Source organism: Plectropomus leopardus, chromosome 3, assembly GCF_008729295.1.
Source record: "Plectropomus leopardus isolate mb chromosome 3, YSFRI_Pleo_2.0, whole genome shotgun sequence".
Lineage (NCBI taxonomy): Eukaryota > Metazoa > Chordata > Actinopteri > Perciformes > Serranidae > Plectropomus > Plectropomus leopardus.
Genome location: NC_056465.1, coordinates 13,415,395 through 13,532,480, shown reverse-complemented (window position 1 = coordinate 13,532,480; position 117,086 = coordinate 13,415,395). Strand labels below are relative to the sequence as shown.

The 117,086-nt window shown below is 39.1% G+C and overlaps 4 protein-coding genes and 1 long non-coding RNA gene across 14 annotated transcripts; 3 read left to right on the top strand and 2 right to left on the bottom strand.

The window, feature by feature from the left end:
- The first annotated feature begins 11,261 nt into the window (after nt 1–11,261).
- On the top strand, nt 11,262–91,097 carry sgip1a (SH3GL interacting endocytic adaptor 1a). 9 transcript variants are annotated; one of them, XM_042514755.1, is made up of 27 exons: nt 11,262–11,327; nt 16,990–17,115; nt 24,462–24,597; nt 30,011–30,055; nt 60,404–60,467; nt 61,257–61,281; nt 62,002–62,064; nt 62,566–62,629; nt 63,708–63,886; nt 66,755–66,763; nt 68,552–68,563; nt 69,910–69,931; nt 70,043–70,127; nt 71,999–72,084; nt 74,651–74,731; nt 76,503–76,577; nt 77,152–77,907; nt 79,114–79,235; nt 79,652–79,805; nt 83,821–83,880; nt 84,825–84,936; nt 86,092–86,247; nt 87,529–87,664; nt 87,752–87,954; nt 88,210–88,274; nt 89,920–90,084; nt 90,579–91,097. In XM_042514755.1, exons 3-27 carry the CDS (start codon nt 24,546–24,548, stop codon nt 90,599–90,601), a joined length of 2,814 nt encoding a protein of 937 aa, XP_042370689.1. In that variant the 5' UTR covers nt 11,262–11,327; nt 16,990–17,115; nt 24,462–24,545; the 3' UTR covers nt 90,602–91,097. The 9 variants fall into 9 exon arrangements, with proteins under 9 accessions (XP_042370689.1, XP_042370709.1, XP_042370696.1 ...); XM_042514775.1 differs by lacking the exon at nt 11,262–11,327 and adding an exon at nt 12,588–12,713 and having other exon boundaries at nt 24,462–24,588; XM_042514762.1 differs by lacking the exon at nt 11,262–11,327 and adding an exon at nt 12,588–12,713 and having other exon boundaries at nt 72,002–72,084.
- A 3,842-nt stretch (nt 91,098–94,939) lies between these two features.
- insl5a (insulin-like 5a) lies at nt 94,940–97,015 on the bottom strand. Its single transcript, XM_042512516.1, has 2 exons — nt 96,844–97,015; nt 94,940–95,088 (listed from the first exon to the last, which is right to left on the bottom strand). Exons 1-2 carry the CDS (start codon nt 97,013–97,015, stop codon nt 94,940–94,942), a joined length of 321 nt encoding a protein of 106 aa, XP_042368450.1.
- A 4,636-nt stretch (nt 97,016–101,651) lies between these two features.
- pars2 (prolyl-tRNA synthetase 2, mitochondrial) lies at nt 101,652–106,118 on the top strand. Of its 2 annotated transcripts, none has more exons than XM_042482963.1 (4): nt 101,652–101,788; nt 103,361–103,697; nt 104,287–104,532; nt 104,633–106,117. In XM_042482963.1, the coding sequence occupies exons 2-4, from the start codon at nt 103,374–103,376 to the stop codon at nt 105,512–105,514; spliced, it is 1,452 nt and encodes a 483-aa protein (XP_042338897.1). In that variant the 5' UTR covers nt 101,652–101,788; nt 103,361–103,373; the 3' UTR covers nt 105,515–106,117. The 2 variants fall into 2 exon arrangements, with proteins under 2 accessions (XP_042338897.1, XP_042338902.1); XM_042482968.1 differs by lacking the exon at nt 101,652–101,788 and adding an exon at nt 101,884–101,955 and having other exon boundaries at nt 104,633–106,118.
- A 1,001-nt stretch (nt 106,119–107,119) lies between these two features.
- On the top strand, nt 107,120–113,606 carry ttc4 (tetratricopeptide repeat domain 4). Its single transcript, XM_042517051.1, has 10 exons — nt 107,120–107,375; nt 109,414–109,531; nt 109,637–109,798; nt 110,252–110,329; nt 110,496–110,620; nt 110,711–110,797; nt 110,905–111,146; nt 111,321–111,405; nt 112,346–112,428; nt 112,945–113,606. Exons 1-10 carry the CDS (start codon nt 107,265–107,267, stop codon nt 113,042–113,044), a joined length of 1,191 nt encoding a protein of 396 aa, XP_042372985.1. The 5' UTR covers nt 107,120–107,264; the 3' UTR covers nt 113,045–113,606.
- Nucleotides 113,221–116,013, bottom strand: LOC121966996. The gene is made up of 4 exons (XR_006107639.1): nt 115,976–116,013; nt 114,790–114,901; nt 114,469–114,659; nt 113,221–114,362 (listed from the first exon to the last, which is right to left on the bottom strand). It is a non-coding gene; the product is annotated as an uncharacterized LOC121966996 (long non-coding RNA).
- Nucleotides 116,014–117,086: the final 1,073 nt, after the last annotated feature.

Below are 117,086 nucleotides of genomic sequence, written 5' to 3'. Positions count from 1 at the left end.
AGATGAATGAGGCACACCTGTGAGCTGGGGGAGGGGAAAATCAACTGATTAAATAAAGAGCATTTGTTCTCTAGTTAATGTCATCTTTGCTCTAAAAATAGAATATAAAGGTAAAATGAGCAGTAGTTAAAACAAGGACCAGCTGGACAGTGTAAACTCTCTGGACACAAAGGCTTCTGAAGGTGTGCTGATCCCTAGAGCAGGCAGACTGAATCTTCATCTATATCTTAAATGTGTTTGAAGGCACCAGTGGACTTCTTTGCTGTGGCCATCTCCCAGCTACTCTGGTAAGTAATTTAAATTACCCTTTGCCCGATGTTAAAGGGCTTCTCCTCCCGTTTTTGGTTGTTTTTGTGGATCTGTGTACAAAAGGATTGTACTCACGGTCATTGTATGAATGTGGTTTTTTTTTTTTACCCTGACCCATCCTGTGAGAACAAAAACCCTTCAGCCTCAAACCTCGGGACAGTGCTGGAAAATAAAATAATACTACAGTGCGTGTTAGTATATCTGTACTATGTTACTCTTCATTCTCTTTGATGTCACTCTGTTTGCTGCATCATCACAGAGGATCGGCTCTAATGCGCTGAGACAGGAACACAGTGTGACACAGACTCAGCACCACGGCCCACACACAATCTGAAAGGACTGTCCTCATGTGACATAAGGCCTTCACACACACAAAAACACACATAAACATAGGGCTCGTTTTTGGCATGTGTTGAGATGTAGGTGCATAAGCACATTAAAGATGCCTTCCAAGTCCTTTTCCCAACAGATGCTGTGGATGATCCTGTCATCTTTGTACTGATATTATCAGACTATCTGAATCAATTAAATCCTCCTTTCAATGGAAATAAATTGCATAAAAATTGTACACTCTTACAGTTGAGTTGTGTAATTCCATAACCCAAATTTCAATGCAATTTCTTTCCAGTGAATAAAGATTCTTAATAGACTGGGAGCACTATAAAAGCTTTTTTCTAAAAAGATAATACAAATAAAATTAAAGCTTCAAGTCTCTGCATCTTATTATTTAGCACAGTTGAGTAGGTGTCTCAACACCTACTCAACTAATTTCAGCAAAATTTGCACCTAAATGTTAATAATGAACCAAGAAGGAACAGTTTAAATGTTTCTTTTTGTTCACGACAAATCCCGCAGGGCCTAAATAGACCATTTCAATGATATGTTTGTTCCTCTGTACATAACAAACATGAATCAGGCAGAAAAAATGACATTTGTTTGTTTGTTTTAAATTCCACAATACTTTTTTCCTTAGTATGGGATATTTATCATGAACAGCCATAATTCTTGAATAAAGCAACTGCAACCAAATTTAGATGGTGTGTGCACACACAGTATCGACTCTGATGGTATTTAACCTACAGGTGGCACAACAGCAGCACACAATTAAATGGTTTATTTGAAATTTTACCTAATATTCCTGTTTGATTCAGCTATCCTTCAAACCTCCAACCGTCTATCAGCTGGCATGCTCATGAATCTTTATGCGTATTTTGATGTTATTCCACATCCTAATTACAAAAATTTAAATAATTTAGGAGATTGAGCAACCTCAGTTATAATTTGTGTGAATGCTTCCTGGTTTCAAATGTCAACCTGACTCCTGTTCTCAGCAGAACCTCCTCTGGAGACTCCCCGCAAACTTTAACAGGAAAGGATGTTGATGTGTTAAGCTGTTTTATTGCCACAATATGAAGTTGGTTTATTTAACACTTGAGACCTTCCACACAGCAAGGGTTAGAAGGCAGACAGTGTTGGTGAAGCAATATTTCCAGGAATATTCTGTCAGCCCGTCATTTTCCACAAATGACTGGTTTGACAGGGGGGCTTATGGGCTCTAATACTCTTTGGAAAACATCCCACAGAACATTTATTGCTATTAGTAATTGCCTTTTTACTGCATTTGCCGCAACAACTTCCGTCTTTAAAAACATAATGAGGCTAGTGTTGCAAAGTGATCACAGGTGTTACTGTCTTCCATTAGAATTTCTTATGGCGTTTTTAGTAAACGAGTTGATTTTCAAAATGGGATGTAAGTATTAAGCTAAGAACAAATGAACATATAAGAATATATTGCATTCCTTCTCCAAAAGCCTTGGTCGCTCTTCTTCAACTTCTGACTGAGAAGGAAAAAATGTAATGAAATTGGTAAGAGGCTTGTGTAATTTCCATCCATGACCCTTCATATCTAATTTCATTGTGACCCACGAAAAGAGCTCTGAGGCTGTCTGCCCTTGTATCCACTCTAACCTTGCTTTAAAAAGAGAATCATGAGTGAATTATATCACCGGTCTGTCGTCTTATTCTCCTTTTTCTCATTTTAAATTCTCATCTTTTAGCTCTTAACCTTATTTTCATATGGACATGCCTTCTCTCCTTGACTATTTTCCAGTCTCCTTTTCTTCCCTCCACCTCCATGTCCTACTCGCACTGTGGGAGTCTCTTTTCGTCTTGCCTGTGACATAACCCAGTAAAAGCAAGAGATCTGATTTGATGAAACTACTTGCGTGCATATGACGAAATAAAGATAGAAGGAAGAAGGAGACAGAGAGAGACTGGTATATGGGACGGGTGGCCTCCTCTGTCGCTCCTTTACGAAGGCAAGGAGGTCCACGGGGGAGGCTGAGTTATCTAATGAAGCTAAAAACAGAGCAAAGCATTTCCCACCAGTCAGGGAAAATGACACCACTTAACTTCTCCCCCGTGTGGCACAAAGGAGAAGATGAGGGATATTTTCAGGCAAGAAAAGGAAATGGTTTGCTTGGGAGATAATAAGGAATTGGCTTAAGACTCAAAAACTCCCCACTGTATTGTCTACATGTGAATGAATGACAGAGACATTCACAGAAAGGAGAGAGAAAAGAGAAGCGAGAGTGGGAGGGTTTACTTTATAAATCTCTTATCTTCACCTCAAATCTCTTAAAAAAAATTAAGCCAGTGAGGAGAGAATATCTGACGTTTTTTCAACAAAACTTGCTTCCAAAATTTTTCAGATTCAAGAACAATTCTTTTGGTAGCAGTGTAATGATCAGCCTGAGCTAAACTCTTGTTAAAGGCACAGATAATGTCTTGTAAGTTTCTATAATAAGGGAAAACTGCACCTGTGACAAGTGCTGTCTCAGCACAGTGGCTGTGATGTTCTTCTTTAACCCCTTTAAAGTACAAGAAAATTACCTGAAAATTAGTGATGAAAACACAACGAAAAAAAAAGATTAAAAAAATTACCTGGAAAAAAGGAAATGACCTGGGAAACAAAGTGCTTAAAATGTATAATTCTGTAACAAAATTTGAAATACATAATTATGATAATTAGAAATATAGTTTTTTCCTAGGGCTTTTTTCTTTTTTACCTCAACATTTTTCCCTAGCTTTTTAAAAATATTTTTCTAAATCTTCAAATTTCTTACAATTTGTGTAAAACTGCTTAAACTAAGTTGCTTTTTGCCATTTTTTCCATGCTCTTGATTGAAATCGTATTATTTTGCTAGGGGTTCAAATGTTAAAAACTTATGAAGGACGTCTGAAACCAGAGCAAGAAAAGTGATGTCACTCCATGTTTCAAAGGGTTAAAAAGGCATGCATTTTTACTTAATATCAAATTAATTTCATTAAAACTCTTAAACAATTATGGCACAAATTTGAAAATTTGGTAAGAGGAGAGGGGAGCAACGAGAGAGACACACACAGTCGATGGAGGCAGAGGAGAGAGCAGCTGAGCAATTCCTTTAAGCTGAATAGATGAGGGCCTCATTGAGATGTCGAGTCATTATATTTAAAGTTCCTGAGCCCATGCCTTTTTATTTCACAATGGTGGAATGACAAATGTAGATTTCTTAGAGTCTTTATGCTGTTAATATATGAAGAATTGTGACAGTGTTTTCATTGAAGCCCAAAAGACATCTTTGCCTGAACAAAAGTAAAACTTTTTCCTATTATCATCTCAAGACAAAGCAAGGTATTTTGTATCTCATCTGTTTTCTGCAACTTAAAAAGATTCAAGTGCTTAATCAATGCGTCGGACAATATATGAAAAATGAAAATTTGTCCCTCCTAATGTTTGTAATGACCAGTCATCGAGTGCCTCCATGTTAAACTGCCTCCAAAGCACACTAGAGTTAATAAAACCCTATAAACTCTGGGGCTGGGCGGTAGGGGGTGCCCATCAAGGCCCTACACTGAATGTTGAAAGTATGACAGTCCTAACCAGTTACTGTAAAGATGGATGGCATAACAGCTTCCCAAATGGGAAGCTAAAAAAATCTCAATCGCCCCCTGGTGGCTGGCATGTGAAATTTGCCCCACAGTTTGTTTCTGTCATTTTAGTAAGGTCTTACCGTACTGTATGTTCAAAAAGTTTGGTTTTAACTAGTCATTGATGCTAAGAAAAGGTGAGTGAAGTGATGATTGACAGCTGTGTGTGTCGAGCAGTGAGCTCACAATCAGTGGCACTGCAGTTGAGTTGGACAGGTGCATTGTGGGAACTCAATACAACTCTGAACATCCTATGGTCCTAATCCTTATCGAGCTCTTATAGAGCAGCTAGAGGGGGCCCCATTTAGAGGATTTTTGGGCCAGCAGCAGTGCACTGTATTGTTGCTTTACAGGAGATTTAAGGAGGTTTATAATAAGGAGGAGGAGGTTTAAGGAGGTTTATAAGTTGCCATTGGGGGCCCCTTTTCTCAATTGTTTTTGGTGTGTGTGTGTGTGTGGGGGGGGGGGGGGCCCAATCAGCTATAGTGAACACTACAGTTGTAAGCACGGCTTTTTAAAAAAAAAAAATCTGTATTGGTGTCAACATGAATCAGGGTCTGTCCATCAGTTGAACTGGGTTTAATGTTCCCCAGATGTTGATAGTTATTATCTTTAAGTGCGATGTACAGACAGAATTGTAAAGCTGTCTGTAGAAAGAAGCCCATGATGATATAAAAGTCTGGCAGTAAACATAGCATGTATGCAAGTGCATGCATACTGCATGCACATGTCAGTGCAGTGGATGTGATGGGGCTGCATACAGGAACTTAGAATTTTTTCAGCCTTTGAAGTCGGTGGAGTCATTAGGAGTGCAAACTAAAAATTCCTGTTAAGGAGTTATTTGTGAAATCATAAGCAGGTGGACCAGAGCTATCTGTTTATGCCGACAACAAGGCAACCCACTGTTGCCTGTGTGCAGGACTGTTACTTTTTTAGGAATTCACACGTTGCACTGTTTGTATAACTTGGCACAGAGTGGCTAAGGAATCTGATCTAAGTGAGATATTGCACATACAGGGTACATTTAATACCTACTCTTTTCACTGTTGGCTAAATGTAACAGCTTCCTTTTATTGTGGCCGTAAGGGGTTAAATAGCTTCTCTTTTAATGCAAATTATGTGGCTCCTGCTTTTGCGTCATTGTGGTTTTATAGCCGACCATAGGGCCAGCTGGGTCAAATACTGCTGCTGCTCTCTGAGGAATACACTGTTAAAAATGACAAGCTGTGCAATTGATTTTGTTTTGCATAAAGACTTATCGACCTGACTTACGGGCAGATTTTTTTTTTCTTTTAAGACTATTAATGAAATAAAATAAGATATTTTTATTATGTCATTAAGCCAGTCCGACATTATTGCCATTAAACGAGCAAAGCTGTTTGGTGAAATCGAGGCTGAGCAATGAGGCTCATTTATGCTCGATGCAAGATGCATATACAGGGACGGAGGGAACCCTCTCTCGGTTCTCTGTTTATTTTTTCCGTACTTTTGCACGTATTCTTAAAGCTTAAAACAGACAGAATAGAGCAGTACCACAGGAGATTGTGGCAGCAGTGTAGCATAGTTTAAGTGATATGACCATACGAGACAATGAAGACATTTAAAAAATGGTGAAAGGGAACTGTTGATTTAGCACCTCACAGACCACCGCCACTTACATGCTGCCTCCATTAAGAGGTATTTTATTACAATCTCCTTCACCGTTGCCTAATTTGTTAGTGTGTGAATCTTTTGACTCTGCCCTCTGGTGTCATCTTTTGGCTGTGTCTTTTCTATCATAAAGGACATATGGAGGTATGAGGGCAGTAACCTTTATAGTTTTTGAAACGGATGCATCTATTTTCCTTTTTTTTGCCTAAAAGGGAGTATAAATGAGCGTGCACGGTGAAAATCTAATAGCACAATACTTTTAACCAAATATCTGTATTGATATTGTGAAAATAAAGTAGGGTCTACTACTGGTGTTTTTGCAAAATATTTACACAATGATATGTTGTCATCAATAATCTGTAATGTGGATATTATGACTAAGTGTGTATGGCAAATAATTTGAACATTGTGGAAAGATCAGAAAAATACACAATTTCACTGTAATACAGCATTTAAAAGCAGGAAAAGACAACTCTTCAAATATTACAATATCCAAAATCTATGACGATATCTAGTCCATATCCTGATATTGATATAATATTGATATATTGCTACATGAAAACAGTTTAAACAAACAGACAAATTCATGAAATTTATTGGTAAAAGACTATAATTAGCAGTTCCTGTTGTCAGTTTATGTCTTTGCTACAATGGCTTTCGGGGAAGAGGCAACATGATGCCCCTCTTGAATCCCCTGAGGCTGCATTAACCTTCTAAGTGAAGCAAGTAAATCAGTCTCGTGATGGATACATGTGGCTATTTATATCCCCAGAGCCATTAGAGGAGAGATGATGAAGTGGCTGAGGGTGCAGAGAAACACCACTGACAGCCTGTTTTAAAGAACCTTGGTGAGTCCTCATTGTGCTCGCAAATGTAATGAGAGAACAGGTGGACACGGCTGGCAGCATTTTTGGGGATATAAGCAACCACTTCTAGGTTGTAACCAGAGCACTGACAGCGTCTGATGAGAAATTCAGTGGTTCTCGCACGTCTCAAACAGTGCATCCAGGGTAACACTGGATAAAAAAAGGGGTCTAAGTTTACTACAGGCCCCAGTTTAGCAGGAGCAGTGTGGTGGAGGAGGGTGGGAGCTCCACAGCCAACACCTTGTTCCTGAGAGCCACATGCTCTCCCTTCCTGAAAATGGTTTAAGTGGTCATCATGATGAATCTTGGGAACAGTTACAGTTTGCACACAAACAGCAGAGTGTCAAGACAGGGTCATCTGGTTTTTAAGCCCCTCAGTTTACTGCAGCACAGTAGCACAAGTATCATAAAGTCCAATTAGGTCAAATCAACAAAATGTTTGGCAACTACCAGACAGAAGATTAATGAAACTGATATGGATTTGCTCAAATGTTTAGACACATGTCATAGACATATGCAAAATTCCTACTAGGACAAACAGAAAACATTGGTACAGAAAACCTAGCTGATTCAGTTGTATCACATATAGAGAATCCCAGTCGTAAAGTTTGAGTTTGAGTTTTTGTAAGAAGCCTGTAATAATGTCTGAGGTTAGCATGAGCTTAAGAGACTTTCACATTTTGTTCCAAGACAAACAATACATAGTTAATACCTCACTGTGAACTCTGAAGCTTTCATGTGTCTTAAAAAAGGCGTTTGCTAACAAGTGGCTAAATGAGACTATAGAACATCATCACACTGAACCTCGTGTGGTTGTAACGCGACCGCAGTTTAGTTTGTTTTAGCCTAACAAAAGCTTTTTGCTTCTGTCGATTACATTTAGGCTTCAAAAATCTTCCAGAATAAAACGTGTAAGCATCATAAACGTTTATTTACCACAGAGCATATTTTCTGCAGTGGTTCAAAGCAGGAGAGCGAAAAAACTGACACTTGAGCCTGGCTCCAAAAGCTAGTCAGTCCCCGTAGACTCACATGTTAAAATACCAAACTTTACAGCAGAAATAAACATGTTTCCGCCCTGGTACAAAAAAATAATAAAAATGTTTTGGTCAAAAGCCATGACAACTGCAAGGGGGTGAATTTATATATAACTGACCCGTTTTGGTAAATTGATTTTATCAATTTATTTTAGTATCAATTTGAGTAACAGGCTGTCTCTGCGGTGTCCCTACAGTCTAAGAGTCAGACCCACTCCTTGCTCCTCCACAGCTCCATCCTCCCATTCAAATTTCACTTAGAGCTCCAAAATTCAAGATGGCGACAGCCAAAACGCCAAACTCGAGGCTTCAAATCAGCAGTCCACAAACCAGTGGGTGATGTCACGGTGGCTGTATCATTTTTTTTTTTTTTTTTTTTTTTTTTTAAATTTGGACTGTGCTGATAATCAAAGTAAAAAACAAAAAACTACTAAATACAAACAGCATAAATGACATCAGCACTTTTTATGCTTCCACAGATTCATGACCAAAGTAAAAAGCACTGACTGTAACTGATTTCAACCCATGTAACCATGATTAGTGAAAGGCTGCCTGCCCTGGACAAGTTTGTGTATCCATTAAAACTCTTTCTCTAAATCACTGACGTGAACAGACAAACAACAGTGAGTAACTGTCTCAATTGTCCACTCCACAAAAAGAAGAAAAAAAACCTCTGACTGAGAGCTAGATGAGCAATGTGTGTTTTTCCCTTAGCGTGACCAATTTCACAGTCATTTCTGTTTCCCCTTTCTCTAGTTCTTCCACAGCTGTGTCACTGAGCCCTTTGGTTATATTACTCTAAACTTTATAAATCATTTGTTGCTCTCACGCACCCTTCCTAAATCATAGAGGTCTGCCGCACATGGGAACAATTCTTTGGCTTGCGTGAGAGCTTGTGGGATGACACACACGTGTGTGTGTATCCTTCACTTGTTCTCCCGTAATGCCATTTCTTCCAGTAATCTCCTGTACTTCAGAACATTTATAGTTAATGGCAGGCACACACACATGAACCTTGGTCATCTTATTTAGGGACACATTCTCTGACTCTTACTGTCAAAAATAATACTTTTAATGTTTGTTTGTTTGTTTGTTTTTAATATTACATCACATATGACAGCTGCTGTTGCCTACAGCATTACCCTGGAAGCTCCTGCTTGTCAAGTTAAATTTATTTATAAGCCAAAAGTTTGTCTGAGAGGACCTCACAGTCTGTACAGCATGCAACACTGGAACAACTTCAACTGGACACTTTAGCAAGAAAAATAAATGACAGAAATATCTGGAAATACAACAAAGGAGTGATCCCTCTTGCAGGACAGAGACAATGAAATATGTGTGTATAGTCTATATTTGCATAAAGCACACAACAAATACAGTACAGAGACAAATAATTATAATATATAACAATAAACTCCAAAGAATCAGAGCTGCAAGCATCAGATAAAGAGAATAACTACTGAATTTTAATATACAACTTATACCTATAAATTCCAAACATGAACCAAGGACACACATAAACATAGTGTTGTATTAAATTGCTATTCAGAGAAAAAGTTGCAGGGTGTGAAAAGTGTGTGGAGTCAAGAATCTGTATGAGTCGTGACACGCAGACATCTTCGCTTTTGACTAAAGAAATATTCTTATGGAAATATTAATAGTTGTGGGTATCTCTTGCAGTATTTAATTTGCTCAATTAAATTTTGAAGTCATGAGGATATAAATACCAAAATGTACTCTTTGGATTTTGTGCTCCATGCTAATAATTTAACATAGTGTTTCCAGTAGACCACCAGTATTATTGTCACATGTGCTATAAACAATATGAGACAAAAATAACTCTCAGCTTGTAGCAGTGACAATTTCTGAGAAGGAGTTGGGCTGCTGAAAAATCAGGACTTAATTCCTCTCCTTTAAATTAAACATTTATTAAGTTCTCTTTTTCCAGCTCAATACTATATTTCCTCTTTTCTCACATTATGTATTGTTTCTGTTCCCTTTCATCTAATTTTTGGTACAGGAGCTCTGATTTGTTCCGACAAGTTGATCTTAGCAGCGGCCTGGGCTGGACTCACTGATGACAGTACAGGAGAGGAGCAAATGCTTCTAACTAACCTGGATAAAAGTGGTTTGAAGACATCTTGGACATGGGTCAGTCCTCACAAGGGCACAGGAAGTGGTGAGTTTCATGTATCCAGTAGTGACATTATCAGAGTTCTGAGTGAGTAAAAAAAAGAGGAAGTCAAACTCAACATGTAAGTAAAAGTACATCTCAATATGTACCACACAAAATAATAATAATAATAATAATAATAATAATAATAATAATAAGAATAATACTATTAAATTGGGATCTTGTGTATTTATTCTTTAACTTTAACTGAAATGAACCTGTTTTTCAGGCGGTGCTCCCCCAACAAATCGAATAAGGTGAGTTTCTGTGAGTGAATGAGGCATGTGCAGAGACAGAATGTGAGAGCGAGCGAGAGGGAGACAGAAAGAGACAGAGATACAGGGAAGTGGGATTTCGACAGGGTTTTTCCTTTCACATCCTTTCACAGGGATGACCAAGTCGTCTCTGTCGATCAAGTTGCCATGGCAACTGTGCTTGAGCTGAATACTGAGACACACTCTCAGTCACATGCAAGCTATGTCTCGTACTGCCAGTACAGACTCAGATAAACTCTGACAAACACATGAGCACAAATTCATTATTCTAAAGAGCATCACTGCATATTACAAGCGAACATAATCATATACTTAGATATGTTAGCCCAGTACTGCAGTCCAGGGGTCCAGTTTTTGATAGTAAGTACCCTGTGTGTATGTGTATATAGTAATCTATGTATACACAATCCAAAGACATGATGTATCATTTAATCAATAAAGTTTATCAACAAGAATAATAACAATAATAATGATAATATAAGCCTCTATTATGTTAAAATTTATAGATTTTCTCAGTAATTTATCATAGTAAATGAAATGTCCTGTCTATGGCCAGACAAAACAACTACAAATTTAAACACATCACCTAGGTCTTTGGGAGTATATTTAATATCTTCTAACACTTTATAGACCTAGTGTCCTAGGTCTCTGTATATTATAATAAACTTTATTATTTTTTTTATTTTATTTTATTTATCTAGCCTATGACAATCTGATCTCATATAGATATCATGCATGTTTCTATTTGACTAAATTTAAAAATGGTATTAAATCTTTTTATTTTTTTGTTTGATAAAGCCATTTGGTTTAGGAAAAAATACAGAACAGATTTGCCAAGCAGGTCCCCTCAGCAGGTCTCCTCAGCAGGTCCCCTCTCACAAACACACACACCATTTGCCTCTAGGCGCAGTCAAACATGCATGCCATGAGTGCCAACCAAGGCAGTAACCTGCACTTGGGACAACATTCATAAACTATACTATATGCTTTGCAAAATACACTACCTTTCTGCACACTGGTACAAGAGGAGGATCATCACGCGGACCAGGTACAGTATACATGCTCTTGGGCCAAGTTTGGTCTCATACGCTATTAAAAACATTTGGAAAAATCAAACAGCACAGGGAGAGACGCCCTTGTTATGCAACAGTATCGGGCTGCAAGTCAAAATGTTGTGGTTTGCCGGAGGAAATTACTTTTGTGGACTGTTTTGATAAATTGTTAACCAGGGGGCTGGGTGAGTGAGGGGCAGATCAGGTGTAAGAAACAGCCCAATCAGTAAAATGAGATTTAACTGTTACACGTGGCTTTTAAATCCCAATTCAGCCATTAAAGAGGAGACTGGGGCCAGTTGCAACTCTTTTTGCATTTCTTACATTAACTCTGGGACTGAGGACTGCACCAATCAATTTATATATATATTAAATTTAGATCTTGTAACCATTTAAACACGATTACATAAGACACGTCATTCACAATATTTATTTGAATGAAAGAAGTCAGATTTTGCAGCTGACCCTAACCCTGGTATATTGCATGGTTGCAGATGGTTGCAACATGTCAAAACACATTACATTGAATTAATAACTAACTAATTAATAACTTTTGCATTTTGTTTCAAAGTATGCTGCGAGCACACTGATTGGCTGTCACAGCTGTCAATCAGGGCAGAAAAACCCTCCCTTTGTATAATGTAATTACTCATTAAAGCCAAACCTATCATAAAAACAAACAGCTGAACACACATCCGGGTGATGAAAATGACCTTCAGTGACAGAAACCATATTTGGGAAAAATCGATTTGGCGTATTTAGTTTGGCCTATGTCCCATTCTCTAACATGGAGGGGCGGGCCTTATGACCCATACTTCAGTCAGACACCAGGGGGCGATCAAGATTGAGTAGCCTTATTTTTGAGGAGCCGTCATGTTGTCCTTACGGTTGCAACCATCCCCGGTCTCCCCTTTCTTTGACACCTTACTCAGCTGAAGCTTAGGCTTTAAATAATTTGAAGAAACCAATGTGAACACCTTAAAAACAGATGAGCTTCAACTCCCCTGTCAGTTAGGAAAAGAGCATCTACAAGAGGATCATACTTAGGTGCCAAAACGAGCCAATAGCTGTACATTTAAATTAAAAAAAATTCTGTTTAAATCTACTTTTTATTTTTGTTCTCTCATTTGCCATCGAGCAAGTTTTTTTTATATTTTATTTTTTATTTTTTTGGCGTCCAGCAAGTAGATAACAGGTGACGTAACGTTGTTACGTCACTTCCGGCGTCCATGTTTTTTGCTTAACAAAACCACCGTTGCGAGTTCGGAACTTAAACAGGAGTTGAGATTTTATCTCAATTTTACCGTCACAGAATACGGACTGTCGTTGGTTTTACCTGAACAGATGACACTTTGAAGAATAAAGAGGTCGTTCATACAGTGGTAAGTGTTGTGTGTATCGTGGAGATAAACAATTGCTAACTGTTCACTTAGCTAGCTTTGTGACTCAGGTGTAACGGCTAAGCTACCGTTGAGCTACACGACTAATCCGAGCTGCTGCTAGACGCTGTCTAAGTGAAACTAGTATCATTTAACCACACGGTGATTACTCTGCTGTTCAATGTTGGCCTCGGATTTATAAGGAAAAAACTCGCACACTGGCTAAAATAATGAGCAAGTGTCTAGCTAGCCCAGATAAAATCGTGTTAGCAAACCTACAAAACATTGAAAAACTGGAAAAGTCATTTCACAATCATATTTTGCAGGCCTGGGAAAGTCATTCAACTAGTTAAAATCATTGAAAGTTTTGGAAAAATTATGGAAATTTGTTGTGTGTAAGAAATTAGACTGCATTAATGTTACATAATGGTGAACTTATTTTCTGTAGTTGACATAATATTGTAGCTCTAATATGAGCCACAGCGTGACAATGTTTTGGTCGTTTTTGTTTATTTTCTCAACAGTTTCTTCATTTTCTCCGGGCATTCCCTCTCTCCCTTCATCAATGATACTAAGCATGTCAAATATTTTTCAAGCACTTCTGGCTCATGGTAGGGGCATACAACTTTAAATGGCTGTATTTTGTATTTATTTTACTGCTGGTTTTTAAAGATAAAGTTATTTTTTAAAGAAAACCATAGGTTTGGGAGGCATGTTTCTTTTAAAATAGCCAAAAATTACACTGCTTATCATAGCATGTTAATGTTATTTTCAAATAAAACACCATGTGATTCAGGAGGGATATTTAACAAGACTTGAGAAAAAATATCTCATAAGTTAGCTAAATTTTGGGCTATAGCTTTTGTTGTTTTGACATTAAATGTGGCTCTGCTACTATTTGACAGCTTTAATAATCTAATCACATTTGAACATTGAAATTGAAAGTGAATCCAGTCTTTTGTGGCAAATGATATCATAGTTAGATATTCGTGATGGTAAATAAAATTGTTTGTCAGACATTAACTTACAGTAAATGATGTACTCCCCCCATACTCCACTGTGTATTTTTGGACTGTTGTTCCCGTAACCATGGAGATCCTGTGCAGAACAGCTCACAACCTAAAAATGAAACAGGAAACTGGCATATCATCCTGTATCATGTCCAAATAATGAAACTGATAAAGGTGGTAAATCCCAAATCTCTGGCACATGCTGCTGCCACTTCATCTGAAGTTATGAGTAAGAGCTATTCTGCACTTGCCAGGCAGTGAACTGTTGTTCAGGAAATTAAATCACATCAATTGCAAAACCAGGAAGACTAGAACTGTGTTTGCCAGAAAATGTTGTCGTGGGTTTTTGACAAGCCATACTTTCACACAGTTTTCACATACTGCTGAGATCTTTTTAATTTTTTTTTTTTTAAATTAAATTGGTTGACGTCTTGTTGTGGGTTTCTGATTAGTCTATTATGAAAGTTAGTGGTGTGCCTTTGGGAACACCTCTGGAACACCACTGTAGTGTTGACACAGTCAGGTACTAACTTCAGTCACATAGGGCCTAAATGGAACCTCTGGTAACACTTAAAATACAATGGAGACAGTCTGACAGCTAGTTAAAGTTTATTCCCCGATTTTGCAATCTGGCGTGTGAAAGCACGGGCGAGAGTGGAGAAAGGCGAAGGGAATACGAGACTCATCAGCTTTTATCATCTGAAACAACCGAGTAATTATGTTTTGTTGTAAGTGTTCTCAAGTTAATTCATTCAGGTCGAATGGCAAAACTCAGTCTATCATGAGGTTTTGCTCAATGGAAAAATAATTACTATTTGTTTTTGAAATTAATAATCAATATGGTTAATTACATTGAGTATGTTTTCTTAGGAACTGCGGTGTTGATGCCTGGGGAAGTTCAAATCAAAATATCAGAGGCCAGACTATGCAGCATCAGCATGTGATGTTTGTCCAACCAAAATATTGTCCTTGATATTGTCAGTTAAATCGAACAGGTGTTGCATGTGATCATTCACATGGAGCTACACCTGAGTTCTGGGCCTTGCTTCTATTTCAACAGTTGTATCCTGTGTCCCTGTGTCAGTGGTGGTCCTGGCATTAACCAGCCACAGTCTGATTGATGCAGTCTGAGTCTTTTTCAGCAGATGCATGGTCACTCTTTAATAGGATATTTTGTTTAACCTTTTGAAACCTGAGTAAATTGGCTTGGTTTCTTTCAAAAACATGGGAAGAAGGCTATAAGCTACAACAGGTGAAATGACCCAAAAATTGGCAAGAAATTTGTATAAAGAGAAGAAAGAAAATTACTTGAGAAATTGGAAAAAAAGAAAAGAAAAATAAAGAGAGAAAACAAGGGATTTTACTGTAAAAGTACTTTAAAAATATAATGTAACATAATTTAAAATATGTAATTATGCTAATTAGAAATATATAAATACAGTGTTTCTCTAGCCTAGTTCCTTCTTCCCTTGACATTAATTTCTCTACTAATAATCTACTAATCTCTTGCAATTTGTGGAACATTTCTTACTAAGTTTTTCATTACCCGTTCCAAATGAAAGAAATCACTTCAGTTTGCTCAAAAGTTTATATACTTTTTGAAAGGCATCTGAATGCAGTGCAATAGATGCGATGTTGCTCCAGGTTTTAAAGGGTTAAACAGAACTTCAGGTCAGATACTGTTGGAAAACATTTGACGCAACTTTGTATTTAAATTAATTTCATTAGTAAATAAGTGGGAAGGTCAGTCGATTTTATACATCTATTTTAAAACAATTACTGATGCAATTATCAATGAAGAGACCCCTTCTTAATAATGTGCTTTCAATTTAAGATTTAAGGGGAAAAAATCAACATCTGTGCAAAAATACATTCCGCAGATTATCTGAAGTAAACATCAGGTCTTGTACATTTAGTTCATTTAGTACAAATTTACCTTTGACCATTGACCATAAAGGCAGATTTGAGAAACTGTCAACATGTCGTTTAAGGCAGTTGCAAAAGACATTTAACAGTTAAACAAAAGCGATGTTTAGACTTAGTTTTAGGTTTGGGGTTTCATGGTGGGACAGCTTTAATATCCCAGAGGCCTACTGCATGTGTGAGAGATCAAGTATAGTGAGTTCAAGTTAGGGTTGGGTTTGTGATATGTGGGAAAAGCTGTGGGGGAGAAAAGGGATTGCCAAGCTAGAGACTGATGAGTGAGGACTGAGGTTTCAGTTTAAGGTGGACTTTGCCTGGGAATTCAGCCTGGGAACATTTCTGATCTCTGTTTCCTGTGTTTGGCTGTGAAAACCCTCAAATGAAGTTTTATCAGACAATGGATTCTGGGCTCCACCCATGAAGACAGTACTGTGTCAGTGTATCTTACTACAGCACAGAGGACCATTTTGGGGTAAAATTAGCAGCAGAGCCTCAGGTGCCAAGAACAGGTTTAACAAAAATATATTTTAGGTTTTTGAAATACCTTTAACATTTATTTCTCTGAAACTATACATCCTCAGCTGTTATTTGGCTCAAGTGTGGTGGGAGAGACATGCAGCGAGCACAGATCTGCTCAGAAGTTTGACAAGTTAGTATGGTTTGTAATAATAGATAATGTGAAAGTGTGGTTCCTTTTGTGCATTAAAGAGGCAAAACAAAGATCACTTTATTAATAGTTAGGATAAACAAATTAACCATTTACAGAGGTACATCTTAGTTTGATTTTGGTATTTGCAAATGAAATAGAAACTCTACTTAAAAGGCTTTGCATGTAAACTATGACACTGAATCTCCCCTGAATGTTTGAGCAGATAGAAATAAGTATAAAGGTAAGAATGTATCCTCAGCTGACTTACATGGATAAATAAAGAAAGTGTTATTATTGCTGTAGGAGATGAGGTGAGTCATTCATGCTGATTTGCCATAAAGTGTTCATGGGGGAAGCCTCACAGTATGTGTTAATGTGGAGGTGCAATGTATTTCCTGAGAGTATCAGTCATTCAGGCCTAGCTGCATGCCCAGGCAAACACCAACCATTTGGCCAACCAATCCCTCAGTAGTTTTATAATTTATTCACACATTCTATTTTAGCCATAATACATATATTTTTTTAAATAAATGAATCATATGTCATCATGCTCAAGTAGCTCGTCCGCCAGGTATCTGGTCAGTTAGTTAATGTCACAGTGTTATTTTAAAACAATATCTAGGACGTTTATGGATACACGTCAGATGATATATTCAGATGTATCAGCATATATTTAATTATCATGTTGTTTTTTTAGTTTTGCAGATCACAAATGGACTTTGCTGTGAAACAGTAGCTGGCTTAAAAGACCTGCAGGAAAAAGGCAAAACATCTTGGAACTGCAAATTCCAGCTGATATCGCAACTTGACTTTTCACATTCAGGTAGGTGCAATTAAAAAGACAGGAAGATACACTATTTTGCCAGTGGGAAAAAAAATAATTTTAGATGTTGTGAAATAGTTGTGCTTCTGTCAGCATCATGAAGCTCATTTTAAAAAAGAGAGTTCACCCAAAGTGTGTAAGGGGTTTGGGTGAGCTGTGTGTGTGTGTGGGTGAGCTGCGGCTTTCTGTGACGAAAGAGTAGTACATAAGCGCTATTATGTGACACTCAAGAGATGGTGTGAAACAATTCAGCAATGTGAAGCAAAAAGCAAAATGTACTTTGCCTTCTGGGTAGAATCGGTCCTGCGTATATTGTTGTGCACTACATATTTTCATGTTGTGTGCAGCTGCTGCATTCTATTACAGAATCATGGTGGGAAGGCCTTTGATGTTTCAGGTCCATTAGTATGTGTGTGTGTGTATGTGTGTATGTGTGTGGGTCCTCGGGACACCTCATAGTACACCTTAACATAGCACAGATTGGAAGGTTGCATTACAGTCTTCACTACCGAGAGTTCCCAGTAGAACATGACTGACGGATATATTGGCTGCTATACCTGTAAGTCTATTGCAGATTTTTCAAATTACAACTTAATTATGAAAATATCCTGCCCCAAACATGATATTTCACAACTCCTTTAATAAGCAAATTTGAAGGATCTTTGCCAAAAAATGTTGTAAAAAAAAAAAAAAAAGTTCAGTTGACAGTATTGACCTATAAAACCCAGGATCATCAGGCTCCACGTTTCACATTTTTGCCCTTACAGTGTGCATGCAGTGCACCCTTTCTCCTCTCAGCAGAAGATGCTTACAGTGTTATGTTAGGGTAGGAAATAAGTAAGCAATCTGCTCCTTAACAAGATAAAAAGGAGAGTAAATAGTTGGAAGATGTAATCCAGACTGCCTCTTGCATCAGTGGGAAAATGTGCCATATTTAGGGTTAAGAGCTGGAAGGTATTTATACCACAGGGAGAATGCTGTTATTATACATGTACTGTAACCCACACCAGTACATCTTGATAGATAATACATTTGAGTGCTCAGACTGCATTTTGGACAAAACTAGTATTTGTCACCTTTTGGCTCTGGGAATATTTAATTATTGATTTTACAATATTTCTAACTTTTTTAGATTAAATTATCATTCATTTGCATAAGAAAAAATTAACAAATCATCAAAATAATCATTAGTTGTAGTTATGATTTGGGCAGAACTCAGATGTATCAGTTATTATAGTGGCAATGGCATCTCAATAAAATCTACTATTTTGGAGCTAATTCTCTGAGTCCTAGCATGACTCCCCCAATAGTGACTAAATTAATGCAGTCGCCTGCAATGTGGCTCTCAGTGTTACACATCAACTGACATTACAGTAAGAACAGAGCTAAAATATGCTCAAAGAGTTGCTGTATACTTGGAGGAATACCCATCCACTCTCACCCATTACACACTATGCAAAAACGCACTTTCACATATTTTGCACTACAGTAGAAGATTCCTGCTTGGTTACTGATTCTCTGCCCTCCTGACTCAGGAAATGTGGTTGATTCTAGTTGTGTTCACTGCCCACATATAGTTAAAAGCCCTGGAAGGGAAGGAGAGCAGGAACCATGAACCAACCACAGAGCGGATGAACCATTATCATTAGTCATTTTGTGAACCGCACTATGATAACATGTACCTCCGACATTATGAAATGATGACCTATTATAGTATATCAGAGGCAGGTTCTGTGTTTTCACTACTGTCTTACTAATCTTAAAAATCTACCTTCCTATTTTAAGATGCCTCATGAATTATGGGTTCCGTATTAAATGCGTCACTGGGAGGCCTATCTGGGCTCTTACTGGCACGTCATAGCACACACACACACGTAACCTATATTAGCAACATTCTTGTGGGTGTCCAGCCAACCTAGAGTGAGCCAGTAAGTAAGCGTAGGCAAGGTTTTTCTCTTTTTTTATGGCAAAACTAATTCAACTATGGGATTTTCTGTTCCCACCTTAGCTTTAGGCAGAGGAATCGTTCATCTCAATGTCTTCTTGATGAAGGTTGATTACCAGTTAAATGGAGCCATGTATTAAGTTAAAAAACATTTAATTTTACATTATTTTCAGTTTGAATTAACCAAAGAAGCTATAAGGAAGTGACAAACTCATGCCTGTGCTATTTGCGTTGTCTTTAAATACTCCTGCAGTGAGTGCATGTGGCTCCATTCTGTCATCTTAGTCGTGCTGTCCAAGCAAAGGTCGGTACTCTTGGGAGTGGCCTAATTTAAACTTCTCCACTGTTTATAGATATGAACTGATTGTATAGCAAGTTCAGGCTCTGTTTATTTAGGCTTGGGCCCTGTGTGGAAATGGTAATTGGTGTGAGTAAGAGGGACTTATTGGACCGGTGTTGACATCCTGGAGACCATTAGGAAGACCACAGACCAGACCGGCCCAGTGTCAGAGGGATGAGCTCATCTTTTCCATCCCCTCTGCTGAGGCTAGCAAGGGAGGACTTGGTTTCCAGAGGGGGGTTTTATCAGGGGGTTGACGCTAGATGGGGTTTGGGGTCAGGGAATAGTTCAGGCTGGTGGTGTTTGTTATTAAACTGGTGCCAAGGGGCAGGGAAGCAGTGGAGAATGTAGTCATATATGACTGTTATTTCACATTTGAGGTCTCCGGCAATTGATTTAAATTTTTGTACTGAACTGACCACTTTCAGCTGGGCCATTAGGTGGCTGGTACAAAATCTGACTGAATATCTTCCGATGTGACCTACAATGGTATGCACAACACTTACTAACTAGATAACTAACTGACTACTGACTGTCTGATCACCTGACATGGCACCTAAAAAAACACAACATTACATATACATTTCCATCTTAGCTTACTCCCATTGCTTGCTATGAGAACATCAAAATACCCTCAGTGGCATCAGACTAAACAAGCCAAATCCACCTGTGAGCAAGCAGTCAGCATCCTCAGCATCATCAAGTAATTAGGAAGTGGGTGCTAATTACACAGAAGACCTTGGTGCTTGATGTTGTGTGTATGTGTGTGTCTGGCCCCCTGGGCAGGGCAGCAAGTGGGGTAATGACAGAGAACAGGCTGTCTGGCAGTACTAGCATACAGAGAGTATCACGAGTGGCTGAATGGCACGTAGGCACTCGACATGGCACTTTGCCACCGCCACGCCTTATCGGCCTGCATGCCTTCCCCTGCCACTGAGTGGAGAGTGAGTTGTTTTGGTTTGACTGCACTCACTGCTGCCTAATCTGTGGGTGGCTGTTTGTCTGTGTACGTTTAATGACTGTTGCTTAATCATCATCCCTCATCAGGGGCACTTTGGAGGTGGGGAGAATTGGAGCTGGGTGGAAGTTTGCAGGGATGTTGCTTCAGCAGTGTGCAGGAAATGGCACGAGGCCTTGGGACATGAGACGTGACGGTTGCAACATGAACCCAGGGAAGTCCCAGTATAGAGATGACGTTTACTGAGAGGCATCATATCTGTAAAACTCCTGCTCTGTGTTGACATTCCTCAAGCTTTGGGTAGAGTACTCTGGGTAGGTAAAATGTGATAAGGGTTTCAAGCACCTCTGGTTGACAAGAGAAACAATATTGCTTCAGTGCAAAAATGTTTCCCATGGAAAACAAAGTAATGACATTAATACATCTATTAAAACCCAGATAATTTACAATGTTTGTTCATCATAAATCCAGTGTAGTATCTATTTTAGGGGAGCCCTTTATGCTTTGTTGGACAGTGTGTAGTGATAGTTGACAGAGCATAAACAGTGCATGAATGAGTTTTTACTGATAGCTGAAAAGGATGCACCGATTTACCGTCTGAGAATTTGTATCAGCCAATATTCACCTTCTTGACTGTGGCATCTGTAAATAAAATGACTTTTAACAGTGGCAGTCACCAAGGTTTATCTGCTTTGTTGCATCAATTTTGCGCTGGCTAAAGTGTTAGTTATTTGCTGCCAGATTGGGACAACAGTAGGCCCAGCTGCTGATTGTGAGAAGAAGCCAGTGGTTGGATAAGACACTGACACTGTGGCATGAGAACGCAATGGGAGCCACATGCAAGTGTGGTTTGCTCTCCAAAAAAAAAAAAGTGAAAATGTTAGCTGTGTGGGAGTATTACACTGTCTCAGAAAAAGATCAGCGACATGCAGTTTTTAGGACATATTTCTTTGCAGAGGCCCCATTTTCTGAAATGAGACTACACTCAAATATTGAAGAAATAGCCACCTATGTGCTCAAAGCACCAGCACAGAGAGTGAGTGGCAGTTCAGCTCTGTGTCTCACATCTTGAGAAGAGAAATAGACTCAGCTAAAACAAGGCAGAGATGCTCATCTTTAGTAGTTGTAGTTGGTATAGGTACAGGTACATTTAAAAAAACAAAAGAATATTTTTCATGTGAAAAATGGTTATGTCAAAGGTTGTTTCATGCATTTGATTAAATTTGTACTCAGTCAAAAATAGGATAATGGAGTGCTGAAAGACTTTAAAACAGTTGTTATTTTTTACACTGGAGATTTATTTGTTTTGTTTTTTGTTTCCCCGGCACAAAATGCTATTAGAAACAAAATAAACACCACCAACAGAACAAACAAATATAACACTGGTGTCAGTATTGACTATTGGCCACATTGTTGTATCTGTATCTGTGCATCCCTACTAACTTGTATGCTGGGGTTGGCCAGTTGTGAATGAACCCCATGATTTAATAGTTGGAGAAAAGTCGTGCTTCTCTCTTCCTGTTGGTTTGGTTCATGTCACAGGGCTTTCCCTGCTTCTCAGTGCTCTGCTCCTTTAGCACTAAATCAGGGTCATCATCCTGCTCACCTCAGTAACTGTGGCATGGGACAGAACCTCACTGGATCACTTTTAGATTTTATTTTGTTGTTTTCTTTTTTGATTTGAATTTCTGTGCTCTTTAAAAGTGAAAAGGTGATTTAAATTTTTCGTCCAAGCACATTATCTAGTGCCACTCTCCCTTTTGTGTTACAGGTCCTGTTGAGGCCTGCATCCAGGCTGTCTGGATGAAGAGCGATGAGATAATGATCAGTGCAAGGATAATATTATTAATCCTTTAATTCCTTTTATGATTAATTATTTAGTCTTTAATCTTTCAATATGTTTCCGGATTACTTGTATTGTCTAATTGATAGCCAAAAAAAAACACGAGTTAGCTACCATTCACCATGATATGAAAGACAAAAGCAGCAAATCTTCACATTTGAGATTTTTGGCCCAGGAAAGGTTTAGCATTTTCTTGTGACAGTTATCACAATTGTAAATCATTTATTTTTTGTTGATTTCTCATATAAAATATATATCAACAAAATGGCTCTGCACTAGCTGTTGTTGCTGCCAAAGGAAAAGCACAATATATGCAACACTGCTATTTTTGTTTTATGGGGAGATTGAGGATGTAACTAGAACACAATTGATTAATGATCAGCAATTCAGGGACCTGAAGTGGCATCACCATACCTCATCCTCCACTCCCAGTGGTTCTCCGCTTGCCAGATGTTGATGACACTTTGCTGCAAAATGAAGCTCTCTTCTTAAGTGTATTTATACAGTTACAAGTGATGACCCATTTAAAAATGTCTTGTACTTTTTGCTGGTGGCGAAATCAGACCTGGACCTGCAAACAGATGCAGAGACATCACTGACAAAACAGCCAGACTAGAGCAACACTGCACCCCACAGGCGAAAGGCATGAGCAAAGGTGGTGTGAAAGTAGGTCAGAGGGAGGAAGGTGGAGGGTGTATGTGGGTGGGTGGTTAAATACAGACAAGGTAGAAGATGGGCGGGTGGGAAAAAGAGGTAAATGGTGTGGGGATGGGGAAGAAGATTTTCCTTTTCTTTTGCATCTGCTGCTTTTGAAGTAAACAGGCTCACTTTTCTTGAGTTTCTGCCACCTTGGAGGGATATGAAATGTGCCAGAAAGAAGAACATCCTTAGCCACAGTCTATTTCTGAATAAGAAGTGTCTGTCTAAATGCTAGGAAGGCTGCACTGCTCTTAGGAGGGAGTGTTTTACTGAGACAAGGACAGCAGAATGTGTAGACAGACACTTGAATGTGACAATGAAGTTAAATGGCATCTGTGTCACTGCAGGAATCAAGCTTATTTAATGCTAAATGATAGCCCACCAAAGACTGTCAAAGCTAGTCATGGGATTAGTATTGCAGTGAACCAGTCTGAATGTGATCATGTGGATGCTGTATCTGGGTACTGTAAATCAAAATTATGTCATGGTTTTTACCTGGTTTCCTTCCTTTCACTGTGTTTAATGAACATGTGTGTTTGTGTCTCTGTAAGACTGCTGGTGCCTGTGACAAACTGCACGTTTAACTGTCACTGTATTGTTCTTAAAATAGGAAACTGACAGCAGCTGTAAAAGTGGATCAGAGATCAAGGGGTTTGGAGAGGTGGAATGTATTGACAGTAAAAGGTGCACTGTATTAAAGTGAACAGTAGATGGCACCAACAGCTTGTCATTTTAGGTTCTTGCAGGGAAGTAAATGAAGTCATGTGTCCAGCAGTTCACCTGTAGTTGCCAATGCCATGCCATTTATGGGTATCTGATTGTTAGTATCCTAGAAAAAAAAAAAAAAAAAAAAAAAAAAAAAAAAAAAAATATATATATATATATATATATATATATATATATATATATATATATATATATATATATATATATATATATATATATATATATATATATATATATATATATATAAAACTTTTTTCAAATATACTAACACAATTAATTCGGTGCTACCTGGATTCAGGTTAGCAAACTTCAGTGGCGAGAAAGAAAGTGATGCAATGAAGAAGTACAATAAATTATTTTTCATATACATTTCATTATAGAGTGTGCAGGAATTTCATAAAACACTTTGACGCTGCTTTGTCTTCGCTGAGTAAGCAAACTGTGAAAGTTGGACTTTTAAATGTTTCTTTACAAATGTTTCACTTCCTTAAGTGCACTGACATGAATTGTATTGGTCTCTATGAAAGCAGCCAAGACTGCCTTTTTTTTTTTTTTTTTACGCATTCAGAAAGAGTTATTGGAGCAATAGAAGGTGTGCGTCTGCCTCAACTGCAGTAAAGGACGTGTTGACCTTCACTGCCGGACTTGTCTAGCCTACTGTGCCACATTACTATTCTCAGCAGGTTGCTGTGTAGTCATGTGTATGCCTTCACTGGTACATTTGCAGTTGTTAATCTATGCATGGGCATCGGTGTACGTGCATGCCCTGCGAACAGCTCAGTCTGGCAGAGTCAGTGGTGGCTCCTCATTCTCGTCTCCCTCGTCTGTTTTCCAGTGAATCATCTTCGCCGTCCATTCGTCTTCTCATCCCTCTGTCCGTCTGGGTTGAGAACAAGGGGGTCCATGGAGAAAGCTTTAAATGGCTGAGGAGTTGTGTACCGGCTGGTTTCGCATCGTTGCAGGTACAGTAGGTAATCCCCCTTTCTTGACCTATCAGTACAGCACAGCACCGCCTCAGCAGTGAGAATGTGGATTGTGATCATAGCTGAAAATAAGGGATAAAGGTCACTTTTCGTTCCTTCCTTTTTCTACATTTTTTTTTCATATTCTCAGGTTCACTCTAGGTTATTTGATTTTAGTGGTAAAATGGGTTGTGTGTGTCTTGTGAGTGTATGGTCTTGTATTATAGTACTTAGTGTGTGTGCTTGTGGCTTTGTATAATATATATACCCATTAACCTTCACTTTATTTTTGACCTGACATACTTTACAGTCATAACAAGTTGATGTGGGTGTTTGTGTGCTTATATGTTTGTGTGTGCACTATGTTGTGTGTTTTGTTGGTTCATTGTTCAGTTTGTCCTCTGAGGAGGTGCATCAGGGAACAATGTGTCATTTAGATAGAAATAGAGAGAGAGGCAGACTGAAGTTGCGAGGGAGGAAGGAATAGATACAGAGCTACAAAGAAAAAGAAAAGTAGATGGATTTCCCATGGCATCCAAACATATGCCAATCATTTCCTAAAGCTGCATGCTCTATTTACCCTCTCTAGATCTCTTTGTCTGTTTACTGTAATTTTTCTTTAATTTTGCCCAAAATTTCTGAGTTTAAAACAATATGAGTATACCACTTAGATAGTATGCCACTAAGACTGCATGCCACATCCACTGCCTTTAAATCTTTGCTGATGGCACCTTGCTGATTTACCTGTTACAGTAACATTGTAAGTTTATATTAATGTTAATTTTCAGTAAGTGATAGTATAGAGAGATGTTTCCCGGTTTGTAGTTTTTTAGCCTCTGCCTCTAAGTTCAGGTGTTAATAGTAAGTGGCACATAACATTTAAGTCACTTCACAAGCTGAAGTGCACTGACGAGAGTTTTGGCCATGGCTGCACTGTTTGTAATGATGTTAAAAGAACTGTAGTTCAAAATAGAAGTGAGATACTGGGGAGTTATTTTCTTTATCACTGTATTTCTCCCAATCTCGCCCCATTATTACATAAGTCAACACCCACAATAGTAAGTTGTTATCAATATATAGCAAGTAAAGTAATATAACATGTAAACTCCTACATGTAAAATTTGAAAATGGCTTAAATATGATTAAAAAAAGAAGCAATCAATCAAACAAACAAACAAAAAAAGGCTATGTTCTGGCCGCAGCGGCCACAGGTTCAATTCCAACCTGCTGCCCTTGGCTGGATGTCATCCCCTCTTTTTCCCCTTTCACTCTAAAGACGGTTTTATCCAATGAAATTGAAAAGCCTAAAAAATAATCTTAAAAAACAAAAAAGACAAATAAATAAATAAACAAACAACAAAACAAATAGAAAATATGGCCACATGAAAAGCACAGTGGAATGAAGCAATTGTATAAAATGCACACATTTCTTGCTTTATAAATTGTTAACCATATGTGAAACATAAACCTAAGGTAAAAGCAAAAGCTGACTGTAACCTATTAATTTATTTTAATTTAGACAAATTTTGGCTTATCTTAGATGATATTATTATGTTAAAGACTTCAAAACCTTTTAATTTAAGAAATGTTCACAAAATCATTAAGCACCATCAGGGTAATTTTATAATGTTTTTATTGAAAATGATAAATAATAAAAAAAAATTAAGTTGCATCACAACCTTCATCCTGCTATATGCTCCATTTTTCCTCAAATGTCTTTTTTTTTTTTTTTTTTAGCATTCATTAAGGAGTTTCATCTAAGGATACGCAGCCCTAAAATTGTGCCAATGGAGGAATTTTGAAGTATTTTAAAAATATGATTGCAGTTTTGACAATGTTGACATTCATATGAGTGGGATGGCTACATTTTTTTAAGAAAGAGTTGGGAAAACTGCTCATCGAGGTGGTCATAAATGACACCTCTCTGGTATATTGTGCAGAAAATGCCCGCGTATCTACTATACAGTAGCGTGGGTATGATCGTCTGATCCTCCCCATAGTACATGACATAAGTGTGTGTGTGTCTTTATTCAGGCTGCTCAAACTCCTGCAGCTCCAAAACAGAGCTTATAGGGCATTAGGCTTTATTTAGCAAATCCCCCTCCCTTCCTTCCTCCTCCCTTATTCCACACTCCCCCACTAGCTGGCATGGCCGCATTTGTCAGCTGCATTATGAATATACATATTTATACTTTATTTGTATGACTTAATATCAGCCTGGTATTTACTTATTTGCTAAGTGCGCTGTATTCACTATTTTATAGTACACTGAGGAAATATTCACAGTATTTATCAGTCGGCAGTGAGGCCTCAACACCAGATTGCTCATGAATCTCAGTGAACACTAGATGGCAGTGCAGGAGAAGATGTGTGTTTCTCAAGGCCAAGGGCTGAGACAGGAGCAGTAATGTTGCAGAAAATAAGAGAGGCAAAGTGATGAGAAATAGAGATGTGGAGAGAACAGAGAAGATGAGGTAGATAAAAAGACAAAAGAAGCGGAGGCAGCAGAAAAAATCCAAAAGGGGAGAGGGCAGGGGAGTCACCTTATACAGCTTTGGTGTGAGGGGGAAGAAGGAAGGATGCGGGGGAAGGGAGTTAAAGCTGGGGGCAGGGTGGGAGGGTGGAGACCCTCTCTTTGGAAGCATCTGCTGGGTGTTAAGACAGAGGAGCTGGCCAAGGAAAGACAGAGGGATGAAAGGAGGGAGGAGGCAAGTGACAGAATGAGCCACATGGAGGCAGCTTGACAAAAATAGAAGGGTAACAAACAGGGAAAAGGGAGAAATCGGTAAATGAAAAGAGAAGTGATAAATGAACAACAGAGAGATTTGGAGGGAGGGAGTCACCATCACATGGGCTTCGGCATGACTGGGGAGGATTCATTGGGCATGGAGAGGCACTCAGAGGGCTCTTGTTAAAGCATGACTGAAGACAGACAAATAGATAGACACAGGGGACAAACTGAAACTTGTTTATCCCTCTGAAGGAAATTATTTGCAGACTTTAGGGTTTCCCATAAACACACAGTACACAGTATATATCCATATATGCATATGTAAACAAACTAATCCATGTGAACACCCTCTCTGCCTGGCCCAGTAGATTTATTACGGCACAGCTTTGGTCCCACTGAGTGCAGAGCCTACATAGGAATTTTCACCCAACATATGGGACATTTTACTGTGCCTTTATACCTGACTGTCAATAATGACTTCTATTTCCTCGTGATACCTTTTAAAATCTTCCAATATACAAGAAAATGTCTTGATTTTTGTAATGAGACTTACTGAATAGTATTAGGAAAAATGCACATCAGCACAACTAGTGATGAAAGTTACTATCAAGTTCTCTTTCTTTGAAAAATTACATTTACAATTGCACTATAAGGAAAATCTTTATACTTTGGATAGATTTAAGGTCAAAAACAAACAAGAAATCCCCAGACAACAAGATTCCTTGACACTCCTTTTTTCCTCAAAAAAGCAAACAAACATTGAAATAAATAATATTTTGGCACATTAGACATTTGATTATGTTTGTATTAATTTTGTTAATCGTCTTTAATTATTAACATTAAGATACTGAATATAATTATTTTTGGTACTTTCCTTCTGCTTTTTGTTCTTGCTTATTTACTATTTACCTAGTTTTATGAATATTAATTTGGCTTTTTTATGTGTTTTGTTTGTCTTACATTACAAAACAGACTTAATACATTGGATTTTAACATTAGGAAACTTTTGTATATGCCTTTACATATGTTTTTATGATTTTAAATCCATGTAAATTAGTAAACTGAAAAATTAATATATATTTATCGTATATACTTTATGGCATACTTAATAACCTTAATATAGGTACACATACTGGAGTACCATTTGACTATGATGACTACGACAACAAACTATAAAAAATAATATTCCCTGCACCAATACTAAAACTCATGACATTAGACTCACAATTGCCAGGTGCATTTATTTCTGTTTCATTCACAGATTTTTATATTCTGGGCACTTCACTGTTTCATGTTGTTGTTTTGTGGCTTTGCCTAATTGTCAGTCTCCTCTGCTCTTTGGTTTGTCCACATAAACACTTACCCCCTCCACCTCCCTCTCCCTCTCTCTGCACCCTCTCATAGAAAATTAATCAGCGCACATACACACACACACACACACACACACACAAAAACACAGGCGCACACCCCTCTCCGGGGGCTGTTCTGTCATCGGCCTTTCCTGTTCGTTGGCTGCAGCTGTAGCGTGCGTTGCCATGACGTCACGCTGATCGATTCTCATCCCGGTTGCAGTGGGAAAGCACAGAGACAGGAAAAGACAGCGGAGTGAAATAGACTGGCAGAGAGAGGGGAAGGTGGGAGGGAACGGGGGAGAGAAAGAGAAGGCAGAGTGAAACCACACCTTATTCCAAAGAGGGCGGGACACAGACAGCCACACACAAGCTGCCACTACAGGAATAGTTGCTGTGCAGGAGGGTGCAGGGCAAATTTTTTTTCAGCGGTGTGTTATTATAGAGTCCGAGTATGTGTGTCCTCAACATGAGTTGTCACTTTGCTAACACCTGCACATGACTCTCTCTGTGAGCAAATAATTAATGTCATTCACTGATGGACAGGCTCGGCAACCTGCATTGACATAAGGTAGGGTGCAGGGGAGGGGTCCATGTGTGTATATGCATGTGTGTTTAGCAGATTTGTGTATTTATTCTGAACATGTCTGGTGGCTTTTTCTGTGCCTTTTATTTGGATGTGTAAACGTGTGTATTCAGTGTATGCACTCAAGTATTTGTCAAGCAAGAACGGTTACTAATGTAGAGTCCTCTTGAGCCCTGGTGTCAGGAGATTCAAGCTGTAAGCCATGTGACTCCACAAAGAGCTGCAGGGATTGGCTGAGGCCATCTCTGACCTCAGCACACTGCCTCCTCCCCTCCTCAACACTCCCACCCCCTCTGCCAAACACACACAGCCCTCCCTCCCTCCCTCTCAGGCTCTCTGCCTCCCTCTCTCTACCCTGCCTCTTTTATTTATTTTTTTCTTCCAGTTAGCTTTCCCCCCACCTCTCAGCATCCTCGGCTGAATGTGTAGGTTAGAGACGCAGTAGCAGCAGCAGCAGCAGCAGCAGCAGAAGCAGCAGCATCCATGGCTTAAGCCCCAGCTCTGATCGGCAGCTAGCCTGGCCAGGCCCTTACCTCTCCTCCCTCTCTCTCTTTCTATCTCTCTCTGTATCTCTCTCTCTCTCCCTCCTGGGCTAGTTGACAGGCGACGTCTGGGGGTGTCGGAGGCTCACAGTTAGCCAGGGCGTTAGCCACATGCACACGGCTGCTCTGCTGCCCATCAATTTTACTGTATCTCTCTGGTAACCGGGAGCTTCTTCTCATCTCCCCCACCCCACACCTCCTGATTTCATTTCAGGCTCCTTGGAGATAGAGGAATGCAAATCTGCAACCATGATGGAAGGTAAGTTGATTATTTTTTAAATTATCATTCTGTCCCCTTTTCTGTTGTTATTCAGGGTAATCCCCGCTTCATGTCCTTGTCCTACAGCACTTCATCTGCTGGAAAGCGTGCGTGTGAGTGTTTGGGAGGTTCAAATGTCATAAGCTGCCCTGCTATTTTGAGTGCATACATTCCGGTGAATTACATGTTATTCTTAGGAAAAGGGCACAGCCGCTGAATGTCTACCACAGAGGCACAATGGCGAGGCTAATTGAACCGTGTGTACCTTTTGTGAATGTGTGTGTGTGCATATGTCTGAGTACCCTCCACCCCCCTTTTCCTGCTTCCCATCGTAAAGGATTATTTGGATTTATTGTGCAGGAGGGCTTATGTGCCCAGCTGGCTCACTTGTATAAATTCTCTTTGTATGTCATTGTCTGAAACACTGACAGACACATACACACTCAAGAGTGCTGTATGACTGCTGTGTATCTGCATACACACTCACAGTACCGCATGACTCTGCTGTGTATCTGCTCACACGACATTGCCATTTTTAACCATCACTTGCGTGTGGATTGCATATCCATACGGGTGGTGCATGTGTACATTTGTACCCCCCATGGTTTTTGTGTTCCATCTCTACAGGGTTGAGTGTAGTGGGGGAAAAGAGGGACGATGATTGTTTTAGTTTCATGTCCCTTTAATTGATGACATCATCAGGGGGAAGGCCAGTGATGGACGGATGAATCCCTACAGCTCTGCAGCTGGCACATGAAAGCTTCCATCCATCCACGTTTCAAATGAAATCTCTTATTTCTTATTCGATAGATTGTTCAGGCATCCTATAATAATGACCACTGGCCATCTGTTTGACCAGAGCAACCGCAGCGTGTTGACTTTTACTGAATCAACCTTGGATTATGTAAGCTGTCATAGTCAATTCAAAGGCAAAACTCTAAGGCAGTGAACGTGGGGAAATATGTGTAGGTCACTATTGCTTCCAATTTATCCCTAGCAGTTATGCACAGTTAGTCAAAGTCTTTTATTTTTTATTTTTTGTTTTTTGTCCGTGCTCCAAAAAAGCTAGATATCACTCAGGTCTGTTTATCCTACGTTTAGTAAATTAACTTAATGCCAGTGTGTCTGCTCCTAAGGAAGAATCTCATTAGCTGGCCGTCTGGTTGTGTTTGTGTATGTCTTAGTCTATCTAACAGTGTTTCAAAAGGAATGACGTTATTGCTGCCCGGTCATATGTTTTTGGCTCAAAACAATCTCTCAACACAGAATGAAAAATTTTGTTTCAGTGACATACTTGTCATTTAAGCTAGTAGTGGATTTAAAGGGTGAGCAGTAACCTATATTTTGATTTTAAATTGACAGCTCTTGGATGGTTCATTTCTAGCAGTTTATACTTGATTTTCAGCAATAAATCTCAGCCATATATAGTTTGCTCAGACAACATTTCTTACAAAATTGGCAGTTAACGATATGACCACCATGCCAGCTAGTGGAGGAGTAGAGAACTTGAAAGCAATCAAAGGCTAATTCAGTCATTCAGACTTTGTTCCTTTTTAAAGGGGAATTTGGTTTGCCATAAAGAAGTTTACACTTACTGAAAACACAGAAATAAACAAACTACAAAATAAACCCTAAATGGACAACAGCAACATGCCACACAGGAAATTCTTACCTCATGCAGTACAGTGAATACTGCTTTAAATAGTGTGCTTCAGCCGTGTAAGAAATTCATATGGCTATCTGATCAAATAGGTGTGTGGATCTGTTGAACTTACATGTTTTCATCTCATGTCTCATGATTAATTTCTTATTTGTGGGGGACCATGATTTGGACTGTTCCTCATGTCCGTTCCCATTGTTAGCTCCTATGCATGTTGAACTTAGGCTTATGTTTACTAGCCTGCTGTGTGAAGTCAGAGCAGATCTAGCTTTAAATTGAACGAATTACATTTTTATCAGTTGAAGTGACTGATACAACAATAACGGCCCCTCCTTAATATTTGATTACGGTGTAAAACTGTCATACTACTGTATCATGAACGAGACAACAGTCAGCCTGGAGCAGATGTTAATGTCAGCAACCGTAACAGCATCACTGTTTGTCACACATGCATCATTATACAAACTATAAACTGCTCAGTACAGTAAGTTATAATTTCGATGATGACCGTGACACATGATGCTACACCCTTTCTGCCTTTGTCAGAGTTAGGACAGAACTACACATAGTCACCTTGTGCACGATAATTGTATGATAAGCTCATGCTGACTGTGCAGATATCTGCACAATATATAATTATAAATATTGGATCTCTCAAGGTGATAATAACAGACAACACAATAGCCAGTTGTTAATGATCAACCTAAAGTGATTCATTGTTTTCCCTCTGGTATTTGCTTTATGATAACCAGTATGTGTCTTGAAGGTAAAGATTGGCTCTGCACAGTGTTCATCAGTAATATAAAGTGATAATAGTATCCTGCAAAAAGTAGGTAATCTATCTTTGTGGTTGTAGGGCACAGCAGTATACAAACTTGCTGCTCTATTATATGCACAGTGTTGGACTATGATACAAAATTAGAGAAATAGAGTTGGACAAAAATAGTACAGTGAAGTAGTATATAGAATCTGGAATATATTGATCCAACAATAATTGTTCTTTCATTATCAAGAATATTCTTAACTTTATTCTGACAGTAAGAAATGACGAGCTTATCTACTGCTCCCCGTCCCTTGCAAGTGTGCCGTCTTGTCATCAACTGCATTTGTCACGAGCCAAGTTGTTAGGTAACAGTTGTGAAGAAAAAAAAATAGACCGTCTGCAAACCACTTTCCTTCCATTAGCATGGCTAGCATAGGCTTAGTATGGACTGTGTGAGGGCAGGATTACAGTCAGGTGTTAAAATTGGATGCTAATCCTTGTTAGCTCTGCTTTTTAAAGCTCCATGCCATGGGCAGCATGGCTGTCTCTGGGTAACATACAGGGTGAAAGACACGGGGTGATTATGTCATTTTAGTTCAAAGGGAGAGAAGCAGTATTAGTTTTAGTGATGATAACCCCATTCCCCTTTAGGCACAATGTAGTGGATAAAAACAGGTATGCTGTGATAAATTTAATTGATATTGAACTGTGACCTCCAAATGATAATCAGTTAAAATTTTGTCCAGTAAATTAACGAAATCAAACATACATTTTTTTCTGTGCTCTGTGCTTCCATAAAAGACACTCTCTCCCTATAATTAACAGCAGTCTTAATAGTACTTTCCATGATCATTTGCAATGAATTTGCAAAACTGCAACTGTGCTTGTGCACTCTGTATACATGATTGCTAGGCAGATGTCATTTTAAGCAACAAATCTCTGGCATGCTTTTCGATACTCATGAGAGGTTGCACATGCATGGTTTACTCAGCTCTCCTCAAGATAATCACACTGGTTCAGCATGGGATTCCTGATCCTGTTGGACTTTGAGGGTAGAAGCTGTGAGGAGGACGGTCAGACATCATCAACACAACAGTAGATGATTTTTCAAACTGTTATAAGAGCGGAGTATCACCCATAAACTCAAATAAGATGACATCAGTGACTCTAACATTCTAAAGCCAAATCGTGTCCATGCACACAAGAAACAACAATAAAATGTAAATGGTTACCATGAAATTTTTGCCTCTCCCCTAGAGCCTAAACATTTTGCATTTTGGGCACTTTCTTTTGTTAACACCATCAGGCCAAACTGTTATCTGAGTGCACAAAATATCTCATAATGTTACTGGTAGATTTGGTAAGAATTTGCTGAACACACTGATGCTCCCAGTGGGGAAATCTCTTAAGATTTTAATGACCCCATGGCACTTCCTGTAGCCCCACCATTAACATTAAAGTTAACATTATAGACCCAGACACTGACATGGCTCTCAGAATAGCAAAATCAGGATGTTATTTCTATTTCATCAGTATGTTGTTGCAGTTTTGTTGACTTCCTCCAACAATTTTGTGGGTTGTAATGAGCACTGTAGTCTTTCGTGGCCACTAGCAATCCTTCAGACTCATAGTCTTGTTAATCCTAGTTAGTAGCAGTAGGAATCAGACTGTCACAGGGAGGCCCAGTGCTTAGCGCTTGCTTGGCTGAAACTTGGATAAACCTTTGACTGGAATGCTGCAGAGTAGAGGGCAGAGAGGACACAAGGCCATATGGTCATTTCTTTAACTGCTTATTAGCTGACTGTACATGAAACTTGATGATTATTTGCTTTTGTGATATTGGCCGAGATTGGGGATTCTCAAATAGTAAGTCATATCAGTATGATGAAGTTGTTTTTGCTATGATGCAATTAAAAACCAATTAAATGCCCGTCGTTCTGGCTTGGCTCATGGCACACAAGCATGCAGAGCCATATCCACCCACTCAGTTTGTCAAAAGTATCTCAGCATAAAAGATTATCACTTTCAATTGAGTTGTAATGAAAATGTCGTTGTTTCTTAAGTAGCAATGATGTGTAGACAATGAAGAAACCTCCGCTGACACTGACTTAGTTGCATAAGAATCAATTTATTACAACAAAGTTCAGCATCCACCAGGCACCATGGTCTGCCTGGGAGAGGATTCGGGACCTATGCTAATCTCTCTCTCTTACAGCTCATGCATGTGTCTTATATAGGTACAAGCATCTACACATCTATCAGTAAACATTCCTTCATCTATTGTGTTCAATCACACAAACCCCAACGGGACACATTCCATGTAATTTAAGCCGGGTGTCCGTACTCCAGACATCAGACCCCAAGGCCTAACCATCCCTTAACCTCTGATCTCAAGATAAGACCCATATAAACAGAGCATAATACACCTCAAAAACAACGTTGCTGAGCGTAACGTAATTGCTGCTGAGATCCCTGTGGAATATCCAGTGTGTGTTGCTTATGGGTCGAATGGCAGTACTTGGACGTAACTTTACAATTACCCCATCACTATCTTTTTGTGTGTCCTTGCCAGCAATAACCATAGCCGGAGACATTATGCTTTTGGGTTGGCCATCCGTCCATCCCATTCTCGTGAATGTGATGTCTCAAGAATGCCTTCTTCAAATTTGGCACAAACCTTCACTTGGACTCAATGCTGAACTGATTAGATTTTGGTGGTTAAAAGTCAAGGTCACTATGACTGTCACCTGTGACTGTATGATATTTCCAGAACACCTTGAGGGGGTTTCTTTAAATTTGACTCGAACATCTACTTGCACTGAAGAATAAAGTGATTAGAATTTGGGGGTAGAGGGTCAAAGGTCAAGGTCAGTATGACCTCACAAAACACGTTTTTGGACATAACTTAAGAATTCCTAGGGTAATTATGGCAAAACTTAGCATGTGTCTCTTATGATGTATTGATGAAATAATGGCATTTTATATTCAAAAGGCCAATGGTCAACTTCTCTGACCGCATAATCTGCATAAAACACTTTTCTAGCTGTGCCCCAACACCATATATCAGGGACAGAGGGGGAGACAATTGGTCAGATACTGAATTGCTGACACTAATTGTGAGTGTCCGCCCTAAAATGTTGCTAATTGTATAGATCTTGTTTGCTGCCGGATGGAAGATGCATGTGAAACATTCATGTTTTCACAGACATTGATGTAAACTGTAGGAAACTTTACTGGTGTGCAATGGGAATACAACCGCAGGGTGGTAATTCTGGTTTTCTGAAGGCCTGCTGGCATGAGTCAGCATATCTCTGGTCAGTTCGCCATGGCATCCAACATGCTCTAACTCATGAAGAACTCTGCTGCCATATGGTTTCCTGGGTAACAACCGTGAGCCTGACTCATGTCTGTTTTGGTAATGAGCTGGGGAAAGGCTCCCAAGTTCATATTTTCATTGATTTCTGAATAAATAGGTGTTTTTGGTGGGTCAATGTGGCAACAAAAGCAGATAGGATGGCGCACCAGGTCTGTCCATGTTGGTGAAAACATTGTTAATGGTACATGTTTCTTCTTGAAGCCATCTGTGCAAAGATTGCGGCGCTGCTCCCGGTTGCAGACCCAAATGAGTAATTTAATGTCTTGCCATTGGCCCAAACACATAACTCATGTGGGCTGATGCATCGGAAACAGCCCTCAGTGGCCTAGCAGAAATTTTATGATGGTATGAAACAGAGCAGCACGCCGTCTGTGAATGTGAAAGGCAGAATGCAGAATTGTATCTTCCGACCATCCCTCACGATTGGTGCCACTTATTCTCCATCCTGAGTCATAGTTTGAATCCTTGTTCCTCCTGATATTAGTCTTGTCTGGTCTTCTGTAGACACATTCATACACATTCACATATTTATACATGACTTTTCACAGCAAATGAAATTGTATATTGGCACACAGGTCCCAGGTTGTTTTTAACTCCAAGTGGTGATTAATAGGATATTCTGTATGTCTGTAGATATTACTACAGTGGAGCACAGTAAGAGTGGCATGTTATTGCTTTAACAACATGATTGTAGCACATGTATGTCCAAATTATGTCTGCGTACATTGACATGAGGCCCTCAGTGAAAAAATAATAAAAAATACCTGCATGTTTTCCTTTGCACAAGTGAATGTAAAACTGTGTGTTAATTGAAATATGTATAAGGGATGGGGAGGTGATAGATGAGGGTACATCTGAAGTTGATGTGTTTTCTTTGAGAAGTGACAAGTCTGAGTCACTGGTGTCACCTAATAATAACATAAGAGTGTTCACGGATGCTAACGCAACATCAGACAATGCTGGCATTAAAAAATGTGCGTGTGTGTGTCTGTTCAGTCATCAAAGTGCATGCTTGTGTATGTGTGTCTTCCTCATTGTCAAATGTGTCACAGTAGAATGGGTCCATTGTGACTGTGCTTGACAATAAGTTGTTTGACAGAGACCCAGATGAACTTTCCCACAACAAAGACACGCAGGGACAGAGACAGAGACTCAGGAGCAGAGGAGGGTGAAGGGGAAAGCAGTCAAAATCAATCTGCCTGTTCTTGTTCATACTTTTCCTAGTCATTCATTCATTCATAGACACAGCAGCACAACGTCCTCACAACAGTCCTTTCACATTCCATCGTGTTTTTTGTGCATCCACACCCACACTCACACACATAGACAAGCTTATGTAATGATGCCCAAGATTCAAAGCCAGATAAACAGACATGTTTGTGTAATCTAGTGGCAGCTGGGGGAGGATGAGGTTCTCCTCAGGCGTAATCAAACTTCTTTCTTGAATGACATATCAGATTCTGCTTGAAAAATGTCTCTGTCAAATATAGCATCAGATAAAAAAAAGATTAAATTGTATTTGTGTGTTTGGAAAAATCATGGTTTAATGGTCTTGAGTAGTTAGAAATAAAAAGCACTGCATAGTAAGTCCATACACTTCACATATTTTTGCAGATAATTTTCCTTGACTAAATAATTGTTTCATACTTATACATAAATAATTTTCCGTGCTGTAGCCGCTTCTTATCTTTCCCATTGCTTCCACACTGGTTTGTTTAAAATGAAATGTTACACATAGCACATTAAAAACAAACAGGAAGTAGCACAGACTGTTAACTAACAAGACGAGGGATGCTGTTTTCAGCCTGACAGGGCCCACGCAGAGATTAGTGGATCCTGCTGTCAAAACAGTAGGTGATTTGCTGTCAAAGATGTGTGGTCTAATTTAATCAGTGGCGGTAGTTTTATCATAAAAAGATGGTCTTGTTGTGGCTGCGTCTGTAACACTTATGCCATTGCTGTGATGGAACTATTGGGCCGTTGTGTCATGGATTACGACAAGAAAGGTAAAGGGAAAGTCTCTGATGGATCAACAAGCAGAATTACAAGAACCAATTAAAAATTCAGTGCTTTATCTATTTGCTGTTGTGTTGCTGTGTGAAACCATACATTAAGTTTTATGAATGTCTGTGTATATCTTGTTGGCTGACTCAACTGTCTGTCTTTTCATGCACACCACAAGGATGTGTTCAGGTCACGGCCTAGATCCTCTAGTGAACATAACTTTGAGGATTACAAGGTTTCCCTCTGTCTCTCTCTAAGTCCTGAGGCACACATTTAAAAAAAAAAAGTCCTGCTTTCATAATAGTGTCTTTTACAGAGTCCATTGCAGTGCAGCCAGGAGAGCAATTCACAGTACCCAATTAGATGAGATACAGACAATGAGAGACACGCACACACACAGGGAAAGAAGCTGACACAAGCTGGGAGATAGAAAGAGAGAGTGAAGAGTGTGCTAGTAAGACAGTGCCATGAGGAAGCAGGTAAACAAAATGAGAATTGCTGGCGATAGAAAGGGGGATGAAGTGAGTTTAAATGTCCTGGTAGGATAGCGTGAGAGTGGAAGAGATGCATAGAGAGCAGCAATGCGTGTCAGAGCCCCTGCGGGAGAGGGTAGAGGACAGTACAATCATCGTGAAAGGGCTGTATTTTGTTGAGTCACTTCCTCGTTTGCGGCTGTTTGGGAGTCTGATCAGCTCATGTGATGGGGGGGATTTAGAAATAATTAGAGGTGGTTTTGTGTAGTCTTGGTTTCCTATATATTATTTTGTTTTGTTGTAATTTTGTGTCACCTTCTATTTCTGCATTTGCATCTTCATTCGAAATGACAGCTTCAGGTACATCCTCATTCTATCACCAAAAAGAACTATATTGTAGATAGTGGACTACTTCATTGCTTTGCTTAAACACAGTTTGCCTCGTGCTGCTGATACAAGTTTATTCACACCAGTGAGCACATGCAAGTTGCCCATTTATTGCCACTGATTATCCGTGATAATCCCACCTCCCTCCCACCATCTTCTGCCTCACACCTGATCCCTTCTCTACCTGACTACCTTTCTTTTTCCTGAAATTCCTGCACTCATTTCATCCCTAGAGCATCTCTTATGTCCTGTTGCCCTGCTGATACGGATCTTTCATTTACTGCACCTTTTCCTGCAGCACTGTCTCTCATTTTATAGAAGAAGAGGTGGGTAGACATGGTGGCAGGGAAGCCCCTCAGGGAAGTTGGATTTATTTGGCCATATAATATTAATATGCTTCTCTGCATAATGTATTCATCTCCCAAGCTGACTGTTAGTGCTTGGCTCAATCTCTTTTCGACTCTACTTAATTAATAAATGAACATTGCAGTTAAATTTGTGCTGTCTCTTTCGTCTTTGTGAGATAAACATCAGAATACATGATCATTAGGATTATTTTTGTACTGATGAGACATATTGTTGTGTGTTTTTTTAATTTAATTTTTTTATAGGGTACCCACTTACCTTGAACTTGCGTCATCTACTTCAATTAGTGATTTCCTTAGTTTCACATTTTACCTTTGACCAAGCCTTAGGGAAACAGCATGACTTATTCTGAAGTAGAAGTTTACAAAATGCTGATTATAATAAATACTAAATTGATAATTTTGCCCACATTTCTCAAACCATAACAAGTCTTGTCTGTAATCAGTTTCTTTCAGGATGAAGGAAATAGCATCTCATCCTTAAAAAAATAGTGTCATCCTGACTTTTAACTGTTCTTCTTGATTATGGAAGCTGACATGAAAACCTGCATTGACATTTTAGCTGAAGTTTTCAACATGACCTCATACTTTATCTGTGGGAGTAGGGAAAATATAGCAGTAAAGAACAAAATAGGCTGTAAGGTACAAGATGGATTTCTGATATCAGTTTATTCATGTTTCTTTTTCGGCTTCAGTTTTCATGTCCCTTTCATGTTGCTTCCTTCATCCTTTGATTTAAATTTTTTTTTTTCCAGCGCTGGGTTTGTTAGAGTGGCACTGTATTCATCCATGTGTGTGTGACAAATCCCCTCTTCGCCATATCTATGTATGTGTCTGGGTCTAGCACTCCCTGCGTATTTGTACTGTATGGCTGCTAGCCAGACCAGTGCAAACAGATGTCAGTTTCAATCAGTGGAGGATGCACTAGCACAGTGACGCAGAGACACAGCTACAGGAAGAGATTAGCAGCGTTTAGATTGATACTGGTTTGGTTGAGAGATGTAAGTTGTAGTGATGAGGCAGGGATTGAAAGGTTGCAGAGAGAGGGAGATAAAAAGAAAGATGTGGGCATTTAGGGAAAGAGAGATGTGATTCATGAAAGAGAGATAAACTGGGTGTTTTGAGGATGTGATTAATGAGAGAAACGCAGCATGTGAAGTTTCTCGCCAGCTGTGTGTGACATGTTTTCAGGCTTGTACGGCTTGCATGGACAGTGTCTGTGAGTGTGAGGCTTTCTGTGTCTGTACTCTGTGTACATTAGGCTGTATGCCTGGTTAACATTAAGCCCTGTGTGAAAGAGTGAAGGAAAAGAGTGAAAGAAAAATCCCTCTGCATTCCTGCATAAATTCACGTGTTTACATGCATCGATTTGTGTGATTCTCAGGGTCATGTTGAGGTCATTGCTATTGTCATTTAAGACATCACAGGATAATCACTGGTCCTCTAACTCCCCTGTGTAAGTGTGAGTGAACAGTCGTGGGTGACAAATCAGAGTCTGCTCTGTCTATAAAACAGTAAATGAAACACTGGTGTGGTGAGGGCTCACTCACGTCAAACACCTTACACATTCACATAATGTTGCAGATCTGAATCAATCTCACCTAATTTTTCTTCATATATTTTCACACAAGTCCTATAGCTTTTATTTTTTTCTTAGGAATTGATTTCAAAGTGAATTGAAGGACTTCCTGTCCATTAGACTCCAGTCAGTTATCTCAACTGATATATCAGACTATATTAGTTAACTGCAGATATTCTCAATGTAGGCCAGTAAGTAGCAGGACATGCAGTCCATAAATTCCAAAGATATGTTTAAGGTAGATAAATTTGTGTTGTCCACTATAGAGAGAGACACGTTTACTTTTCCAAAAATATCAGTAGGCGTAGGTCAAGTTCACATGTACTTAAAGCTGAGCACACATTTTTATGACAATTTCATCACAAAACATGAGGGATCCCTATCAGAAATGTTATGTGAAAAAAATATTAATCAGCTTCGAAAACCCAGCATTGGTCAGGCTTTAGCAACAGGATCAATTGTCTGTAATTTATGATTAAAAATGAAGTAATGGATTCAAAAATATAAGAGTAAGAATAGTTATTGCATGGTGAATTAACAGATACTCTTGGCTTGCTTCTAGATGAGAGCACTCTATGCTTTTGGATGACTATTTTGAAGTAGCAAGGCTGACACTGTCAATTCAGTTAGAGATAAAACACACCCGGCACAACACAGGAGACTGACTTCATAGGATATTTATAGTTCTCTATACAAAAAAAAGCTGTTTCTGTGAGTGTAAACTTTTTCAGTAAACAGAAGCCTGAACACAACCATAACCCAGCAAAAACAGGATCTATCATGACATGAAGCAATAGTTTTAAAATACATAAATTATTATTTTAAACTCATTCTCTCAATCCCAACAAAACTACTAAGTGGCAGTTCATTTTTTCATTGATAAAAAACATTTTTAGTATTGCAATAAAAAACAGGGCTGTCAGTTCTCATGATATAGAAAAAACTCTATTAAAACCTCAGAATGATAATACTTTGAGCACAAAGAGTAACAGCCCAGCCACAGCTCGAGGCTCTGTGTGTGTGTGTGTGTGTGTGTTGTGTGTCTTTCTTGCAGTCTATCTAATAGAGGCAGTTTAATTTGGACAGTGACCTCAATCATTAGGGTTTACTTCATTCTGCAAATAACACATGTATGCTTGCTTGAATGTTTGTGCCCATAAAGGTGTGCATGAATGTGTGTGAGAGAGATCATCAGTGATGCTGGAGACATGGTCCTGCTGCCAGTCGCTGTCCCAGCAGCTATCAGATGGGTGACTCATAGCAGATAGGATTTCATTAGCAGACATCAGACCTTCCACAGAATAGAGGAGCCATTGATTTTCACCATATCAGCAGGGAGAGGGGTGGGGGGGGGGGAGGGGGGGTGTCAGGGAGACCATGGGAGTAAGAGGTACAGAGAGAAAATTGAACATCAGTGAAACTAAACCACACAACACAAAGCACCTGTCATAGACCCACTGTAAGACACTGCTGAGGAGTACTGTGTTTATGATGAAAGATGGCCGGAAAGGATTTTTGATATTCTGTTAGCCTGTTTTATGCCAGTGTCATTCAGCAAATTAAGATTCACCAGGGGGAGGATGGAGGGGGAGCCCTTAATTTCCTGGACTTTTCTCCTGATAACTGTTGGTCTTATGGGGAATGCACTTTGTAATCTCTGGGGGATCTTGGGGTCTTTGACATACACTATTATGGTTTGGCACGGCAGTAATTGTTTCCACAGTTTGCATCCTCAGAGGAGTTCCTCCACGTCTGCCCCCAGACTGTTCCTGCAACCTGTCATGATTCAAATTACTTTAAATTTTTGTGTGGTCATTTCTCCTATTTGCCTGGGAATTCTGATAGAAGGAGTGATAGAAAAAATGCTGAATGTCAGAGTGACTTAGTAATGATACAATGCTTTTGAGTGTCAGCCTAGAGAGTAACCCAGCTCATTGTCATGCTGTGTCATGTGACGTCAGGAAGACAATGGGGATCATATAGTGTGACATTAATTAAATGATGCCTTTTTCTTTTTTGTCCTTTGATGCATCGATGTCACCCTAGATTCCAGGCTTTATTTTATTTTGTGACAGCTTATTATGCATTGTTCTAAAGTCGGCATTGGAGAAGTGACAGACTTTTAAAAAGATGGAAACAGCAATAGATTAGAGGCTAGAAAAGACAAATTGATATCAAAGTGCTTCCATCCGTTTATAGAACAGTGTTTACTCACTGGTTGAGGAATTGCCAAAATAACCTGGAACCAACATATAGCCTAGAAGCCAAAGTTATTTGACACTTTTGTGCTTTGCCAGACAGTACAGGAGAAAGTAACAGCCAGAGAGGAGGGAAAAATGTGAACTAGGTTGAAGATGATATGTAGTGTTTCTCATAGCACCACAGACTCATCACTCTTGCCAACTTTAAAATATTTTTTCAGAGATTCAGTACCACATTGACCTTATTGTTCGGGGAATGAGTGGGATTCATGTTTGGTCATTTAGCATCATTTCCAGAAACCAATGAGCTAGGCCGACCCATGTGGATAGAGTGCAATTTGTCTAAATTAAAAAGGGAGATTGGAGGAAAAGGAAGTTACTCCCCTCACTTTACCACAATGTTAACCACTATCCATAGCTGTTTAGCACAATGCAGGAATAAGATAAGAAAGCCTTCATGGTTTATTTGACATCTGTCGAGTGTGGGCTGTCTAATTGCCTGTAAACATCAGCAGAATGTGTCATCTTTTTGAGTTGTTTGAGGTTGATTTGCATTCAACACAAATAAAGGAGGTTTGACAAACTTTTCTCCACCCATGCTGAGGGCTTTCCCCCCCAGAATTGCAAGGTTTTCTTTTTTTTCTTTCCCCCTGGCCTCTGGCAAGTCATGAGGTTTTCTGCAAATACATTTATTTGCTAGGATTTGGGAGGTAAAATGGAGATTGTTGTGGTAGCATTTGTGTCATGAAAAATAGTCTATTTGTGGCAATGTCAGTAAACTGCCCATATATATATATATTTTTTTTTGTGAGCATGCGTCCCTTTTATTTAATCTTTCAGTGCCCCCTCTCTAAATTTGGACATTTTTGCCGGTCCTTGAACGCAGCACAGGCGAAACTTGTCAGCAACAGTTTGAGGAGTTTCAGTTGTGGCATGGATAATTGATCAGTTGACCAAGAGCTGCTTCTGGAGAGTGAGTTAAAGCTCCACTGCTCCACTGCTCCGTCTGTGACAACAGTAAGCTCTGTGTTCCGAGAATGTGGCACAATGCATAACTGGAAGGTATATATATTTCAATAGCGCTCCTAATGAACAGTCAGCTACAAATATAGAAAACCCATTCATGGCAGCAAATGTTTTGATTGCGGCGGCCCACCACAAATTAATGAATATGTGGGAAAGTATTCCCCCTATATTTGAAAGCTACATCAGCATCTCTTTAGATCCTTTTGTCTTTTGCCTTATCATAGGATTAAAAAATTGTATTTACTGCGGTTATATCCTGCTGTTATACTAGTCAACCAGTCCCTGTTGCTCTGTATGTAAGCTCAGCTGTGAGAGATGTTTACTTTATCTACTGACTCAAGTTTCTAATTCAAGTGCCCCAAAGCTAACTGATCTTATAATCATCTCTTAAATTTATTTCTGCAATAATATATTCAGAGTTCATTCCTTTTGCTTTATTTTATTGACCCAAAATGTCAACAGTAGCAATAAGAAAGGGCATTTCATATTCTTTTTAGTCACAGTGTGAGTCAGAGAGGGAGATGGGAGCAAGCTGTAATCCGGCAGTCTTAACCCTTTATACTGTCTCATTGGAGCACAGCCTGAGCTCCAGTTCTGCATGTTGTAAGCTTGTGTGTATCTGTTTCTGTTTGCATTACTATTTTGGGGTGTGGGCATGCATGTAAACTGCCTCAGGTCTGGTGCTTCCTAAACAGAGGATTCACACAGCCCTCCATTTTGCATTACTTTAGTGCAGCAGTTGTAGCAGGATTCCCCTGCAATGGCCCTTTTTGTTGTTTTAGAAGTACCAGCGTGTTACATAACATGCCGTCACTAAGAACAATGTCTTTCTCAGTACCTTTTGCGCAGCTTACACAACATGTATGAACAATGTTAACAGCACATACTGACAACTGTTGAACAAAAACATGTCTCCTCAAGACATAGAGAAATGTATAGAGCAGGTAGTGCACAAGCCTGAAGCTCCACTAAAAGAAGAAAAATATTTGTTTAACATTTGTGTACTTGTTCTATTGGACATATTTCTGTTTTTTTTTTTTACAAGTTCATACTCTCAAGAATGGCAGGAGAAGGATGGGAGAAAAAGCAAACAACAATTCATGAGTCATAATTTAAACTGATGCCTTTGCAGAGGCGGCACATGTTGTGTGACAGAGCCAGCAGGATGACCCATGTTCCTAGCTGGGGTTTCTGTACTGTAATTTACAACGTTAAGATTATATCGTCAGGAACTGACTGTATGTGTAGCCCCAGTCAGCCTGTAGGTTATATACACTTTTCCCCAACACCAGATTGCTGGCCATTACAGTGACACTGGAATTGATGGTGTGGTCCCTCAAAATGGTTCCAGATCTTTTGGTTCATTCTGGTTTCTCCATATCTACTCTTTGTTTCTGCTTCACACCCTCCGTGTGTCATTCTCACTTTCACTCCCCCTTCTCTCTTTTTAGAGACGAACACCACTCCACCTTTTGATGATGTCATTGGTTCTTTATTTTAGGGCTGCGAGTGTGAGAAGACACAGTTAGGGGTTTTTAATAAGCCCTTGTCTTATTGAACAATTGACAGTCAGGACATTCCTTTGGCAACCAAAAGCTGACCAAACCTATAATCTGGGTGTGAACAGGGGAGGGGTGGAGTCAGCGGCCTGCTTTAACCAGAATGAACTGAGATTAGATTTTTGGGAGGGAATAAGGCATGTAATCCACAGGAATTTGGGCCATTTTTTTAGGATCCTGTTTCAATGAGAGGAACAAGAGATGGTGAAAAACATTTGTTGCTGACCTCATCCATTTAAACTTAAGGCATGTCTCTTCTGTTCCCCTTCAGAGTGCAGAGTTGACACTCAGTTGTTTTCTTCCTCCTCTAATTACCTCCTCCTTTTTCTGTCCTCATTTTTGTAATTGTTTTTTTCTCTACAAACAAAGTAATTTCCTGTGCCCCCCTGGGTACATGGAAGGAGGACGTGACCAGGCTGCGTCTGAGCTACTGATACATATCAACTTTCTGTCAAGCCTCATCTAGACAAGACCACACACATACACACACACACACACACACACACACACAGACACACACGGAGCATGGTAACACAATGTATGCTCACTGCTCATATGGAAACTTTTCATTCCGGGCAGCCTCGTAATCTGACTGGCAATCTACTGTACGCCTCTCTGCCTGTTTCTTGTTCCTTCTCTGTCGCACATCACATGTACACACACTCGCATGTCTGTCTCACTGGCAAACACACCATACTCACAGCCGAATCATGTAGCTGGCATGGTAGCTGAAAGACGTCTGATTGGCTGCTGGGAGCGAAGAGAGAAGTGATGCAGGAGTCTGTCCACATCCTGCATATCTCTCTCATTTGTAGCCTCATCCATCTTTTTTTGTTGTAATCCTGCTGTTTTCCTCCTCTTTTTCTCTACAAGGATTTTGTATTGCATTTACCCAGACAAAGCAGACACGGAGAATGAATAAGCCTGTGGAGTAATTTAACAGTTGCTGGTTTGATCCCTGGTAGTAGTAGCACTCAGGCTTGTTGAGGATCCCTTGAACATAGTCATTTCTTAAAGCACTCCCATTAAGTTGGAGAACTCACAATAGACTTACTGGTTTCATGCTATGAGTTAGGCTCCAAAAATGCAGATTTTCACACTTATCATAACACAATATGACAGCGTCTTTAAGAAAAAACACATCCAACCTCACTTTGTACTGCCAATTTTCTATTATCAATTTGTATTATCCAAAACCCCTGACCGAGTTTAACTTACTTCAGAGGATTGCACAGATGTGATTGCGTTTTCGTCTTTATGTTTTAAAACTAACCAAATAGGGCTGCATTTAAGAAATAATAGCAGATTTTTACATCAATTATTTTTTTTTAAAATCAAATCATTTAATTAGTCCTAAAATGTCAACAATGATGTTAAATTCCCCTTTAGAACGAAAGATGTTTTCACTTTGGTTATGAATTATTTGTACTTGCCTGCCATTCAGCTTTCACGTTAGAAATGTTCAGTACCTGAATTCACTTGCGTCATCATCGACTTGACGTTTTTGGTGTGCTACATTGTAGACAGAAACTGCTGCCCTGCCCTGTCATCGGCGGGGACCAGAGGAGCAACAAGGGGAAGCTCTGCTCCTTGGTGGAGGAGGAGCCGCTAGTGTTCGGTGCAGAGCTCTCCGCCTCCTGCTGGAGCTTTGGCTGCAGGTCAAAGGCGGCACAGAAGCTGGATTGGGGTCTGTCCACAGATGGCTGCAATGCTGTCGTATATAGAGGCATTAGTTTGAAATTGAGACAGATGAACTAGTGAAAAACTGCCTGTAGTCACATTAAATAGCAGTTCACTTCCTTGTTTTGGTGCAGTTCGTGTTCACACCTGATGCATATCGTACTGAAGTACACATGAACTGTACTCGAAGCGACATTTTCAAATAGAGTTGAGCATGGATTGGCGTACAGTGCCTGGATACAGTGCACAGTGTTTACACTAATCAAACAACCTAGTCTTAGGGGTAAAGCATTACGGATCCAGGCCTGGGTCCCTGATGTGAGAGCCCCTGAAGTGCCCAAAGTGCTCTTTTAATCAAACAGCCCTCAAACAAATTTCCTCTTGAAATAAGAAGCTATAACTACAAAATATTTAGTCTTTTTGTCAGATCAATGACTCCAACTAATAATCGACAAGCCAACAAATCAGCCAATCAGTAAATCAACAAATAACTTAATAGCCCCACCCAATCAAATTGTCCATGCAAAACGTGGAAATTTGGTGAGTGGGGCTTTAGGTAGTGAGTCTCTAGAGACTGAAGTACTCGGTCTATCTGCTCTTTGCAGAGCACTGAAGCAGTGCTGACCTATGAGGAACTGACACTCTGATGAATGGTCTTATCTTACTAACAGGGCTTGTGGGAGGAGAGGCAGTTTATTAAATACACTCTGCTTTACAATAACTTTAATGTGCACACATGAAGGCACACAAAAACATGGAGTAGAAGAAGAAAGAGAACAGAAAGGAGAAATCAGAAAGGACAGGATGGGGAGCATAAAAACATGTAAGTTAAATGATGGTAAACTCAGTGGCTTCATGTTATGTGATTTAGTAGCAGTATTTATGGTATTTATGAATAATCCATTCATCTCCATTATCAGTCACATCCCAGGTCCAGTTTTTACAAGAGTTTATTGGATGGAATTGAAGCCATTTACCTGATTGGTTACTTGGTGCATTGGCTGACAGAGGGGGGATTTGGCATTGAGAAGAGGTTTCATACAGGACATAGGCAAAGACAAATTCCCAGGATTATATCTACCAAAACACACGCACACTCTTAGACACACACCCACTTTAAGGAACCTTGGTATAAAGCTGTGATGGGGATCACAAAGGAAATGTTTAATGGGTGTAATTGAGAGTGGAAGCAGAGTTTCTAGCACAACGTGCAGCTTCACTGTTGTAAAAGACAGGCTTGATTTTATTATGTCAAGTCTCCCCATAAAGTCTCAGATTTACAATTTAAGCAATCAAGGTGGGCAAATGACACTCAAGCTGCTTTTCCAAGATCCTAATTGTATCTTGGACTGTTACTTTGGGCTGAAGCACGTCTGATTGATGCCAACACACTGCACTAAAACTGGCTAAGTTCTACCTATTAATGCAGGTTTGCCTGGAACTGTAGCTTCTTTAAATTGTTAGACAGCATCATGAGCACTTCTTATGCCTTCCAGCACAATGGCCCTGCAACAAATACTACCTTTGTAAGGCAAGGATTTAACAGTTATATGCTGCAGAAAGGGAATAATGCAGGGCTGTTGTGTCAGATTGCATTACTGTACAGGGCTGCGTGATATTTTGTTAAGCCCTCTTATGTGCAGATAGGCATGTTCCATTTGTTATAGAGATACAGCAGTATTTTAGCTTTAAAAGAAAACCACGCAACAAATACAGACAGATTCCGAAGTTTTATCAGCAATACTGCAGATATACGTGAATGAGCCCAGGCAATATCACCAAACTTTAAAATTGTGTCCAACACTTTGATACTGTAATATGAAAGAAACATTATGGAAGTGTGTGAACAGCCTTCAGGGGCTTTGTTCATGTTTCTGTTGTTTATTCTTAATCTGCACAGTCTGCTCTGTAAATTGTAAAACTGATTCATCAGTGACTCATCAAATGTGGGCTTGTGTTTGCTTCGTATGTAGGTGTAGGCGTGCATGTGTGTAAGTGTGTGTGTTATGTTTTCTCATCAGAGACCCTCCATCCATCCTCCTCCTCCTCAATCTCCTTCTCAGCACAATGGGGAGTTCATACTCAGTGCAAACTCAGATCTCCTAGTTTTAAAAGAATTTAAAAAAAAAATGAAAAATCCATCCTCTCATCTATGAATCACACTTCATTGTACACCCACACTGTCTTTTGCCTTTTGGCTCATTTACTTTGAATCATTGCATTTGATAATAAAATGGAGATAAAAATCTCTGGACAGATGAGTCATTTTATGTATTTAGCATATTTGCTTTTCCACAATCTTTGAATACATTCTATGAATCAAGGCAACGTTTAGTGTTTAATACTTGTAAACGATGCAGCAAGACCCCTGAAAGTGATAGGCAGAAAAACTCCAAAACAAATAGCAAAGTGATTTTATATTGGTATAACCCTATCAACTTTATTAAAAGCCAAGATGCTGGTAAACTGTTGCCTACTGAAAGTGAAAAACGACATGGACATAATGCATCATCCTTTTTGACACTTGTGGCAAAAGAATATTATTCTGGCATTTTAGCTCTGGCTTAGTCTGTCAATTGAGAAACTGTCCTTTCCTTACTGAATTTTTCAACTGTATTGACCAGTTGGTGGTGTACATTTGGTTTGTGTGAACTCCTGTTTTCCATGGACCAGTGTTTTGACGAGTTTTTTTTTTTAGGGTTGTTTAACCAGTAAGTCAACATATTGTGTTGAATTTGGCCAAAAGCACCACTGAGCTACGCGAGGAAGAAGAAGAAAAGTAAAGTAGTTTGAAATAATTAGTGTTTCATATTTACTGTTATGCTTCTGTAATGGTACTGTGATGGTTCCTCTGCCGTGCTGTAGTAGACAGATAATCCTGACAAGCATGCTTATGGGATCGAAACATTGATCAGTAAACACAGATCTCATGTCAATAAACACACGGGGGGTCATGTCGATCAGTGGGCAGGCTCCAGGATTTTTTTTTTCATTTACTAGAATATAGATTTTCATAAATAATTTCTCTGTCTTTGACATTTTTTTATCTTTTTATTCAAATTTGTGTATGGATTTTTAAAAAGCATTCTTATATGTTTATTATATAAACTATTTGATATTAATTTGATTTATATTGTTAGGTTTACTAACAGCACTCTGCATTATGAGTTGTTAGTAACAGTGTGCATCTCCCTGCCTTAACTTATATACTATAGTTAGTATAGCTGCAATTAGCGGCCTAGTCCAACTATATTGTACACTTCACCTTAGAAAACTACATCTAGGAGACTCTTGATCAATATGTGATTGCAACTCAGCCAGAATAAAGCACAGGGAACTCATCACCATGTCTATCTTGAGCCTCACATAAATAAGAAGAGTGATAATAAAGGTCCTTGAGGTTATAGTCCTGAGCCAGAAGACAAGCAGGGACCAACAGCAAAAAGAGGAAACATTAAAATTGAATTTGTCCTTGACAGTCAACAGACATATCAGAAAAAAACAGTTTATGTACAGGTGGAGCTCTATGCAGTGCAGTAATGTAGCAGTCTTGATTTATGCATGATGATAAACAACATAATTTCCCTGCTTGTTAGAGGAGCTCTGTTCTCGGGAAATTACATTTTACATCAGACATTAGAAGGCTGCAGTAATTGTGGCGTTGGAATGTGTGCTTTCAGTCATTTCAGACAGACAAGGCTGCAGTGGCCTGAAAGAAATTCAACAGAAAGGAAGCCCAATGAAATGCTTGTATAATACCTTGTGTAATATATTTGTAGATATATTACATAATATATCATGTCTTTGAATTTCCAACACAACTTTTTGATCACATCTCCTGTTGTGTGTTAATGTTGTATCTGCAACGATGAATATAAAGCAGTGGCAGAAATGTGACAGTGCAGTGTGGGAAAGGTGAACTTGTCACGATCCCTCTGGGCTGACAAATCCACTCGACCGTGGAGGTGTCTTACATTATTTGTTGTCTAGCCAACAGCTAAAACACCCGCCTAAACAGCCTTGAAAACCAGACAATATCGCACCAGCTGACGTCATGTGTGGCCACACTGTCCCAAAGGAGGCCTGAAATGAGGCAAGAAAACATTTCTGTCCAATTATCTTTTGGTGGCCAATCTTCAGGTGTTTGTCATGCGGCCAACTAGCACAGTCTCGCATCTCACTGGTAGCCATTAAAGTGTTTTCTATCCATTTCAGTGTGTTAGATTGTGAGGCAAAGGGATGTGTATTTATTTCGTAAATGCAAATTTATCTAAACGCACGAAACTATTCATCTGTAACTTTGTTTTGACAATTTATAATAGTATTATGCATCTTTATGAAAACTTGTATAGGAGTAGAACCATTATCATGAGGAATGGGGAACAGGAGGCCCATTAAGCAAGCACACAGCATGCTGGTGATAGAGGTTGATGTGCACAGAGAGCGTACATTTTGGGAAAAGATGCCCAAATAAGACTGATGGTTTTGCTTTTGCCCAGCATCTCTGAAATGACTGCTGCTCTAGCTGAACTGATTGTTGAACATCACTTCACACATAAGCCAATGTGCCAGGTGACTGTGTCTATGAAATGCAGCATGCATAAAAGAAGAGGATATTTTTCTCGCCTTGCTGTTTCATCTTCTGATGGTAATGGGTTTCAGCTGGGCGGCTGCAGATGACATTTCTGGGTACTGTCAGATTAATGTGGATAAAAGACGAAGGGAGGATTTCTACTTTTTGTCCCCCCCCCCTCAGTGGTGGCTGTGGTGATCTGTTTTGATAGGAGGACATGACTGAAATAGCTGGGGACTCATCTCCAGGGGAGAGTCATGGGCCTAGAAGGGGTTTTGACAACTGTAGTCTGACAGCACCCATACACTTTTTTTTTTTGCAGAAGCTTGTGTAAAGTGTTTTCAGCAAACTATGGGCTGCCTTAAAGTTGTCGTATCTGTAGATGTAAGAAAGACAGCACTTAAATGGCAAAACAATGAACTGAGTGTTTTAAAAAGAGCTTGGAGCAATGATCCCTGCTGATTCTCAAGAGCTTCAAATCCCATCTGTAATTTGCTAATGCTGTGAGAGATATGCTTATACTTATGCAGCATGTATCTTTAATTGAATCTTGCAAACTAGCAGTCACGCACTGAACACATATCTTCATTATGAGTCACATTATCTGGTTAGAAATAACCATTCGTTTGATGGCTATATGTGAAAAGTCTGATGTATCAGAGTGTGACATGAACATGAGGGCTTTAAACACCAGCTGGAGGCGAAGAGGGCACTTGGTTCCCATATCTGCCTCTCTGATCTATGAAAGTCTTGTGTCAATAAATGGACTGACTGGTGGAAAATACATCTTCTCCCTGTGTCTTTGTGGTGAAAATCCATGTCAAAAGCTACTTTGTTGGCTCAGCAGCAGGGTCATTTGCCACACGGTCCTTGGTGGATGCTATTTGGAGCCTGGGGATGGGAACCATGAGTGCTGGCTGTTTATAGAGATGAGAGTGAGGGAGGGTGAGTGGAAGAGATGAAGAACAATGATGGACAGACAAGTGCTGCAAATTAAGGCGTCTAAACGCTGCACAAGAAAGGCTTAATCGCTGAAAATAGTAAAATATGCGCAAACACACTCAGCCAAAGCCAAACTTTACATACTAAAATGGCTTTTTTCCCAACCAACAGTCAAAACAACCAAATAATTCAGTTTACTACCATGGGAAATGTAGAACACAAGCAATGTTTACATCTCATGAGAATCTGGATGGTAATGCAGGCCAGGCGGTTGTGTCACAAATCTTAGGGTGCTGGGCTCTGCTTGTTATTCATCCTCCCATTTCCCAGGGAAACAATTTACTCTTAAGTTTTGCACCAAGAGAGTGCCATGGAGGAGTCCCACGTGTAGATTTATTACCCAGTACACAGCCCTCCTGTTTCTCGGTAGTCCTCTTGGTTCTAATTACCCATGTGTTAGCGTTCTCTTAGTAGTAAAGTGGTGTTATTTCCACATAGTTCATTCATTTCTAACTAGTAAATTTTGGTTTACAGCACTGCAATCTTCTGTAGAAGTTTGTAGTAGTCGTCCATGAAGAAGGGGGCCATCGTGTTGCTAATTAGCTGCAGCCAAGTGCCATGTTTCCAGTCGCTGCAGTAAAGGCTTGTGCTGTTTATAGGCCACACTCGCGTAATACTGAGGAAAATATTGAAATATGACATAGCCCACTAAATCAACAAAAACAAATCTTAGTTTTTCACAGAAGAAAACAAGAATATCAGTAAAAGCAAGTTGTTGCAGCAAATTGTCTGCACTGTAAGCAAGTGGGAAGCAGGCATTAAATGGCCATGCTTATTTATCTGTCGACGTAAAAATAAGCATGAATAAATGAAATGGTAGGTAGAGAGTATAACCAGAGCAAGGGCACAGATGGATGCATCATCACCATTCTGGCACAAACATCTTTTGTTCATCTCTGCACTGCCAGCATGCTGCTATATGGTTTCTGGCCCTGACCCACTTTCCTTAGAGGTGGCTGACGTCACTCGATGAAACATCTTTTTTTTTTTTCTCAAAGGGTGCATTCGTGCAACAAAAGAGATGCCTACCATCCAATCCCTAATGTGTGTGTGTGTGTGTCAGTTACATTGTTCCTGCAAGTGTTTCAGTTGATAGCTTACAGTGCAGCCACCTGGACAGTAAAGTCAAGGCCTAATTTTAGCATCCACAGGCACAAATGCAAACTGACACCCTCTCTTTGTCTTTCCTCTGCCACACTTGACACAGACTGAAACACACTGTGAGGCTGAAGGTGATGGCTGTCGATGGCCATTTCTGGAGGTTTTCTTATGCAGTGCCCACCTCTCACTCTCTGTCTGTGCTACCAGGTCATGAGACAGGGGGCACATTTCCACAGACAGTTTCTCTCCTCTCCTCTCTGCCAGATTCTTCTTCTAGCTTTAGGTTAGAGGCAGGGAGGTTAGAGGAGTGGTGACTTAAATCCTGAGACTATCAGGGAAACTGTAGGGAGGGGAGACTGACTTAATGGCTTTCTTCCTTCCTGTGCCAGTAGAGATACGTTGTGACCAACAGTGGGAGACTCTGTGTACTGCCTTGCTTGTGTTACTGCGTTTGTGTCTATGAAATTAATTGACCACTCTCTAAATACAGGAATTCCTAAGACATGTCGCTATATATTTAAAGGTTTATTGTGAGTGTGCAGAATAGTAGATGCTGAATAGGATGTTGTCATGCTGAGTAAATAATTATGTTAATCTCCAGTCTCCTCTGCTCTGTCTCTCTTAAACAATACACTTCAGTGTTGAGACTTTGGGTTTTCAGCTCCAAGAGTGCATGAAGTAAAATGGAGGCTGCATTCACATAGTTGCACATCACGTGTCTCCTCATGATATGAGAATATTTTTCTGCCTCAGCATCATTGCAGCATTGTGAGGTCACTGTCGGTGTATCTGCTAGTCTTGAGCAGCTTTTCTCTCCTCACCTGCCTCCTCATCCTGCCTCTCAGGGCCAGGAGGATGGATGAGTCACTTCCTACAAAAAAGCCTTTTAAACCTCCTGTTTCCAATATGCCTGTCTGTCTCTCCGTTTGTCTACTGTTCTTCAGGCTGCCTTTCTCAGTGCTCACTGTCTCCTTGTCTATGTTACTTACAGCCTCTCTGTCTGCAGGTTTTTTATTGTCTGCTTGTTTACGGGCCTGCAAGCCTTCGTTCTGTTCTACTAATTACTTGTCTCCTTGTCTGCCTGCCTGTCAGCGGATCCACATGCTTCTCCTTGTGCTTAGTCAACAGATTGACTCAAAACCCAAAACAACCCAACACACCGCTTATACACTTGAGTCTCTCATGCCATTCTCCCACCTGAGCATGCGCTGACATGCACAGAATTATAAACACGCAAATGTTTAACACTTTTAAGGAGTAATATAAAAATGCAGGCACTGAATTGCACAACAGAGAGAGTTTAAGAAGTTGATTTAATACATATATCTATATAGTAGTAAATAGTATCCAAAAGACATAGATATCTGCATTTTTACCATAATGGGTGTGTGATTTACATTTTTGTGCATATGTGTATTGTCCATCATGTCCCTTGCAGTTTGCAAAAATGCGTTTCAGAGGATAGCATCACCCACCCTAATCTGCCTTACTCTGCCTCTGATTGGTTTATCCTGACATTCTTACCCTAGCACTAACCAATAGCACTACTCTTGCCCAAGCCTAGCCAACCCAGCGAACGAAGCCAACGAGCACTAGCCAGTCATAGGGAGAGTGGGGCACACCATGCCTTTGCTATTCTAGGAAACACAGATTTGCTACCAGTGTGGCTCTCAGACTCTGTCGCCAATGTAGCTTTGGCTAATATATTGGAAACTTATGGCAGAAGTAGACAAATGCAAGCCCACATGAAACTGCAATCACACAATAGTTGCCTGCAGGGTATAGTGCACAGCCTGAATTACAACTCTTAGTTTAAAACTAGATGGATTTAAAGCAATGCTTACGTATGGTCCTGCAATAGGAAATCAGCATGATTCATTGGACAGGTGCTGCAGGAAGTTTAAATTGATGAGAGCTGAGAGCAGTTTACTGCCAAAACCAAATTTATAAATGTGTATGCAGTGATGGATTTTTATTGTGCTTTTTCAGAGATTTCACTAAAATACATAACTTCCGCTTTATTTATCAGTCTATCTTTAAGGAAACAATTAACCACCAAACACAGATTGATGTGCTACAATATATAGAAACACTATAGGTCTTATTTGATTTTCTGACATAAAGTGCAACATGTTATGGTCTAAATGTAATAACATTTGATGAGTATTTTCTGGATAGCTTTGGAACAGATGAATGAATGAGCTGATCTGCACATGGACTTGTTTTAAAAAGGGAGAAAAGTGTAATTGCTGTGTTTCAAGATGGTCCTTGTTATTAAAGGCAGTGTTAGCGCCAACCACTTCCTGTAGGTTAAAGGGTGGACCTCACAGTTATAATAATAACACACTCTCTGCTGCTCTGGGTGGTGTTCCTGCTGTTGTGACTTTCCTCCTGTTTCACTTCCTTGAACCCTTTGTAAAGTTTACACTCCTTTAAAATGATTCATAGATTCTAAATGTTTCTTCGGAGTCCAGATAATTTTTATTTTAAAAATAGTTTTATTTTAAAAATAGTCATTAATATTTACTATTAAGTCTTTGAAAGTCTTTGTGTTTTTGTGGAGCAGAATGTTTCAATGTCTAGCTCTGGTCAATGTACTGTCACTCCTCAGTTGTCATGTAGTGTTTTTTTGGAGGGGGTTGGCAGTGTCCTGTCCTGTTTGGCTTCATGTCCTTTGCCTTTTCCTAGAATTACATTACTGTGTCTTGAGAAGAGACCGCTAATTACGTTAGCACTTGTGCTAGCATCCCTCTGAACGGAAGCCATTAAGCCATTAAACAGTGTGTACCGCACGCTCTGTTATTTCCTTCTCCGTTAATTAACCCCTGCCATACGCATTCATGTATTCTTTCACATCAACGTCATCCAGTCAGATTTAGGTCCTGCTGCACTCAACACATTGGATAGTCATTTATTGCATTGTTTTTTTGTTTGGTTTTTTTTTTAAATATGGTGGTTATTTGAGTCATTTGTGGCTACAGTTTGAAAGTATCTTTTGTAGTCATTGTGTGTGATTGAATTGCTTGTATGCACAGAAATTGAAATGTAAAGTCTTGGAATGGTCTGAGGAATTAGATTAGATTCATCTGGTTATTTATGAGGACATCATCATATCATTGTGTAAGTTATTACCAACTCTATAGCCAAAAGAAAAAGCAGACTTGCACTTTTTGAAAGTGCACCAACAGATATGGTATTAGGCAGATTGGCAGGCTGTCGGTCATCTTTATGCTGCTCTTATGCCTGTGTTTTGTTTTTTTTTTGCCATAATTTTTGGAGATCCGTCAGCTGTTATTTCTGGGTTGTTGTTTTGTTTTCCCAAAACAATTTTTTTAAGCCAATAAAATGAAAGGGAAAAAAATAAATGATTAAAAAAATAACGGAAACAAACAATACAGACAATAAAGAATAAAATAAAATAAAACAATATTGCAGATTTTAATTTCATTTAATGCAGAATGCAGACTTTCTGTAGCCAGGGTACAGCTGCCAGTTGCACAATGTCATGTGCGAACAAACTACTCTTTCATAAGCTCAGCTGTAAACCTGTCAGCTCTAGCTTGGGGGCAATGTTGGATTTGCAGGAAAGGGAAACAGACCTGAGGAAAGAAAAAAAGACGAGAGGCCAATAGAGGGGCAAGACATATAGAGATATTTACCAAAGACATCAACTTAAGCCTGTGACAAGATGTTAGTGGAAGGAAATGTGCCTCTGACAAATTGGATTAAATACAGCCTGCTGAAATGGAAGCGCAACTTAAAAACAGACAGCACTCGGAATCTTAAAAATGTGTTCACATTGATATTTTTGGTCCTAAAGTAAAGAAGAAGATGCTGCCGTGGTGCAAGTTGCTTTAAGAAAATGAAGAAAAACCAGACCTCCCCAGCTGGCAATGTCATGCAGGATAATTTTATACATCCAGATGTTGACATTGAATCAACAGGTAGCACTTAACTGGGCCACGATAGAGAAAAGATTTTGCTTCTGAATGGCACAAAATGAATTAAAATGAATAAGATTTGAAGCAGCAGTTGAGAGAATGGACTCTGCAAAGTCAAAAAGAAACTATAGAAGTTGTAACTAAAATGTTACAACTTCACTGGCTTTGCTGAACAGCTGTTGGAGGAACAATTAAAGCTCCCTCCTTCTGTTAAGCTTTAGGGTGAGAGGGCACGCTGCGTCATCATACTGAGACCTCAACAGATGCCTCACCAAGATCAGTAAGAGAGAAACTGTCTAGTCACAGGGCAAAAAAAGAAGTCTTAAGTCTGGAATCACAGAAATAAAACCCGCACTACTTATGGGTATAAAACTGGATCTGAGTAGGTGTCTTCATGTGTGCAAATTATCTATGTATCTGTAAAATACAACAGCGTGACCAAACAACACATACATATCACAGGCACTCACACCAACAGTTCTTTGTTTAAGGTGATGGTTGAGCAAGGCATATGAATATTTTAAAATGTCTAATTTGTGACACATCTCTGCAAACATTCCTTAAACCTTGGACAATTTGCAAACTGAAATGTATGTTTCTGATCATGAATAAATGTGAAATGCACGTGTTCATCATTTTGCTATTTTCACAAAAACCAACTTCTTGGGCACCTTTTTTCATATACATATTTTTATCTTTTTTCCCTTCTTCTCTGAGAAATGGCTTTGGTAGCCTTTACAGACCAGTGCTGGTTCCTAACACCGGATCACCTATAGTGTCCATAAATATTCATCCAGCTCTGTTTCCTGAGGTGCATGTCCTTGCATATGCTCTCAAAATATCTGCAGGCACATGTGTTCCTACCTTTGTGTATTTAGGGATAAGCCTTTGTATTTGTGAATGTGCTGTCAATCGGTATTTGTGAGTACTTTTCCTTTTGGAGTGGTACATTTATTTGAGCTGTATGTCCATTTAAAGGATGCAAGGTGATATACATTAGCAGGATCAATGAGAGGGTATTTCTGGGTGAGACTCTTGATGGCCAGCAGGCCTTTTTTGATTGATTTCTTAATTTGGCTGAAGCCATGCTGATGCAAAGATCAGTGTAGTAAAGGAAATGCATGAAATGTATGAAATGATGACTTTTGTCTTTTGTGCATCAGTGAAGTCACTGGTATTGAATTTGAGTACCAGACAGACTCGGATCAAGAACAGGATCATGATACCTTGTGTACGCGTGCGCGTGCGTGCGGTGGGTTAGTGATAGGTAGCATCAGGTTCCTACTCAGAGGCTCAGTGTGCACCTGCTTGTGGTGTGAGGAAGAAATAGGCTGGTCATGAGATGATGTGATGAGTTCACAGCCAAAAAAGGACGAGGAAGAATGAGAGTGAAGGAATTACCTGAAAGGAAATGGAGGGGGACAACTGGGCTTTCATATGGGGTAAGAATGAGCCAGGAGTATTTGAGATCTGTTGGTTTGGCATAATTGTAGAGCATAATTGATGAAAACAGTCTTACTTAATTTGTGTTAAAGCCGAGGTACACTAGAAATGGACTGTTATTCAACTTCCTCCAATGGAAGAGGGCATGATTGGATATTTGAACATGGAGCTATTTAGGAGAAATGAATCATATCAAAACAGTACTATAGAGTAATCCCTCTTGCTCAGTACAAAGGTATTTGGGTTGGTTTTGTGTAAATCTTTTGCTGTAAACTTTTGATGCTGATTCAGTCCTGACAGTGTAACAAGGCTTAACTTGTTGCTGTAAAAGATGTGGAAAAACTACAGAGCACAAATCATATCTGCAAATATTTGGTGAAAACTGCATTTTCAGTTTGTTGACTGAAGAAAGTTAAAGTCAAAATACGGCTGAAATGGGAGGTTGCGATATTCCATGTCTCCTTTTTCTTTGGATGCTGCTTTTGTTCTTACATTAACTAGGGTTAGTTGTGCATACTGTCCACGTTCTCTACAGCAGAAAATGTAGTGTCTGTCTCAAGATCCAGACATTGCATTTAGGACATTTCTTTTCCCAAAAGCTACTGCATCTTTTCTTAAGGGTAGAGCACACTTTCTCACATGTTGCTTCAACAATGCAGTCAGTGAACAGCTCCATTAGAGCAGCTGTTGATCTGTTGCCTTGGTCAAAGCCACACTGTCATATTTATAGTTGATGTGAAGGGACAGTGAGTGTTGTTGAATTCATCAGCTGAGTCAGCACATAAGGGATGTCCCCTGCTTTCTCTAGCTTTATGGGTTGAGATTTTGTATATGATCAGCGGTGTGACCAAACAGCAGGTTCCTCTGTGCCCACAGCTCTCTAAGATATTCTTGTTAAATTCTTGGCGCATTGATTTTCTCAGTGCTAATGATTTTTCCATTCCACAAAAAATGCCTTGAGGATTGCAAGGCTGTCCGTCCATCTGCGATGACCATGAACACATTTTTAGTTCGGAACAACAGTGTTTGCTTTTAACAGTGACGCAGCCAGTCACTCAATAATGCATAAAAAATGTCACCGTTAATCTCTTGGATGATAGATGCAGCATAGCTGACCCTACCCTTTAACCCACCCACAGACACCATCTTTTTGTCATGTCTTTGGTGTCTCTTCATGCAATAATTTGCCATTTTTTTCCTGTATTTTCTTCTCAGGATTGAAAAAACGTACCAGGAAGGCCTTCGGGATACGGAAGAAAGAGAAGGACAATGACTCCACGTAAGTCCTTACCTCCCTCGTAGTTTACTGCGTGAACATAGAGCACATCAGTTGCTCCACTGTTTAAAGTACAGTGGTGCAGAAAGTTGGCTGAAACCTCTGAATTTGAGTTATTTTAAGAAGGAAAAAATGTATAGCAGCAGGTCTTGCATATACATTAAAGCAGAATAAAAGGATTAGCCTAGATTTACAGGATTAGTATTAAGTGCAGGTTTCGTCAAATCAGTGTGTGCAAGCTGCTTCCCTTGACCATGCAAAGTTTAAGAGTCTACCAATCAGTTATGTGCTACAGTGGTGTATTCTGTGTTGTTTGTATTAATGGATCTATTAAAATCCAAGTATGAATCCTGTATGACATGTTATTATGGATCTACAAAATAATGACCATTCTTAATCTATAATATCCCTTAATTGATGCTGTCTGAACTTATAAAAATACAACGGGATCAAAATGAGACATAATGGACCACCAGTTAAATCACTTCAAGTACATGGTTGACTTGTAGAATCTTTGTAAGCATAGTGGTTTTCCAGCTAGTTTGTAACTGTGCATGAGACACTTAGACTTCCTGTAAAAGGATTGTGTGCTGTGATATCAGTGAGAACGTGATGTGTGAGTGAATAAGTGTTTGGATATGGTGCCGTGAAAAGGTTTTCCTTGAATACCCCCTTTTTAAATATTTCGACTAGACTAATTAGCAAAAGCACTTGATTTTAAAATGAAGAGCTCACATATTAAGTGACTTTTATGCTCTCCTTTCTTCTCTCTGCGTCTGTATATTCTCACAGGGGGTCCCCAGACAGAGACGGTGGTGTAAGTAACAGAAAATATTTAATATAAATCAGCCAATTGATTCATTTGTAAATTACAATTCACTCTATGTGTGAATTAAAGGAGAAAATCAAGTCTGGTGATTGTGAAGTACATTATTTATTTTCTGTTCTTTTTACTTGCCAGGAACCCCAAGAGGTTGAATCGGTACTGAATTCTAGTCTCTAGTCCTTTGGAGTAGATTAATATCTAGAATAGTTAGTCTAGAGCTTAGAGGTTAGAACGGTTATAGACATCGCAGTACGTTCATCTACTTAGTCAGCCACCAGTGTTGCTGTTTCAGCTATCGTTTCATTAGCATGCTCTCTGAGGGGAAATAAAAAATAAACCAAAAGGGCAACGGGATATTCCCCAGAGTCCTTTGGGGTAGCTCGGAGAAACCCGAATCTTGAAATATTATCCAGTGCTGTTGGACAATTTGCAGCATGTTGGATAATAACAAATATCATTATCATTACCAGATCATTAGTGACCAAGCAGAGAAAACAGAGAATAAATTACAGCCTTGTAAAAGGGAAAATAGGAAACTGAGACAGTCAAACATGACATGACCTCCAGAGTACACGGTTTATTGGGCAGAATTAGCTGCACCATAGTTTCACTGAACAGTAGAAACACATGCAGTGGTAGCACAGTAGTGCAGAATATACTGTACCTTCACTGTCTGGTGGGATTTAAATCAAACTGTCTCTTTCTTCTCAGTCTCAGAGGAAGACCAACGGGGCCCCTAATGGCTTCTACGGTGATATCGACTGGGACAGATATGTAAGTAATAGGATTATTATTTCGTGCTGATTTTAAACTGTATTTTGACTTGGTTGCCACAAACTCACTGCCGCTTTGTTTTCATCTGCACCGAATGAGCTTATAGTATTGATCTGTGTTATTGTAAAATCAATGTGCTATTGACAAATTTGTGAACTACGCATGTTACAGTGGTTTACAGATAGTAAATCAAGTCAATGGGTATAACTTTTATCACTTGCAACATTATACTGCTTACATTTTAGATTCAGATTATGATTTTTGTCAATATACATTTGGGCATGTTTCATTAGGCAGGGAACCCAGCGTTTGTTAGTGCTGGAAGTCTCAGTAGAATTTATCGTCTGTATATGTCAATTGGAGCTTAAATTGTAGCTTAATTAACTTACAGTACTCTTTGAAGGGATGTTGTTTTGTTCATTAGCATTTTATTGACAGACAACTAATGTCACTGCACACACACCTTTAAAGAGATTTTTACTGTTCCTGTTTGTGTTTCAGAACTCTCCTGAGGTTGATGATGAGGGCTACAGCATCAGACCTGATGAGGAGTCCGAAGAAGGAGATATCCTCTCTGCACTGCTTGATTTTTTTCATCTGATAGCATTAATATGTCTTATTTTTCTATGCCAAGTTACTTTGGCTCACCAAAGATGGATTGCTTCCATTGTTAGTACAGGGTTTGTTAAATGGTGCTCAGTGATTGGCGATCAGTTTGTGTCGTCTGCTGAGGCTGCCAAATCAGCGGAAAAACAAATCTATGTGAGCAAATATCCTCATGTTTTAAGTGAAATCCATGCACACACAAAAAAATGCTGCTTGACGTGCAGTGATGACAAAGTGCGTCAGCTGCTTATCAAAGTGTAAAAATATCCAATTAACAAAGATCTAAATAAAACTAATAAGGCGCAGCACATAACGCAGCGACAGAAGAATGAGTCATTGATGCACCAGACATGAGCAGGAGGTTTCAGAGAGGTGTTTGAGAAAAGCCTCATAAAGTCTTTGTGAAGCATGAAAATATCACTCTAATCAATAGACTGTTTCCCCAGACAATTATCTCATATTGAGCAGAGGGGATGCTCTGTTTGTTACAAAGGTGATACTGTTATCATCACTTTGCAATTACCTCCTCAGAAGGTTTAGAATTTGATGTGATTTAGAGGGACATACATCCCCATCTTGTGGGTAAGCATACACCAAATTTAAGTCAATATTTGTTTTAGGTCTTGGTTAGAACTGCTCTACCTGTCTGTTCATTTCCCAATAACCTTTAGGTTTCACTCCGTACTCTACTTTATCAGCCTTGCACAGAGATCATTTTTGTTTCTAAAGCAATAAAACCATAATTGAACACTACAAAATTAAATGGTTTGAATCACAACTATAGATTATATTAATTAGAAACTAGCGAAATGATTTAAAAGTAGAAACCAAAAAAAGGATTCATAATTGTTAAAAGCATTTTTAAAGAAATTGTTTTTAATTTTAAGGCAAGACAAAGGCTAGTTTCACCATGGGTGTAGTTCCTAAATTTATTACCACTTACACAATCACATAATGGCCCTTTAAAAAATCGTGAGTCGATTTTCAAAATGATGGTCGGAGAAAGGTAACTTTGCTGTTCCTTGACACTGCAATACTACCCACCAACAAGAAGCAGCACTTCTTTTCCTCTGATGAGTCGGAAGGAGAGGAAGACCACAGGAAAAAATTCAAAATCAAGATCAAGCCTCTGCCAGCCGATCGTGTGGTGGCAGTGCCCTCAGTCGACGAGCTCAAGGCCTCCATAGGCAACATAGCCCTGTCCCCATCTCCAATGGTGAGTGGCTCTGACGTCTCCGCCCTCTCACTGCTGGCTCTCATTAATGAACGGCTGTTTATGAGATGTTGAGATGGTCATAATGTGCATGTGTGTATCACTTTTGCTTCTCATCTTAACGTGAAATTTTTTTGTGCGCGTGGTAGCTGTGATGTGTGTCGTTTATCCTACTAAGGTGCTGCATGTTATGTGTGCTAGTAAATACTGAACTAACTTGCTCTTCAATATATATTCTACTTTATCCCGCTGTTTTGTTTCAGTCATTGATTAGAACTTTAAATGGGTCACCACATCTCTTTTCTCAGGTCCAACAAAAGTACAAAAGTAGTTTGTTTTCATGAGCGGGTATGCAACAGTACATGATGTTTCTACTGAAATCATAATTCATTTCCTTGTGATAAGTGACATCAGTGGATTTATATGATAGGTTGAATTCGACATAGGTCATTTTTGACCCTTATCATATTTGGTTACTGCTGCCAGCAAACTCACTTTTCACCCGTTGGTGTTGTTTAACACGAGCCAGATGTCCCACCATGACAGAAACCGCAGAATAGCAGAGTGTGAAGCTTTTTATTTGAAGTGATGCAGCTTAGTTAATGAGTCCAAATTCAAGCACACATCCCCTTCACATAGCCTATAATCAACAGTGGGACTCCAAAACAGGCTTCGGCCTCCCTTGCGTACCAAAAATTCCTTTCTTCTTCAGTTAGGCCAGTTAGCTTGGGTGTCTGCTTTGAATAATTCAGGTAGGAAAGTGAGGCACAATGAACTGGTGTGTCAGTCTCCCGTACAGTGAGATTGCTTGTGGTTATATGAGCTTCTGGACTCAATAATTTAATCCAGCCTCCCTGTGTGTTTACCTACTGACTCTGTAAACCTGATCAGGTGTGAAGGTCTCTCCATGCTAACAATGATAAGACACAGTCGTTTTTAACACAATTTGCTTTACAACCAACGCTGAAGTGATTAGTCGCTCTACAGAAAATGAATGGACAAGAATTTTGGTATTGTTTCATTGAACTCATTTATTTGGGAAAGATATACTAGCTATTTAACGGTTGCTGATTCTAGATTCTTATATTTGAGAATTTGCTGCTTTTTCTTATTGACCATTGTAAATTGGATATATTTTATTTTTGGACTATTGGTTGGCACACTCAAATCCATGCAGAAATCATGTTTACTATGCAAGCTTTCGGTCAGAGATCATCTTCAAGGCATAACCTTGATAATGGCTAATAACAATTCAGCTCCAGCACTTCAGTCTAAGTCCAAATACCAGGTGAGCAGTGTTTTTCCAAGATTTGAAGACCATTGGTTAGACAATAGAAGGACTTTTAGGACATCCAGGTGTGAGGATGTTTTTTCCTAGACTGGGAAAAGTTATCTGAAATAATTCCCCTTACAATACGTACTCTACCCATACTCCCATACCATTTAGTGGGCCAGAAAAATATTGAGTATGTCCCAATACAAAGTATGCCAAGTGCAGTATGCCTAAAATACCAGTATGTTTGACTGCATCCAGTATAACTTTTAGCAGAATGTGAGCCAGCAAGCTTTTCTGGCTTTCTGACCAACAATCCCCAACGGAAGATACCTCAGATCAACTGAGCTGCAAACAAATGACAACTTGACAGGAGGACATAACGGTTCAATAATAATGACAGAGAAATGCACAGCCTATTTCCAATCGTACATGGTGTTTTTATTTATTTCCAACGTAACTGATATATAAAATAGAAGGTCAAAGTTCAGGGCACAAATTTATGAGGAAGTAGTATGTCTCGATAGTGTGCATACTACACGCAACAGTAGAAGCAGTACCTACTAAAAGTGGAAAGAAAACGTAGGTGATTGGGAATGCACCCATAAAAATTAATCTAATGCAGTCAAGTCACCTGAATGTTAACTAAAATAAAAAGCCTGTAGTTGTAATAATAAAAGTGCCGCCTTCCCCTCCGCCAGTTCAAATTAGCATCACGTTTGCCTGGGCACAGCTTTTCCCTCACACATAAATTACATGAGTCACACAGTCACTCCCAGTCCCTGGCAACTCTGGGTAACCTTGGCTATGGACTGACAATAAAATGGTCTGATGAAAAGAGGAAGAGGGGCCAAGTGTTAACAGGCCTCCAAAAGCAAACACTACTTCTTTCCACTTTTTTCTAGTTCTGCTTTTCCTTAAATTGATCCAGTAAAACTTTATTCCCAGACTAAAAAATGTATGCCTCAGCTCTAATTTTCAAAAACAAGACACATGCTCGACAAGAGCCCCCAGCCATTTGAATATCACCAAGATTCCCTCAACTAATAACCAAGGCTCTACACTGTAATGCCCTTGCTCTTGGATTTCTACATGTAAATTTGACATTTCATTTACAAAACCTTGACAAGCTCTTACTCCAGCTTTTTTAAAAAAAACCCTGAAACACATATTGAGTATTATACATTCCAAGATACAGAGTGTCGTATTTAGCATGAGCTTAATTTCTGCTGTAATATTTGGCATATTCTGCATGAATTATGCATATGTACACAAGTTTATGAGAGGGACAAGATTTTAAGAGCTTATTTTACATAAGGCCTTCGCCAGTATTTGGTGTTCACATCATGTTAGGAGGAGTAGTGGGTAATGTGTAGGTGGAGGGCTGAAGGGAGCCATAGTACTATGCTGCTTTATCAGTCTGTGTTAATGATTGCAGCTGATTTAAATGGCTGCCTACTTTGTACACTTATGTTTTGCTTTGCCAGCATTGATATACTTTCCCCACTAGTCTGCTAACTATCCCACCTCCTCTCTTCTTTTCATTTCTCTCCTATCTCTTGTTGTTTTGCTGCCTCTAATGATGCTAACCTCTGTAGAGAAGTCCGGTAAGCCTTTGCTTTGCGTGCACCTGTGTCATATATCTTTTTTTTTTCTTGTTTGCTCTTTTCTGTTTGCTCATAAAATCTGTGTTGCTAGAAATACACCCATGAATAAAGCAACATATCATTCTAGTGTGTAGCTGCTATTGGTGTTGAAAGTCCAGCATTTATAGGGCAAATGTCCATTGTGATGTGATTCCTCTTTCGTGTGAGTGTGTTTCATTGTGGTGTATATAGGCAGATTACTGTATGTGCATGTGTGTGACTGCTCAGTATTTTCATGGCACGTGTTGATTTGTTTTCCTTGGTACTTGGTGTACAAGAGGGCTGTCTTTTAAGTTATTTTCCGCTGAGTAAGACGTCTTAAATCTGATTTTAATTGGTTCTGGAGTCTTGAGCTCCCAGCTCTTGGTCAAAATGACATGACTGCAAGCAGTAGAGGAGGCAAAGAAAAGGTCAGGGAGGGTGTTCAGATATTAGAAACTAAAAGAATAGGTCTAGCGTCCCATATTAATCCTCAATTATCCCATTTTTAACTAGCATTTCAAACAGAAAGACTCAATTTGGCAGGCTACAATCTCATTTTTCTGTTGAATTCTTCACATTTCATGTAGTAGACTACGCAGAGTCCCCTGAGGCGAAGTCAGTCACTTTACAGCCCAGCTCAGCTCTCTGTTCAGATATGACATGCCTCAGTTACAAAATGTTTCATTTCTCTAGCACCAGAGGCAAAGGTCCACTGTTCAATTTAAAAAAAGTGAAACAGAGAAAGCAGTTCTTCTGATACTTTTACATTTTTTGATTTCAAATAAATCACATTTTTGTTTGGAGCGGACCGATTTTTAACATCAGCATCATCTGTACACAACTATGTGTGTTTTAAAGAGCAATGATAGTCCCTGACAGAAGCTGAAAGGTCACGGTGTGCGACTCTGAACACTTCCTGTTATTCTTCCTGTTTACATAGAGCAGGACGATGATGATTGGTTATGACATACAGTGTTTGAGCTGCGTACTGCACCAATTTACCCAATGAAATGAATCCCTTCCACCAGCACGTCCCACCCCCTTGTTGCATCACTTTAATCACTCATGGCTCACTGCACAACTGGAACAAGCACAAGAGTGAGGGATGCAGGAGAGAGAGGGTTGATGCGAGACGGAGGGGAGGCAGGCAGATGGAGGGATCTTAGCAGAGATGAAAGAGACCAAGGGGGCAGATGGGAGACTTGAAAGGAAAATGAAAAGAAACTTTAAGGGACTAGATGGCAAAAAATGACATCTTTTAACATAAGATATCAAATAAAAGGTGAAAAGATAAAGATAAAAACAAGTGGAGGGGAAGAGGGAGTTGATTGATGCGGCTCTATAAGACATTTTGGATGATGTCCAGTCACAGCAAGTTTACAATTACATAAGAGATTTGTAAACCTGATTTGAATTGCCACACTTCTCACCATTAACAGAAGAAGGGGATGTAGGTATGAATACAAACACACAGATTAGTTTGAGGAAGTCATCCTCAGATGTTTCCTGACACCCACTTGCCTAATAACTCAGCTAAAACTGAACTGTCAGCATTTATGCTCAGGAAAACGTTACGCCACAAAAGTTCAGCTCACAAAATCAAAGAGAGATGAGAGAGCAACGCCCTCTTTATGGACATTTCATCGTCCTGCTCCCCAAATCTGACTGATCAGGCCAAAATTCTTCTCCTCATGTATGATGTCTGCTTTACTGATTTGTCACTCTCTGACCAGGTGTCTCTTCTCTCTTCCTTTTTGCTGGTCACAGAGACGTAGTCCGGTAAGTGTCCTTCTCTTCCGTCCCCATGGGGTCAGGCTCAAATATGTCACAGGGGTCTTGTGCCCTTTTGCTCCTCACCTTGTCCTGGGTGTCAGTTGAATGAGGAAGAAAATGCGTCAGTGGGTTCAGTGGCTGAGGCGACGGGTCAAAACTGTTACCTAATTTGTTTTGACTTAAATATTTAAACATATAAATAATATATTTATTCCCAGATTTTCAAGATCACTGGTGTGCTTGTTTTTCATCTTGAATGGCTTCATGCTTGGTCTCTGTAGTGGGAGAAAATTTGCACTTTTGACAGCTGGACCCTTTGATGTCTTACTTCAGTCACTCCCCATCGTCGTGTCTTCTCATCTCATTTGCTCCTGTCTCTCCTCCCTCTCTCTCTCTGCCCTTTGCCTTTTTTGGCCTCTTGTGTCCCTCATGTGGTGAATTCATACATATCCTCGAACTCACAAATACACATGGTGGTTAAGATCACAGCAGCAGAGGCAATATTCTTGTGCTGTTGCCTCTCCAACAACAGAACTCATTTCTCTTTCAACTTTCATAGGCTCCAACTTTATCAGCCCGACACTCTCTGTAGTACCAGGAGTGGCTTCTTAAGACTTGAAGAGCATGTTTTGAAACCTTTCCAATTTTTTTTTCCTGGGCTTTGATTTATTTATTGGAGTATCATACTTCCCTTAATTTAAACTGTATCCCTATATGTTTGCTGTTTGATTGATATACAGTAGCTGCGGAATCAATTTATAAAAACTCTTGCTACATATTTCACAAAATTTGAGCTGTTCGATGAATCACTTATAAACTATAAGAAATGTCATTTACAGTGCCATCAAAGTGAGTATTAACAGGAACTGTAGTTGATCATTACAAAAGAAAGACTATATTGCTGCCAATAAAATGCACCTGGACATAGAAATAAGAAATGTTATGGCTGGTGGCCTAACAGTTTGGGCACTGACTTCAGGCTGCAGTGTCCCTGGTTTACCTCCAGCAGCTGACCTTTGTTGCATCCCATTACCAATCTCTCCCCTCATGTCCTCTCATGTCTCTTCTGTCTGCTGTCTAATAAAGGCAAACGTCTTCCTGTAGTGCAACCTTTCCTGTACCGCAGTGGTTGTGTATTAGTAATGCCCTACTGGTGTATAGCTTTTAGCTGGGGAGATACTTCCACTGGTCTCGTCAGATTAAGTCAACCTGTGGCTTAATGTCTTACTCTGACCTTACTGCACAAACAGGTTTAATTTTTAAATAAGTTTTCACTGTATTTGTAATTGTTGTACATAAAGCGAGCTGTAATGTTAGATGCTGATTTTAATCTAATTTCTGCCTTGTTACAGGGTTTGAAAAGGAACACTTCCAGTAAGTATCAGTCTTGTAGCACCTTCAGCCAGGTTCATTTTTAATTATGTGAATTACAGAGAATGTGGTGTAAGAGTTGCATGTGCTAAACTGATTTAATGATGGCTCCAGGCGAGGAGATTGCCAGACCGAGACGTGTCGTGACTACTTTACCCACTGTGGCCCCCACACCAGCTCCAGCTCCACAACCCCCCAGGTATGCAACACACTGGCAAAGGACAAGCCATTGCCACTCGATGTAAAAGTGCTGTGTGTATCGTACTGTATGTGTCACTGCTGATCCTTTTGTCTGTAAAGGGCATGGTGCTGCATAATCTGTAATCTGTATATATTTACACTGGGATACACACATGTAAAAAAAAAAAAAAAAAAAAGGAAATTTCTCTTGTTGTACTGCACACAGTTTTGAGTAACAGTATCTGGTTTTATTTGTGCTGAGACACTGGCTCGCTTTATTGCTTTGTATCATTAAAAATGTGTTGTAAAGCAGTGCCGTAGGTCTGTTTAGTCCTGCATCCTTTTGTCACATGGTGCAAATGCTGTGCACAAAAGAATGGAGGTGATGGCAGTGGTGATGTTCAAGGCAGGTTACAGTAATGACATTACAGTGATGACTTAACATTTAATAATTTATCGGTGGCAAAATGTTACATGTAGCTCAATTTTAATCAGGAACTGCACGATAGTTTTCATCTTGGAAGTCAGAAGTGTCATATTTTGAAGTAATTACCAGTAATTACCAGTGTGGAGCTTTCAAATGTCAGCAGCAAGCATCATTAGGACTTTTTGGGAGTTTGGTCAGTGTATCCAACCATAATTTATTCTGTCATGGTCTGATGAACTGGGGATTTAAATCACATCAATCAGTAGACCATTAAATTTATGCACCTATTAGTTAGGTGCAAACTGGAATTTCCAATCAAATGCTTTTCACCTAATTTGTTGACTCATTAAAAACCTACATATGACTTAAGGCTTTCTAACATCTGGTGCAGCTGTCTTGCCTGGTTTCATTGAGGAGGGACCCTATCTGGGATTTGGAGTTACTGTAGTATTAACTGAAATGTTTATACCAGCGATAAATATTTGAAAAAGCCTTGATATCATGGAGAGAGGGGAGCTTCTTTGGGTAGTACTGCTGATATAACCAACATGGTAAGTCGTGCGTCTAACATTATGGCTGATAAACACAACAAAATTTTGTTTAGATTTTGTCCAACCTTTGTCATCCCACTAAAACATAAGAAGTTTGAAACAAACATTATGTTTATTCTGCTGGAGGGCCACTTGAGGCTTCAGTGAATCTGCAGAGCTGTCACGGTGTTTATCGACTCAACAACACTTTGTGTGCTCTGGGAACATAAACACATGTTCTTCTAGCATGAATGCTTCTGTTTATAGTTGCATTCATAGTTATTCCTCTATATATCTTTTTTGTGGTTTGTGAGAATGCTATTTTAGAGCCCATATATCTGTATTTGTTATGCAAAAATGATATGCAAGTGCAGTTTTGTGCAACTTGATTATTTGTTATTACTTCACTTTGACATCAGTCATTAGTTAAACAACCTTTCAGTGTCCTGCATTAGTAGTTTTTGACCTCGCTCTCTTTATCACTACATATTCTACCTCTAGAGTCCATCGTATGCGAGTTACAGCACAATCTTCATAGTTACATATCTGAAAAATTACTGAAAATCAGTTGTATTTGTGATACATCTGAAGATATTTATTTATTTTTTTGGATTACCCATTGCCCTCAGCCCAAAAAGCCCAAAACAAAACAAAAAAACCCAACAACTGTATGTTCAGCCACATTTTCAGAGTAGTACGGTGTTTTTGGTACATTCCCATTTATTTCTTAAAATCTAGGCATTGGTATTAAGATAAAGTAATGTTTATCCACATAATAAGTGGGATAAGTGTGTTAAAATGTATTTTACTTGTACCATGATATGATGACTGAAGCTAAATTTAGTATATATGTACAGTGTGGCTTTTTCCTAAAATGACCTTCTATAACTGTTGAGTCACACAAGTCTCACATTGTCCTTTTGTTTGTTCCAGCAGTCAACAAACACCAGTCTCTGAAGACACCACAGCCTTATTTGGGCCTCCTTTGGAAACAGCCTTTGGAGAACAGAAAACTGAAGGTAACCCTCATCCCTGTGTCTTTGTCACTCTGTGTTTCTGTCTCTTTGGGTCTCTCTGTGCCCGTCTTTGTGTCTGTTGTTAGAATACATCCGTGTTGACGGTTGTTACCAGTGTTGTTTTTTTGTCTGTGATAGCAACACAATGAAAAAGGTTTTCTGAGCACACACTTATTGTCTTTTTAAGGCTGCCAGCTAAGCCCTGCTTGGCTGTCATAGCAGATATCCTCTCTCTCTCTCCCCCTCCCTCTCACCTATTTCTTTAACATTGTTGTTCTTCCCCCAGGCTCACTGTGCAGTTGTGGCTTCTCTCTATCTGTCTGTGCTAAGGTCAAAGTTGAAATTGGCACTGGCGGGGTCATTTTCACGTGCACAGTGCAGCTTGTTTATACGCAGACTCTGCTGCCAACCAATCCAGTTGGACTTACTGATACAGGCTGTGGGAGAGCTCTTAGCTGTTACGCAACTGCCATGTCAGGCATAACTAACATCAGCGCTACACACTCCCTTTTATACATTCATTCAGACAAATAAAACAGCTAGGTGTGAGTGATAACCAGTAAAATTTTACTTTCTTACTCGTAGTTTTATTTTTTACAAGACCATAAAGAGTAGGAGTGGGTGATATAGATATAGACATTATTTTCCTCCTGGTATAATTTTACACTCAGTTTCATGTCAATTGGGTACACCTTGCTAAAAATAATAGTCTAAAACAGTATTATATAATACTACCCTCATGGGACTCATAAAGTAATGATCAGTTTCTGCTGAAGACAGACTGCTTTTGAGCGATTCAAATGTGTTGTCCACTTCATTCATATTAATGATAATAGATGTATTATTCACTCTGTTGTCGGTTCATAAGGTGCGCCTTCTCAAAATTCTAATACAGCAGTCATGCAATAAATGTGCTGATTTAACTTAATGGTAATTTTGGAGGATGTATTGAGGTGCTGTTGAACTGTATTGCACCGTACAGAGAGGTTTTTGTGTTATTTAGCCTACACTCATTGAAGTATATTCGGGCTCAGCTGAAAACTTGGGGGATCTGGAGGCATGATTCCCAGAGAGATTTTTTGCCTCCATGTATGTCAGCTATAGACACTATTTTCAAGCCACTTGAGGTGATATACAGCCTAAAAGTCTGTATAGTATTTAAGAAAACATTTGTGAGTTGCAAAGGAAAAAAATCTTCCTGTAGAACCTACATATTTTGTATCTAATTGTTCTCCAACTGTCTTTATAGTTTTGAAACCATAACTTTAACAAATGTTAAAGACAAGTAATTTTCAAATCTGACACCAAAAGAAATGCTAAATTTGTCTGATTTTACGATTTGTAAGTTAAAAAAACAGGTAGGATAGGAAATTAGCATAAACAGGATTATTAATCTTGAAACCTATTTTTGTTATATTAGGCCAGAGTTCACATAATTAATATTTAATTGACAAATCTACTAAATTTGAAAACATGCCATAATAATTTGGGCTGCCCTATTTGCAAGTGAAACCAAATAATGCCAAGTAAATGTCATTGTTTCATTCACTGAATTAATTCACTGTTTAATTCACTGAATTGAATATGAGGCCAACAGAAGAACACAATTATATTAGATTTCTTTAGCAAAAAGCATAGAAGGATAAACAACATGGGCATTTATTTTTGTCTTAAAGCCTCAGAAGCCAACCCCTGCTCTGTTACATAACTGCAGCCTTAAAAATGACCATAAAGTCAAATCAGAACCTCTCCAAAACAATCTCCACAAAACAAACAAGCAAATTCAACATTCCCACCTTCACGAAATTCTGATTTATTGCAGGACTGTTGTTTTTGACCTCTTTAGTTCTGTTATATCTAATACACTACAACATGGTATTAATAATATAAATTCTTGGTAAATGCATGATGGGGAGGTGGTTTTTGGGAAATTCAGTGAATTAAAGGCCTGAAAAATCAAGGTGATTCATCACTTTAATACAAAAACCCTGTAAATCCAGTATTTTCATAATAGTGTCTTGCCTTAGTTTGACATTTAGCTTGGTATAAACAGTATTTCAGAATATCTTACAGTTAACTAAGCTCTGATACAATATATTGTCATGTTGCCCAACCCTTTTAATGTGGGCTTAGGCGCCATGTGATTTGTTATTAAGACAAGTGGTTAGGTTTGTGTCAAGCTAATTTTAACATAGTCAGGTTAATGGTAAAGGTAATAATGAAACTTTAGCTTTCATATTGAGTTTCATTATATTTAATTCATAAAATGGTAATGCTATTATACTATTGCAGAATTTGTTATTTCCAAGTCACAAAGGGTCTTTGGGAGATTGGTGGATTTGCCTTTGTCACTTTTGTGTACTAAACCCTGTATCCCGCTATTCCAGTGGCACTGAATGCAGTTTGCTGCTGAGGCTGGAAATCTGTTTTCTCTAATGAAAGACTTTATAGACATACTGATCTCTACTGTTTCCCCTTTTGCACCTGATGCTTTTTTAAAATTCCAAAAATCAGAAACCCTTTTGGCTCTGATGCTGACATGGCCTGTTCTATCCTCTCCTGAACTTAGTGGGTTTCTCTGAGTCCGATGCGTGGGGGGCTCCTCTGTCAGAGCCTGAATCCTCTTTGACAAGATCCTTTCCCACAGGAAGTAAGTTTTATAATTCCCTGCATATTGTGCCGTACTTCTTCTTCTCTTCCCTGGAATGACTGATCCATCAGCTCACCTCATGAACCTCATCATCATCAGACTAACAAACAGTCCTGCAAACTGACCTGATCAAACACTTGTGTGGCAATAAAACTCTGCTTGTCTTTATAAACAGCCAGCTTTACCTGTTTAATTTCATCAGCCATTTTACAACCAAATAATTCAGCGTCGGTTGTAGTTTATTATGGGAGAGGTCAGTACCTGTCTCCCATTCTGCACCACCTCATCCTCCCCCGCTGCCTCCTCTTTGCATTTGGCATGGTGGTGACTGAATGTGCTGTTCTGCATGGTTGATGCTTTGTGAAATGATCCCTTCACCTCAAGTGGTTGTGGCTGTATTTGGCAGGTGTGGTGATACCTGTCATGTATGGATCCAAAGTTTCAAAGCTTTTGTTACTAGAATTTGTGTGTTATACACTAATATACTGAAAGAATGCTTTTTTTCAGCATTGTATACAACCTACTATAGGTTTTCAGCAACATAAAAAACCATTCAATTTATACAAACATTGCCTATTCAGGAATGATTGATTTCGATTAGGAAGTACTCTGTTTAAACAGAATCTGTAGGCAACTGTTCAAAATTTTGGTATCAGACATGTCCTGGTTTGTCCAATCACATTTGAATGAGTTTTGGTCGCACACAGGTAGATAGTCCATATGGTGAACAAAAAAGGCAGAATACATTGGCCAAAATGTGATCTCAGAACCCATTGGCTATCATCTTGGCCCAGCTGTTTAGGAGTAATCTGATTGGATTTGGATTTTGGCCCTCCAATAGGATTAAATCTTGAAAATAAGTTGTTCAGAAGAAAAAAAGGGATTATGAAATAGGATTAGATTGTATAATCAAATCTTGGCTTTGTTCTGGATCAAAACTTCAGTATGTGTTGTTACAAACTTTTTTGTTAGGATTTGAATACCTTTGATCCCAAAAAAATCTGGATTTTCCTAATCCCATCAGAATGGTGGATTTCAGGAACAAAATTTAATATATATATATATTTTGTTTTGATCAACTATATCTAGATCAATGTAGGATTTGCTCTTGATTTGTTTACCAGTTACGTTGATAGAGAAAACGAAAGTCTGCTGATTTAGCCTTCCAGTACAAAACTTAAATTAAAAAACAAAAAAAGGATGTTGTCTCCATAAAAAAAACAAACAAATCTGTCAAAATCAAACAAAAATTATTTAAAGATATAATCTTGAAGATCTGTTTCATTTTTTTTGGCTGCATGTATGGCAAGAAGTTGTAACTGCAGCCTGTTTGTTGAAAAACTGCCAACATTGTGGTATGTTATCCCATTTAGAGGACCAATTATCCAGATTTGGTAATCTTGAAAAGTTTTTTTGTGATTCAATCCAGTGTTGCTTTGAATTTACAGCAAAAAACTAAGATGTATTAGCCGATCCTGGACAGCAAACCATTGTGTTTTGAACAACTGGGCCCCGATCATGATTTAACTTTGTACTTAGTTTTTTCAAATATATCTCTATTCATATGCTTATATTTGGTAATAGAGATTATGTTAAATGTCTGGACCTGTCTCAAGTTGCTAACTGAACTGTAAACAATAAGCGGCCAGCAGAAGAGGAAGTCTTTATCATCATCAGTTTAGAGCCACTGGATTCCCATATTGATTAGGCAGTAATCTCCTGGAATTACCTGTCAGGATTATTTATTATTGCGCTTATAATTTTATTGCAGCTCCACCTCCGCTTCCCCCCAAGAATGTCCCGACCTCTCCCCCATCACCGGGCCCTCCCTCTGCAGATGACGCTGGTAAGACGTCTTCTTATCTTCGTTATGTCACACTGTCATATCAGGATAAAATTAACTCCTTCTTCTAAACTCAGAAGCTTCTTTATCTCTAAATTTCTGGCTCTAACGCTCCATCTGTCCATCATTATTTATCTCCATGTGTAAACTTGCTGAGCGCCTTTGACTGATTAAGGCTGCTCCCACACTACCTATGTGTTTTTATCATACCTCTTTTCTTCTCTGTCCCAAACTCTGGGACAGAAATTGAGAAAAGGGCTTTTGGGTATTATGCACCCTCAGCCTGGAATTTGTTGCAGAATGACTTGAAACTCAAGAAGCTGGTGTCGTGATATGTTTTTAAATCTAAAATGAAAGAAGCAGTTCTCTTTTAACTCATAGATAGTTCTCTTTTCATGCATTTTTGTGCTTATGAATTGTATTCTGTCTCCTTTTGTGTCTGCAACTTTGTGTCTTCACTTTGTGTCTTCACTGCTGTCTCAGGCAGATCTCCCTTGAAAAGAGATCTCAATGGGACCAACCTGGTTAAAGGTTAAATAAAATAAATAAAATTGATCACTGGATGTCTGTGTTTCAGTGGCATCAACAGAAGCAGACAGTTCCAGCAGGAAACCCTCAATAGCTGACTTGGACAACATTTTTGGACCAGAACAGGCTCCTACTGCTGGCGAGGACACAGGCGAGTCGTGGGTCTGCTTCAATGCAGAATCTCCTGACCGGCCGCCTCTACCACAGGAACCAGCACCTCCGCTACCGGCCTCCCCACCTCCACCTGAATCTCCCGCCCCACCTTTGCCTACATCACCACCTCCTCCAGAAGACCCTGCACCACCTCTCCCTACCTCCCCTCCCCCAAAAGAAGAACCAGCGCCCCCCATCCCAACCTCCCCACCTCCCGCAGAAGAGCCTGCTGCACATCCTGTCTCCTCAGGTCCTCCTACACCTGAGGACCGAAATCCTCCAACACTCGCCACCTCTCCACCCCCTGCACCACCAAAAGAACTCTCCTCTCCTCCCGCTTCCTCTCCCCCTCCTCTCGACTCACCTGCCAGCGTCCCACCAGCTCCCAATTCAAGCACCCCTCCAGCGGTGACACCTCCTGCTGAGGGACCTGTGGCACGGTCCGTCCCTCCGCCTCTCACCCTGTCTCAAGAGGAGCAGTCCAAGAACACAGATGTCACCCAACCCAAAGAGGAAGGAGGTGAAACTGTCACCTCACCCAACGATGCTAGCCAGGGCAATCGGAGTACGCCTCCCCCACCTCCTCCCCCCACATATCGGGCAGTGGTGTCATCACCAGGTCCCACATCTGGAGCTGGTGGCACAAACAGCGGTGAGTAGTCCATGGTTCTAACTGGAATAGGGTTTATAGAGGACAGTTTTTTAGAGCTCAGTTTGGTGGAAATAATTTATTGAATCACATGTAGAAAACAACAGCCGTGTTCAGAGGACAGTGATTGATTATCTCACTCACAATTCGCTGATCATCATACCAGCTGGGCGACTAGTCATATCAATATCATCTATACAAATGAGGTCAGTTAGGGATTGTTTTGACTGGAGTTGAAAAGATATTGTATTACTGGCATTGCATCATCTCTAAATTTCCTTTCAGCTGATTGCACCATCTTTGTTGTTAAACTTGCAAAAAGTGAACTGTGAATCTGCACTTTTATTTATCCCTGGGAAGGAGGCCATATTTGGCCTGTTGGATGTACACCACCATTCTGCTGCAGAATAATGTTATGTTAGAGCAGGTTTTTGTTCTGACTTACTCCTAGTTAAAGGTCAAACTTCACATTGGTGGAACATTTTCAGTTTTACTGCACATCCAGTGTCTTCTGGAGTTGTCAACCATTCCTGCCAGAGGGACTTATTTAAACGTTTGAAAAGTTCAGCTGTTGATTTTGCAGAAGACAAACAGTTTTTCATGGTAAATTTTATAATTATATATACCCAAACACAGAATACTATGTGAAGAAGAGGTCTTAACCAAATTAAGGCTAATAGATCACAAAGTAAAGATTGTGACTAATAGCTGAGCAAGGACTTTAACGAGTCAGTGTTGTTGAGAAGTAATTTTATGTGGTTGCGGCTTTAGGAAAATCCTAATTGTCAGTGGTAACAGATACCCAAGGCAGCTTAAATAAGAGGTTGTCTATTCCTAATCCTGTATAGAGGTGTGTATGATGGTAATGAAAACCCAATTTCAAGGACTGAAGGGAAACAACAATAGAAAAAACTTGTCTTTTTATGAAAAGTACCAAGCATTTAAGTTGAAAACAGGGAAACTAATTCTTAGGTTTATACATCCTTTGTTTATAGCTGAATAAGATGCTCTTCAGTGACTTTGTATGCATGAAAATATATTCCTAAATCATTAAAAATAGGTAATATGCTTGCAGTGTATCTAAAATTGATTCTGTCCATTGTGCATCTATACTGCATTTTTATTGTAGCTGTTTCCAGGCTATTAAGCATCTAAAAAGAACGATAGAGTTTTATAAAGTAATGTCTGTGTTTCTGTTTTGCTCTACAGGTTCCTCCTCTCCAGTGCGACCTGCAACGCCTTCGTCGGTAAACCCCACCCCTCCACCACCTCCACCTCGCCCCCCTTCACGGCCCAAACTTCCTCCAGGGAAGCCCACTGTAGGAGATCCAGTAAGTTTTGCACTTTATGATAATTTCCCTTTTGATTGACACTTTGACTCACTTAACAACATAAAACTGTGTAACTGTTGCGACAAGCACTGGTTAGTAAATCTCCTCAGTCACTGCTACTTGTCTTCAGCTCACCTGCATCCTTGCATGGACAAGCAGAAAACATCCCAGAACAGAGCCACTAAAAGTCAAATGCAACTGTAGAACTTGCTTATGGTTAAAAAAACAAATCTCTCCAGGTATAACAAAGTACCTCACAATCAGGGCTTGAACTGATCACTCATGATAACTTTCGATGCCTAAATGTAACCATAATAAGCAATGGTATAAGATGCAAAAACCTTGAACCTAAAAATGTCTTTCTCATTGCTTTTACTCTAATCTGTCTTACTCATACTGTCTTTCAATCTTGTCAGAGTCGTCCATTTAGCCCACCGGTCCACTCCGCCAGCCCTCCTCCTATTGCCCCATTGGCGCGGGCCGAGAGCACATCCTCCATCTCCTCCACCAACTCCCTGAGTGCCGCCACGACCCCCACTGTTGGCAAAGAGCTCTCCGTGTCCGTATCAGGTGTGTGCTCCCTCAACCATCACTGAGCTGTGCAGCCTGTTGTCAGACGACGGTGCTCACAGGCACCAGCTGAATTTAACTTTTCATGTCGAATATTAAAAGTTCATTATTGATTTTATGCGCTGGCCCCGTCTTTCCTTGTGCTCAGAGTTTTTGTGGAATGAGTCATTCTGTTTTGTATTTATTTATTCATTTTTAAATGTGTTTTTTTCTGGAAATGGTGGCAGTTTCCTGCCAATGATGATCCACTAAATTATGAATATCAGTAATACAGTGCCAATTCATGTTGTAACATCTAATTACCACACATTATTAAGAGCCATGCAGGTTGTCAGCTGTTACTATCTAGAGATAGATTGAAACAAATGAAAAACATGATATTAGTATCTTCATTGCTAGGTTTACACACAGACAATTTGTATTTACACACATGCAGAATGACTGCTCTGTGAAGCAGGATGTTTATTTTAAAGCACAGTCATTCTCCACAGATACACCTATAATAAATTGATGGCCCAACAACAGTTTATACTCCTTGATTTAACTTTAGAGTCGCTGTTGAAGGACCTTGCAGTGCACAGTTGGGAGTGAATAATAGCAAATCTCAGTAACATGGCTGAGTCATAATAGTTTTAAGAAATACACAATCTGGAGGCAGCAGCAGTTACATAAAAACAGAATATAGTCCCTGGTTGGTGGTTGTTTTTTTTTAGAACAGATTGCAGGGACAAACAATAAGTAGACTGTTTTAGTACTTTTAGGCTGTGACATGAAAAAATATTATTTCTGTCTGGAGATTTCACTGAAGTATTTGTTATGGCCCTAAATGTACATTATTAATTCAGAAGTGTTTTGTTGGTGGACCATAACGCTGATGCACTTCACAGTAAAGGTTACTGAGATAGTTTTTATTATGAACAGCGGTCACTTCAGTTTCAGTGCTGTGTAATTTTGTCTTTTTCATTTTTTACAGTTTAATTTTTGTGTGCATGACAGTGTTTTTTCTGATTTTCATTTTTAATCATTTTTTCCTTGGTTTGATTTGCTTTCTGTTTTTGTTTTGTTTTGTATTGCCGTTTGTTCGTCTCTTTATTTGTCCTTGTCAGAAGACGATGCTTATGTAGACAAACTGCCCACCTTTGAGAGACACTTTGATTCGTTTGCAGGTATAGTAAAGATCCCCTCAAAGAGAGGAAAGGGGGGTCGGGTTTGGGGGAGTGTTTCCGTGTCAGTTTTCCATCTGTTTGATGCTCTTTACCCAGAGTGCACTTGACAAAGAAGGGTAAAGGTCCATCTCTGAGTGTTTTTGTGTTTTTTTTAGTGAATGTCAGTCAAAGTGTTTAGGTATTAGGACAGCAAGACACTTTTTTGCCCACATTCTGGCTCAGTTTCAGAAAGCCTGTTTTCACATTAAATACACCTCAAATTATGAGATACATATAAAGACCATCTATGTGTCATTATCCTAATACCTACATATTTGACTAGTGGACTTCAGGTTCTGCTCACAGATTTAGGGACATATCATAGTTCATTTTGTTCTTTTCAAACGTAGCAGCATTTTTAAGTTTTAAAAAAAAACGCCATTTTTCTTCATTGTTTCTCTTTTGCCGACTCATACCTTTCCACACATTTGCCAAGCATTTAATAAGATAGCCTCTCTCTCGCTCTCCTATCTGCATATCTTACTCTCTCTCTCACTCTCTTATTTCTCTCTTGTTATGCACAGACAAAATCTGCCAGAAAAAATGAAAGCTGTTGTGACACACACAAAAAAAGCTGCATCTATTGCATAACATTTTTTTAACAGATAAGTTTGAGTGTCTTCCCCTTTGCCCATCTGCCTGCTCATGAGACTTTTCTCTCTGTTTTATGACTGTGCACCAAGTGCTGTCTCGCCATGTCACCATGGCAACCTCGTGGCACCTCTCTTGGCGACACATTTTGTGTGTGCAGTGTGCAGTGCGGTCCCTCCCAGATACCTTTACTCTCAGTCTGCACCACAAGAGTGTGTTTGAGTGTTTGTGTGTGTTCAATGAGCATGTCTGAAGAGCTCCTTATCTGTGGGCCCTTGAGATCCATATTGTCTGTCTTTCTCTCTCACATACACACGCACTCAAACACACACTCTCACACATGCTGTCAGATCAGAGCTGCTGCACAGAGTCGTTTGAAGTCTGGCATGAGAATTAGGCCGAATTAGACAGGCAGCAGCTGTTTGGTATTCATGCCATCCTCTCTGTACCGCTGGAGTAGCACAACACAGCCTCAAGTTCAACCAATCTCCACCTGGCCCCTAAAGGCTCGGTCTACTTCCTCACTTGACCCCTGACGCCCACCTGTCACACCTGTCACTCATGCACTCTCAAGCCAAAGAAAAATAGAAACCCCCAAAACCTGCCCTTCTCATCTGAACACCTGCCCTTTTGTTCTCTTTGCGCTGCTCTCATCGTTCCATCACCCAACAACTCTGTTAGTCCACTCACTCAACAACACACCTTCACTGCTGGGATCGTACATCGAGACAATGGTACGGAACAGAACACGCCTGCTTTGTTCTGTGTCAAACTGAACCACTGACATGAGTTAAAGGCAAACATTTGACATGGAAGAGTCCATGCTTTTGCTGCATTTTTATGTTATTCAGGGAATAGTGGTGTATGTAAACACAGTTCCTTATACTCAGGAGCTTGCGTTGTCCACCATGTGATGGCAGTGTCTTGGGAATAAACTTGTCCGGACACCAGTGTTAGTGTTATGTCTAACATGGGATATGTCATATGCATCCCAGCTACTAGGCCACCAGGTCTTCCCACTTGCCACCTACTACATTTCTTGCCAGTTGTCCATCATGTATTGAAGTTTCTAATGTGCACTCTAAACCTGGTACCTAGTCTGAGAATACAACAGGTACCTGCGTATTGTCAGCTCTTGGAAGTAAAGCTCAATCAGAACTGGATGTTTTAGGCCTATATTTGAGAGTTTTAATGTGATACTGATGTACTGTATTAATTTCCTTTAACACACTGAAACCTGAGGAAAACTGGTTTGATTTCTTTCAAAAACATGTGGAGAAAGCAATGAGCAACTTACCAAAACATGGCCCAAAAAAAGTTACAAGAAAATCACATGAAAATTAGCACAAAAAAAAAGAAAAGTAAAAAAAAAACAAAACCAATTATGAAAATGATCTGCAACAAAAGTTGACCAGGATCACTAGAGTACACCTGGTTTTTGTGAGGATAGACTGTGCTCACCTTCATAGCCTGTGTTCCTTGGAGGATCCAGCCCCTGAAATTGGGACGCAGTATCTCCTTCCCTGTGCACCACAGTCTTTCCTCCCTGCTCTCGTAGTATTATGGCTGCCCCCTGCAGGGTTTCATCTGCTTCCACTTGTTTCGTAATTTGGAGGCCTGGAGGAAAATGTGAGCACAGTAAGACACCAAGAGAAGAGCTTAGAATAGCAAAAACACAATATGAATATCCTGCCACTAATGAAGGAAGTAGTGCCAGTTTAGTGTTACCTAAATTGCCATAATTAGAGCATCAGCTGGTGTAAAATTATCGTTTTATTTATCGCACAATAGAGAAAACCTTGGCTGCTGCCCCTGAAACTGGCAACCATCAAACTGTCTCTCCTGGCAGCCTTGACTTCCTCTCTCCTGTATTACACGTCGTTCCACAGCCAGAACCCAGCTGCACACACCTGGCCCTCACTCCAACTGACTCCCACCTTTCCTCACGCACGCAAGCACCCACATGAAACCACCAGCCATGTGGTCACATGCTCTGTCTCGCCTTGTGTCTCTCCGTCCCCTCCTCGGCCTCCACCTCCACGTTTCACCCCACTGTGACCGTGTGATAGACCTGCCATGTGAGACTCACGCTACTGTCCTTCTCTCCTTCCCCTCCTCTCACCCCTCCTCACCCACTTCCCTCCCTATCATCCCTCTGCCTCCTCCTCGTCCCTTTTCTCCCAAATCCCACCTCCCTTCCTCCCCTCCACCCCACACAGAGAATGACCAGCCATCCCTTGTATGGTTTGACAGAGGGAAGTTTTATTTAACCTTTGAAGGTAAGTTTTCTCTGCACCAGGGTAGCGCGAACACACTCTCCTCGAGGCTCATTTGTGCAAGCTTTGCCCCCCCTCCCCTGCCCTGCCCTTCCTTCCTCCCTCTCCTCTTCATCACCCTAACCCCACGCCATGCTAACTCCTGGCTGAGCCCCCCTCTCATATAAGCAGTCTTGTCATATCTCCCTTTACCTTCTCTTCCTGACATTCTGATTTCGTCTGCACTGACCGCCTTTCATTCCCTGAAGAATCATCGTTCTTTGTGTACTACTAATCTCTTTGTCGTCACTTTTGTCCTTTTGGTCGTTTGGTTTTTGGTTTGATCTTCGGGCTCTCTGATCTTCTTTGATCTTGTCAGAATAATTCAGCTTTAACAGCATGTTTGGAATAAGCATGCACATCTCTCTCTCTCTCTATGTCTGCCTCTGCCTTTCCTTTCTTGTCCACCTGTGCTTATTCAATTAAAAGCAGTGTGAGAAAATGTAGTGATTTGAGGGAGACATTTGATATGGTTGTGTTTAATTGTATAATTTCACAGTCAAAGAGCAGAGAGAAATGGGTTTCCTCTTCACACATAACCTGCTGTTTTTCATGCCACCTTACTAACACCAATATTTGTTCTCATTTTAAACTGTTTTAAAGTTTCACTCCATGCCAGTAGTGTTCACACTCATTTCATCCGCCCACTGTTGGTTAGGAAGAGCATAGAGTCCTGGTTTGGGAGTTAGAACATGTATCTATTAATCTATTTGACCTCTGTTGATTGTTATGTATTTTATAATTGGTTGCTACAATACAATAATATAGCCCCAACTTTGGCTAAAACATCCAGAAAAGGATAGTAAATAGTGACAAATTTCACTAATAGATTGTGGAAATTGGCTGAGTGTGTTTTGCCCTATTCCGACTATTAATTGCGTGTTTTTATGTGGGTGTGTTGCCTCCAGGCTGCTCCAGAGGGCCAAGTCCTCTCACCATGGGGGCTCAGGACACTCTTCCTGTGGCCGCTGCGTTCACAGAGACGGTCAACGCCTTCTTTAAAGGAGCCGACCCCAGCAAGTAGGTCAACAAATAGCTTCACATGTTCACAACATATCCTCACATTACATATGACAGCGCAATTCCCGAATCAAGGTCGCAATTTTTACAGCTTGTACATGTGTTGTGGATGTGAAAATAGTGAGTTTGCTTAGTTTATACAGCAGTACTTAAAGGATAATGTTGGAGCCTGAAATACTTTACCTTATGACCTTCCTATTTAACTTTTTTAAGAAGTAAACAGTTATTAAGTTGTTAACACACAGTCCGTAGCTGTAAACACACATTGATATATTAAAATGAGTTTTTAAATCTACTTTAAAATAATCTATGATATAATCATGATAATATGATATAATCTATGATTATATCTTCTTTATATCCTATTAAGCATCCGTAAGTGTGTATAAGCACTTGAAATGATTTATAACGCAACTCTGCTGCTCTCGTATGCAATCATATATGTATGATTATTCTCAGGAACAAATCTTCCTGTGTTTAAAATGTTCTCATCATTTTATTAACATGAGCACAACATGTAGGGGCATCTTTAACATGGTTTATAATATACTAGAATATTGATTTTGTATTTTCCACAATTTATATGTGTTTATTATTATTTATTCAGTAACTAATTATTTATTCATTCAATATTGGACACTTTGGAGCTCCATAGATTTCTTTGGAGCTCACAGCCTTCATTAACAGTTTGCTCAGTCACAATGGAGAGTGAGAAGAAGAAGTTTTGTTTACAAATCACACATTAATATTGTATTGCCAAACATCTGTTTATACAAGTTACAGAAGCTTCACAGGGGAAGTTATAATTTAGTTGCAGACTAATACATTTATAAGAACTTAAAAACGTCTTTATATCTGCACACGAGACATTATACTGTGTTTAAATATATATGTTCACATACTGCTTGTACGTGCTACTGTAAATAGAGGGTTTAAAGGGTTACCACTATTGAAACAAACACATGGTAAACCAGTGTGGTTGCACTGGGTGACCTGTTCCTGTATTATAATGAATATGGTCTGTATAATCAGTGACTAATCTCTTCAGTGTCGCCTCATGTCAGGCAGACCTCGCTGAGCATGCTCAGTTTTTTGTTAGGCTTTTTTGAATATTGACTCTCTCTAACCCACTCCTTGCCTTCTTCTTCCTCTCAGGTGTGTTGTGAAGATCATAGGTGAGATGGTTTTGTCGTTTCCGGCGGGAATCACGCGGCACTTTGCCAATAACCCGTCCCCCGCCGTGCTAACCTTCAGCATAACCAACTACAGCCGACTGGAGCATGTGCTGCCTAACCCCCAGCTCCTCTGCTGGTAATGACACCGCTGTGAACTCACCATCTCACTCCCAGAAACAAATAATAAATGCAGTTTTATTCACTGGAGTCAGTGAAGACGGGAAAAGATCCTCTTACTGGATACTCCTCCCACGTGTAGATCAAGTCTTACTGCTTGGAAATTCTCCCTATTTATTTTAGCAGTGTTTTTGGTTTAACCAGATTTCATGAAAACCAAAACAAATACTCGCTGTGCATCATAATTTGTATTAATAAAATTAATTTAGCGTAAAGAGCATGCAAGATAATAGTTTAAAAAGCATGTGTCATATATAAAAGATGCCACTGTAAAAAACAGTAAATCAGACTCTTATCGACTAGATTTGTTTCTAGTTCGTCACGTGTTTCATAATAATCACAGTAATAACAATAATATTCCATGCAACAAATCCTACTTATCACACTAACAGTATGCTATGTGGCAGAGCAAATTTGATTCATACAGCATATTTCAGGAAAACTCTGTGTATTTTATAAATTAAATATCTAAAATATAAATTGAAACATCAGTATATTAACATGATCCGGGGGGGGGTTAAAGGAAGATAACTATCTGAGAAATGGCTCGTAACACATTCAGTATCCCATGTGGATCCCACAGTTAAGTTAAGTAGTGACCAGTGAGTATGAGTAAACTTCAGTGAGATCATTTCTGACACTACTGCTGACTACGCACTGAATCATTATGAGGTCATCCTATCAGAGGTCAGCTTTGTTTGTTTGTTTATTGTCCTTGATTAAGATGTTTCAAGTCATGTTGCATATGTTGTAAAATAATCAGTAATTACCTGTAAAACTTCATTTAGATGTTAATAAGCTCATAGAAATTAAGCAACAAAAATACACAATAAGTGTATGGCCACACAGGAGAATAATTAATGCTTTCACTTAATTTTGATTCTGTACTACATTAAATGCACAGAACATTATCCTTTTAAAATCATCCATGGTAATTTGCGTAAGAAATCTTCTACCAAATTTTTTTCTGCAACTGGCATAGCTGTTGTAAAATCAATGTAAAGTACGACCTCTAGTGGCTCATTGTTAAAATTGAAATGCTGACCAAAGCCTGTTATCCTCAACCTATCAAACTCAATGTTGCTAAGTCATTAATGCCAAATATTTTTTTTATTTTAGTTTTAAACATAAATTTAAAACTAAGTGCAGCACTCTAAGTTTACACAATAAAAATCAGCAAATTCCTATAGAAATCACCAAATAAAAAATGTATTTTAATTCTACTTGCTTCTCTCACCAGCGACACCACCACGCAAGCCAAGGCCGATGCCAAGGACTTCTGGGTGAACATGCCAAACCTGATATCCCATTTAAAGAAGGTGGCAGAGCAGAAGCCACAGGCAACATACTATAATGTGGACATGCTCAAATATCAGGTGAGCTTTTTAGAAATTGACATCACTAAACTAAAAGATACATAGCAACTGTGACAAACATGTCATCAAACGTGCGTCTGTGTGCAGGTATCGGCGGAGGGTCTCCAGTCGATTCCTCTGAATCTGGCAGTGAGCTGGCGATGTGAGCCCACCAGCACTGACCTGAGGATAGACTACAAATATAACGGGGAGGCCATGACGACGCCCATGGCCCTTAACAACGTCCAGTTCCTCGTCCCTGTCGATGGAGGGGTTTCAAAACTACAGGCTGTCTTACCTCCTGCTGCATGGTACAGTCTCAACTTTGTTATAGTGTTAAGTTTTTATTTATATCACTAGGCAGTATGCAGTACATTATTATATCTATTAAGAATTAAATAAATAATAATGCCAGGTAAGGAATCCCTTTAATTTTGACTGAGTTGCCTTATATTTGTATGTAGTTTCTAAAAAGTTTTTACTTTAAGATGGTTGGACTTTGATTTTAATTGGTCTTATTAGAAGCTTCATAAATGTGTTTTTCCATCCTCCTGTAATCTTAACAGGAATGCAGAGCATCAGAGAATCCTTTGGAAGATTCCTGATATCTCACAAAAATCTGAAAATGGAGGTATGTACGCAGAGGAAAAAAGTTCATTTATATTCATATATATCAATATATATTAGTTATATTTATATCTCCTTTGAAAAATACACTTGTGATGAGTCCTGCTTTTAGTGTTATATTATAAAAATGATGCTGCTATGATCACGTTGTTTTAACCCTAGTGTTAAAATAATGTGATCATAGCAGCTTTGAAATTTGTCTTTGTGAGTCACCCTCTACATCTCATACTGTATTAGCCCGAATGAAACTGAGTCAGATGTCAGAGTTAGCCCTGTTTGTCCAGAATCATTCATTACTATGGTAAGAGGTTTATGTACAAAATAAGATACCATAGATAAAGGCAATAAGGTAGAAAGAGACAAAAAAAAAACCTTTTACACTGTCTCGTCTCACTCTTAAGCTGGCATTGGGGGTAGTAATAGCATCGAAACAACACACCAAACTAGAACCTGCACCAAGAGCCATAGATTTAGCTGAACATAAAAATAAACATACAGAAAGAGTGTAGCACATGATGCCCTTCAGCAAGAGATGGGTGGTTATCAGCTCTGTCTGAGCTAAACAGTGCCCCCTCCTGTCTACAAATGGTGTTACAATTACTTCAGAAAACCTAATTTGCCATTTTATGTCATGTTTTTTAGCATGGCTTCCCATGCACTGTGACTGTATGTATGTTGAGTGTTTGTGTAACTTGCTATTGATAAAAAAAATTTAAAAAATCAGTATCTGGTGTAACCGCTACAGAGGAATATTTGTGTGGTTTGTGCAGTCTGACATTATCTGATGTAATTTAAATTGTCTGTTGCGTTTTCATATGTTTCATATATTACAATGCAGAAAGCCTCCAGGGTTCTTCTGTTCTCCAGGAGGACCAAAAACTAAATTATGTTTTTATACATAAGATAGAAAACATGACCAGGCTCAAACATGATCTGTTTAGCCCAGCTCCTTTTAAACATAGATGACTTTTAAATGTAATACTGTATATCTGTATCTCTCATATGAGTTGTAACTTTCTTTACAGTCTCATTTACTGCTTTCTTGAAATCTGTATCCAGCATTGAACAGACTTCAATACAAAAGCCTTTTCCCACAATGAAAAGTTAAATATAGCAACATTTGTCGTCATCTAGAGCTGCTAGCTGCATCTTTCACTCTGTTTTATCAGGTTTAGTGGTTAACACTGACGCCTCACAGCTAGAGGGTCGTAGGTTTGAACCCGGGTTAGGGTGAGGTTCCACCCTTAAGTGGATTTTGTGTGTGGAGTTTGCATGTTCTCCCCATGGGATTTCACCGGGTTCATCCCACATTCCACATTAGGTTAACTGATGACTTCAATTTTGTGAATGTGAGCATGAATGCATGTATGTCTGCGATAGTCTGGTGACCTATTCAGGGTGTACGCAGCCTCTTCTCTTGCCCAGTGACAGCTGGGATAGGCTTCAGCCCTCTGTGACCCTTAAAGAGCATGAGCGATTACGGTCAATAAATGACTGAATTAAAGAACCAACATATTGAATGTTTCCAAAGCTGTTTACACTCAAACCTGATTCCCGTGTGCAAGTCACTTTCTATAAAATCTGTTTTTCTCCACCCTTAAATCATTCCTCCAGGCTAACAGATGTCTAATTTCACTCTCTTCTGTCAGGTGTGGGATCGTTGTTAGCACGCTTTCAGCTCACAGAAGGTCCCAGTAAACCAGCTCCGCTGGCCGTGCAGTTCACCAGTGAGGGCAGCACCCTGTCGGGCTGTGACATTGAATTGGCTGGGCCAGGATACCGCTTCTCTCTCATCAAGAAGAGGTTTGCCGCAGGTCAGTTTAAAATTTTAGTAACCACATGTTGAAACCAAACATTTTCACAGTCACCAGTGTCAATCACTGTGCCAAGTCATTTTGTTGATTCTAAATGTACACTGATATTTTAGATTGTTTGATTTTCACACTGATGTTTTAGATTGTTTGATTTTCGGATATGCAAGTAAAGTCACTCTTTGACTTGATTTGAAGAATGAGCGATCTTCATCATTAAATGTCATTTTTCACCAACTGCACAATTGAAAGCATTTTTCAATTTAAAAATGTTTTTATTTGTATTTATTTATATGTAAAAATCTGCATTATTCTCTATTACGTTGCTGATTTATTATTGAAGTAGGAAACTGTAGTTATTGAAAATTATTAGTTAAAATTATCTAGAATTGCAAAATAAATTGCAAAAAATATTTCCTTTTATAGATATATTTTAACAGTAAATCTATAAAAGACCCATAAACAACTGCATCGTAAAACTTGTCAATGCATTTCAGGAAAATACCTGGCCGACAACTAACCCATGCTACTGAGAACAGCACTGTTGTAACAAAACAATGGCAGTTGGACTGAGGTTGACACCGAGGACAGAGGACAAACCGACACCAGACGACAGACTTTCCGTTGACCTTTTCTGAACCCACACGACAGGTCCGCAGCCTACCCAGCAGTATTGTATAACTTGCATATAGCATCGTGGAAACTGTTTTAGGTCATGTAATTATCGTATTTGTATTCATTTCATAACATCTGTATTGCTGCAGTTAGACACCTGGGTTCTCCCTCCTTTCGAAGTCTGTGCCTCTGTCTCCATCCTCCTCCGGTCAATGTGTGGTGGTGTTGTTTTAAAGTTTCACTGCAGCTGCCTGACAGACAACATAGACAGAAAGCTTTTCGGCCAGATTTAAACTCTGGGTGACAAGCTGTTTGTTGTCTAGAGTACAGGAAGATTTGGCTGTAAAAACACACATGAATAAGATCCTTGCAGGCAGACACAAACCTCAACCTCTGACAAAAAGTCTAACTTCCAGTTTAAGCTGAAGCACTATTATCAGATTTTAAAAAATCAGCTCCGTAAATATTCCTTCTGTCAGAGTCTGAGCTCAATGCCTGAGACAGCTGTCCTCACAGTCTTGCACTGACGGCGGCCATTTGCGTGTCTTTTGTCAGCAAGTAAATGCATTTACTGATGCATTTTGACACATGTTGTCACAAGCAGAGAGATGTTTCTTGTTGGTGCTTGAAACACAGGATCAATAACTACAAAAAAGCAACTAGATTTTCATGCATTACCTACTGGTACTACAGGGTCATACGACTTTGGATCACATCCTTTTTTGATATAAATGCACTGATCAGTCAATCATACTGTTAATTTTGTTTCTCTGGAATATACAGGCGTGGAGAGGTTTTTAGGTAGTTAGGCAGCTGCAATGATAAATCAATTTACTGGTTGCAAAATAAGAAAAATCTGTTTTCCCGTCAGAACAAAAGAAGTGTACAAAGTGTCATTTTAAATCAATAATATATATCTTAAAGGGCGTTTGGTGTTTTCCTCGTATTGTCAGATAGCCTTTCTGTTGTTCCCAGGACAGCAGTGATAGACTCCAGAGTACCTGACAGCATTCTATTTTTATTTATTGATGAAGACGATTTTGTTGTATGAAACGTGATTCTGTTATAGAATTTGAATGGTATCACACAACTCAGAACCCTTAAAGGTATAAATATTTGACTCTCTTTTTTGTTATCTGTGTAGTTGGGTAACCTGTGTACAGTATAAGGTATAATTTTTGAATTTATTTCAGATATAATTTTTTAACTTGAGTGCAACAGAAGAATTGAGCTATATATGGGTGAGGGGGGGTAATTTAAAGAAAAAAGATAAAATATCTTCCTGGATGCTGTGTTATGCTTTGTGAAAGCAGTGTTAATGTAGAGTTAGCTATACCATGGGCAAGGTCCACACAAAGAGTTAGTTTGACATTTGGGAAATATCCTTTTTTTGACAGTTAGCAGCTTAGCATAAAGACTGGAAGCAGCTAGCTTTGTTTAATGGGGGATTAGCAAGATATAAAATGTTTGAACTTTGACTTTGGAGATTCCTTAACTTTTCCTGTAGCACCGCCATCATTACATGTCCAATATTTTGGATCACGATCACCTGCAAACCTAAAGGCATTTCAGTCAGCTTCAACTTACTTTTGCTAGTTTGCAAATGTTAGCATGCTAACACGCTTAACTAAGATGGTGAGCATACATGTGAGCGAGCATGGTAAATACTATACCTGCTAAATGTTAGCACAGTAGCATTGTCAGAGTGTTAGTGTGACTGTAGTCTCTCAGTCTTGTTGGACAGAGCTAGGCTAACTGTTTCCCCCTGTGTCCAGTCTTTTATGTTAAGCTAAGCTAACTGTCTTGTGGCTCCATTTAAATTCAACATTCTCGGCAAGAAAGCGAGTCTGCGAATTTCCCAAATTGTTAAGCTTTTCATTTTTATAAGGTCAAGACAATGACAACAAAAGCAATCACTTTTCCTCAACCACAGTGATGACTTTTGGTGACTATGGTTCCACCACTGGAACAGGATTTGTTTACTGGGACCATTTTTTTTAAATTCAAACCTCATCCAAAAGCATTCTTGTGTTAATACAGCATTCTCAGTTCCTGCATCTATCTATTCAGCTATTTATTCATCTTGAACCACATGTCTGACCTGTTTTCTGACCTGTTTCACCACAGTGGTACCTAACCTCCCTGATTATATCATGAGCACACCCCTGATCATCCAACCGGCGCTTGAATCCATGGCTTTATTTTGCATAATCGTAATGGTCTCTGTGAGATGACATGAGTTGAATGAGGTTGTGGAGCGAGGTTAAGTTGACCAAAATGCTTCTCTTTTTTTTTGTATTTTATGTGTGTGTACCCCGGACAGTTAGTCCTCTGTTAAGGAGAATAAGCTGAATATTTTTAAAACGGATAAAAATGAAAAAATATTATATTGTTTAATGTGTAATAAACACTGTGCTGATGATGTTGAACTTCCTGAATGCTCTGACACTCTACATGAAGAACAAAAAGTGTGTGTGAAGCGTAGCTGATGATCTCCGTACTGTACTGTGTGTTGGCTTTCTGCTAAATGCAACCAATCATAATCCTTTCAAGAACAAGAGGACTATTAGCAGCACATCAATACTCTTATTGAAAGATGGAGTACTTTTAATGGGGCATAGTTTTAAACATGCAAAGTTATTTGGGCTAATAAAATTAACAGATTTGAGCTGTGCAGTTAAAATAAAGTTTTTAACCAGATTTATTCCTGTGGAGATTTGATGTGGATTACTCTTGGGTTGCATTTAATTTATCACTACGAGGTGATAATGATTGGTGCCATTTAGCTCCCGCATTAGTTTGGTAACATTTTCTTTCAGTCATGTCTTCATCTAGTTGGACAACATGCCTGACAGAAAGCTGTAACCTTCTGGCTGAAGCCATCAGTGCAACAGTCACTGCAGCATTATCTACAGAGGCCCACCACACACATCCCCCATCTTGCATCTGTTTTAAATTACCACTATACTACAGCATACACATCTTTCAGCTTGAAAGTCACGTTACAGTACAAAATTCTCCATCAGTCTGTTAGTTGCATCATCCAGTTAAAAAACTAAACAATACTTTTCCAGATTTTCATCTCTGTGCGGAATTTGTCCTGCAGTAATTCATTATTGCATGCCGAGCATGCAGTAAAAGGTGGGGCATCTACAATGATAGTACTGAAATGACGTGTTGTGCTGAGTGTCAGTTACCTGTATTAATGTTGAGAGGAGAGCAGGGAGTGTGTTTATGTGTGCTATAAGCCAGAATGCTTTTTGGTTCTGTACCATTAACCTCAAACACATGTGCAAGCTGTTTGTACAGTACATAACAACGCTAAGATGAACTGAGAAACTTAGTTTGCTTCTTTCCAAAACCAATAAAAGTTATAACTGGATGTTTGTGTTTTATTTGTTTTAATTTGTCCGTCTCACGACTGCGCCTTAATGCAGTCTTTCAGCGGAGAGAGCATGGCTGTGGAATCTTGTCTTAGATTTTTTTTGGAGTCAATTTTTGCCTTTTGTTGGATATTTGACAGTCAAGAGTTGATAGGAAATGAGGGGAGAAACAGAGGTGGACACAACTGGGCACGTTCGAGGTTGGTATAGAGGCCACCAGCGTGCTATTTTGTGACCTTTTTTTATCACATACTGATGTCTTGGTGATCTTATTGACTCTGGCTTTGCTTATGTATTGTTGTGTATCTTTTGTTCAGGACTGCAATTTTAAAAAGATGTGACACCTCACAGAATGTAAGCCCTATGCAAGAACATTTATTTGACAAAAACAGCAAGAATACAGTACAGTATCACGATAGAATACAGCTCAAATTTCCTATAAATTCATCAAAGCAGAGAGGGAAATTTTGCAAATCTGCAAACCTGTGGATTCTGGCTACATACAGGACAGAATCAGGGCTGAGATATCTGTCCTCTCTGAGTGGGAAGTGATATAGTCCCTGAGTGCATTTAGTTTCCTAATTCTTATAGGTTGATATATGTTTTTAAGGTTTCACATATCTCCAGCTCGGGTTCAGAAACATGTTCACAGACGTGGTCCACACTCACATCTGCAACCAGTTAAAGTAATAACTCACAAAAAATATCAAAAGCAATGAGGAAAATTGTGAAGCATTATTGTACATAAAATATTGATCATATTGTTTTTAAGCATCTTTTGATTCAGATTTGGTTTCTACTAAGGCAAGATGGGAGAGAGCAGAGTCCTTTTGGAGAAAGATTAGAGAAAGGATCCAGTCTCAGCAGAGGAAGGTGAGGTCGCTCTTCCTGCAGCCCACCTGGCAGCACACGGTGGTCAGTATGTTATTAATATCCCGTTTGGTCAACTCAGAGCCGGGGTTGCTGCTGCTCAGGCTCTCCAAACTGGTCTGCTCCCCTGTGGGCAAACCTGGAACAACAAAACACAAAAAAATGCTCAATAACCAGATTCACACACACTTTTACATATGTTAGTTTCCAAGTAATTTTGTCACAGTTGTTTCCAACAGAATAATGAATGGCTGACTGTTTTCAGAGCAGTCTTGTGTAATTGAGGTCTATGTTCCCATTAAATAAGGAAACTCTAAATGACTGCTCAGATTAACTCTGAGCTATTTGTCTTCTATAGTGTCACTTTACTCTTTCTAATCAGCTCGACTGATAGGCTAACTGGGTTTGTTTGTGTGTGACAGTCAGATGGGAGGGGGGCTGCTGCCAGGGGAACAGACCGCTGCAGCATTTAATCATGTTATGTAGGATCCTCAACCCTACATATCATGTAAAACAGCAGACAGTGTCTCTGCACAGGGGCACCTGTCTGCCTGCACACCCACTGCACTGCAGCCGCTGGATTAATAGCGTAAAATGTACACTGAATCACAGTAGTGGAAAGCTGCAGGTCACTTTCAGATACAGGAATCCTGTTTAGTTTTATAACTTTTAAGTTTCAGTCTGCAAGGTTGTATCTTAGGTGTAATTTAATAAAGAACTCAGCAGTGAAGTGGGTTTAAATTTTGATGCCCGAAAGATTGAAAAAAGGTTGAGATCTTAAAGAATCTTTTACAGAAAGCTTAAAAAGAAATGCATAAATAAAACCATGCAAACTGCAGTATTCATTCATATAAAATGTCTGCAAACTAAGCAAGGACACCACACTTTCTCTGTGTCTTTACCTGACTGCTGTACAGTAGTTCATTTTAACAACCCTATAGCCACCTAAACTGAAACTGTTAAGAGGTTTTCATTCAGGAAGTCTCATTGAGATTAAGAAATGTTTTGTGAAAGGAAGAAAATTAGGTGTCCACATAAGCACTGAGCTCCTATTCATACTGATCTTGTTGCTTTACTTCATTGCTTAAAACATATTTTTGTGGGAAAGCTTTTTATTTTAATGACTTACTTATACATATCTAGTGTGAAAAATGTTGTGTTTTATGTCCTTTTGCTGTGTGCAGATTTTTATCTTAGCTCTTACATTGTTTTATTTATTTTAACAGTATATTTCTTTGTTTAATTCATATGCACTTTGTGAAGCACTTTGTAACTTTGTTTAGATAAGTGCTATCAAAATTAAGTTATTATTATTAATATAAAGAGATCATGCGATTTCATTATAAGTAATGGGCAAAATCCACAATCCGCAATTTGTTCTGAAATGTATCCCAGTGTGTTTTTCTCAAGTTAATATGAGGCTTCAGCAGTTTAAGGTAGTTTATTCAAGTGGATATCTATAAAAGTTTGGACTTTTTGGTGTGAAATTCCCGTTTCCCTGTGGAGCTGCACTGGAAGAAAAGTAATAAAAAAGAGGAATTTCATACTAAAAAGTATAACTTTTTGGAATATATAGATTTGACAGCTGAAGCCTCATATTAACTGCAGGATTTTATCCCCCATAACATTAAAAACAGACCACTCAACAGCCAATAGAATGTGCTGTAATGGTTATATTGAATTTTGTGTATTGTTGTAGGACAGTCTAGAGAAATTTTGAACATATCCTTAAAGGCTACATCCACACACTTAAAGAAAAATCATTTTTATGCTATTTTACATTATACACTTGTTTTATAATAAGGTTTATCCTGAATGAAGAAAAAAAGTAACTGAAAATAACCACTGACCACTATGTCTGTGTCTTTTTTAAGAATAAAAGAAGTTGTCTCACCATCCATGTCTGAATCACTAAGGAATCTTCTCCAACGGGAGCCTCCGCAGGTGTAAACGACAGCCCTTAGGAACTCACGACCGCACAGCTTCACTGCCTTCACCTCCGCTCTCACCTGGACCACACACACCACTGCACACAACAGCAGAGGCAGAACCCCCAGAGCTCGCATGCTGGATACCTGACAGAGGTTTCTCTCTTTGTTCCTGAAACTACCTCAGCTGCTCTGTCCTGTTTTCTCCTGGTTACCTTGTCTATCCTGTCCTCTTTCTTGATCCAGTGCTTGCATCTCTCTGTGTTATATACCATCCACTTTTCAGTTCATCAATGCTGAGTATCTCTTCACTTCCTCCCTTTAGCCCATCCCAATCACACACAAACTTGACCACACACACACAGACACACACGGTCTTCACTCTGTCATGACAGTCAAATCATTTTATGTTTCCGGTCATCTCTAAGAGAGAGTGACCGCCATCAACATTTTACAGCCTCCACCTGAGAATCACATTAAACGAGTGCAGCCTCCTCTGTGATTATGTGATTTAAGGCTGTGATTGCACTGACCTTCACTACACCGCATGGCTAATTAAGTGATGCAAAGTGATTCCCAAACAGATGTTTCATGTGTTTACAGCACTCTGATGGCCTTGTTGCGTTTGTCTTTATGAGCAGTTTGGGCCGTGCAAGTGGGAAATGTCAATGTTGACAATCCCATCATGCAGGTCATTACGGTGCTGCTGATGGTGCGATGTGATACTCAGTGACATCTCAGTTCCATCATAAACACTGGAGGTCCCACTTAGGATGTCGATAAAATTATATTATGTTTATTTGGATGTGCTGTGTGGTCATCCCCATGGCAGCAGAAAACAAAGATATTAAAATAGAAACGACCACATTTACTAAAAAATAACTGTCTATTCGTTAGATGCTTTTTATTTTTGCTGATTTTTTTTACTGATTTCTAATTAAAAAAGAATGACCTGATTGAAGTTTAGCTGATGAATAGAGCTTAACCAAACGTCTCTAAGAACTAACAAGACTTTGCTGATAAAATAACATCTAACATGGTAATTTCTTTTCTTTTGTTTTAGTTTGCTGTTTTCTATTTTCAACTACTTAAAACCTGAGCAAATTGGCTTCATATCAAATAAAAATCATGTAAGGCATTGAACAATTTTACAAGAAATTACCCACAACAGGCAAATGATTAGTAAAAAATAATTTTAAAAAATGCCTGAAAATTAACACACACAAAAGAAAAGAAAAATGTTAAAATAAGTAAATAAATAAAAGAAAATTAAAAAAAGAGAAATGGCTTGAAAGAAAGTGCCAAAATGTAAACGTTTTAAACTTTAAATAATGAATTATAATTTAATAATCATTTTTTAATATTTTTTATCTCTCTCTTTTTATTTATTTATTTGTACTAATTTTCAGTTTTTTTCTGGCCAGCTTAACCTAATTCTTGCAATTTTTGGGACATCTCTTTTCATGCTTTCAAAATAAATCAAACCAATTTGCTCAGGTTTCAGAGGTTAAATGCTTGTGTCAGGCGTTTCAACATCAACATAAGAAACTGATACTGATACAGGTTTCGAAGGGTTAAGACTTTTACTTTCTCAAGATATTCTGCACCATTTTTGCTGTTTTATCTCCACCAGCAATAATTTACTGACTCCTTCCACAAAAAATGATCATAGTATTTGAGTTCCTGAACACCCTTTTTACAATAGTCTGTTTATTCAGTGACTTGGTGTTGTTTCATGTTGGTGACATTATAAGTCGGACAGATTGGAGAAAGCTCTGTCAACAAGATGGCACTGAGTCATTAGCATCATGTAACTTTATCACTGCATGCACAGCCACCATAGACATACAAGATGAACATAAGATAAAAGGTTTCAGTGTGTAACATTTTTAGGCCAGATATTTTGGCAGAAATGGAATATAATATAGTATGTGTTGTTTTTTCTTTAGTTCAAATAAAAATCGTTGTGTTTTTGTTTCCTTGGAATGAGCCGTTTATATCTACACAGGTAGTTGGTCCGCCAAGAGCATCGAAAGAACACATTTCTGTTTTTTGCTGTTTTTTTTAATGTGAAATTGCCTTATTTAGTGTTTTTGCCAATTTTATCACCTGGTCAGTTTGTTATAGAGGGAGACCTCTGTGGATAATTCAGCTCCTGGTAAAAATCTCCTGCACAATGAACACTGAAGGAATTCTAAGCAGGAAAAAATTCAGCTGGTTGCAATCTACACCGCTAGATGCCATCCCCCTAAATCTTACACGCTAACTCTTAACGCATAAAAAAATCCATGACATCTGACACTGTGTGATATGTTAAAAAGCTCTGCAAAAATTGGGCCTTGAGTTGGAATTGTTTTGTCAGACAAAAACAAAAATGTTCATGATCTAATTTTTGTTGTTGTTATCATGCAGTATCAGCAGACACAGGTTTATTAATTTAGCCTGACAATGCCTGTTGGATGTGCTCTGACTTCTATTTTTTTGTTATCTTGGCAAAACCATAAAGAAAATCCAACCAATGTCTTTTTAAAAATGTTTTATGAAGCACTAGTGTTTTATGCTGATGGTAACTTTAATTTTTCAGGAACGCTGAAACACAATTCTATGATATGTTGTTGATATTGTTTTCATTGCAAAATTTAATGATTTTAATAGAGAGAAAACAGAATTTGTGTTTCACCACATCTTCCTTACTTGGCTGATGAGCATTGGTGGCTGAAATCAGAGCCTCTATCATCATAATGAACTTGGTTTGGTCCGACTGTCCTGATTACTGACTCATAGGAGGCGTAGAAAATGACCTGAAATTACCTTTAAGGGCTCTAAATGATATACAGTTACCATGATGATTGACATAATTTCTTATGACATTTAACTATGTAACTAACACATAAAAAAGAAGTGCTTCTGTTTATCCCTTAAAATAACCTCTAACTGACCTTGTTTGTTCATATTGTATGTTGAGCCAGATCAGTGATATTTGATTTGACTTCAAACATCAGTTCAAGATCAATGTTTAACAGAGACATGACAAAAAGCTGATTAAAGCAAAGTGAGCAGCAGCTGCAGTGAAGCAGGGAAGGCTCCCTCCCATCACAGTGGGAAGTTGTTAGCTTTTATCAAATTATAAAGCTCCTATATGTTTTCAGTATTTGGCCATATATCATGATTGAATTTGAGACGTTAATTATGAAGATTTGAAGGTCAGTGATTGTAAGTGGGGATTATTTTAGCATCAGTAAAATTTACAAAAGACTATGATTCTTTGTTCAAAAGTGTAATCACAGTAAAGTTTGAGTTAAGTCTAGTTGAAGGCAAACATATAAGAGAGGGATCATAGATCATAATCTTACATTCTAATGTATGATGTAGTATACAATAGAAAGCTACACTATGCCAAAATTTTACACTGCATTTCCCAGAAACCCCCAACTAAGTCTTTCTAATAGTAACATTCTGATAATTACTATATAACCAAACAGGCAAATATGATGTTTGCAGATATGATCTGTCCTAATGGGATTGTTTGTTATCTCACGGAGACACACGGTCGCCCATTTCTCTCAGAACCAAGTCTTACAACAACAAGAACCTCTAGAGTCTAGTCGAATGGATGAAACAGGCACAAACCTAATTGGCTTGGGTATACATCTGTGTGTGTGCGTGTGTGTGCATGCTGCATGTGTGCTCATCTTCAATCAATTTGTTACCTGCAGACTGAAAAATGTCCAACACAGTGTCCACCTGAAGAGAGACAGAGACGCTGTGTTTGCTGTGTGGGCCGATCATGATGTGTCTGTGTCATTGACTGACTGAGGAAATAATGGTTTCAAATTGCTGATATAAAACACTATAAAGCCGTAAAAATGGCACTAACAGAGGCTGAAGTACAGTATAATGTCAGCAACAACGATTACATTCTATAGTATAGTGCATTTAATAAAAACTCATCAATTGTACCAAAACAGAGTGCACCCTATACATATATAGGTCGTTTGTTTGGTTTCAACAAATTTAGCATTGTTTTTAAGGCACTAACAGTAACAGCAAATACAGTCAAAAAAAATGTAATTTGTGTCCTCTTTGTCTCCAGTTTTATAGCCTGTATAGTCTGCTCTTATTTGCTTTTAAGTTTTGTATTATTTAACATGTAATGTACACCTCTATCATAGGAAATGTTATTATGTTTTGTCCAGCCATATATCACACCTCTTCCTCAGCAGCTTTACTTTGTTAGCCCACTCTTTCCCACACAGATGTCTTGAGCTGATTGGGTCAATTGTCCATCACTGTCCATCGTCCATCACCTTTCAATATAATGTAGTCCATCACAACAATCCGTTTAAGGGACTGTACTTTATAAAGTAGAGTAGAGGGTAGTTGAGTGTGTTTTTTTTCTTCTTCTTTCAAATAGCTTGACCCTTTGAGCTGCAAAAAAACCTCCCTGGGTTACTGGAGGAAATGCATGACCCTCCCTCCACCAGAAATAATTATTTTTCACAGTTTCTGGACATGATAAATGGTGGGATTTTGGAGATTTTCAAAGAAAAATAACCGACACGACCATTTAAAGTTGAATATTCCTCCCCTGAGTCAAATTATAAAAACATAAATCCCTCCCTGGTGCTTACAAATGTATCTGAAGTGCCCCCTCCCCCGTCATAAATAACCAACAGTCCCTAACTGAAAACGACCACCACAGTGACGGCATCTGTGTCGTGACTCCTCCGCACCTGCGGGAGGCGGTGTAACATCACAGCGGCGACTTCCGGCCATGTAGAAGAGGAAAAGCGTGCTGCTGCAGGGACCTTCAATGTTTTTCAGTCTCTTAGCTTTTTAGAAATGAAAATTTTTACACATTTCATCACATAATCGACTCGGAAAAGTCCAACAGCAGTCGGCGGTCCCGAGGTTAGCTGTGTTTACTTTTTCTGCGTACGTTGAGTCGTTTTGTGCTAACCGAGGAAGCTAAATTCAGCTAGCTAAACTGTCCATCACCCTGCCCCGATTCATAGTCAGGACAGGATTTAGTGACAGGTATCTGTGAACTGTCGCTGCTGTGGACACTTTGGACATCTGTATGTATCATCCATACTGTCAGCCAATACTCTGTAATCGTGTAACGGAGATGCAGCGTATTCCGGTGATTACCTGTATGGTAATTACTGAGTTTTGACGACCTTGACTTCGATGATTGAACACTTGCTTGCACTTCATGCCTGTAACTTTAAGATATAGCATTTAGATAATGTGTATTTGTATTAGAGATGGAAGAAGTACTCTGATCATTTTACTCAAGTTAAATACATATAGAAATATATTATAAAGGCTTTAAGAATCATACTCATATAAAAGTGCATTGTTATTATCATATTATATTGTCCACAGTGTATAAAGTACATATTTTCCTCTAACATTATTAAGTAGAAATTGAAGAAAAAAAGTGGTTGTACCTCAGAATTGTGTGTGAGCACAGTTCTTGAATAATTACCACGTAATAAATATAGTATATACATATTCACATATACATGTAAGTGTCCTATTCATATCCTATATTTATACTGTGTAAAATTCCTGTGCAATATCCTACTGTGCAATATTTTACCACTGACTATGCAAAAATATTTTTAGGCTATATTTCTATTCTGTGTGTACAGTAAATGTACTACATATGTGAACTTCAGTTATCCTGTCCAACTATCAGTCATGGACATACAGTATCTGTATGTCTTTATAATAATAATAATAATACTTTTTTCCTCCTTTTTTCTCTTTCTTTTTTCTTGCTTCTGTAATGAGTGAGTTTCCCCACTTTGGGATTGATAAATTGTTAGTTTATCTCTTATCTTTAAATTAGTTACTTAGTTTTATAACCATCACTGATTTTAGGGCTGCGTACCATTATTGCTGTAACTATACATTAACCTGGATCGATATTTCAATTCAATGATCAGTCATTCAGTATCATTGATGGAAAAGTAAAAACATCAATACATATTGTCATCTTTAAGGAATGCCTTTTGACAGCAGCTAAGCAGATAAGAAAAAAAACATTTCTTTAAATTTACTTATATTTCATCATATGATCACAGGCCCCTGACTTGAATGTAATCAAAATTCTATCATAGCAGACTTTATGATATCAGCAAATATCATGTAGGTGTCCACATTATTAATATAACATCGTATGGTGACAGAAGTTGTGTTTTCCACCCCAACTAACCATTATTTTCATTATTGACTAATCTGTTAGTTTTTTTTTTTTTACTGACTGGTTTATAGTATTGTATTATTTATCAGAAAATGTAAAAATTGCTCATTACAGTAGCTCTGAGGCAAAGATAATGTCTCCAAATACTTAGTTTTGTCTCAGCAAAACTGGAAAAATGACTCAAATGATTGATTGATGGTTAAAATGTTGATAATATGTTCTCATTATGTGACTAATAGTTCCACCAATAACTGACTTTCCTCATCTAATAGGTCCAGATTTACCATGGAGCCCATAATGAATCAGATTTGGCCAAAAGTCTTCCGGCGGCTCCACAGAACCTCACTTCTTCCACGGAGGAACCATTCAGGATGTGCTGAGCCTGCCGCTGTTTCTGCCTCCACCAACTCCAGACAAATCAAGCCCACACTCCTGGTGTCCCGCCTCTACCAGCCCTCAAACCTGCGTGATGTGGGACAGGACAGCCGGCTACAAGGCGAGATGACTTGTAAGAGTCAAAGGCTCATGCAGCAGGCTGGGCTCATCCATCCATCAAACCCCGGTTGTTACTACTACCTTCCTGCCACTGTCCGCTCCATGGAGAAGCTGGTGAGACTGTTTTTTATTAAGGAAATTATACATGTCAGTTGAGCATGGTAAATCTGGTATTCTCATGTCCACAAGCAAATATTTTGAGAAGAATTTTAAATTTTCTGACATGAATCTGCAAAGATTCGAACACAATCATACGTGTGTTAAATGTTGTTGATGTTGTATAACTTTCATAATTAGCCTTTCAGTGGGAGTCATCGGTTCATTTATTTAATTTTTTGTTAATTTCTGGATTTTGCTGTGTTCTTCTTTTTATTAATACTTAATTGAAGTAAAGTAAATTCATCTTGTGAGATTAATTCATCTCAATAATTTTTTATGTAAAATGTAATTGTTTTTCTAATTCATAGGAAAAGAGGTGATTACAGCCGTGAAGAACGGTATAATATTGTGTTGCACAAACCTGTGTTCTTGTCTATCATCTACTTTCAATCATTTGATTTATTTTGTGTCTGCTTGGGGGCCTGTCCACAAGGTTGTGGATCACTCATTAGATTATAACTGTGATTAATTTGTAGAAGGGATTGAGTGTAAATATTCTCATTTTGGTCTTGAGCATGCAATAACTTTTGTCTTAAATCAACAGGTGAGAGTAATTGACCAAGAGATGCAGGCGATTGGTGGGCAGAAACTGGACATGCCCAGTTTGTGCTCAGCTGATCTCTGGAAAACCAGTGAGCGCTGGGACTTGATGGGAAAGGAGCTGTTCCGTCTGAAAGATCGCCACGGAGCTGACTACTGCTTGGGTCCCACACACGAAGAGGCAGTGACGACTCTGGTCGCTCACCAGACAACTCTCTCCTACAGGCATCTGCCTCTGCTTCTTTATCAGGTAGTTTTTATATTGTTGCCAAAAGCATCTTTGTTGTAATAAGTTACAACTTTTACATCTGTTTTTTTTTTTTTTTTTTTTTTTTTTTTTTTTTTTACAGATCACTCGCAAATTCAGAGATGAACCAAAGCCAAAGTTTGGTCTGCTTCGAGGGAGGGAGTTCTACATGAAGGACATGTACTCATTTGATGTGAGTGAAGAAGCAGCGTACGAGACCTATGAATCTGTGCGTCAGGCGTACACCAGGCTCTTCACCCGGCTGGGACTGCATTGTGTTCAGGTGCAGGCAGACACAGGAAACATTGGCGGGAAACTCTCCCACGAGTTCCAGCTGCCAGCAGACATTGGCGAGGACCGACTTCTGGTCTGTGGGAAGTGCTCCTTCTCTGCGAATGTAGAGACCATGTCATCAGGCGGAACTGACTGCCCACAGTGCAAAACTGGCACACTGGTAGAGTCAAAGGGTATAGAGGTCGGCCACACATTTTACTTGGGTAAAAAATATTCTCATATGTTCAATGCCTCCTTCAACAATGCCCAGAGCAAGTCTGTTATCGCAGAAATGGGCTGCTACGGACTTGGGGTAACTCGCATTCTCGCCGCAGCCATTGAGGTGTTGTCAACAGAAGAAGGGATCCGCTGGCCAGGCCTTCTTGCTCCGTACCAGGTGTGTGTTTTACCCCCAAAGAAGGGCAGTAAGATGGATGAGGCAGCAGTTTTGGCTGAGGAGCTGGTTCACACTTTGGGAGAGACTCTGCCTCGTTTGAGAGGTGAAGTTGTCGTTGATGACCGCACACAGAAGACCATTGGGAACAGGCTGAAGGATGCCAGCAGACTGGGCTACCCGTATGTTATCATTGTAGGACAGGGAGCTCTGGAGGAAACACCCAGGTTTGAGGTGATCTGTCAGCAGACAGGTGAGGCGATGTTTCTCAGTAAAGATGGACTCTTGGATGTCCTCGGAAGAGTGGAAACTGTATGAATAACAACTCTAAATGTGGATATGAATGTGTTTATGATTCAGTCAGTGTGGTGGTGGGAAAATGAAATAAAAGCCTTGTGTGTGGTAAGTTTTTTTTTTTTTTTTGAGAGGACTGGAGGATTTCTTTTTCCTTTACAATGTTATAAAGGTTATAATGTTAAATGTTATAAATTGGCTTAAATGTCACAACAAAAGCTTTATAATGGACCTAATGATATTAAATTGCATTTGGTTACTTAAATCTCATACACAATTCATTTGTTTTTCTGTCCCCATGCAAATAAAAACATAAGAGGTTATCAGAATTAATGAACATTTGCTGTCGTGTTTTTATATGCTTTTGGATCTGTAACATACTGACCTCTTAGTACGACTCAATGCTGACATACGGCGAATGCTTTAAATAAAGCGTCATGAAAGTGAAGGAAGAGCAACAAAAAAAATCACATATTCTAGTGATGGAAGAAGTACTCAGGTCCTTAACTTTAGCAAAAGAAGCATTACAGTGATATATTAACACCCAAATGCAAATAAAAATATACAAGTAGTAGTTCAAAAATAAAAGTCAATTTGCAGGTAAGCCACATTTAAGAGTTATGTTTTTTTCCTGATGAAAGCAACATTTTTTGGTAATGGTAAAAGTCCATTTTAACCGCTTTATATACAAGTGGTTTGTTTTAGCAACAATTAAACTAGCTCCTGTGGTCTGTATTTCAACTTTCCTTTATTTGATCCTGATTAATAAACGGGATATTGAAAAACACTAATTTTCATTTATTTGTTTTCATTTCAAAAAGGAAAAAACGGAAAACGTCCTGTTTATTGATTCTCAATTAAATATTAATTGAACAAATGATACACAGATTCAAAACAGTTAAATCTGTTGCAGTCACTTCAATCAGGCAGAGTAACAAGTACTCCTGTATAACAGTTTGCCATTAAAACTGATAAAGTACAATTATCTTTAAATATGCTTATTACCTTCGATCACTCCCTGTCACATTACCATTTAGTGTGGCCAAGAAGATGTAAGTCTCATGCAAAACTACCTATATATACTGTATATCCTAGCATAAAAATGCTTCATAAGTACAAGACCTGCATTCAGAATTTAACATATGAAAAAGGAAACCACAAAATAAAGAGTGGCTCAAAATGCAGACTTGCTTAATAAGTGACAAAAAGCAATTCATTATTGGCAGTCAAATGTATAGTTTCTATTGTGTTTAGTGGTTAAGTTCACAACAATTGACCATATTTTATAAAATAATCGCATGTTTTGTATAAAAACTATTAACTGCAAAATTACTAGCTAAAGTAAGTTAGCTGTTATCGAGGAGAGGAGTAGATTACATTTCCTTCGCAAATTTGAGTTGAACAATAATGAAGCATTAAATTGAAGTAATCTAGCAAAAAAACAAAAAACAATAAAAAACAGTTACTTTTAAATTGTTTTAACTGCTATCACTTTGTAATTAATGTGGTTATTTTTCATCTCTGGCGCTTTCATTATAATTGTTTATATTCGTTATTTGTTTGTTGTTCTGGCGGCTGCGGAACTAATGCATCATCGTTGTGTTTCAGCACGGATCGTTATTCGTAAAGTACCGGCGGTCCACATGCGTAAACAAGGAGCTGGGTAACTTCTAGAAGACACGACGTTATTACAGTTAATTTGACCTCTTGTCACACTTAATAGAAGATTTATAAACAACAAAATAGCGCTTCAAAAACATAGTTTGATCTAAAGATGGCGTCCTCGGAGGGACAGTATGACAGCGACGATGGCATGGACGCGTTGATGGACAATTTTAAGACCCACGGATATAAAAATGGCTTCAGCGAAGACAACTGGGAAGAGGTACCACTGACACGTACAAACTATTTGCTATAAACAGCAAAAATAAAAGTTAGTCAGAGGGAACATGAACTGATTTGGCTTTAGTCTGGTTTTGTAAGCTAGCAAGCTAACGGCTAACTCCTTAGTGGTGGTGGAAAGTAACGAAGAACTTCTCCACAAGTGCTGCACCAAAGTCCAAACTTAAGAGACTTGTACTTTAATTACGCATTTCCATTTTCTGCGACTTCATGCGTTTTCTTTACTGCACTTCAGAGACAAATTACACCACATTTATGTAATTTGAGAGAGGCTCATGAGCCTGCTGGGACAGTTCAGGGCTTGGTGGTGGACACGGAAGGAGTTTGGAGGACACATGTGTACCAAGGCACGAAACAAGAGGAAAGAGTTAAATAAACTAGAAAGAGAGAAACGGAGAGAAATGAAGACAGAGAGATGACCTGTGTGTGGTGTGCATTATTTACACTGTGTGTGTGTGTGTGTACATGTATGTGATGTTCAGCAGCAGTGGTGGACAGTCTTCTGTGTGTTGGACTGGTTTATTGGGGCTGGGGGGTGCTTGGGGGGCTTTGGTGAGCTGTAAGATGAATGAGGGGGTGGCAGCTGTTGGTCCGTTTCCTGGATGGTTTTCTGGAGGGCGGGATTGTTGGAGGCAGTCTTCAGATGATTCTGTTTGATGGTCCTGATGCCTGTTGTGTTTTGGATGTATTGGTTGCTGATGAAGATGGAAGTCTGTGGGCCAGTGTGAGTGCTTTGTTTTGAATGGTTTGGAGGCGTTGGAGTTGGTAGTCAGAGATGGTGATCCAGGAGGAGGCAGGGTATTTTAAGAGTGTATACCAGGTAGACTCTTGTGACTGTTGAGGGTGATGAGGATCCTTGGTGCAGGTTTTGTGGTGGTGGTTGTCTCCACATCTCATGCAGAGATGTGCCTGTTGGTGCAGTTGTTGGAAATATGGTTGAACTGTTGACATTTGAAGCATTGTTTGGTGGTGGGGGGGGGGGGGGGGGAGGGGGGCGCCGCCAAAGCCACGGAGGAGGCTGGCAGCCTGGTCTGGGTTGGTGAGGTGGATCTCTGGTGGTTCTGCTTATGATTCTGTGTATTCTGGAGATGCTGTCCTTGTTGTCCCATATCTGTTTTAACCTGTTCCTCTGTAATGTTTGTGTGGATGACTTTGATGACCAGGAGTTATGTCTGGGGTTAATTCGGGGGGCGGGTAGAGCCAGATTCGCATGCCAGCCTGCAGGTGAACTGTGCTCCATCAAAGGCTCCCTCTGGCCATGTGGAGAGGAGAGTTCAAGGAGGGGATGTCTTTGGGGAAGATAAGGAGGTTGCCATTTCTCATGCGAACAAATTTCTGGAGTTGGGCTTGTGGCTTGAGTTCTTGAATTTCTTGGATTATGGATTGGTTGTTTGGGAAGGAGTTGTAAGGAGTTTTGTAGTTTTCTATGACGACAGGTGTGATGTGTTGTTGTTCAGAGAAAGGGTGAAAATAATAAGAGCTCGTGAGAGCGGCTGAGACACGGCTAATGCGTCCTGGTGTCTCTAAATAATTCCATCCAAAGTCTTAGTTTTAGACGGAGCCCAGAAGCATGACATACACCACCGCAACCCCAGTGTGAGAAGGATTGATAGAATTTCTAAATAACCGAAATAACCGACATTACGTCGGTTAGAGGGTCTGAATGTTGGTTTCTGTTGCTTTTCCGTTAATTGCCCATTCCTGATTATGATGTATTATTATAGACAAAGATAAGACTTGACTTCTGTAAATTAAAAAAAAACAACACATTTACCAGCTTCAGCACTACACTGATGTTAATATCAATGCATCAAATATTCTCATCCTTTGTTAAACCATTCTGCATAATCAGTACTTTTACTTTTGGCATTGTAAGTTCATTTTGATGATAGTGCTTTTGTACTTTACTTTGGTAGGATTTTGAATGCAAAACTTGTAGCAGAGTATTTTTACACTGTTGTATCCTTACTTTTACTTAAGTATAAGATGTGTAGTGATCCCTCTGTTTTTGCCTCATTCAGGAGTTTGATAACATACCGATGTTCATGAAAAAACTCCCTGAAGAAATTGACCCGAAAAAACACCCAGAGCTTGCCTGTCTGCAGGCGATTATCCACGATGAAGACAGAACCCCAGAAGGTACCACAGCTTTTAAGTCCCTTAAGCTTTTTAAAAACCTGTGGGAGTTTGTGAAGACTTGAGCATCTTTTAACCATTCGGTTAATTTCCCCTTCTCCTCCTCAGAGATAGCACAGAGCCTGAAAGATGAGGGAAATGATTTTTTTAAAGAGAAGAAGTACGAGAAAGCCGTATTGTGCTACACAGTAGGTTTGCAGAAGAAATGTGGAGACCAGGACCTCAACACCATCCTCCTCACCAACCGGGCCGCGGCACACTTCCACCTGGGTGAGGACCTCTGCATTTACATGTCATACAGATGCATTAACAGCTTTTAAGACATACGTGTATTGCCAGCACCAAAAATATGGATTGTATGTTCATAAACTAAGGTGGTTTACAAAGAATACGTTTGTTATTGTCGAATGCACAACAGTTGCAGTGAAGCAGTCTTTAGGGATTAATTTCTTACTTCTCAGGCTCCCTCCAACAATGCTCATAGAAAATCTGTGTTAAAAAATAAAGTCACAAAGTAAAATCTTATTCCAAGATTTAAGATAAAATATAAGATTTATATATAAAAGATATAATACAACTTAATATAAATTTAAATATAACATTGTGGTAGATTGGTCAGGAGCGGCCAAGTTCATGTATCACAGAATATTATTCAATGTAAAAACATCTGCATGTGTTTTGTGCTTCAATTCATCCTAATATTTCTGGTTTATATCAACACAGGTAACATGCGCTCTGCCTTGAATGATGCTGCAGCTGCAAAAAAGATGAAACCAGACCACCTTAAAGCCCTGATCAGAGGTGTGTGACATAATGAAACCATGTCCTAGCATATCAAAACAAATGTGGTTAGCAATTCTGTAAAGTTACAATAGCATAACAGTAAGAGTACAATATTTAAAAAAAAGAAGAAGCTTAAAATAATGACAAAAACAACCATGTGTATATCTTGGGTGTGTTTCTGCAGGTGCACAGAGTAGTATTGAGCTGCGTAATTTTACAGAGGCCATCCAGTGGTGTGATGAGGGGCTCAAGGCTCATCCCACTGACAAGAAGCTACAGGAGCTGAGAGCCACGGCAGATAAACAAAAGGTACAGTCACTTATAAGCTCAGCTGATGTTTTGGAGTGGAGGTTTTAGTTTTAGTCAAACATAAAGCTGTGTTTATTTGTTGTTCCCCAGAGAGCAGCAGACAGAGATGCCAGGAAGGCCAAGCTCAAAGAAAAAAAGCTGCATGGGGAGAAAGAAGCTCTTTTGGCCGCTATAAAGGTAAACTCGCTGTTTAAAATTGAGAGGAAATTTTTACCCAACCTTTTGTATAAAACTCATTTGTATTTCAATATCGCAATTTTATATTTTTGTGTGTTTTTTTGCAGGATCGAGGCATCAAGCTCCTCCAGTCTGCAAAGCCTCGTCAGCATGGTTCAGACAGCGAGGGCGAGGACGAAGGCTCCGCAGCAGCAATATCACAGCTGAGCCTGGACGGCCTCAGCTCTCAGGAGGTCACGGGGGCTCAGGTCTTCCTGGACGAGCAGGGCTCTCTGAACTGGCCCGTTCTCTTCCTCTATCCTGAACACCAGCAGACTGACTTCATCTCTGCTTTCTGCGAGAACAACTGGTAAAATAAAGTCCTGAATTTATCTTGGTGTTTTTTTATATCTGTGGGATGCTCTCCGTACAACAACCTTTCTCCATTTAATTTAAATAAAGGCCAAGAAGTTATCAGTTTGAAGTGTTTTTTAATAAGTATCACAGCTGCAGTATCACTCCTGTATCTTTATATTTGTCTTAGTTTCATGGATCACCTGGCGGTCATGTTTGGAGAAGAACTTCCACCTTGGGACACGGACAGAAAATATCAGCCGAAGAATTTGCAGGTAAAACTGAAAAAACTTTGACTGAACTTCTCTTCAACAAATCAAATTGTCAATGGGGGAATAAAAAAAAAAACATTCTGCATGTTACTTCTAGATTAAATCAGCCACAGTGCACTCTACCTGGCTGTGTTGTATGTCCACCAAAGTTCTTTGTGTTTTTTTTTTCTGAGGCCAGCATATTTTTGGCATTCTTTGAAATAATAGCGCCACATATTTACACTATGATGTAAACATTATGTTCTGAAAAATGCAAGTTTAGCATTTTTTGGTTGATGAGAGTTAAAAATATTAATTGTTGGGCAAAACATTGCAAAACAACATTTCCTACCTCAAAAACAAATCAACACACATCGACTGGCAGGCCTGTCCTCTTTCCCAACATGCTTCAGCCCTCCTTTCATCCAGAGCAAATACTCTACCTTTTGCCAACTATTTTTTATTTCAGCAGATCTTCCATATCGTAGCAGCCAAACACCACCAAATCAACTCAGCTGATGAAAACGCTGCTCTTTTTTTAGAAGAGAGATGAGCATTTTCAGCTTGGAAAAACACTTTGGTGGACACACAGCCTTGTGATTGTCTGACCAATGAGAATTCAATCAACCGACCACACGGTGTCAGCCCTGCAATTACAACTGAGGCAGCAGATTAACTTTCTTTTCTGCATCCTAAAGTTTGTTTTTTTTTACAAACTGTAGCAGCTCCATTGCTGCCACATTATGAACTGAATACATCAACCAGCATATTCTGCTATTTACTGATATTTCATGTCAGGTAGATATTAGTGTTGTGTAGATTCTTGTGTTCTCAAATAATTGAGTACAGCTGTCAAAAATGGGTTATATTTCATGACAAAAAACAAGAAAATTATTTTTACGGATAAACATAATCGATTGATTTGAATCCCAGTTAACCTCATTGACCACTCTTTACTTTTTAGCTCTTCTTTGAAGATGAGGAGAAGGAGACACTCTACCAAGTAAACCCAGAGACGCCACTTTTAAAGGTTTTGCAACATAAAAGGTATGCATATCGAGATAGTCTGTTTGTCATAAAGTGTGATTTTAGTTTGATTTATACCATTAAATTTTCCTCATTTTGGCTGGCAGCTGTCTATTTTTTTCTTATAATTGACATTTTAACTTGACCTTATTGACCGTGACCTTATTAGACATAAAATTTGTTTTAAATGTTGGGTGTGAAACATAGCAGCAGAGGTGTAAGCAGGGTCAAAGTGAAACTCGTCTGCTGTTTGTAATGACGAATGGAAAATATTTTTTGATAGTCAAATAGCTCAGGGAGAACCATGCAAAATGCTTAAAAACAATCCTCCTCCTGTCGGCTATTTGGTGTTTCCTTGTTCTGCAAACATCCAGAGATATATTAATTTCATGACATAGGACTCCTCTGAATTGTATGTTTGTTGTCATGTTTATGTTTGTGTTTATCTAACTGATATCTGGTGTCAGAGACGCTCCCTTACATTAACATTCTTCACACTCATGTCCTGACTCACTGTCTTCTTTGTTCTGTTGACAGGTTTTTTGTTAAGGCAGGCACTCCCAGCTTCATTGTTTCGGTAAAGGGATCGTCATTCTGGAAGCAATTTTTAAAGGGAAGGAAATTACGAGCAATGTAAGAATCGTGACCTTCAAATCGTGGGACTTTTATTTGGGTAAATTCTATTTTCAACCCCAGAGGACTGACTTGTCCTTGAAAAAAACATCATGGACACATATTTCTGTCTCTTGTGGACAAAAGCAGGACACAGTGTTTAATACCAAATATTAATATAAATGAATCTAAAATGAGATCTTTAAAAGTTACAGATATAAACTGTCTGAACGAATATCAACTGCAGATTAAAATGGTGCAAATACATTTTATTCAAGTGTTAAATTGGACAAAAGAATGACAAACAAATTTAACAAACATGAATTAAAACAACAGGTAAAAACATGGTAGGTATAAACAGCTAATGGAAGTGCTTGTTAAGTAAACAAAAAGACAGTGAAGCCTGGATAACATGTGACTTTATCCTGTACTTCTAAAGAGGACTAGTAAGTCTCTTCCCATGTATACCAGTATGTCTGCTACAAGTCTCAGTTTGAGTCAACAAGAAACAATTAATTTGGACGTCATGATAAAAGTTTCTCATTCTTCAAAGCACTGTTGACAATAAATAAAACAATTGAAAGCAAGAGATGTGACCATGTTTTGCTTATAAGAAGAACGTTTTGCTTCCAGACAGCTGTGCCATTGATATTTTCAATAATTACTGACACTTCATACATTTTTATTTGCCAATTTATGGCAGCAGGACTTGAAGCTTTGCAGCGGGAAACTCATTTTTGCGAATGAAACTTGCCCATAAACAGACTGCAACAATAAAAGAACCATAAGTAAATGGTTGAGCTGAAAAAAATGTAGGGTTTCTTGAAAGGATTTAAAATTTTGTCCATGAAAATGTGTGAGAAACACTGTTAATACTATAGAAGTTTTGATCCAGTAAACCTATATTTAGAAACTACAGCTAACAGTCGAAAGGGTGACTCACCAAGTGTAATTGTATTATGAAACTCCTATGGATTCCACTGATAAATACAAATAGGTTTTGGTGTAATGAAACAAACAGGAGCATGGCCTAAAAATGATATCTCCTGCACATGACACAACAGACGGATGAGGAGCCACAGAGCTCAGTGTGCTGTCATGAATCCTCTTGGTTGGTTCATAATAGCAGTTTGGCCATGGACTTCATGGTTCACGAAAGCATGATTTGGGTATGCATGAGCCACCACCACTGGAGCAGGTTGCAGTTGTACGTTTGTAACATTTTGATTAACCATATTGACAACAACGGGAATTTGTTTACGATAATTTAACTCGCGCTTCATCTGACACCAGGAGCACCAGGAGCAGCAACAGGAGATTTGGACATCCACACAGAGAGAACCCTGCCAAGAACCAAAGCAATAATTATATTAGGTTGTAAATTCAACATTGCTTCACTTTTATTTAACTTGTCATATGAAATTCAGTATAGCTTAACATGCATCATACCTTGATGCCAAATTTGTGACGCATACCAGCACGTAGAGAGAGTGCTGCTGGAGGCACACACAGAGGTATCCCAAAGACTGCTGAGAGAACGGCAGGGCTGCATAGATCACACAGTGGGAAACAGCTGTTCTCTCCAAATTTTCCTGCCACTGTGCAGGCAAGACAAGGGCAGCACCAGAAACCATAGCAACCTGAAAAAACACACAGAGAAACACCAACAGAGTGGGAGAAATATTTGAGTGACTTGATTAAGGGGCCTTACAAATGACACAAAATAAGCCCTTTAAAAACAAAAAAAAGTCAAAGTTGTAGTATTCTTACAAACACTTGTATCCTCAGCGCAGTCACAAAGATCAGTGTGCCAGTCTGTCAAGGCATTTGCTGCTGCCATCAGATGTCAGACTACTGTAGCCACAGGCTGTGAACAGTTAATCTGTTAAAAGACAGAAATTAGAGCACACTAGAAACTCAGGTAAAAAAGATTACAGAAAGCTCAAATCTTGAAATGTGATGTGAAGAAACTTTTATTGCACAATGCACAATACTATATCCTAACGCTTTTTCTTTTAAATTATAATGACATTGGAATGAATAAAAATGCACTGTAAAGTCCATAAACTGCACCATTTACCCACAGATTGATTACTTAACGGGACTAAGAGGGCACAGGCCCTGGTGCCCAAAATGTCAGGGCCCCCTTTGCCTTCATTTGCAAAATGTCACTCAAATGAACAAGTAGCAACCAGGAAGAGACTCAAAATTCCCGCAAAGAGATGCAAAGGCTATGTATACAAAATGACTATAAAGTGGTATAAAACAACCAAAAGAGACACATAATTACCTCAAAGAGACACAAAACAATTACAAGGAGACACAAAAGATGTCAAAACAGAAAAAAGACAAATTTACATCAAAGAGACAAAACAGCCATGAAGAGAGACAAAGGAACTGCAAATAGACGTAAAATATCGACAAAAAAACAGGCAAAACAGCCACATAGAAGCACAAAAAACTACAAGGATGCACAAAATTACTACTATACAACACAAAATTACCCCAAAGCACATACAATTACTTCAAAGAGACAAAATTACTATTACTATACAGGGCTTGAGATGATGACCTAGTTTAGTTTTCATATAAGGAGTAAAAAAAAAAAAAACCATCACTGAAATCTCCAAGAATGCGCCATTTTGAGACAATATGATGCTAAATCTCTTAATAATCAATCATATCTCCATGCAAACCCTCAACAGGGCCATAAAACAGTAAATCACACTATGAAGTCATACTGTATGCTCTTAAGAACAATACGATGTTTAGAAATAACCAGGATACCTCATAATGAGGTCAATATGCTGCTGCATGTGGCTGTTATAATGAAAGTGAATTTAACTCATTTCAATGTGCGGAAACTCCGCTTCTCTTCATTTTGTAAACATTTTTTTACAGCATGGTAGAGTAAACTTTCATTTAATTGTTAGGATAACATTATTTAATGTCTTACCTAATGGAGCTGGAAACCTTCTCGACTCTGAAGCTGTGAGCGAATGGAAGCTTATGTCTTGGCTTAGGAGTGGCATCTTGTGCCTGTCAGAAGGCTGAAAATACACAATGCTGTAAAACCTGAATCTACTGACACAAAAGTGAAAGCGTAGGCTAAGAATAGTTTAGCTATTATATTTTAATACCACATTCAAGGAAACTTCAAAATCTTTCCCTTAAACATAGAAAGATATGATTACAATGTCCCCAAAAGGAAAGTTTCCGTTTCTGTATGTTTGATGACAGGCCGGTATTTATCATGCCATTGTCCCTACATTGATCACTTAAAGAAAAAAAATTGATAAAGCAGAAGTCACAGAAGACAGTTTGAATTAATTAATTAATTTTTTACCTTAATAGCTGCCCATCGTCATTATTACGTTGAGATTTTAATCTCAAGAATCCTGTGTTAATGTAAACACAATAAGTGGCACAATCAAGTTATTCAAGTTTTGTTTATGGCAGACTTTAAAGGTCATCTAACATTGTACTACTTTAAACTCCTCTGACTTCGTTTCTCCCCACTGATAGTATTAATAAAAACAGAGCAGGGTGTTTCCCAGGATTAAGATCCCAGATGACAAGAACTTGACCAAAACATTAAACGGGATAAAAATGTCTATCATTCTAGGAGGGTTTTGTTTGTGTAACAGAGTTTCTGATGAAAGTTGAGGCCTTACGAACACAAAACTGTAGCAACATGAGCCTCTCCATCAATATCTGGGAGCCTCGTCTTGTTATCGCTCATGAGAGAGTGATACCAGTGTTGTACAGTAATGTGTTACTTATATACACAGATGTTTATGTGACAACACAGCAACGTACAGAGGCCCAGAGAAGCAATCGGGGAAAAACAAAACGATTGTAGTGATCCTTTTTCTAAGTCTGATCTAAAATGTTTCTATTGCTGTGTAACAAAAGATGAAAAAGATGCTTTGCAAGGATAATCTTTCTAAATTCATTTTTTTCGTCAGTGAAACATAAAACACAATGGGTTCTTTTTTTTAAAGGTGAAAACTAAAAATTTTTCCAGCAAAAATTTTCTGAGAAATTCTAAATCTCTTTTTCATCTG

Excerpts from the sequence above, each read along its gene's own strand:
- pars2 (XM_042482968.1), top strand. The coding sequence starts at position 103,374 with ATGGAGCCCATAATGAATCAGATTTGGCCAAAAGTCTTCCGGCGGCTC. Across the intron at positions 103,698-104,286 it reads TCCGCTCCATGGAGAAGCTG|GTGAGAGTAATTGACCAAGA; the intron begins GTGAGACTGTTT and ends TTAAATCAACAG. Across the intron at positions 104,533-104,632 it reads TGCCTCTGCTTCTTTATCAG|ATCACTCGCAAATTCAGAGA; the intron begins GTAGTTTTTATA and ends TTTTTTTTACAG.
- sgip1a (XM_042514755.1), top strand. The coding sequence starts at position 24,546 with ATGGCTGAGGAGTTGTGTACCGGCTGGTTTCGCATCGTTGCAGGTACA. Across the intron at positions 69,932-70,042 it reads TTTGAAAAGGAACACTTCCA|GCGAGGAGATTGCCAGACCG; the intron begins GTAAGTATCAGT and ends TGATGGCTCCAG. Across the intron at positions 83,881-84,824 it reads GTTTTATTTAACCTTTGAAG|GCTGCTCCAGAGGGCCAAGT; the intron begins GTAAGTTTTCTC and ends TGTTGCCTCCAG.
- ttc4 (XM_042517051.1), top strand. The coding sequence starts at position 107,265 with ATGGCGTCCTCGGAGGGACAGTATGACAGCGACGATGGCATGGACGCG. Across the intron at positions 110,330-110,495 it reads CCTTAAAGCCCTGATCAGAG|GTGCACAGAGTAGTATTGAG; the intron begins GTGTGTGACATA and ends GTGTTTCTGCAG. Across the intron at positions 111,406-112,345 it reads ATCAGCCGAAGAATTTGCAG|CTCTTCTTTGAAGATGAGGA; the intron begins GTAAAACTGAAA and ends TTTACTTTTTAG.
- insl5a (XM_042512516.1), bottom strand. The coding sequence starts at position 97,015 with ATGCGAGCTCTGGGGGTTCTGCCTCTGCTGTTGTGTGCAGTGGTGTGT. Across the intron at positions 95,089-96,843 it reads TAGTGATTCAGACATGGATG|GTTTGCCCACAGGGGAGCAG; the intron begins GTGAGACAACTT and ends TTGTTGTTCCAG.